The sequence below is a fragment of the Pipistrellus kuhlii genome, unplaced genomic scaffold, assembly GCF_014108245.1.
Source record: "Pipistrellus kuhlii isolate mPipKuh1 unplaced genomic scaffold, mPipKuh1.p scaffold_m20_p_2, whole genome shotgun sequence".
Lineage (NCBI taxonomy): Eukaryota > Metazoa > Chordata > Mammalia > Chiroptera > Vespertilionidae > Pipistrellus > Pipistrellus kuhlii.
The window spans coordinates 33112924-33257102 of NW_023425515.1; the positions used below are offsets into that span (position 1 = coordinate 33112924).

Below are 144179 nucleotides of genomic sequence, written 5' to 3' on the forward strand. Positions count from 1 at the left end.
AAGGGATCCGGCTGCAGCCTATGAATAATAAAAACTCACGATCTTCCAAGAGTTTTCCCCAGGGCCCCGGGACAGCACTGCAGCCCCGTGAGGCTCCTGGACCAACGTCACTAAAACCATGACGCGAGGGGGTGCCCTTTCCGTTGTGCCCTGCAGGCAGCTGCCACTCGCAGGGGGTTGCCAGGCCACGTGCCCAGCCAACCCGTGCAAGAGCCTTCCCGCGCGTCCCCTGGAGGAGGCGGTGGGAAAAGGCTGCTGCCAGCGCCGGACGCTTCTCCCACTTTTTCCCGGGCGGGAAGGGGCAATCCCCGCCTCTGCCCTCCCCCCCACCCCCATCGCCCAGCCAGGAGCCTTTCTGGGGATGGATCGCCGGCCGCACAGGGAAGGGGCGGTCCCACACGCCCAAGGGGCCTGCGGCGGCGCAGAGGCGCCGGCAGGGGGCGCGGTGGCCCGGCCACCCCCGGGGCTGGAGGCCGGTGGTCCCTCCCAGGCCGGTCCGCGAAGCCGCGCGGCCCGCTCCCTTGTCCCCACCGTCCCGCCGTCCCCTCCCGGCCTCCGGCGCAGGCGCGGAGCGGGCGGTGAGTGCGGCCGCGGAGCCGGCCCGGGGCCTGGCGGGCGGGCGTGGGCGCGCGGGAGGGAGCGGGGCCGGCCCGGCGGAGCGGAGCGCCGGGGCCTGAGCGGCGCGGCCCGCAGCCTCCCTGTGCCCGCGGGCGGGCTGCGCGGCCCCTCCGGCCATCCCCTCCGGCCACCCGGGAGCCACGGCGCGGCTGACCCGCGGGCCCGGGGCCGGGTGAGTGCGGGAGGGTCCGCCGGGCGGCGCGGGGCTGCTGCGGGCACCGCGTGCGGGCGCGGCTCCAGCCCGAGGAGGCGGGGAAGGCCGGGTGGCGGCCGGGAAGCCTAGCGGCTGCCTTCGTTCCCCGGCGGGATGGCGGCCCCCTCCCCCATCGCGGAGCGGTTCCACCGCCGGTGACGCCGCCACCCGGCGCCCCGGGCCCCTAGTGTCGGCGCTAGCGGGGCCGCGCGGGTCCTGGCTTCGGGCCGGCGCCGTGGGTGCCGCGCTGGCAGCGGGCCCCGCCGGGCGGCGGGCGCCCCGAGCTCCCTCCCTTCCTTCCTCCCTCCCTCCCTCGGGCCGCGCAGCCCCGAGCTCCCGCCTGGAGCTATCTGCAGCCGGTGGAATAAGCCACTCCTGAAACGAAATCGGGACTTTTTAAAAACGCCTTGGGACACGGGGAAAAATTGTTGGAAATCGGAACTGTCCCGCCAAAAGCGGGACGATCTGGTACACCTCTCTTGATTTTGGGGTGTGTGTGTGTGTGTGTGTGTGTGTGTGTGTGTGTGTTTCAGTGCAAGGATGCGAGTCATTTGAAGCAGTTTTTTCTTTGCAGAGGCAAAGACGGACACACAAGTTGGACATAGACGGGGGTTCTGATTCAAGCTCTCCTGCAACATTTTTTTGTGTGTGTTTAAATTCATTTAAAAACCTGGAAAACATCTACTTGTTTTTAAAATGTTCTCATTGATATTTTTTTTTAAAGAAAGAATGAGAGGAAAGGAGAGGGATCTAGAGAGAATCATCGTGGAGGGAAAACATCCTGACCAGCTGCCTCCTGCACGCCTCCTGCTGGGGACCAAACCCTCAATCCGAACACGCGCCCCGACCCAGAATCCTAGGACCTCCTGGTTCCTAGGTAGGCGCTCAAACACTGAGCCATTCGGGTTGGGCCATTTAATTATTTTTAAATGAATGCGGAAAAGAACGGTGGTTTTAAAACTTTGGTATAAAAATGTAGCATTTTTTGTGCATGCTTGTTTTATTTTTATACTAGTTAGGAACAGGATATTTACATTGCCTGAAAGGCCTTTTAAAAAGGTGGTGCCTATTTAGATGTGTAGTCTGTTTTGTGGGTAAATATTCTTATTGTTGAAAAAGTGAGAGTGGAGGGAAGAGGAGAGCAAAACATTGATTGGTTGCATCCCGCAGGTACCAGAGCTGGGCCAGTAATCGAACCTGCAACCTAGGTACATGCCACTGACTGGGAATTGAACCCAAGACCCTTCGTCTGCTAGCGGAGAGTCTAAACACTGAGCAAAGCTGGCCACGGCCTGACATGTATTTTGTAAGTTGCTTTTTAAAATCGTTTGTTGTGACATCTCATTTTTGTACATGTAAATTAATGTATGCCTTAGAAAAGGAAAATGTCTAGAAGTCTATACGCCAAAATGTTAATATTGTTTTTTCTGGGTGTATAGATTCTAGGTGACTTGATTAACTTAAAAATGTTTTTCTAATTTTCCTGCAGTGACATGTATCTATAGTTTGATTCAGAATCTTCCCCACGAGGTGAGGACTAGTGAGCAAACATTTATATAACGTACCTAAGTAAAAGCTAAACTTCATCTGGGCAGTTGTGCATACAAAAAGCACATGAAAACTTTTGTTGAAATAAAAGATGGTTAAAAATGTTTGGTCTTGCCGAAACCGGTTTGGCTCAGTGGATAGAACGTCTGAAAGGTCCCAGGTTCGATTCCGGCAAGGGCATGTACATTGATTGTGGGCACATCCCTGGTGCAGGGTGTGCAGGAGGCAGCTGATCAATGTCTCTCTCATCGGTGTTTCTAGCTTTCTATCTTTCTCCTCTCCCTACCTCTCTGTGAAAAAGCAATAAAATATATTTTTTTTAAAAATGTTTGGTCTTGAGTGGGCATTTTACCACCTCGCTGAAAGGAGGTCTGATAAGCATTTAGATACTCTTCAGCATTAAGTAGGAATCAAATCTTTTTCTGATCAAGGTGATCCTATTTTACCTAATAGTCAGAATCCAGACCAGCTTGCAACATTAATTTTAATGCCGTCCTCGGTTTCCTTTTCTTTTTTATTCTTCATTCAAAAGAATTTGAAGAGGATTGTGAAGTAAAGAGAGGCTACTTGAACATGTTTGGCTACCAATTTTCAGTGTTTTCCCAGCTACCTGTAGAGCATTTAGAACATGAAGTGTAAGGCTTTTAGCTGTTTAAATTTTGGAAGTGTAAAAAAGACATAGTAAGTCTTGAAATGTTGGTTTATTACATAAAAATGAAAACAGTGTTTCTTTTACTTTTGAATGCACTTGATTGGGATGGGCTCAAGAAATGCTATTTGTGCCGAAACTGGTTTGGCTCAGTGGATAGAGCATTGGCCTGTGGACTGAAGGGTCCCAGGTTCGATTCCAGTTGAGGGGCATGTACCTTGGTTGCGGGCACACCCCCATTGGGGCATGTGCAGGAGGCAGCTGACCAGTGTTTCTAACTCTCTATCCCTCTCTCTTTCTCTCTGTAAAAAATCAATAAAATATATATTTTTTTAAAAATGCTATTTGTTAGGTGAGGCATTATATATATTGATATCATTTCTATATATCTCATGATTGTCAGTTTTTTTGGGTGGTTCCCTTCCCCCTTCTCTGAATTGGTGGCTAAGAACTGGAAGCAAGATGTAACTTGCTGGTAGCAGAGATTGACAGTGAAGATTTACTCACACAGTGAGCTGTTCAAAACCCATGTTTGTGGTGTGTTTTTTTAAATCCCTGGTTCTGCCACTTAGTTGACTTTTACTGAGTCTGTTTGATCATTAGTAATATTGAGTTGGTTTAGTAGTAGCTTCTCTATGTACCTCACAGCATTGTTGTGAAGATTAAATAAAATAAGTGTTAGGAAAATTCTCAATAAACTAAAAGGCACTACTTATTACCATATGATAACATCCATTGTGGTGCTAATATACCCAGGACTTGGTGAAAGCAGCAAAAATAATGTGTGCCTCTATTACCACTAATGATTTTAAGGTAGTGTAGTAGATTTTGCATATCACAGGATTAAGTAAGATAAGGCATAGCCTGGTACATAACTGGTGCTCAATAAGTGATCATTATTCTTCTATTGGTAAGTAATCTATAAGGACTTAAATAGTAAAAATCTGTGATTTGGTATTTGCTTTTTTATTATGGCTGAATAAATTTGTGCAAAATTGCATTCCTATTTTGGTGTTAAGATTTAGCTTTAGAAGGTAAATTCATTCAAAGAAATAGGGCACATTTACACATACATATTTAGTAGTATATACAGTTTTGAGTACTTACTACAGCATATTCAAAAGAATATTATTCTTGAATTAATTCTGTATAACTTTCCAGTTGATTAAAGATCTTGGTATCATTGTATTCTTGAGTCTCAGAAATGAACTACATTGTGACTTATATCATATTTTTCCTACAGGTACTTTTTACCATCTGTGAAAACTTGGCTGTAATTCAGTTTTCTTCACTTCCATATTAAGAACTATATCAGTAAGTGGAATGTGGCAAAATGAATGAGTCAATTTTATAACAGTCCATGAGAATTTAATTATACATTAGATTATTGCTATATATGTTTTGTTCTCAGTAGATTGTTAAAAGTGCCTCATTAAGTAAGAAAATGGTTTTTTTTTGTTAAAAATTATATTTTGAGCTTCAATGTGATGGATATTTTTCCTGGGAGCCAGGGAATCAATACGGATTTGTGAAAACATTTTTTTTTAAGCGACCATATTCACCTTTTGCTTTAAAACTATCAAAATTTTCCCAGCTTTAAAAAATGCACCTGTTTTGTTCATAATATGGTATCATAGGCACAGTTTATTTTTTATTAAAAAAAGTAATTTAAGCATAAGGCTTATTGTAATTATCCAATTCTCACAATTACATCAAGACTTGAAAAAGAGTTCTCAAACTCAAGAAGAAGAGGAAAAAACACAGAAATTTGAGTCTTTCCTTTAAACTTGATTAGAAAAATAAATTTAAAATATAAACAAGCATTTTTTAACCTTTCTCTTATGAAGTACCGTATTTTTCGGACCATAAGACGCACTTTTTTCCCCCCAGAAGTGGGGGGAAAAAGTTCCTGCATCTTATGGTCCAAATATAGCCTACACATATACTTTTAAAAAAAAAGTTTTTTTACTTGCCCGGCTCTGTGTGGTCTCTGTGTGCTTGCCCGGCTCTAAAATGGTTCTAAATGCTGCTGTTTACTTTACAGGGTTGATTACATGTGTTTATGACTGTGATGTTGGGTTTTAATGCACATAAAATATTTTAGGACACTATTTGTTTCAGAATCTTTTTTTCTTCATTTCTCTTCTCTAAAAACTGGTGCGTCTTATGGTCCAGTGCGTCTTATGGTCTGAAAAATATGGTAGATTTTCAGGTGGCACACATTTCTTATTGCTGATCATTTCTTTTGTTAGAAGGAATTTTTATAATAGTAACAAATAGTTACTTCTGACATATTTGTTAAATTTTTTCATTTTTAGATTGAAAAGATATGAATGACTACCCTAAAAAAAGAAAAAGGAAAACTTTACACCCTTCTCGTTATTCAGGTTAGTGAATTATTTTATAGTTGAGGCATGGATTAATTTCTATGCAATTGTACTCCAATCTATTTTCTCATAAATAATCAGATAAAATTTACATATCTGAATCAATTTTTAAATAAGAGAAAATTTTAAATAATTCTGAGTATAAATTCTTCTTTGTCTAGCACGTGTTAGGTACACATCAGAACTCTAGACATTTAATCCTCACAACTTCAGGGTTTATAGATATTTAAAGTTAAATATCAAAGTTTGGATACTTATACAGCATAATTGAAATTTGTCTGTGTGCTTCCCAACCTTGTGCTTAAGCATAACAATAACCTTGTTAGAATATATTTTGTGCTTTGCAAAAAAAATTTTTATTCTATATATTACTTTCAGAAATGTGAACTTTTATTTTGATTTTGTAATGTTAGGTCCTTTGTTGATGTTAATTCTGCTATCTTGGCAGTATTTAAAAGAGGTCTTGCCCGGCCAGCATGGCTCAGTGGTTGAGCATCGACCTATGAACCAGGAGGTCATGGTTCGATTCTCTATCAAGGCCCATGCCTGTGTAGTGGGCTTGATCCCCAGTAAAAGGCAGTCAATTAATGTTTCTCTCTCATCATTGATGTTTCTATCTCTTTCCCTTTCTCTTCCTCTCTGAAATCAATAAAAGTATTTTTATTTTTTTAAAAAGGAAAAGAGATCTTTGTGATCATCTGTAATATACCTCACATGTATAGTACTTGGAACAATCTCAGGCATACATGTTAGCCCACCCAATCTACACATTCTTCATATCTAAGAAAATTAAATCTGGTAATTTACTACTTACTGACCACTCCCAGACAAAACTTGAAATGGCTATAGTCAGAAGCCCTAACTGGTCCTCCCACTATTTTTCCTTTCCATGAATGCTTTTTTTGTACTTCAGAGAATGTCTTCTTGGAGTTATTTTAGGTTTGGGCGTATTGCTTTATTTTTTGCAATTAACACATTAATTACATATTTTTATTTTTTGGATTTAGACAGTAAAGTATCTTTATACCTATGCTACAAAGTATTATATTTTTATATTATATAATTTGTGGTTCTTTCAAAACTCAATGTTAATATCAGGTCTGAAATATAAAAGCTATCAGAATTAAGGGAACTGTTACTGTATTACAGATACTATAAAAATTTATGTATGTTGGATAAAGGGGTGGCTGTCATAAATGTATATGTTTACTGTGCTTGAAATTTTTAAAATTTTGTTTTATGTTCAGATTCCTCTGGAATAAGCAGAATTGCAGATGGATTCAGTGGAATCTTTTCTGATCATTGTTACAGTGTCTGTTCTATGAGGCAACCAGACTTAAAATATTTTGACAACAAAGGTATATCTAATATTTTCCAAAATACGTTTCTTTAAATTACTTTTATAATTATTTCTTACTTATTTGAAAATAAATGTGGGTGAGTTATGATTTCAAAATGGGCAAGTGTTTAAATTTGTTTAAATGCAAGAAAACTATCTTTTTGTAATAAAGCAAGTAAGTGAATTTTAATTTTTAACATTATTTCAGATATATTTAAAAAAAAAAGTACATTTTTCCTAAATTTATTTTAGCTGGCTCGGAATTGATGGCAAAGCAGGAGTGATGCAGAGTTGATAGTATTAATGTTAGTTAAGAATATTAATAAAAGTTAAGAGACTATTAATAAAAGTTAAGAATAGTGTTATAGATGGTTCTTTCACTCAACTATACCTTCCAGTCTGGAGGGCTAATGGAAGGAAAGAACAGAGTAAAGGTTTGGTCTTCTTCAATCTTTCATCTTCTGTTGGCTACTCTTTTCTAGAGCATTTGTTTTCTCTCTCCTCTCTAACCATCAAACTTGGGTTTGTTTTCTCTCTCCTCTGTAAACATCAAAATTCTCAGTTTTCTTGAGTTCCTGTTACAGACACAGAAACATAAATTATTAAAGGTAATATGGAATCAGAGACATCAGTGTGAACTCATGTTTGGCTTGATATAGACACAGATGTAACATACAGAAATATTTGTAAGTATACAAATGTGGTGGTATACACAAACATATGTTTTTGTTTCATTGTCTGAGAGGGCATAAAAGAAATGACACCCAGTAGCAGTGAGCACATCTAGTGTTGGGATCTTGGTGTCTAGTATCATTCTCCATTGAAAGGAACTAGGGCTTCTTGGAGAAATGCCTACCGCTTACTGACCCCTTCCAGACAAGACTTGGGAAGAAACAAATTTCTTGCACAGAAAAATTCCAAATTATTTATGTAGATTCTGCTCTCACAAGGAGGTGGAATATAAATCCTTATTTCTGAAATGTGGACTCTACAATGTCCCCCTTCCAAAGCACAGAGTAAATGAAAGTAAAAGAATGACTTTACAGCGGAGAAATCTGATAAACACTACCTCAACCAGGTGATCAAAGTCAACATCGGCAATAATAAATCATGTTAATCAAATGTACCTTTGATAAGTTGTGATAAAATGGCAGTTTGCCTCTGTGGTCTGCTCTCAATAACCCATAATCACAGTTGAGTCATGCAAACACAACAGATGCATTTTAATAGTGGGGCATCCTACAAAATACCTGATCTGTTCTTGATATTGTCATGGTCATCAAAACCAAGGAAAGTCTGAGAAGCTGCCAGAGCTAACAGTAGCCTAGAGAGACTTGACAGCTAACTGCCATAGGGGATCCTGGAACAGAAAAAGGACATTAGCTAAACACTAAGGAAATCTGGAGGAAGTATGGATTTATTGGCAATGGCCATGAATTGTAACAAATGTACATTACAATATGTTAATAGTGGAGAAACTGCAGGATATATGGGAATTCTCTGTACTCAAAATTTTTCAATAAATCTTAAACATCAAAAAATAAAGTATATTAAAAACAACACTGCGGATGTGGCTCAGTGTAGTTGAGCACTGACCCATAAACCAAGAGGTCATCTATTCCTAATCAGGGCACATGCCCGTGTTGTAGGCTCCATCACTAGTATGGGATGTGCAGGAGACATTTGATCAAATGTTTCTCTCTCATTGATGTTTCTATCTCATTCTCCCTCTCCCTTCCTCTCTCTCTCTAAAAACTCAGTAACATTAAAAAATAACAATGATGTCAGGTTGAAGCCCAGTGTTCTCTACTGACCTGTATTTCAGTTTATCCATGCTAACTTTAAAACATTGGGGCTGGGCTGAGGGGATAAAGGCTTATTCAAATTTAGTAACATTAAAAAGTGTGTTCTAGCCAGGACCGGTTTGGCTCAATGGATAGAGCGTCGGCTTGGGGACTGAAGGGTCCCAGGTTCGATTCCGGTCAAGAGCATGTACCTTGGTTGCAGGCATATCCCCAGTAGGGGGTGTGCAAGAGGCAGCTGATCGATGACTCTCTCATCGATGTTTCTAACTCTCTACCTCTCTCCCTTCCTCTCTGTATAAAATCAATAAAATATATTTAAATAAATAAATAAATAAAATAAAAAGTGTGTTCTAGTTCAAATGGGGCATGGAAGCAAAAGCATTTACTTGTTTGGACAAATTTTTTTGTGTGTCTGTGATATACATAACATCTTCAAATCAAAGTCGTTATTCCTGTTGGAATTCAAAATTATATTTAAAATATTTGGTGCTTTTAACATTTAATTTTTAACATTTAATTTAATACTTTGATATAAACAATAAGTGTTTCCAAATTTCTCTTTACAGATGATGATTCTGATACAGAGACATCGAATGATTTGCCAAAATTTACAGACGGAATCAAGGCCAGAAACAGAAATCAGAACTATCTGGTTCCCAGTCCCGTACTTAGAATTATAGACCACTCTGCCTTTTCTACAGGTTAGGGAAACTAACTAATAGCATTTGCATATTCTTATACATCATTGAAGAGATAATGCATAAAATAAATTTTTGCCAGTTATTTATTTAGTAGGTTTTATTTAGTAATAGTAATAATAGTCTTGTTTTATTTTTTCAGAAAAATCGGTTGATGTTGAAATTTGTGATGAGGAGTGTGACTCACCAGAATCACTCACCCAACAAACTCAAGAGGAGAGTCCTATAGAAGTTCACACTGCTGAAGACGTTCCAATTGCTGCAGAAGTGCATGCAATTTCTGAAGATTACGATTTAGAGACAGAAAACAATTCCTCTGAGAGTCTTCAAGACCAAACTGATGAAGAGCCACCAGCTAAAATTTGCAAAGTTCTTGATAAGAGCCAAGCTCTCAATGTGACCGCCCAGCAGAAATGGCCTTTGCTGAGAGCTAATAGCAGCGGCCTCTATAAATGTGAACTTTGCGAGTTCAACAGCAAGTATTTTTCTGATTTAAAGCAGCATATGATCCTAAAGCATAAGCGTACTGATTCAAATGTGTGTCGAGTGTGCAAGGAAAGTTTCTCTACCAACATGCTTCTGATCGAACATGCCAAACTGCATGAAGAGGATCCCTACATTTGTAAATACTGTGATTATAAGACAGTGATTTTTGAGAACCTCAGCCAGCACATTGCCGACACCCATTTTAGTGATCACCTTTATTGGTGTGAGCAGTGCGATGTACAGTTCTCCTCAAGCAGTGAGCTCTACCTGCATTTCCAGGAGCACAGCTGTGATGAGCAGTACTTGTGTCAGTTCTGTGAACATGAAACAAATGATCCAGAAGACTTGCATAGCCACGTGGTAAATGAACATGCATGTAAATTAATAGAGTTAAGTGACAAATATAACACTGGAGAGCATGGACAGTACAGCCTCCTGAGCAAAATTACTTTTGACAAATGTAAAAACTTCTTTGTATGTCAAGTTTGTGGTTTTCGGAGTAGACTTCATACAAACGTTAACAGGCATGTTGCTATTGAACATACTAAAATTTTTCCTCATGTTTGTGATGACTGTGGCAAAGGCTTTTCAAGTATGCTAGAATATTGCAAACATTTAAATTCACATTTATCCGAAGGGATTTATTTATGTCAATACTGTGAATATTCAACAGGACAAATTGAAGATCTTAAAATTCACCTAGACTTCAAGCATTCGGCTGACTTACCTCATAAATGTAGTGACTGCTTGATGAGGTTTGGAAATGAAAGGGAATTATTAAGTCACATTCCAGTCCATGAGACAACTTGATTATTCTCTTTAACTTCCATAATGCTAATGTAAAATAATAAATATAACATTTTTGGAGATGCTAAGGATGATTTTAAACAATTAAGCAAGATTTTTAATAGTTCAATTCTTTTGGCATGGCTACATTTTTCAGTATATGAATGTATCCAAAATGTATTTTCAGTGCATGGTAGCTCATAGTTTTAACCACTCCTGGGGTTTATTATCCTGTACATGTGCTCTGATTTCATGAATGGATAAGAACCAGATGTACTAAAAATACTAGACTTGTTTTCCTTCCATAACCATTGGTGCTGTTAACTTTAAAACTCAAGACAAGCTTAGTTTTTCATGAATGAAGACAGTAAAATACTGCAGTACCAAAACTAAAATGTAACATAATATACAATTAAGTCTACCAGTACTCCCATTAATAAGATTCCAGATCCTCCTTTTGCATTGCCCATAAGTAATTATCCTCAGGGCTCTCCATCTGAGTGATTCTTTTAATAACACTAGAAGGCCAGTGTTTTTGGCAGTCTCCCCCCCCCCCCCACTTTATTTTAGTCCTTATATACATTAAATGGTGTATATATGTTCAAGAATTTAAGGTGGGGATGGGGAGGAACTGGCAAGGGATTAGACAATGAAAAAGTAAAATTTCATAATGCTTAACCTGTTCACATTTCACTTTCAGTTATACAACTGCAAAGTCCAAATTTTTGATTTCCACTTATTTGTTAACTATGAAATTCCACAGAAGTATTAACAGGAAGATCTAGGCAATAATAATGTACACATTACTTTCGATAAAGGTAAAAGAATGTTAGCTCTATATTAATTTCCTGTGGCTGCCATAACAAAATCACAAACTGTGTGGCTTAAACAGTAATGCATTGTCTATTTTAGAGCTTAGAATTTGAAAATTGAAATGCTGGCATAGTTTGTTCCTTCTGAGACCTGTGAGGGAAGGATCTGTTTTGAGCCCCTCTCCTTGGCTTGTAGATGGACATTCTCGTTCACATGGTGTACTCCCTATATGCAAGTCTGTCTCCAAATGTCCCCTTTTTACAAAGACATCAGTTCTGTTGGATATGGTAAAGACCAATATCCCCAAATTTTGAGGTACTGGGTCCTACAACTTCAACATATGAATTCTGAGGAAGGAGGGAGACACAATCACAATTCAAAAGCAGCTTCTTAAATAGTATAAAGAAGGTAAAATTTTGCATATCATTGGCTTCAAATTTAATAAAAACTGCAGCTAACAATGTTGTTCAGGAATATAGATACAGTTGAAGAAACCAGTTTATGACCTATGATTTTTCCACTTCAAAAACAATGGGCATTTAATCTATTTTGAAAATGTTGGCAGCAAAAAGTACTTTTAGAACCAATCATTTGTTTCTCTACTGTTTTGTCATATATGTGTATCTGTATTCTTACAAACTGCCATCCCATCTGATTTTAACTTTCCAGGCAGGGCTGTCTCATACAAATGTTTAAATAGTTTGAATTAGAAACCATCTCATCTAAACCCTCTGGTTTTCTAAGTTTCTTGTATAAGTAGAAACTTAGGTTGTTGTTGGGTCAAGGACACAAAACCATTAGAGCCGACAGGATGGAATCCAAGTTATTTGGCTCTGGTCTAATGTTTCCATTACACTATGTTACATAAAAATGTAAACTTTGTCCTTGGGGTATTTTTTCATGGCTACTTAATCTATCCATTCAGCTGCCTTCTTGGTAATTCTGTTTTTATACTTTTTTTGGTATACATCAAGCTCCAGGAGTTTAATTTTCAGGAAACAAATCTTAAGTAATGCCTTATTGGTTTTGTAAAATTCTGTAATCTATTGCTTTATTTTGATCAGGTGTTAGTAATCAAATTTAAAAAGACTTATGAAACTAAACATATTAAATTCAAGTTTTAAAAACATAAACATTTTGTATTTTTGATGAATCTGCAGCTTGAAGTGACATCCACCTGACCGCTTGTCCCAATAAAAACTTTTTGCTTTGATTCAGCTTTCAAATAAGTCTGTGACTGACTATAAATTGCTGAGGTAGCTGGTTTATATTTTTACTAAAAGGACTGCTTTAGGAAATCATATCTAAAAAGAAAATTTTCTAACTACTTTTTGGTTTTTTCCTCCCAAAATGGTATTTCCACGGTACTCTGACTTGAACCACAATTCAAGTATGAATGTTTTTTATTAGTACTACAATAGAATTCAGTGATCAGTAGTGATAGGTCTTTTTTTTTTCTTGCTCTTTTTATCTCCACCTTGCAATGAGTTACTATTGAAATCCTAAAGCATTTCTCTTGTACTCCCAAAATTTCGAGGTCATTGTGCACCACTCAAAAGACTCTCCCTATTGTAAATTTACCAGTTTTACTATTTTAAATCACCTTTCTTAGGTTTCTTTAAATCTATGTCATCACATAATAGTTCCTCAGTTCCACTGGGCCTGTAGCAGGTTATTAGGTATTTGCTGAATTGTTGGCAGGAGTAGTACATATAGGCTTTTCTTTTTCAACAGATTAACACTATCCTAATTTTTAAATCTGATTTACAAAGAATTGAATTATTCCTTACATTTAAAATTAATGAAGGGATGTAAGAAAGATTGGAGAATGCAAAGGGGGGATAAGTGTGTTAACTGAGATACACAAGAAAGGCACCAGCAGAGCTGGTTTAAAACCTTTCACTAAAGACTATAGGTCTGGGGCATGACTACCCACATGACCTGCCCAGTTAGGACTCTGTGATCAGACCTGGGATGCTACTTTCCACAGAACCCCCCCCCCCCCTATTTTTTTTTATTTATTTATTTATTTTTTTTGTCCACAAGAAGGAAAATATGTATTTATCCAGCTATACTCCCAACACTGTTTTAAGCACTTTACATGATTTGACCCATTTTCACAACAAACAAGGTAGGTGTTATTAGTACTCCAATTTTATTGATAAAGAACCTCAGGCTCAGGAAAATGAAGCGGCTTCACTTCAAAACGCATATCAGCATAACCAATGGACACAGACAATAGGGAGGTGGAAGGCCTGTGCTGGTGGGTGAGGGTGGGCTGGGAGAAGTCAATGGGGGACGGGAGGGAAGAAGACATATGTAATACTTTCAACCATAAAGAAGTAAAAAACAAAACTGCACCTTACTTGCCAGCTCTAAAGAAAGACCCTCAAGAATTGTGTTGAGCCCTACAGACCACCATCAGCCGCTCCCTAAGGATGTTAACCCAATGACTCAGAATCTGCAATTTAACAAGATCCCCAGCCCTGATCGGTTTGGCTCAATGAATAGAGCATGGGCCTGGCCTGCGGACTGGAAGGTCATGGGTTCGATTCCAGTCAAGGGCATGTACCTTGGTTGTGGGCACATCCCCAGTTGGGGGTGTGCAAGAAGCAGCTGATCGATGTTTCTCTCTCATTGATGTCTCTAACTCTGTCCCTCTCCCTTCCTCTCTATAAAAAAATCAATATATATTTTTAAAAACAAAATCCCAAGGTGATTCCTAATTACAAAGTCTGAGAAGAAGCAATAGACAAGGATGCATCCATTTCCTATGTCTCACTTTAAAGTAATTCAACACACACACACACACAGCTGTGCTCCAAGCCCAGAAACCCCGTTCAGGGCAGAGGGCAGTGAAGTGGCCAAAAGGCTTTCCTTCCTTTATTTCAGCAGGCGGGAATCCCTCGTGTCTGGTTGCTCCAACCCCACCTCACCCAACCTCCTCTTAGCTCTCCCTCCCTCAACTGGCCGCTGGCAGTTAGCAAAGAAGGGGCTGCGCGTGGCAACTCGAAAGGGAGAATCCGGAGGAGGCTGGAGCAGGAGGAGAGGGAAGGGAGGGTCATCGTCAAGTCATTCCTCTGGGAGCATGCTTCACCCACAACAAACCTTGCCTTCTGCCCGTAACAAAGATGGCGCCCTACGTGGGTGCACTTCCGGCCAGGCGACAGCCAATCACATTCCTTCAGAGCGAGAGGCCGGAAGTTACCGCCCCCTTGGCACTCCTCCTGCCTCCCGGCCTGCCAGACCGGGATGAGGTGGAGTGGGGGCTGCTGCCTGGAGTGCCGGGGCCGGTGACGAGTGGGAGCCAGGACGGTGTGAGTGTCATCTGCCTTGGCCGCCGGCCGGTTCCTTCGCCCGGGGTGACCTTCGTGCGGCCGGGGACGGGGCGGGGAGTCGTGCGCGGGTTGCTCTGTGACGAGTCGCCGCCGCCGCGGTCCTGCGGGACGGGAGCGAGCGAGTGGGGCGGCGGGCGGGTCTGGCCCGAGGAGCCCGCGAGGCCGAAGCCCGGGGAGCGGGAGCGGGAGCCGGTCCGGACGGCGCGCGGGGCCGGGTGGGCCTGGCCGCCAGCCCTGCCGGCGGGGCCCGCGGCCGCGGTGCCCGGCCTGGAAGGACTTCCCCAAGGTAGGCGCTGCCCCGGGAGGAAGCGGGCGCTGCCGTCGCCCTGCCGGCCCCATGCGGCTCCTTCGCCCTGTCCACTCCCGATCCTCAGCTTCCCTTAGGCCCACTCTGCCCCATCACACACACACACACACACACACGATGGATGTTTATTCTTGGGCTGTGTGTGTGTGTGTGTGTGTGTGTTTAGTGTCTTTTTCATGAGAGGCTGTCAGGGGAAATTTTGTTCCCTTTAAACTTCTGTTCCTTGAAGTTCGTGGACCCTGGGCAGGAAACGTCACTGCTCGCTTCAAGCCTTGCCCTTCTTAGTACTCGTTGTGAGAACTCCTCCTTTCTAAACCTCAGGACGGAAGAATGGCCTTGGCATTTTATGTCTTCATTCTGCATAGCCGCCTCCGCCCACCTAGAGCTCCGGGATGAGGCATCACTTACTGTAGGTGAACTTGGCTTCTCGCTAACCCTGTTCCTGATGCACTTTTTTAAGAGTCCCATGTAGTCGCAGGTTAGCCACAGTTAAGTAAAGTAGAAATTGCAGCCAAAATGTTGGCACTTATTTTGGGGGCAGACTCCTCCTCCAAAGCATCTCCGGTTGTCTGACCAAAACTCTTCTCTCCAGCGATTATGAAAACAGTTTCGGCGATTGGTTTTATTTCCCTGGGTAAGTTCACCGGTGTCGCCGGGGATGTGCCGTTGACTTGCAGGTGTTTGTGATCCAGTTTAATTTGTGCTATTTTATTCTTCTAACTCTTTTATTTTTCTCCCAGTAGCATAATGGCGGAGGATACTGCTTCTCCCCTGAAACGCTTTGTGCTGGCTAAGAAGGCAATTACTGCAATTTTTGACCAGTTACTGGAATTTGTTACTCAAGGTTCACATTTTATTGAAGGTTAGTTTCTCAGATAAGTTTTTCAGATAAAGGCTGTTGAGAATATACAGAGGGTGCATTCTTCTTTCAGCCTTAGTTCCTGAACACAAATATAGGGGCATTGTGGTATAGGCCATGAGAGATACCATAACAAATAAAACCCATCTTTGCCCTCCAGAGGAGGAAGATAAAATGGAATTAATAACAACTAAGAAATAAGTGCTTGTAGGGGAGGTAATATCCTAGCACTTTATTATATTAACAACACATTAAAAACTTAATAACTCGTTTTATATTTATTATATAAAATAAATTTTAACTATAATTATTAAATCAGTAACACTAATAGCTTATTTAGTCCTCATATCAACATTGAGGTACAATTTTAATCACACTCATTTTACAGATTAAAAAAAGCCCAAGACCCCCTCCCCTGGCCACGAGGGTCAGTTGGTTAGAGTGTCCTCCTACACACCAGCAGGTTGTGGGGTTGATTCCCAGTCAGGGCACATGCCTAGATTTTGGGTTCAATCCCTAGTCGGGGCACGTACAGGAGGCAGCCTGTCAATGGTTTTCTCTCACATCAATGTTTGTCTCTTTCTTCCTCTTTCCACAAAGCTAGTAAATGCCCAGACTAAAAATTAGGCAACCCACAGTTAGCCATTATACTTATCTTTCTCTTCTTCCCCCAACTAAGTAGTTAAGCCAAGATCTCGGGCCTATTTTATTCTCTCAAATGAGGCTGGGAGTCTGTGGGAAAGGACCAAAAAAGTCTTCCTAAAATGAATATAACTGATCCAACAAAGGTGGATAGGAGTGGCTTGCTAGGGATTACTTGCCTTGAAGATAACTGGTGAAAGCTTTTCTGGTTCCAAGAGTACAGGACCTTCAAGGGTACATTGATAAGGGAGGAATTCCAGAAATCTCTCGGTGACAATTGGGACACATTCAATAGATTAGTAGAATCAAACTTTACTTTTTCCTCCTTACCCTCCCTCACCAGATTTTGAACTCCTTGAGGGTAGAGATTCTGCCTTGTGTCTCTATCACCAAACCATAACACAATTCCAGGTTTTTTTGGAGTGAGAAAAAAAGTACTGGTGTAGAACATTTGGGAAAAAATTTATTTACAGTTTGGGAAAAATTTGAACTGGGACAGTGACTTTGAATTGTATTTTATTCTAAAACCGTTGATAGGAAGTGAAGATAAAATTAAATATATTTTGTGTTATGAGCTAGTTATAGATTGAGCGTCCTGCTAGGAGCTAGTGAATAGCAGCTTTAAAATCTGAATTCGATTTTACTGGTTTTAGAACCTCAGGGGAGGAAAGTTATGAAAAGAGACAAAGCAAATAAATTAGGAAGAATATACAAGAACAAGAATAAAATGAAAACAAAGGTGAATGTAATTGTATTTATTCATTTACTTAACTTTATTCACCAGACCTCATGTATTTTATTACTGAGCTTGAAAAGTATGAAGATATATGTAAGGCTTATGCTGAATAGATGAGTACTGGGTAAACTATATCATTGTTTTGTAACCAGAGAACCAATGGGGCCAGGCTGCCTGTTACTACTTGAGCCAATTAAGCAGAGACAAGATTGAATTACATATGAGTGTTTATGCCGGCGGTTTGGGAGAGCCACAGGTCATCCACAAAAATCTGCTCTGCAGCCCCCATAAGACAGCTGCTTATATTGGGTAGGACAAAGATTACATGGGGAAGCAGGAATCATAGACATGAGGAAGTAGGCAAGGTAGGCTGGGGGGTGCTGAGAGAGGGCGGGGAGTAGAACTCCATTTGTTTGGACAACAAGGTTGTAATCTTTCCTCGATATTAATCAGTTCTTGAATAAGGATGGACCACATTCCAAGGTTGACTCCTAGGTGCCAGAGGCGTACAACTCCCAGTCAGGTTAAAATGTGCTTTCTTTAATCAGATAAAATAATCCGGATTAAGAGAGCAGGATTAATATTTTTTTTATTTCTCAGCTAGTCCCCAGCATTCTGTTTCTACCCCTTTACAGTTTGTCTCCAGTTTGCCAAATGAATCTCCATGTTTTTGCCTGCAAAATAACTGTAAACATTTATAATCTTAAATAAAAACAAAACTGAAAGGCTTTTCTACTTTTCAAACCCAGGCTTATCCTTGGGGAAGAGGAGGTTGGGCTGGGGTGAGATTCAATCTATAGTTCTCTTTCTTGTGAAATGAGTTGTTTTGGTCATCCCTGTGGGTAGCAGATAAGTGATAAGGTGGCAAAGTCTTACCTAGCTTGGAGATCTTAAACCATGTCTTTATTTCTTGGGGGGTGTCCATTCAGATTTTACTCTTAACATGGGTATCCCTCTTCTCAGCTCAAGATTTGAAGATTCGGTCAGGATGGGACAATGATATGTGCATATTCTAGTTTCTTTGCTCAGAAATACATTTGTGTCTTAGTTGGCTGTTTCGTATTTTTGAGACCCAGATGAATAACAGATTTACCCTTTTGACTGGGCCCCTGTATGTCTTAATAATTTTGACATTCTTTTGGGGAGGATTCTTTTTTTCTTTTCTTTTTTTTAATATATTTTATTGATTTTGTACAGAGAGAAAGGGAAAGAGATAGAAACATCGATGAGAGAGAGTCATCGATCAGCTGCCTCTTGCACACCCCCTACTGGGGATCTGCCCACAACCAAGGTACATTCCCTTGACGGGAATCGAACCCGGGACCCTTCAGTCCCCAAGCCGATGCTCTATCCATTGAGCCAAACCGGTCCCAGCTGGGGAGGATTCTTATGACCCATTGCAAGAAGGCATTCATCTTTTACCAAATATTCAGATATGGGCATTTTTACTTTTCAAACGGCATGTTAATATAGAACAGAGCCAAAATACATTCATATCTTAGATTTTACATTATATAATTCTTAATATTCCTTTATCAATCTTTCTAATACCTTTGCAATTTTGCAGCAACGTACAGGAATTCAGAACTTGATCGAATAGCTACTGAGGATGATTTAGTAGAAATACGGAGGTATAAAAACAAACTTTCCATCATTGGTGAGGTGCTGTCTCGGAGACAAATGAAAGTGGCCTTTTTTGGCAGGTAATCCTTCATTATTTCTTCTCAAAGGTAGTTTCCAGAAAACAGCTTTTTCTCATAGCCTCAGCTTTATTTCTGATATTCCAGCAAGTGATATTTCTCCCCCTTCTCTCACTATAGTTTCTGGCTGTGTTATGGTAAATCTGTTAGCATATAAGATAATTTATTTTAGTTCCTGATATAAAATGAAGCTATGGAAGTCAATCATATTTTTATTTATTTTAAAGGATGCTCATATCTAAGAATTGGCCAGTTATAGGGATAGAAATACAGCACATCTGCTATGGCTCAGTAGTTGAACATCAAACCATACACCAAGAGGTCTCTGGTTGGATTTCTGGTCAGGGCACATGCCTTGGTTTCAGGTTCAATCCCCAGCAGGGGGTATACAGGAGGCAGCCAATCTTGTTGGTGTTTCTCTAGCATTGAAGTTTATACCTCTTCCTCTCCCCTCCTCTAAATTCAATAAAAACATTTTTTAAAAAGAATAGAAATGCAGATAATAATATACATAATTGTTACTTACTCTTTTAAGCTTCTGTTGATTATCAGGTATGTCTTCTGAAAGGATCCTCAGCTCCATGATTCTCAGAGAGTAGGAAGTGCCAGGTTTTCTCCTTTTGTTGTTGTTTTTTTGTTTAAGAATAATTTTAATACAAGGTATTATGCAGAGAATTAATGAAGCTTTTTTGTTGTTGTTAATCCTCACTTGAGTATATTTTTCCATTGATTTTTAGGGAGAGTAGAAGAGAGAGGGAAAGACAGAGAGAAACATAGACTGGTTGCCTCCTGCACCAGCCCCAACCAAGGCATGGGCTGGGGATGAGCCTGCAACCACTGTACATGCTTTTCACCGGAATCGAACCCAGGACCCTTTGGTCCACAGGCAACACTATCCACTGAGCCCAACAGGCTAGGGTGAAAGTGTCAGTACTTAATGTAACCCGTTGGAGTGATAAAGGGATCTCTGCTGCAGTTTCTGCATTCATTCAAGGATCATTTGTTAACTACCTAAGTACCATGCATTCTGTTGGGCACCAGGGATGCAAAGATAAATGACTAGCTCATACCTGGTGATCAAATATGTGCAATGTACCAATAGAGCCATTTATGTACTCACTATACCTCCTATGCCTTCTAAGCTGTTTTCCATCTTAGGGTGTTAGCACTTGCAATTTCCTATTCATAGAATTCTCTTTGTGTTGTTCTTTTTCTTCAGATCTCATCCTTAGTGTTACTACCTTAGAAACCTTTCCTCTTCACTGTTAAATATTTCTTCTTGGTTATTCTCTACTAAATCACCCTATTTATGTCCTTTAAAACAGTGTTGATAGCACTTTGTTACTTTTGTTTTATGTTTTTATTGTCTGCTTCTCCCACTTAATCATATATTCTCAAGGCCTTTGAGAGTCTAGGATGAGGTAGGTCTATATGAGAGGCCCTACCTCAGGCTAAGGTAGAGTAAGAGTGGGAAGGAAAAGGCCTCCTAGAGTCGCCAACCTTTCGGACCTCGCGGACCATCGGTTGGTGACCACTATCCTAGAGGGTGATGCCTCAGTTGTCCTACTTGAGAAGGAGAAATAGGTGTTAGCTGTGGATTTAAGGACATGGGACATTAGACCACATTTTGGGCTGGGTAGTGTCATAGAATTTGGGTCTATGATTTCAAATTGCCCCAAAAAGCAAGAAATAGAAGGCAAGGATAGCTTTATGGGAAAGGTAGGATTTGTTTTCCTCTACTTTATCTTTCTGAAATGTACATTGCTAATATTTGTATAAATTATCAACTTTTCATGAAAAATGCCATCTGATGAAATTTAACAAAATTTCAATTCTAAAAAAGTTAGTCTTAGACCCAGTAAAAGAACAAAGTTTCTACTGTTATGTTTTGTTTTTCATAATTTTGCATATTCATTCTTCAGGACAAGCAGTGGGAAGAGCTCTGTTATCAATGCAATGTTGTGGGATAAGGTCCTCCCCAGTGGGATTGGCCATACAACCAATTGCTTACTGAGTGTTGAAGGAACCGATGGAGATAGAGCCTATCTTATGACAGAAGGATCAGATGAAAAAAAGAGTGTGAAGGTATTACATTTGACCTTAGCAACATAATGTATCTTAAACCATGCCCTAGTTCTTTAAAAAGAATTATCAGATGCCTGCATTGCTGGAGATGGAAGAAGCCGTACTTAATGTCTGTGTCATCAGTGATATTTTAAATTCTTTTGCTTCAGAGTTAAATTACTGGGATAAGAAACCCTATCCTTAACTTAAAATATAAGTTAATAAAAGATAAAAGCTTATTAAGTTTTTGCCTGACTCAAGTGGCTTAGTTGGTTGAGTGGCCTCCTGTGCACTCAAAGGTTGCTGGTTTGATCCCTCTGGGCATATACAGACCTACAGTAGGCAATCAATTGATTTTTCTGTCTTTCTCCCATTCCCCCTGTCTCCCTTCCTTTCTCTAAGCATGTCCTTAGGTGAGGATTTGTTTGTTTGTTTGTTTGTTTGTTTGTTTAAAAGCTAACTAAGTTTTAAAAATAATGTCCCAATGAAAAGTTGAAGTCTTTTTTAAAGAAAAATTTCTTTCATAAATTTCTTAATGGATTCAGTGCCACTAGATTCCTTCAGCTAAAAACAATAATATAAAAAATTGGATATAAGAGTTGACTGAAATGAGAACTATTGGTTTAAAGGCATTGTTTCTTACTTCGATCACTTTTTCTTAAGTTTTTTTTTTATTACTATATTTTTATTGATTTCACAGAGGAAGGGAGAGGGGCAGAGTGATAGAAACAGAAAGAGAGAATCATTGATCAGCTGCCTCCTGCATGCCCCACACTGGCTATCAAGCCTGCAACCCGCCTGGGAATCAAACCATGACCTCTTGGTTTATAGGTTGATACTCAACCACTTTGCCACTCCTGTTGGGCTAAGTCTCAATTTCTATCCCACAAATGCAGAAGTTCAATGTTTGAACATCCATACCATTTTAGTTTTTGGTAAATTGTAGGTGAATTCATGGGTCTGGTGTTTGCTATTTATCAGATAACTTTTTTTTTTTTTTTCTTATTTGGTAATTCTAAAACTTGGGTTTTTCAAGATTCTCAAATGGTTTTATTTCAAATTATTTAAAGTTCTGATTTTTCTGCATATTTACAAAAGTAAATGTTATACCAAATTATACTATTTTTATTACAATTTATTACAAGTGAATGTTTTGTTTTTTCTTTTCCTCCCACTTTAGACAGTTAATCAGCTGGCCCATGCCCTGCATATGGACAAAGACTTAAAAGCTGGCTCTCTTGTGCATGTGTTTTGGCCAAAGGCAAAATGTGCCCTCTTGAGAGATGACCTGGTTTTAGTAGACAGGTAAAATTACATGTGAATTGCATTTTCTTTTTGTAAAGGTGTATTTATAAAATAATGCTGCTTGCTTTAGCATGTAGTACATAAAAATTTAAAATGTTCAATTGCTGCTTTGTTATTTTCTAGACTATTAAAGAACAAATAAGGTGTTTGTTTTTGTATCTTAATTATATCATAAAAGTGCCAATTTATCAGTGTATTTCTATTATAAGAAATTTCAAGAATAGTTACTTTTGTCTTATTTCTTTGTTCCTGTAGATTGACTTCATAGTTTGTGTAAATGGCTGGGCCTTAGAGATTGTTTAATTCTAGGTACCTAGGTAGAGAATTATAAATGGTTAATTTTTAAAACTGGTAATGAATTTATTCTTGAGACCAAATTTCCCAAAATAACTTTGCTGGACAATTCTTGTAGCTTTTTATTGGTTAAGAATTAATCAAGTATTTTTGGAATTTTTTTCCAACTCTTCTCATTAATTTGCATTTATATGTGTTTTTAAATTACCTTACTACACCAGTGCTTAATAAATGATAATTCATGTCTGTTAAGCAATGTCATTTACCAAAAAAGGTGCTTAAATTATTTTTTATGTGTTCTTTTTGTTTTCTTCAGTTAAAATTTCAGTGTTCTGTGGAACCCATTTTGTTTTTTGAGGATAGGCATTCCTTTTAATTGAAAAAGTTTTTCAATTAATAGAAATAGCTCAGATAAGAGCAAGGATGCTTGTGAAATAAAAATATTGGTTTAAATAGAGTAATATTAGCTAATTAATTTTGCTTTTATTTCATGATCAGAATGTATCCATGACACTTTCCTGTCAACTCACCAACTTGTTTCAGGACACATCAAGCCAACTTGATAGATAGCTGCACTATAAATTTTACAGTATAGATTGTATACTATATTTACATCTAGTAGAGGTTGTTTTATTTTTCATTATTTATGCTTATAAGCACCTAGTCTTTTCTGAGCTGTACTGAATGTAGCTGCTATAACCTTATTTTTAAATTCCTTCTTTTCTTTTTTTAAATATTTTTATTGCTTTCACAGAGGAAGTGAGAGGGAAAAATAGAAACATCAATGATGAGAGAGAATCATTGATCAGCTGCGTCATGCATGCTCCTTTCTGAGGATCGAGCCTGCAACTTGGGCATATGCCCTTTACTGGATTCAAACCCTGGACCCGTTGGTCCGAAGGTTAATGCTCTATCCACTGAGCCAAACTGGCTAGAGCAGCACCTTTATTTTTTATTATACATTAGCCTTGTTTGTTTTTAGTACTTATTTTTTAGTCTTTCAAAGCATAAATATTTAAGAGATTAAACTATTGCCCTGGCTGGGGGCTCTTTTTTTTCCTATTTATTTATATATTTTTTAAGCATTTGTTCTCAATTGGATAGGCTCTTGAAGTTCCTTGTCAGCAGAATAAATATGGAGAATTATTTAAAGCACAGGCTCTCACCTTGCCACAAGTACTTTCTTTTTTTTTTCTTTTTTTCTTTTTTTTTTCACAAGTACTTTCTTATAGGTGAGAAAATAATGTAAATCTCCTGGGTTTCATACTGATGACTGAAAAATTCTGTCCTTTAGACTTTAAACTAAAATTTTTAAAAATTGTTTTTAAGAAATGTATAATTTTTTATTTTATTTCCATTAGTCCAGGTACAGATGTCACTACAGAGTTGGATAGCTGGATTGATAAGTTTTGCTTAGATGCTGATGTCTTCGTTTTGGTTGCCAACTCTGAATCAACATTAATGAACACGGTAGGATTTAATCATATAAAATTAGTGGAAGGAAATGAAATGGTGTCTGTTTTAATTCTGAAAAGTGAGGGAAATCCAAATCTTGGATTAGAAGGAACTTCTAAATCAAGGATAAACGAAGGGATTTGTGTCTCCATGGGACTGAAAGGGTTCATTCTGATCTTGAGTGTTCCCAGGGTTTGATGGCACTAGCTTCTACTGAATCTTTGTGTGTTGTTGACCTTCACTGTGGTTATTTGCCAGTTTTAGAAGGAATGGGCACCAGCATTGTTAGGATACTGACTCAAGTCTCTTGAATCAAGTATAATACCACCACCACACATACACACATACACACACACACACACACACACCCCTATCTGGTGGGCAAGGCTTTTCTATTTTGAGGTTTTGTCAACCCTTTCCTAGCTTAACTTGTGTATATATACTAACTGTCAAACTTAGAAGATTATTTATGCCTAGTTTCTAGAGCCAAATTAATCCCAAATAAACTTTCCAGATTTTTAGATAGTATAATACTGTATCTAAAAGTATACTACAATTTTTAAAAGTTGTTATTCATCAAAAGCATTTAAATGCCCAAACACTATTATAGCCTAGGTATAGCCAGCAAGATCTTTGTTTTGTCACAGTATTATTAGTGTTTGAGTGGCCAATAGCCAAATCTATGTCACATAAACCAGGCTGTTGTGACAACACTGACAGTTGTTCATAACCTGATGGTATAAAAAATAGATAAATCTTTAAAATCTGTTAGAATAATTCTATTATTGGGTAGTTGGATAAACAAACTTTGATAAGCATCCTGACTTTGATGTCTTTGTTTATACTGTTCTTTGCCCATATTCTTCCCCCTTCCAACTTCATTTCAGAAAGCCCTGTCACCAGTACTTTCAAGCCCATCTTATCACCTCTTCCTTCTTTATAGAGTTTTTCATAATTTCATCTAGACAGGGTGTCTCCTTCCTTTGAAAAGTACCAGCATTTATTTATAATATTTTTGGCATATACCTCTGTTGCTTATTATGATGTGTTGTAAACGGGTCTTAATCTTAAAAAAGATTTACTGTAGCTTTTTGAAAATTTGGACTGTCATATCAAGCAATACCTTTTATGTATTTATTTAATTGTATTTCAAAAGATTAATAGCCGGATCAGGAAAATCTTCACTTTTCCTTTTCTAATATTTTAGTTTTTCCTCATCTTTTAAAAGTTTAATGCTTATAGTGCTTTGGAATCCTTTACCGATGGCTGTTGATCACTGTTGTCTTAAGTTTTAGATTAAAAGAAAGTAAATTATAAATAAAAAGTTTTTAAAAGTGAATATATTGTTGGCCATTTGATGTTTTTTAGGAAAAACAGTTTTTTCACAAGGTAAATGAGCGACTTTCCAAGCCTAACGTTTTCATTCTGAATAATCGTTGGGACGCCTCTGCATCAGAGCCAGAATATATGGAAGATGTAAGTTTTTTCCCCCCTTAATACTTGAAATATACTTATGTACATTTTTATGGGAGGGAACTGTATACATATAGTAGAGCACATCATAAGCAGCTATTTCCTCACTTAAAAGAATACAATTACAGGAAATCTGAAGTCAGTGTTTAAAACAGATGTTATTAAGCTACTTGGAAGGAAAATTGTGTTATAAAAATACTATGTAATCATTTCAGATCTTGAAACTTTTTTCCTTTTAATTTTTTACTGAGTTATAACATAATAGAGAAATGTACAAATATTCCAGCTCAGTTAAATTTTACAAATTTAGCACAACTTTGTCAGGATCCAGATCAAGAAACAGAACATTCCTAGCATCCCAGTATTCCCTCCCTTTCACCCTCTGTTCTTCCTCCAAAGGATAATTACCTTGGACTTTTAACACCCTAGACCCGTGGTCAGCAAACTGCGGCTCGAGAGCCACATGCAGCTCTTTGGCCCCTTGAGTGTGGCTCTTCCACTAAATACCACGGCCTGGGCGAGTCTCTTTTGAAGAAGTGGTGTTCGAAGAAGTTTAAGTTTAAAAAATTTGGCTCTCAAAAGAAGTTTCAATTGTTGTACTATTGATAGTTGGATCTGTTGACTAATGAGTTCGCCGACCACTGTGCCTACGTAGACTAATTTTTCCAGGTGTTCAAATTTATGTAATAGTCATGTCATTTCTACTTTTGTGCGTCAGGTATTTTTTATTCAACATTGTGATGTGCAGTCACAAAGTTGTGCATAGTTGTGGAACACTTCATTGCTGTATAATATTTCATCCTGTGATTAACTACACTTGATTTATTCATTCTGTTAGTGATAGGTATATGGGTAAATTACCTGTATTTAGTTACTATGGATAATGGTACTGTGCGTATTCTTTTATGTTTATATTTCTTTTGGATATATATCAGTGATTATCAATGTGAGAGGTTGGGCAGTTTTGACCCCTGGGAATATTTGGCTATGTCTGAAGATATTTTTGTCACAATTGGGTAAATGTGCTACTGGGAAACATAGTCCAAGAGTTTTTCTAAAGTGCTTATACCAGTTTATGCTCCCACCAGGTAACTGAGGGTTTTAAGTGATTTATATCCCCATCAACACTTGATATTTTAGTCATGTTGGTGATTTTAGAAACTTCTTTCTAAAAAGAAGTGGCCAGTATGGCTCGGTTGGAGAATTGTCTTGTACACTGAAAGGTTGTGGGTTCAGTTCCCAGTCAAGGCACATACTTAGATGTGGATTCAGTCCCCAGTCAGGGCATATATAAGAATCAAACAATGAATGCATAAATAAGTAAAACAACAAATTGATGTTTCTCTCTTTCTTATTCCCCTCCCCTCTCTCCCCCTCTCTTATTCCCTCCCTCCCTTCCTTCTTCCCTTTTTCTCTCTCTCAAAATCAATAAACATGTCCTTGGTGAGGATTAAAAAAATAAAAAGAATAGACTATCTGGCATTTTGTCTGAAAATAATGTTTATTTAATTTGCTTGACACAATTTCTGAAAATATATAAAATGCAGAAAAAATTAAAATTTTCACTATTCCATTACAGTTCACATGTTAAAATTATTTGTTTTTATTGTTCTTCCCACACAACAAATTAGAATTTTACTCAATATGAAGTTTTATATCCTGGTATTAAATTTTTTGTTGTTGTTAATCTTCACCCGAGGATATTTTTTCCATTGGTTATCGGAGAGAGTGGAAGGGTGTGGAAGAGACAGAGAAACATCAGTGTTAGAGAGACATATCAATTGGTTCCCTCCTGCACGTGGTGATCAAGCCCACAACCAAGATACATGCCCTTCACTGGAATCGAATCTTCAACCCTTCATCCCAAGGGCTGATGCTCAACCACTGAGCCAAACTGGCCAGGGCATTAATTCTTGTTTTATAATCACACTCTTTCAAATTGAGGTCTCATTTAATCATCAGAGAATTAGGAAGTATCATCCACAGGTGGTTTTTCTCTATTCTTATATAGCTTAAATTTTTTGCCTTTTTTTTTTTAATTGAAAGGTTTATTTATTTATTTTTTACTTAAATTTATTGGGTTGACATTGGTCAACATGAACATATAGATTTCAAGTATGGGTTTCTATGAGCTTAGTTTTATTAAGTATTAAAATAGATTTTTTTTTTTAAATCATAGTCATAATGCTAAAGACTGGTACCAAGCCCTAATTATAACCCTTAGTCCTAACTTTAATACCCAGTTGCTAATCTTAAACCTAATTTGCACTCTAATTCTAAAGCTAATACATTCTCCCCAACTTTGTTTGCCAGTGTTTTTAAAAAGAGGAATATATTGTATATGTTCTGACTTCAAAATAAAAATAGATTCATTGTAGCAAATTTATTGTACCTCTTATTTCCTGGTTTCAAAGATATTACTATTGATAGCATCATTGTGGAAAATAAAAGTATAAGGAAGAAGTAAAAATGGCCGAAACCAGTTTAGCTCAGCCTGTGGACTGAAAGGTCCAGGGTTCAATTCCAGTCAAGGGCACATACCTTGGTTGCGAGCACATCCCCAGTAAGGGGTGTGCAAGAGGCAGCTGATCCATGATTCTCTCTCATTGATGTTTCTAACTCTTTATCCCTCTCTCTTCCTCTCTGTAAAAAATCAATAAAATATATATTTTTTTTAAAGAAAAAGAAAAATGCCACTCATTTTTGTAGGTGTTGGCCTGCATGTCACTTATTAATTTATATAAATATATATGTGTACACTTCATTTTGTTGTTGTATAATCATGTATATATTTAATACAGAATTAGGAATGTCTTTCTATTCCATTAAGTACTAATATTGGTCTACAGTATATTTTATAATGACTATGTAGTATTGGATGATCCATCAGAATTTTAAATGAAATACTCCATAGAAGAATCATTACTTTAAGTTAAGAGACAGAAATTTCCTGTCGGCAAGTATCCAACTTTAATTATTATAAGTATAATTAGGATTTGTTAAGTATATGGGAACTGTAACTATGATATCACTATAGATGAAGTTTAAGTCTAGAGCTACCCATTGTAATTATATTTGTTTAGTTATTAGAATTCTTTTATTATAATACCATGTTTTGCTCTAGGTACGCAGACAGCACACAGAAAGATGCCTGCATTTTTTGGTGGAAGAACTCAAAGTTGTGGATCCTTCAGAAGCAAGAAATCATATTTTCTTTGTTTCTGCAAAGGAAGTTCTTAGTGCTAGAATGCACAGAGCGCAGGGCATGCCAGAAGGAGGTAGGTACTCATACTGAGTGGGGTAGCAGGCAGCCTGGGGGGACGGGGGGTATAGACTTACTTTTGGAATACAAGTATTCATTATACAAATGGTATGCCAGAAATCCTGCCTTACTATATGGTTTAAAATCTTCACCTAACTGTTATAGGTGGGGCACTTGCTGAAGGATTTCAGGCAAGATTACAAGAGTTTCAGAATTTTGAACGAATCTTTGAGGTAGGAATTTTGTGAATGTACTGGCTAATATAAAACCCTATCGTTGAATGGAGAGTGATTATATTTTCACTGTTTATCTTTGTTGCTAATTTTACTGTTATTTAGTAGAGTTACACAGCAAGTGAAACAAGGAAAATTTGAAGAATGCAAGTCCCTGCAAAATGGATAATTTGTAAGAATTGAGAATGAAAGATTCTTATTTCTTTTACATTCTTAAGTATTTACATTTAAATGAGAAAATGTTTTCTAATATTTCTTTTGTGAATTGGGGGAAGTTCTTTATATTGAATTTAGTTTCTAATTTAGGTTAAGACTAAACAAATGCAGTTGCTGTTGCTATGGATAATAGAGCAAGGTGAAGATCACCTTTTTTTCTTTTGTACCTCTGTATTTATAGAGATAGAACATAGTTGATGCCATGTGATGAAAATGTATTATATTTCTAAACTGTCTTGTCACCTGTTAATTCTCCACATTTTATGCCAAATGCCTTAAACACATGAATGAATACCAAAATAATTAAGATCTGTACTTTAGAAATCTGTTAGGAATCGCTGAAGCTCTAAGATAGCTGGCTGGTGTGTATGTAACATTGAGGAGGGAGAATACTTCTTTATGTCTTGGTGTAGATGTTTTATTCAGAGACATTAAAACTTATCCTGCATTTGGCTGAATAGTCCTTTAGATATTAAAAGACATAGAAATTAAAAGAAATCTAATTTCTGCCAAAACCGGTTTGGCTCAATGGATAGAGCGTCGGCCTGCCGACTGAAAGGTCCCGGGTTCAATTCCTGTCTAGGGCTTGTACCTTGGTTGCAGGCACATCCCCAGTAGGGAGTGTGCAAGAAGCAGCTGATCGATGATTCTCTCTCATCGATGTTTCTAACTCTCTGTCTCTCTTCCTCTCTGTAAAAAATCAATAAAATATATATATATTTTAAATTTCTTATTTAAAGACATAGATGTTAAAAGACATCTATATTCCTATTTAGCCCTATTTAATCTGTCTTTGCCTAAATTGCATATTGTCACCCATGAATGATCTGCTGTAATTATTCTTCCTTATAAGCAGTAGCTGCCTTAATGGTAAGGACATGAATGTTGAAAGTACTAGGCAGAATTAAATATTTGCTTACTCTCCCCTGTTTTTAATTTGGTGAGAGGGAGAAAGATGATTAGGTAGATGAAGAAAAAGTTTTAAAGAAAGAACATCCAGTACCAGCTTTCTTGGTAAGATCTCTAATTGTTCAGAGACCCCTGGGATATCAGCACATGTTTTCTCAAACAGGCCATAGGATGTATGAAATCTCAGTTACTGAAAGACCATTGCTATCTATTTTCTTTCCCTTTGCTTTCATAAGAGATTTAATGCTCTTCTCACTCTTTTATCCATAGGGAAAATATTGGGGAGAGGATCTATTGTTGTTTCCCTTGTCTTTCCTTATTTATTAACTTTTTCCTTCTTTTATCCCTTTCCGTTCCCTGTTTGACATTGATTTCTTCTACCAAATAATTTACATTTATACCTCTTTTATACTGGTTTCTGGTACAGAAGAGGTGGAGATGAAAAGAGTAACAGATGTACTATAGAGCATTGGTTCCCAAACATGGCTGATCTTGAGAATAACATGAGGTGCTTTAGAGATCTGCAGATTCCTGACCTATTTCAGGGACTGACCCAGTGGAGCTAGGATGGACCTAGGAATCTGTATGTATACAAAGCTTTCCAGCTGATTGCAATAATCAGGCAGACTTGGGAACTGTTCTTTTTAATATTTGTAGGAGGAAATTGGCACTTTATTTTTTTGTTTGAAAATCTAAAAATTTTATGCAGAAAATGCATATGAACAAGAGCTTTTAAATAAACTTGTGGAAATGCCAGGATTTAGAATTTGAAACTTTTGTTTAGTTAAAACTATTATAGATCTAAAATGAGAATCCAATAGAAATTGTTTGAATTTATCTACAGAAATAACCCGATGGGCCAAAAATTTTGTTTGGGTGTCCAAAGCATTTTAAGTGGCATTGTTTTTTGCTTTTTGTTCTTCTTTTGAAAAAGGAAACCATATTTACTGCAAACAGCTCAATGTAAATACAGCATGGTTGTGAAGTCAGCACTGCTGTGGAACCGAGGGCTGTGAGGCTGCCCAGGGCAGGTCCCTGAGGCCAGGACCGTCTTCTGCTAGGCAGCTCCACCAGAGTCTGAACCAGCCTGCGCTGGTCTCCCCCACTGTTCTGCTCCCAGAGATGTCTTTTGGTGTTTCAGCTCCAGTTGGGGAAAGTGTGTTCTGTTTTTTTGCTCGTTAAGAAAGAATTCAGGACTATGAATTTCTCTGAGAGTGTAACTTTGGACGTATTCCATGGGTTTTAGCATCTAGTTTATTCTTCATTATTTATTTGTAATTAATAGTTTTTGGAATATTCTATTTAATACAAGAGTTAAAATCCAGATTTTTAAATTCTTTTTATCCAACTTTTGTTTATTAATTTATTGGTTTCTTTGCATTTTTAAAAATTCCCTTTCTTTTGTAGTTTTATGATTTTTGTGAAAAGGAAAACAGTGCAAAATTCATCATTTTTATCAAAGTCCAATCTTATCAAAGTCCAATCTTTGTCATGGACTTTTTTTAGATTAATTTGATTCAAATGAGCTAAATATTAATTAACATAGAGTACCAAGTTAAAGCTTAGAAATTAAATCAAGAAAATAAATATTAATTCTAATATAATGTGTTTTGTTTTTAAAAAATTATATTATTGACTTCAGAGAGGAAAAGAGAGGGAGAGATAGAAATATCAATGATGAGAGAGAATCATTGATGGATGCCTCCTGCATGCCCCCTACTTGAGATCGAGCCCACAACCCAGGAATGTGCCTTTGACCAGAATTTAACCTAGGACCCTTCAGTCTGCAGGCCAACATTTTATCCACTGAGCCAGATCGGCTAGGGCTTTCTTGCTGTTTTCAACCTGTATTTGGACAGTTGTATATTCTAAGCCTTTGATAAATCTAAATATCTTTGCTCAGTTATTTGGCCATTAACTTTTTAATAATTTTGGTTGTATGGTAGAAAAATATACAATATATAAAATAACTTCAGCAAAATGTCAGTGAATTTGGTGTAAAGAACATTCCTAGGATAACTGGTAAAATTTGAAAATGAACTCTGTGTTAGGTTAGTAGTATTGTCCCAGTGATAAATGTTCTGAATACAATAATTGTTTTCATGGATCTGTAGGAGATACATGTTCATATATTTAATAGTAAGGTGATGCTGCAGTGAACTGTCAAATTATTCAGGAATATGTGTGTCTGTGTGTGTGTGTGTGTGTGTGTGTGTGTGTGCGCGCGCGCGCACGCGCGTAAGTATATGTATATCTCTATATAGAGGCATAACTGTATATCTGTATGAAGAGTCAGAGAAGGAAGCCTAAAAAAATGAGGTTGAATGTTAATAGTTTGTACATTTACTTAAAAGGTATATTATATTGATGTTCATTCTTACACTTTCTTGTCATTTAAAAATATTTCAAAATAATCATTTGAGAGTGGTAAATAGGACTATATGTTATTGAGTGTTTGGGATCTGTTATCAAGGAGGTATTGACAAGTTTATTTTATGGTTTTAATTACACATAAATATTAATATTTACTTGTGTAGTTGAGTATGATTACTTACAGCAGGCTTCTTTAGATGTTTTTCAAAAATCAGAAAACTATCTTGAGATGCTTATTTTAGTTCTAAATATTTAATAAGTTGTAAAACAGCTTAATGATACCTTGACTAGATGGAACTTAAGTTGGTTTGATATAGTACAATACTTTAAACTTTTTGGAAAATTAGAGTTCCTGATAAATATATTTCTCATAAAATTAAAAAACATTAGTCTATTAAGAGTTCTGCGAAATAATTGAGTAAAATAGAGTATTTCTTTTGCAGATTGACTCTTGATATTTTTCTGATCAGTGGGAATACCATTGTGTGATATTTTTTATTACAAGATTTCCTATGTTTTTCTTTATACTTATTCATCATTACATATTTTTTAAATCAAGAAGTAATTTTTATATTGTCTAATAACTTTTGGAGATCTTTTCTTTCCTGTCTAGACTAGCTCTAATACTGTGCTGTTAACTACAAATTGAAATCTTCATTGCTGATATCTAGATCTGCTTCATCGAGGAACATAGAGTTTCTTTTAACCATTTTTTTTTTTAAATATTTTAATGTTTTTATAATCATTTTTGTGGAGTTTAATTTGGCAATTTATGAGACAGTAATTTAAAGTAAAACATGAGTTTTGGTTGTTAAAAATAAACAGTTTACACTTTAAATGTTTAATATTGTATAGTTCTTGGTGATTTTTGCTTTGGCATTTACGGAATAGGAATGCTGAAACTTTCTACCACCAATATCCTCTGGATTAGTGATCTGGAGTGAGCTTAACCACCAGCAAAAGTGAGGTTTGCAATGGAAGAGAGTAACATCTCTGAGTTAAAGCTGTATGAACTGTTACCTAAATTAATTACCCTTGTGGGCTTACAGCTAAAGAAATGGGTTTTTTCACACACACTGTAGACCAATGACAATAGGAAGATTAAAATATTACTTATTGTTAAAGAGTATTTTTCAGATTGTGCAAGTTTTCATCTGTTCCTTACCTCAAAAAAATACTGAAGAGGGCAACTAAAGTGGCAAAAGAGATTTTACGTCTTTTCTACATTAAGTGAACAGAAACCATTTTAGAGATCTGAAGGCTAAGCATAGGTTATAAATAGTACATTAAATAAATATGTTAACAAACTGATTTCAAGTTAATAATCTACAGGGTGGGGCAAAATAGATATACAGTTGTTTGTATGAAAAATAATATAATAATTAATAAATAATAATAATACAAGAATAAATTCTGTGTTTTGTGTGCTCACAGCTATATACCTACTTTTGCCCCAGACAGTATATAGAACTCTTTTAAGTGGATACCCTTTAAATCCTGAAAGCTTTCTTTTGTTTTTAATTGATTTTTAGAGATTGGCTGCCTTCTGCACACCCCATACTGGGGATCAAGCCTACAACTCAGGCGTGTGCCCTAACCAGGAAATAAACTAGCAACCTTTTGGTGCATGGGACAATACCAGCCAACTGAGCCACACCGGCCAGGGCTAAATCCTGAAAGCTAATTATTTTAACAAAGGATAGTAATAACTTTATGAAGTAATGACCACAATTTTGTACTAGTTATACATATACAAAAAGGTTCAAAAGATGAATTCAAAGAAATATTGGAGTTGGGTTATATGCCTAATTTTTAAAAATTCATCATATAAAATAAATATGGCCTCCTCCAAAACATCTATTGTGGTTATTAATGTTGTGACCCAGATTTTTTTTTTTTTTTAATACTTACCGAAGGATGTGTTAATTGACCTTAGAGAGGAAGGGAAAGAGAGAAACATCAATTGGCTGTCTCCTATACATGCCCTGACGAGATCAAACTCACAACCTAATTGTATGCTCTGACCTGGAGTCGAACCTGCCTTCTTTTGGTGTATGGGATGATGCTCCAACCAAACCAGGGCAGATGGACATCTCTTGATTGTTCAAAGCCCATATACTATTCTGTAAATACTTGAAGTTGTTTTCAAGTGCTATGTTCTGTGAAATAAACTTGAAAGGCTGATTTTAATTTAATGATTTTGCAAACATTTGATGATGAATCACTATAAATATTTTAAATAATAAGTAGTATGCACATATATTAAAATTGAAACGAAAACTTCACAGACATCCATTACTATATGTGATACATTCTGATATATATTCTCCTATTTAAATAAACACTGGTAATGAAACTCTGATTTGTACAACTATTAACAGGTTGTGAGCTGTATTTAGCTTGAAAGTAAAACAAATGAGAGGGCAGTGGTCTCACAAGCCGCAGTTTGCCGCTCTGATGACTAATGAGTTTGCCATCCACTGAGACAGGGCATCATTGGGACCTGTATGCACACACTGTAGACCAATGACAATAGGAAGATTAAAATATTACTTATTGTTAAAGAATATTTTTCAGATTGTGCAAGTTTTCATCTGCAAAAGTCCTTTATGAGGACTTTATGTGAATCAGCATTCAACTAAATTTTTTTAATACAGTAGAATTCTTATTTATAACTCAATAACTTTATTAGGACATCTATTGCAAGTATGAGAAAAATCTAGAAGTAGATTAAAGGCAATACAAATAAAATCAGTAATTATAAAAGAAAATATTTTTTAACACTGAAAATTTTTATTTTGACCATGTTATTTATTTTGAAAAATAATATAGTAACAACCATTGCACATTACTGTGTAAAGTTAACACAAAGATTTGAACTTGCTGTTTCAAAACACTTTTTACTTTTGCATCTTTGTAATTTTTTTTAATCTTTGTAATTTTAAGTTGTGTTTATCATGTATTTATTTTCTATCCTAATTTCTGTTTTGGTTAAAGATATAAACAGCAAGTTTTTGTGTTTCAATTCCTAAAAATGTTGGGATGGAATTACAGTAATGTGTTATGGCTTGGGCCCCTCGCAGGAGTGTATCTCGCAGTCAGCAGTGAAAACAAAGTTTGAACAGCACACTATCAGAGCTAAACAGATATTAGATACTGTGCAAGACATAATGGATTCAATAAACGTGGCAGCAGCAGAGAAAAGGTATGAATGCATTTATTGCAAAATGTGTGTTTTTGTATCAAGATGAATTCCTTAAACTAGGATTTGAAATTGTTACATTATAAATTTCCTACTAAAATCAACCTTGTGAGTTTAACTAGTGCCCACTTGCATGTTTTTAAATGAATATTAAATGTAAATATTATGTTTATTTGTTGTACACATCATTTGCATTCCCTGGATCTCAGCATTGTATAGGGCTTGTATTTTTAAAATGTTTAGTGGCTTTAAAATATCTGTAAAGCAGTGGAAGAAGCATTTCTTCAAGCTAAATTTTTTTAAAACAAGTGCAAAGCAGGTAACCTTTTTTATGTTCAACCCGTGATCCATCTTTTGTATATTCATACATTGATTCCTTGAAATCATTTCTTTTGTGCCAGTGGTTGTCTTTTTATCAGCTGGCAAACAAACAAGGTAATATTATCTGCCAGGCAGAAAGTCAGTTTGGAAAACACTACTCTCTCTGTCACACTGTACTGCACGATTTTATTCCATTTATTACTTTATAAAAATGAAAATGAATGCATGAAAATGGCAGAAATATAAAAGAAAAAGGTAGTTGTCACAACCTTGGTACACTTGAAACAATGATCAGGATGTTATTAGATGTGACAAATATAACGATGGTAAGTCTCAATTGAACCTTTAGTGAGTTTAAGCCAATCAAAAGAAAGATATAAAGCATTAAAGGTTAAGTCCAAGATGACATATAATTGGGAATTTTAAGTGTATTTGATGTTGCTAGGAACAACTCCTCTGATGTCTAAATCTATTGCATAATTTTGACAGGTTTGCAGGAATGTATTATCTAAAAAATTAGGGAATTTCCAGCATATAAAACAAAGGGGTGAGACTCCAGAATCTGATCTCAGGCTCTGGGCACTTTTCTGTATAATGATATTATATTCCCATTTATGTTCCTTTCAGCTCAGTAGCTTTTATTTAATTGCCAAAGTAGTCAATCCACTCAATTGACCTTACTAATTTTTTAACAATATAGGAAATTGAACTAAACATGACACAAAGAATGTGTGATTTGAGGATGGTTTGTATAAACATAATGTCTTAGATACTTATTAAAGATTATCTTAAAAGGATCTCGGGTCTTTTTTCCCCTACATCATCTACAGGTTAACAAATTTTGTATAAAGGCCAGAGAGAAAATATTCTAGGCTTTGTGGGCCATTCCATCTCTTACAACTACTCAGTTCTGCAGTTTTAGAGCAAAAGCAGGCATTTAGGTAATAGGTACAGACAGTCCTTGGGTTACTTCGGACTCGAGGTACATCGTTTCATGGTTACGTCTCCATTATTTAAAAAAAAAAAAAAGTTCTGTCATTTCAACGTATGTACATATTGTGCTTTATGTTTTTTATTATTTACCACAAGTAAAGATCAGGAATTACCTTTTAAAAAAATTTTTTTTTTACTGTTTCGCTTCATTACTGTTGTGTATGTACTCCATGTGATGCTTATGTGGGTTCTGACTTACAGCGAAAATTGGGTTACCTCATGCTGTAGGAACAGATCTCTGATGTAACCCGAGGACCTACTATACATGAATGAGCATAACTATATTCCAGGAAAACTTTAAAGAACTAAGCAGCTGCTGGATTTGGCTTATAGGATGCCGTTAGATAGCCCTTATTTGTTATATAAAGACAGTATTGAGTTCTGTTCATATAAGTGTTTGCAGGCTTAGAATTCTTACTAATCCTTTGGTGGGACTTAGGTGACACATGGGCAGAGAGACAAAGTAAAATTATATCCAGTCATTTATAAAATATTTTATAAGTGAAATATAGTTTGAATCCTTTTCAGTGTTAGAATATGAGATTTTTTTTCTTTTATCATGCTAACAGATGATTCATTACATAACTGAGTGCCCTTGCTGAATTGCTTTGAGACTTTAATATTCCCTGATTATTAATTACTCTTCATACCATAATAGAGTTTATTCGATGGAAGAGAGGGAAGACCACATTGATAGACTGGACTTTATCCGAAATCAGATGAACCTCTTGACACTGGACGTTAAGAAGAAAATCAGGGAGGTTACAGAGGAGGTGGCAAACAAGGTGGGTAACAGTAATTTTATGACTGAAATATTTTTGATGATGCTAAAAATGTTATCCCTGTTGCCTTAAAGGAATATTTTGTGTTGCGTTTTTTTGTTTGTTTGTTTGTTCAGTTTGGTTTTTTGAATGGTTGATGATCTTGTTCAATTTTTTTACTCTGATTTTTTTTCTCTCCATATTTTCAGGTTTCATGTGCAATGACAGATGAAATATGTCGACTTTCTGTTTTGGTTGATGAATTTTGTTCTGAGTTTCATCCTACTCCAAGTGTGTTGAAAGTATATAAAAATGTAAGTTAAATTGTAGTTAATACATATATTATAGTTCTCTCACTGTATTCTACACTCTTATGTAGTGGTTTGTCTATATTGGTGTCTTTATGACAGTCAGTACTCAACTAACCTGTTAACATCTACTGTTAACTCTTGTAATAAATGTAAACTACCTTGTATAGAAAGTATACAGAAAAGTTATTCTCTTAGAATAAGATTATTTTAGTGCTAACTAAATTTCTTATGTTTTTATAAAACTGCTTATATTCTAGAGGAAAGATAATGTGGACATTTACTGTTTTTAACAGGAGTTAAATAAGCACATAGAAGATGGGATGGGAAGAAATTTGGCTGATAGGTGCACCAGTGAAGTCAACGCTTCAATGCTTCAATCCCAGCAAGAAATTATTGGTAATATTTGTCAACAAGTTCTTTATTTTGTTGGTAAAGGATTTATTTTCCTTTAGATATTTTACAAAATGTAAAACATTATTTACTGTTGTTTTTTAAAGTAAATGTCCTACTTTTGTTCTTTCTAGAAAATTTGAAACCGTTACTTCCTTCTGATGTACAGAATAAACTACATACACTGGTTCCTTGCAAGAAATTTGATCTCAGCTATGACCTAAATTGCCACATGTTGTGTTCAGACTTTCAAGAAGATATTGTATTTCGTTTTTCCTTGGGCTGGTCTTCCCTTGTCCATCGTTTCTTGGGTCCTACGAATGCACAGAGGGTGCTTCTAGGATTATCCGAGCCTGTCTTTCAGGTACAGAATTTTGCTTTGTTTTTATTGTTTGAAGTAGTCTTTTTATCAGGTGTTTATTGCTGTACTGCTACACAGATATGTGGCTTTGATTCTACTAGTTGAGATTCACCTTTTTTGTGTGTTTCGTTTTTGTGGAGGTTTTTATTTTAGTTAATCCCTGAGGATATTTCTTCCATTGATTTTTAGAGACAGTGGAAAGGAGTTAGGGAAGGATGGGGGGAGAGAGAGAGATCTATTGGTTGCCTCCCATACTTGCCCAACCCAGACCAGGGATCAAACCTGAAACCAGATACTTGTCCTGGACTAGGAATCCAACCCTTGACCTTTGAGTGAGCAGGCTGATGCTCTAATCCCACTGGCCAGTGCACTCTTTTTCTTTCTATACGTAGACATCTGTTTTCACTTCTCGAGTATATATCTGGTGGTGAAATTGCTATACCAAAGGCAAATATGTTTAACTTTCTGAAGAACTGCCAAAATGGCTTCATTTTACATTCCCATCAACAACATGTTAAGGTTCTGTTTCTCAACATTCTCACCCAGATTTGTTATTATCTGTCTTTTTTATTCCTAGAGTATGTGAAGTGGTATCTCATTGTAGTTTTGATTATATTGATTTTGAACATCTTTTCATGTGCTTTTTTCCCCATGTGTTTTTAGCCATTCACGTATCTTGCTTTATAAAATGTCTATTCAAATCACAGCCTAATTTTTAATTAGGTTGTTGGCTTCTAATTGACTTGTAGGAGATCTTTATTTATTCTAGATACAGGTCCTTTATCAGATATACAGTTTCTAAATATACTCTTCCAATTTGTGGCTTATCTTTGAACTTTCTTATAATGTATTTTTGTTTATTTTCTTAATCCTCACCTGACATATATTTATTTTAGAGAGAGAAAGGGAGTGAGGGTGAGGAGAGAGAGAACATCAATGTGATTGGTTGTCTCCTGTAAGCACCCAGACCAGGAATCAAACCCTCAATTTTTTGGTGTATAGGACAATACTCCAACCAACTGAGCCACTTGTGATTATTTTATTTATTTTTTATTTTTGTTAACCCTCACCGAGGATATTCCATTGATTTTTAGAGACAGTGGGGGCGGGAGACAGAGAGATAGAAGTATTGATGTGAGAGAGAGAGACATCAATTGGCTGCCTCCTATATGTACCCCAATTGGAATCAAACCCTGCATCAGAGGTTTGTGCTTTGACCGGAATTAAACCTGGGACCCTTCAGTCTGCAGGCCAACACTCTAACCACTTTGGCAAACTAGGCAGGATTTAATTTGAAGGACTATTGTTACAGATAAACTCATTGTATATTATGAAAATTTATTATTCTTTACAATATTTAAGTCATAGAAAATTATGTCATCAAAATAAGTTTCAGATCACTTATTTTCTTCGTGTATTTATGGTAAACTCATTAACTAAAGTTCTTTTCATTGATTTACTACTATAATTTTAAAAGAAATACAGTATAATATAGTAAACTTTATTCCATTTAGAGTTGTTTAATTATAATCCTTTTACCCAATGTTATTAGCTCCCTAGGTCTTTAGCTTCTACTCCCAGCAATCCAGCAACACCAGATAATGCATCACAGGAAGAAATCATGGTTACCTTAATAACAACATTAGCTTCCCTTACTTCCAGAACATCTATGGGTATTATTGTTGTCGGCGGAGTGGTAAGAAACAGTACTTTTTATTATAATGAAAATTGAAAATTTACAAAGCTTTCTGCTATATCACAAAGAGAGAGGTATATTCTGTTTTCAGGACCTATAAAATGACATCAAAAGGTGTAGTTAAAGTTAGTGAATTAAGAAGAGTTTCATAAGCCTCTTCTTACATTTTTAAATTGAAATATATTGACACTAGCATTGTGTTAGTGTTGAGTGTATAGCATAATGATTTGACATACATGTATAGTGAAATTATTAACACTATATACATTTTTTTAAATTCATCTTTAGGAAAGAAATACCACCAACTAGTTCATCCTTCAACAATGCTTTCCAACTATTTTTCCACCACAGCACACAAAGAAATGGTTTATATATGAAGTAACAAGAATGATCCAGTTCCCATATCTAATCTTATCTAAATACCAAAAGGATCTGCCTTAAAGTAGTAACGTTTACTTCTTAGTAGTAGTTCTTACATGTTAAAAAATAAAATTCATATCATTAACAGTATCAATTTACAAGTTTTGGTTTTTGAAACCTAACCTAAAAGAAATAACCTCCTTTTTCAAGATGTATTAAATCATTTCACCAAATATCTAGCAGGTTATCAAACTTCTTGCCTGATATTTACATGCTACTACTCTTTCAGCTTGTTTGGTTTTTGATAACTTTAGGTTCTCTTAGAGAATGAATATAAATTTCTTAAACATGGATCTGACTCATAAAATCTATAGCTCAATCTCCTTTGAGTACAATCTCCCCAGCGGTGTTTTTCTTTGTCAAAGTAAGCTGTAAATTTATCTTTCAGATTTGGAAAACTGTAGGCTGGAAACTCATATCTCTTTCATTAAGTATGTATGGAGCTTTATATCTTTATGAAAGGCTGGCCTGGACCACCCGAGCCAAAGAGAGAGCTTTTAAGCAGCAGTTTGTGAACTATGCAACTGAGAAACTGCAGATGATTGTTAGCTTCACAAGTGCAAACTGCAGCCATCAAGTACAACAGTAAGTTGAGAAATTCATCTCCATGAGAAAAAAGAAAAATTCATCTTCAGCTTTAAAAAAGAGCGGGTATATTAAAATATGCCATGCATGCAGAAATAAGAGTATAGTGCAAAGATTACAATGTGAACCCATTTGTTGTTAACATAAATAATGTGGATCCATTGAATATCTTCTTTTATGTATCATAAATATTTCATTGATTTAGTAAAAATATGTAGAATTCCAGTTAAGTCAGTGCATAATAATCTGTATTTAGATACTACTGAGAGATGAATTAAAAAGTTCATGATTACAACTTAATGGAAGACATAATTTACATCATTATGATAACAGTAAAAAGTGATCACTTAAGAGCTTTTTAATATGAGGCACTAGAATCTGAAATCATGAAAGTTAGTGGATCAATATAGATTTCCTAGAGGATGGGTAGAATGTACAAAATGGGAAGATACAGACAGAGAAAACAGCCCAAACCAAAGGCAGGAGGGTAGAGGAAAAGGAATGTTTTCAGAAACAGAATTTCAGTGAGAAATGTATATATGGGGGTGGGGAGTACATTCAAGAATGAACCTAACAGTAGGATAGGAGCCTGAGTACTTAGGAATCCTGGAAGTGATATCATTAATATTTAGCCCTAGGACAGGACAGATAGCTTTGCAGTGGTGTGGTGTATATAGAATGGTTTAGATTAAGGAGATAAGAATTTGCAGGGAGATTGTATTGTTTCAGACACAAGATGAAAACCTAATAGAGCTATAGAGAATGAAGACTATGAGGACATAGATTTGAGACCACTGAATTAGTTCATTCATTTACCAAATAGTTATTGAACTCCTGTTTTATATAATAGATTTTTTTAAATTTGTTCTTTGTTTTTGTTTTTTTATTCCTCACCTGAGGATATTTTTTTCCTTTGATTTTTAGACAGAGTGGAAGGGAGGAGGAGAGAGAAACATTGATGTAAGAGAGACACATCCATTGGTTGCCTCCCGAATAGGAGGGGATCTAGACTGCAACCACTGAGCAAAACCAACAAGGGCATATATAATAGTTTTAATTTTATATTAAGGAAGATCTTTCTCCTATTGAATATAGGTGGACCTCCGAACAGAAATCAGCTGGGATTCACATAAAAACAAAGTTAATAAAGCTTTCCATACAACTGATGGTCAAACATTTATTTTCTACCATGTGACAGTAACTGCTAGATGTTATAGGAAATAAAAAGTTAAAGATAACTTGATCCTTATCCTAGAGGATATCACACTCTAATGGAGATAACTTTAACTAATTACTCAGTGAAAGTAATACTAGCTGTATATTAATTTAATAAAACATTAAAATAATGAAAGATGCTTCATTTGTTCAGTATTTGTAATTAAAGATCATGGAATGGGAAAGATGTACAGGAGAATAATTGGCAGAGAAAAATGAGTACCGTAAGCCAGTTAATGATATTATAGAAATATATACCTGCTAGGCATGTTCCCAGTTACAAAATATAACATGAACTAGCACGCAAAAGAAGTAATGCCCTTTGATTCAGAAACATGATTAAATGTTATGATTTAAAGTATTTTTTTGTATAAGTTAATAGGATTAATGAAATTTTCTTTTCTGTTCTCAGTAATTATTTTTATGGCAGGAGGTGAGTAAGGTTTACTGTGCTTCTGAAGAAATATACCCATCTTTTGCCTTTTTATAGCTTGTTCATGTTTACAACCATATGGCAGTGGAAATAGTGCCTATTGAACATTGTTCTTGAAGCCAGATGGAATTAGGCCCACAGTCATATTAAACTTACAAGTTCCATGCCTCCCTCATCCCATTCTTAGCACTTTGTTCTTTAAAACCTTATGTTTTTAAGAGTATTTTAAACTTGTGATCTTTTATATAATCTTTTGAAAGCCCATGCATTTTAAGACATTTGTGATAGCTGATAAAATTGTTTTTTATTTTAAGGGAAATGGCAACCACTTTTGCTCGCCTTTGCCAACAAGTTGATATTACACAAAAACACCTGGAAGAAGAAATTGCTAGATTTTCCAAAGAGATAGATCAATTGGAGGACATACAAAACAATTCAAAGCTTTTAAGGTACTTAAAGCATTTTTTTCTCCATAATATGAACATTTATTGGTCTCATTACCAAAATATAATTATGTAAATCACAAATGATTATATTAAAACTATCTTTCTGATGGCTTAAATTATAATATTGAATATTTCATATTTAATTCCATAGTTTTGAAATTTCAATGAATGCTAATTTCAACTGATGTAAATGAATGCTTTTAGATGTCAACTTAGAACTCTTTGTTAAACTATATTAGTCCCTTTTGAGAGCATAAGTTCTGTAATTAAAAGTATCACTTTTTAGTCCTGTATTTCCAAGACTCATAACTTCCATTTTCACTGGGGAATATTCAGGCTATAAAAAACAAGTAGTATAATGTGGAATTCTGGTTTAATATGGTTTATCATGGATTCTTCGGGGGTCTAAATTCTGTTTTAGGGGACAAGTTTCACCATGTGGTCTCTACTTCTTGGCAATTAACAACTTTCCACTTCATTACCCATTTGCTGGTTTACTTATGACTGAGGAAATCATTAAGGATCAGTTAGTCCCTGCTGCTACTTACCAGGATAACTACTACATAAAGTTGCCCACATAAGAGCAGTTTGAAATGTCTGCAAATTGGAGAGGCTGTCCTTGTGTCCTGAATTTTGAGACGTCTATTTAAAGCACGTGTGGTCATGTCTGTCCATGGTGTCCCACTCTGACAGCAGGCACACTCTCAGTGCACCTCAGCCTCAGGCTCTATCAAGTGAGATCTTCTCAGAGACAACCTTTCAAAGTTGGTAAAAATATATGCAATAGAAGTTTTTTTGTTTTTTTACTTAGGGAGGTTTTTAAATAGTGTTCTATCTTGTCATAGCAAAACATAAATGATAAAACAGATAATTGGCACTTATGTACTTTAATGATTTGGGCTGGACTGACTTGAATAAGTATGAATATTTTTGATCTCCTAATTCATCCTTTTTCTAAGAGGAAAATAAAATATATATATCACTAGAGGCCTGATGCACAAAATTCATGCAAGAGTAGGCCTTCCCTCTGCTACCAGTACTGGCTTCCCTCTGGCACCCAGGACCTGGGCTTCTTCAGAAGGACATCCAGTCTAATTAGCATATTACGCTTTTATTATAGATAATTGGAATCTCCATTGTTACTGGATCTGGCTCAGCCATTGAGATAGAACTTATCTAGTATTTCAGAAGAGTGGTCCGAAGAAATATACAGTAGAATTCATATGTACATTTAACTTATATGACCTCAAGTATGTGCACTCAACAAAACAAGTCCAAGATAAAAAGAAAGGGAGAAGCTCGTTCAAGTATATGTGTGTGTGCCCTAGCACAGTATAAGAATGAGAGACCAAGTCTGTGTTCCTTAATCAGTTTTAGGTCCAGTTTTTCTCCTCGTATGATCAGTTGGCAATCAAATACAATTCTAGTATTTAAAAAAAATTTTTTTTTTGTATACCATAGTCCATATATAAAACCACTTATTCTGTACTTGATGCTTAAAGAGAATTCAAAGACAGTTATAACGTGACTTAGGCTTTGACTCCCATGAAAGGCAATAGGACTCCCATTTCCTGTGCTTTTTAGTAATTCTTTTAAGTCCTGAGCATTGAACTCTGTTTATTGCAGAGCTGTAGTAGCACATAAAGTACTCTTAAAAGGGTATTTATAGTGTAGTCTGAGTTCAGATGAATGTAGCAGCAGTTGGCTAGTGTATTTTTTTCTTTACTTTTTGAGATTCGATGGAATGCGTTTTTAAATTGACCTTAATGATTTTGGTGTTTTCATTTTTTTAAATTAGAAATAAAGCTGTTCGACTTAAAAATGAGCTGGAGAATTTTACTAAGCAGTTTCTACATTCAAGCAATGAAGAAGAATCTTAACAATAGAAATCGCTTTGGTGATCATCATAGAAGAAAAATGCAACTTGGATGATTTGGGACAGTTATTTTTATGAAATGATTTTAAATATGAATTGTACTCACTATACCTAAGTAGCAAATTCTTGTGTAGATTCTGGTAATGATCTATCTCAGGGTGTTTGCATTTCTGAAGAGTGTTATTGTATCTCTTAATTTAATTCTGGGTAAAGAACAGGCTAAGTTGTTTGATGTGTTGAAGTGATGAATTAAGAACAGCAGAACCAATTATGTGACCCCTGAGGGGTGGGGCCTTACTCTTAATTAGGGCTCTCTTTGTTTTTGCTTCTGAAACACTCTTCTTCCTGGCATCCAGGAGTTAGAGAATGCTCTTTCTCAAAACTAATTTTTGATGTCACTTTAATGGGAATAGTCACTTTTGTTTTATACCTACGTTGTTTTAACCACCAAAAAGGAGTATGTAATGTTCTTGAGTGTATTATCTTGCAAGTTACAGTCATTTTTGCCTTTCTGGCAGGTATGTAAACCACTAATAAATAAGCTGTTGTTTACTCCTTATATTCCCATTAAAGCTAATGTAAAGCAGTATAAAGTTTGTTATTCTAAAAGTATCTGGGTCGAAATAGCTTCCTGATGTTTCTAGAGAAACATTTTCAGCTTCAGCTATGAGTACAGTAAGGGAAGCTAAGTTTTAGAAGTTTGAAGTGATAAAAACAGCCAGAGATGGGAGGTCTGAATTTTGAGTGGTTATAGTCATGTACAAATTCTGTTCTTCAGAAGGTATTTGTTGAGGATACTGATGAATTGTCCCCCTGTGGTGGTTTTCCTTTTATTGTATGAATTTGCCAGGGCATGGTTAAAAATTATCACTGTATTTTTTAGTTTAATGAAATGTTTATGGTTTCAAGTACTGTGTGTGTTTGTTAAAAACTAATTGAAACTTACATGGAAACATTTTAAAAATGACATTCTAGGGCTTTGTTATGCAGAAGGGAGCCCGGAGGACCACCAGATCAGCATCAATCCCCTGGCCTAGGTGCTTGTGAGAAAGCAAGGAGGACACTGTTTCTTCTCCATGGGAGGAATGACGTTCAGGCTCCTTTCTTCTCGTAATACTCAGTGCTTCCTTTTCTGTGCCTTTGAGGCTCCTGGATGCCATTCTCTCTTTTCACAGCTGGTGCAACAACACTGTTTTGCAGAATATTTTAAGGAGAATATTATTTAGGTCATAAGCCTTTCAAAAATATATTTTTATGCAGGTCAGATACTAGAATGCCAAATGTGCAATAAATATTAATTTGTAGCTTTTGTTTTTGCTTTTTAACCAAAATTGGTACAGGCCACCAACAAGTGTGGATCAGGTAACACCTGCAGCATGAAAACTTGATGTCTAAAGTTACAGGCTCTAGTTCTTAAATTTATACAAAGTACTTGAAATTTTGAAGCAGCATATTGGTTTGGTATAAACTCATTAGTATACTACTGTGGTTCTCAAAGTTTGGTCCTTGGATCAACAGTATCACTTGTCAACTTGTAAGAGTTATACATTCTTGAGCCATAGACCCAAGAATCGAACACTAGCTCTGGGGGTCAGCATTCTGTTAAAAGATGACATACAGGTCATCCTGATGCATGCTAACATTTGGGAAGTGCAGGAATTATGATTCTGGTATATAAGTTTGTAGTAAGTTTTCCATCACCAGTTTGAACGCATTCCAACTGATCAAGTTTGAAAATATGTGAATGTTGGAAATGGACACTAAAATAATAAGACCCAACCTTTATGCCTAGAGGTAAGTGCACCTATGACTCAGCCCATGAATTCTATGAAATCATGTAAGTTACACCTGATGTAATTCAGAGTTCTTGTTCACTATGTGTTTGCATATTAATTTATAAACTTTGTATAACCTCAAACTTTTTACAAAATTACATGCAAACTTGCAAGGTGAGAATAAAACTTTTGTCTGACAGTTGATAAATGTAGCATTTATACTGGCATTTAATGAGTCTTGCTCTTAATTTTATGGTAGATATATAAACTACCTTGGGCAGACTGTCGCATCTAATTCTAGCCCTGACAGGTTTGGCTCAGTGGATGGCACTTCACTATGGGTACAGTTCCAGTCAAGGACACTTCCGGTTTGCCTGCTTGATCCCCAGTAGGGGTCATGCTGAAGGCAGCCGATCAGTGATTCTCTTCTATCATTGATATTTCTGTCTTTCCCATTCCCTTTCTCTCTGAAATCAATAAAAATATATTTTTTAAAAACAAAAACCCTATAAGCAATGGAATTATTTATCCTAAGGGAGTTTCAGGGAAAGAAGGACTTAATTTTGCTTTTTAATGAAAATTTGCAGTCCTTTTAAGGGTAAGCTAATATAGTACTAATGTAGCACCACGATCTCTTGCTCTGGAAGCTCATTACAAATCCACTAGAGGCCTGGGGCATGAAATTCATGCCCGGGAGGAGGGGGAGGAGGAGTCCCTCAGCCTGACCTGCACCCTCTCCAACCCGGGACCCCTCAGGGAAAGACTGACTGCATCTTGCAATCCAGGACCACTGGCTCCTAACCACTCACCTGCCTGATTGCCCCTAACTGCTCCCCTTCTTGCCTTTATAACATTGGCTTGGAGTTTAGTTCTGGAACTTAATATTAAAATCTAAATTTGACTTAAAATATACCACATGAAATCTGGTTAAAGTACTTTATTGATTACAATATCAATTCACAGCCGACATTTCACAGAGCTACTGTACAAATAAAGGAATGAATCACTGTAAGAAAGACCCAAGAATACTGTTAAATCATGGAACAAATCCATCTTTTGTTTGGTTTAAAGCTCTTACAAGAACTTTAATCTAGTATGTTCACCTCTTCCATAGTTGTACTATTGACATTCCAAGTCAGTTGGCTACAAGTGTGTAAAAACCATTCTAAGTGAAAAAATTTTAATCAAACTTTAAAAACCCACTTAGAGGTGAATGCTTTTGGTAAGAATGTGCAAATGCAGTGTTCAGATGCTTCTTTGTCAAGGAAAAGAAGAAAAAAAAAGGATAGAGCACCATTGTGTGACAAGTCAAAGGCTGGCAATACGAAGTATATATCTCCAAGGTTCTTTAAGAAATATTGTATGATTTTTTTTTTCTTCTCTTTTTGGTCAGCCACATTGAACACAACCAGTTTTTTTCATAGTGCTGCATTATCTTATAGGGTAATTGGATTAAGAAAAAAATGACGAAATTTTATCAACATGCCAACAAATTTGCTAAATATAAGTTGTACCTCTAAAACGGTGCTAATACATTCAAATACAAACCATTTTCATGAGTACCTATGGTAACGAATATTTTTTAAAACCCTAAAATTAGGACAACTCAAAATGAACGAGGGTAAAACGGGTATAAAGTACTTTACATTCAACTTAATCAAATTTAGAATGCCATTTTTATTATTGTGCTACCTTTCCTCACAAGACAGACAGTTGAGCTTGTGGGTCTTAAAAATTCTAACAGGATAAGAGAAAGTTTAAAATTTTGCTTTCCACATGGCAAAAGGGGAACTAGAAGCTGAATATAGTAATTTTTTTAAAAAATTGTTTAGGCCTACACCCTAAAGACTAGAAAAATTGTAGAAAGGAAATTATTAAAATAAGCTTTTGGGAGGTTAATCAGTTTTCATATGTTTATATATAACAAATAAACCACGATTATTTTGTTAGGTTTTTTTGTTTTGTTTTTTGTTTTAAATATATTTTATTGATTTTTTTACAGAGAGGAAGAGAGAGGGATAGAAAGTTAGAAACATCGATGAAAGAGAATCATTGATTAGCTGCCTCTTGCACACCCCCCACTAGGGATGTGCCCACAACCAAGGTACATGCCCTTGACCAGAATGCAGGCCCATGCTCTATCCACTGAGCCAAACTGGTTTCGGCTATTTTGTTAGTTTTTTTTTTTTTTTTTAATATATTTTATTGATTTCAGAGAGGGAGAAACATCAATGATGAGAGAAAAATAGATCCTGCCTCTTGCATGTCCCCTACTGAGTGTTGAGCCCACAACCCAGGCATATGCCTCTGACCAGGAATTGAACTGTGACCTCCTGGTTCATAGGTCAATGTTCAATCACTGAACCTCGCTGGCGGGGCTTATGTGAGACATTCACTGTTCAAAGCATAAGCTTCCCTGAAGGTTTTCACTTTTAAAATTGTCAGTTGGTATTATTAAATCTAAGACCTCAAAAATGCTGGGTAAGGTCAATTGTATAATATTTCACAGCATTTTTTTTAAACAGTAATTGCATTTTCTCACCTGGAGAAGTCAACATCTATTAGGTTAACTTTTAAATTGTTTACCCCATACTCCAGAAGCACTTACATCCATTATGTTTAACAGACTACACTTTTGTCATATTCATCAGTTCACCTGAATCTAAAAGAACTATTATACTTGTTAAGTCTCTTATTATTGAAATATTAATCCCAAATCTTTGCCTCTATGAACATTGATCTCAATATGGTGTCTGTAACCTTGGAGTCACAAGTATAGAGGGACTAGCTCATGGTTGCAAGAAGTCCTTTTTTGAGCAGGTTTTTGGGTGATTTAGTTAACCACATGGCAGGCCACTATTTGTTTTAGAAAAGAATATATGTTTTTAAAATATTTTAAGAAAATTCTTGTCAGATCTTTAAAAACTTTGAGGTGATTAGAGAGTCTACAAATAAAACTTGTTTCTCATAAGGTTAAAAAAAAAAAAAAGGTTCAGTTAACTCCAATGTATTTTTTTTAATTCTCACCTGATTATATTTTTCCCATTGATATTTTAAAGAGGGCGGTATGGGAGAGAGACAAATAACGTGAGAGAGAGAGACATTGATTGGTTGCCTCTTGCACATTCCCCAACAGGGGCCAAGTCCCAACTGCAGGCAACTTATGTGCCTTAGTCCAGGAATCCAAACCTGTGACCCTTTGGTTGGCGGCTGATGCTCCAACCCCTAAGCCAAAACAGCCATATTTTTTTCTTTTTTAATATATTTTACTGATTTTTTAAGAGGGAGAGGGATAGAAACATCGATGAGAAACATCAACCAGCTGCCTCCTGCACACTACCTACTGGGTGTGTGCCCGCAACTATGGTACATGCTCTTTTTTTTTTTAATTTCTTTATTAAGGTATCACATATTCGTTCTCAACCCCCCATTCCAATCCCCCACTTCTCCCCACTTATGCCCTCACCCCCGTTGTCCTTGACCATTGGTTAGGCTCATATGTATGCACACAAGTCCTTTGGTTGATTTCTCCCCTTTATTCCCACCCTCCTTTTGAGGTCCAACAATCTGACCCATAACTCCTTATCTCCGGGTATGTTCTTGTCATCAGTCTAGGTACATGCTCTTGACCAGAATCGAACCTGGGATCCTTGAATCCGCAGGCCGATCCTCGATCCACTGAGCCAAACCAGCCAGGGCCATATTCTTGATGATACAAGTTCTCTAAAACCATTTGGCCATATTTTTTAAGTCTTCAAAAACTAAAATTCAAGCTACAGTGTTTCTACGAATTATACATTGTTCTTTGAACATCAGGAAGTCTCATGAACAACAGAATTAATCAGCTGAACTTAAATTGCAAGTAAATATATTTACCAACTGGAACCCTTATTACTGGAAAGCAAAAATTTAATAAATGTGATAAGGAGGTTAACATCTGGTCATGTGTAATAAGCCATAATCTTAGTAGGTTTCAGTTACCTGGTACATATTTAATTATGGGAATTGCTTTACAGCTATCCACATAAACACAGTAAAAGAAATCATTTTGATCAACATGTTTAAGACCATAGAACTATAGTTTGTGTGCCTCTCACTAAAGTTCCTAGAATAACTGTACAGAGGGGATTGCTCTCTACACAAGGCTATTTTCACATGGCAGAAGTGCTTAAGATTTTGGAATGAATAGCTGAATTACATGGCATACCCTCACCCCCTTTTGTATTTTGCTTTACAATACTCTTGTCTATTCTCAAAGAGCTGCTCTTTACGAAGTGATATAGCCCACAAATATTAATAGCAAAAAGTTCATAGAAATCTGTATATAAATGAATATATGTTCATGCCTGCCATCTACAAGTATGTTTTTTGGACCCATATCTTAATCTTCCTTTATTCATTTTATTCTCTTTTCAATATCAACTGATGTTAAAACTGACTTCATTATAGTTGGTGCACTTACTAGCACATTCACGATATAAAAATGAGAACTGACATAAAAAATGGGAGTATTTAGGGTTCCAGGTGATCAAAAGTTAACAGAGACCTAACTCAACAGTGACGGTTTATTGATTTAACAGTACACTTCTATAATGTATCAGGATAACCCATGACTTCACCATCAAGCAGACTAACAGTCTTCCCATGGCAATCATTCAGATTTATTTGTAGGAGAAAATCCAAGGGGGAGAGTATCTTTGTTTTAAATCCATGATGGCTCAGTCTAGTAATAGACAACATTTTATTCCATTGACAAGCAGCAGGATGACTTGCTTCGTATTTTCTTCTGGCCCCTTTAGTACTTACTCTTGGAATGTTCCTCTTGGCCTTAAAATGGAGCCACTTGGATCTGGCCATTCTTCGAAGCAGAGCCACACCACTTAGAAACCAATATTTTGTGTGAAGGAAAGAAATTCAAAGAGCAGAGCTTAAATGTTTCCCTTTTAAAATGTGACAGTTTACATCAATTCAGATTTCATATGTGTGAACATAATTCATAAAGCCACCCCATCACAACTATAACTACTCAGATCTAGTGATTGGTTACATTTTACACTTTGCAAAACAACGCTATCCTATTTCCTTCGGTTTAGATGCGCACTGACAGAACACTGGGGGAAGTGCATCCATGTCCTGGAATAATGAGTCTACTCTACAAACTCAGTTCTGGAATATGAAACCAATAGGGAAGTTCAGCTATGTAGAGGATTACCCAGAGTGTTATTTGATCATAATCTGCTTTTTAAAATGCCAAGAATCATTTATATGAGATTATTGCTGTCTGCCTATTAATAAAGTTCTTTACATAGGTCTGAAGATTCAGAGTGAAATCTCCATCCCCGACCCTTCAGATTATCTTCCCCTCAAAGGACTGAAATGAGCACTTAGGTAAACTGATAAGATGGCAAAGGATGCACCAAGAAACTAATGAAACTCAAAAGGGCTCTCCTCAGGCACCTACCTGTCAGCATTCTTAACACAGTGAGCAACCAGGATCTTTTAAATTAAAAAGGGATCTCAGAATTCAAGGAGACTCTTCAAACCTAAGGACAGACACATGGTATTACCTCCACCTATTACTGTACCTGGTGTTCCCAGTACAGGAAGAAAAAAAGTGACATTTCTGATGTATACAAAGTTTAAAATGAAGTTCATCAATGAAAGTAAACATGACGGGTTGCTATAATGTGTACATTTTGTTCTACACAAACAAAACAATAGACAGTGAAAGCAAAACTTCAAGGTTAAATGAGCTCAATGCACTGGTCCTTTTGATCTTAGCAAGCACCTTTGCCTTTTTTCTTTCTTTCTTTTTTTTTCATTCTTTTCTGTTTTGTAGTTTACTGGAAGATTCCTTTTGTATGTAGTAATCTCAATAGAAAAATTTTCAACCGCAAATATAAGACAATTTTTTTTTTTATCACAGCTATAGGCTGTAGCACTGATTTCTCCAGATAACAATAGAGAACAGCAAAATTGTATGCACGGTTAATTCCAGATTCTAAGAAAACTGTCCCATGAGCCTGTTGCCACAGCCATGCCATCGTCAGTTACACCCAGACAGCTAACTCGGTTGTCATGACCAGCAAGAACACCTGAAAAACAAAGCCAGTAAATAGCGATGGCACGTTTTAAACTAAAGCATATGTTTAAAAATATAGGAAGCAAACACATTTTTGTTTTGTTATGGGTGCTAATTGATTCAACCCGGGCAAAACACCTAATACTTCCAAAAAGTAATTGGCTTTGGGCAACAGAAAGCACCAAAATGCAAACTGTGAACTTCCCTATAATGTCTTAAGAAAATTACTCCTGGGAATGTTCATGTACTTTTACTCCCTCAAAAACCTCAAGAACTGCTTAGGAATTTTAAAGGGTAAGGACAAAATCCCACAAAGACGATGAGGGTATGAAAGCAGGCAATGGCTACAAAGCTAGATGGTGGGGACTGTGTTAGTGCACCCTAAAATGCTCAGTTCATAGCAAATGGCCTGGTAAGCCCAGAAACAAAATTACGCTGCAGAACCTCCCAAAGGGTCAGGTCCTAGTGAGCCCGGGCATCTATCTGTGGAACCAGGTGGCAGCAGAGCTGGGGCAAACGCAGATGCTAGAAAGTGTTCAGGAATCAGCCTTCCCCGATGTCCTGCACTGCAGAGCCAGGTGACTCCAGCGTGCACCAAGACATGGGGCTGTAGAGACTTATTTGCTGGAGAATAAAGAAGAATCTCTTAACCGGAAAAAAACAAACAAAAAAAAACAAACAGGCCCAGTTGAGATTGGTAGAACTGTGCTGAAAATGGGGCATAAGAAAAGCTGACTTGCTAATTGTTTTACCACCCAGCTTTCCTCCTGAAACCAGCCCTAAACTTGGCAACCAGTTTATCCATTCCAGGAAGGAAAGTGGAAAATCCGTCTCAGAGAACATGGGAACAATGACCATGTGTAAGAGCAGCTGGGCTGCCATTCCCTAGACCCAGGGTACCCAGAGCCTCCGACGACGGTCGGGAGCCTTTCACGTTCCCTGACAAAACCCATACGCAATGTGGACGTAGGCACTCACCTGCACGATCTCCTTTTAGTGTGTCCCACACGTTACAATTAAAGTCGTCATAACCAGCTAACAGGAGGCGCCCACTTTTTGAGAAGGCTACAGAGGTGATCCCACAGATAATGTTGTCATGAGAATACAATAGTAACTCTTGGTCTGCACGAAGGTCAAAGAGACGGCAAGTGGCATCATCGGAGCCGGTGGCAAAGGCATAGCCATTTGGAAAAAACTAGAAAGAAAAGCAATAAACATGTATTCCATGGACATGTACAAAAACCACATGAGACAGTGTAATAGCAGGCTCTGGGGTAAAACAAACTAGATTCAAATTCCAACCTGGCTTCTTACCAGTGAGTGCTGCTGGGCACTAAAGAGTCTTCAACACTTTAGGCCTTAGTTTCAGTTTTAGAGTGTGGGTTAAGATTGAATGAAATAATATATGCTGAGTACACAGCCTGTTGTTTAAGGCATAGCAACTAATTCAGTAAATATTAGTTCTGGTCCTCCATATGTCTTATTAAAATATTTAAGTGTAAATATTACTATTTAAAGAACCTACATAAGTGTACTCTTTTTTATTTTTTAATATATTATATTGTTTTTTTACTGAGAGGAAGGGAGAGGGAGAGATAGTTAGAAATATCAACCAACTGCCTCCTGCACACCCTACACTGGGGACGTGTCTGCAACCAAGATAGATGCCCTTGACCGGAACCGAACCTGGGACCCCTGAGTCCGCAGGCGGATGCTCTCCACTGACCCAAACCAGTTAGGCGCTTTTTTATTTTTTTTAATAAAATCACTCGAGGATGTGTTTTTACTGATTTTGAGAGAAAGGAAAAGGACAGGGAGCAAAATATCAATCAGCTGCCTCCTGCATGCTTCCTACCTAGCATCCAGCCCACAACCTGGGTTTATGCCCTGACTAGGAATCGAACCCACAACCTCTTGGTACACAAGATGCACCCAACCATTTGAGCCATACTGGCCAGAGCTGGGTTTTTTCTTTTTTAAATCAAACCCTTCCTATCTGGGAATTCAATGTCATAAGAGCAGATTATAAGAATTTATAAATTGTAAGAATCCTTGAAGGCAATGAGTTATGAAAATCATGCTAGAGTTCGTACTTTAAACGCACAATAAATGTCCCTTAGAAATGCTTTTCACTTACACTGACAGCATTAATATCTGACACATGTCCAGAGAAAGACTGTCTACACATTCCATCTCGAATATCCCATAACTTGGCAGAGGCATCACAAGCACCAGACACGAAAGTCCTCATGTCGGGGCTCAGAGACAGACTCATCACATCTCCAGAATGCCCGGTGAACGTGGTGGTCTGCTGGGCAGTTTCAATGTCCCATAGGGCACTGCAATGAAAAGTGAATAAAAATAATGTCCGTTATGTCTTTTTACAGTAGTTCCTACTATCGACCTCAACACCCATATCAGTGTTCTGAAATACACTTACCAATTTGTATCTCCTGAACTTGTAACGATTTGGCTGTCATCTAAAAAACGGCAGCAGGACAAGTAGCCTATAGCATAGAGAGTAACATTGTTTTCGGTTATAATTGATTAAACCCAATTAGCATATGAAATACTAATATACATATATAGTGAGAGGGGAACATCAATTTGTTGTTCCACTTATTTATGCATTCTTTGGTTGCTCCCTGCAAGTGCCTTGGTTTATCAGGACAATACTCTAACCAACTGAGCAGTTGGCCATTCAACCAATCAAAGCATAATATGCTAATAATATGCTAAGGTCGCTCAATAGCTTGCTATGCTGTGCACTGACCACTAGGGGGCAGATAGTTGACCAGTTGCTATGACATGCACTGACCACAAGGGGGTAGATGCTCTGACCAGGTTAGGTTACTGCTGAGGTCCAGCTGATCAGGACTGAACCAGATGGGCTGAACACACCCTGGAGCCCTCCTGCAGTCCCTCCCCAGCTGGCCAACCTCCCACATTTCTTCCAACTCTGTTCATGCATCAGTGGGGTTCCTTGGCCTGGCCTGAGCCCTCTTGTAATCCAGGACCCCCTGGGGGATGTTGGAGAGCCGGTTTCAGCCCAATCCTGCAGGCCAGGCCAAGGGACCCTAGTGGTACACAAATCCATGCACTGGGTCTCTAATCTTTATACTTCGTTACATAATCAAGTATAGATGCCAAAATTCTATGGATTTATATGGTTGCAGAGAATACAGAAAATAACATTTGCTTTCTTTTTATATTTTCATTACTATGTAATTTTTTTTTTGCAATAAATTTATCATCTTCACAAAAATAATACCTTTTTAAGAAAAACAGAACAATATTCAGTGAAGCTCACCTATGTGGCCCGGTAACTCTCGGCTCACTCTCACATTCCCTTCTCTGGTCTTTAAGTTATAGATAGAGCAGATGTTGTCCAATCCTCCACAAGCCACGTAATTACCAGAGGGGGCGTAAGCACAGGTCATCACCCAGGAAGACCTCAGAGGAATGGCATGCATCTGCAGAACAAATGGAATGCACAAAATCCATCACTAAGGAACGACAGTCATTCATCTTCCTGCCTATTTACAAAGAAGCGCAAATATTACGAAAAATTAAATGCATCTAAAAATTAAGGTAAAATAAAGAATGCAATGGATTGAGAAAGAGAACACTGAAAAATAAAATAGTAATGCACACTGAAATACCTATCACTTTTTTCTGTATTACAAATAATTCAATTTAACTGCTCTTTTCAGAAATTATTCTTTTAAGAGAACCAAGAACAAAGATATTTAATATATATATATATATATATATATATATATATTATTGATTTTTTACAGAGAGAAAGAGAGAGGTATAGAGAGAGAAACATTGATGAGAAAGAATCATCAATCAGCTACCTCTTGCACATCCCCCACTGGGGATGTGCCTGCAACCAAGGTACATGCCCTTGACCGGAATCAAACCTGGGACCCTTCAGTCTGCAGGCCGACGCTCTATCCACTGAGCCAAACAGGTTTTGGCAAGAACAAAGATATTTCAATGCAATATAACAACTTAAAATATTAAATGAAAACGTTAAAGATAAAAAATGTAATAAAATTCTTAAAATTTTTGCAATCCTGTGCAAAAGAGGAATTTCTTCCAACATAACATTGAGTAATATAAGTATTACTTATTAAAATGGTTCTAATTAAAATGGTTCTTCCATGAAGAGATGGTTCCTTGTCTAATCATAGGGCTCAAATTTAAACAATAGGAAGAGTTTCCACGATCTACTCATACCACTGTCTGGTGCCTTCTCACCCAACACCAATCATCAGCATGCCAGGCAGTAAAATTTACGTGTATGGGACTTGAAAGGCTAAGTGGTCCGTACAGAGAATCAACACATTGTGTGTGATTGCTACTGCGCTCTCACTTAACTTAAAATATTTTCAATACACTTTTTTTTTGTTTGTTTTAGGAAAATGTAATCGAAAGACTCATGTTTAATGTGACTTAATATAGAGGAACTGTTATAATGCAAATCTGTCTTGGCTACTTTTACATTCTCAACAGGCTGAAGATATCGTTTACTTCACAAAGTAATACTTTTTAAACTTTAATAAAAGAGTACACAGAACCTAAAGGAATTTGACCTGTGAACGTTTCCTGAAGCTTTTCCACTCCCACTGAGCACCTGTGTGTCAGGCATTCCTTCCAGGGGACACACCAGGGGGACCTGCTGGCTTGTCCGAGCCCCCAAACACACACCAATGCCTAGAGTGGACCAACGAAAAGCTTCCCCACCCACAGCTAGAAATAAGAATCTCAGGGTCACGTCACATGGGGGATGGGAGTTTGTTTAGGAAATTATTTCTATGTAAAACTGACACACACTCTATTTTAATATTCAAATATGGAATATGGAAGTCTAGTAAAACACATTGAAAAATATCCCTGCAGTTGTTCTTGGGCATGAAAATAGGGCCAAATATTAAAATAAAGCCTAAGCTTCAAGAGAGGATCTAGATTAAATAGAATACATTTATCTTAGAGAAAATTACAGTTGGAAGCAACAGAATAAAGGAAAGAACTGATGAACATCAAATCAAGTAATAGGTTATTTAAGAGAATGATTAAGAAATTCTACCTTATTTGTTGTATAGCTATCCCAAATAATTAGTTTTCCATCTTGGGAAGCACTGACTAGTAGCCTAGAGGAACAAACAAAAATAATTGGACACTTAGAGGAAAAAAGTAGGTTAGATTAATCATAAATGGCATTAATGCAGAACAGTTCAGAAAAATATAATTTCTTGAATTAAAAACTTGATACCAGAAAACATCCTTCCAACTTTAACAGAAATGTATTTGGCATGCCAAAATTTTCATTATAACATAAAAATTTAGCAAAATTTACACATTTTACTGAAAATGTCTGGTTATGATTCAAGTTTTTCATGGTGATAGCATTCTGGATTCTTATTCAAGATTCTGGTAGGTATCAGCTGACTGGTTTGTGTTTAGCGATATAAATTTAATGACAATAGAGTACATGTAAGCCTAAAAACCATATTTCATTCAACCGAAAAGTATCAATTGAAATGTGAAGGCAGTGTTATGGGTACACACGGAAAATACTTCTACCTTTGAGGGCTCCACTACCTGGTAGGTAAGATATTTACACATACAAGAAATCAAGTCAGTGAAAACTGTCAGAAGAGTAGCATAAAATAAAAGCCAAACCAAAGTAAAAGATGGAAACATAACTGCTATTTGAATTAACCAAGTAGTCTCACAAAGAGAATGCATCTTGAAAAATGCAATTTGTAGAGCTAACGATACATATGTATGTCCATCCTTTGTGAATTTAGGCAATAATTACAGCAATATCCAGGAACTTGTACATAGCAATATTCAACAATACTTGCTTATGAACTGAAATTGCAAGGTCAATATACAATAGAACTGCTTTTGGCATAGTAAACAACAGTATGAACACCCCACTGCAAAGAAAAGAAACCCTACACATTTTACCTGGATAATTTAATAATGGATATTTTTTGAGATATAAATTTATTTCCATAGTAAAGGTTTCTAAACTTTTGAAGTGTCACCGGTTATTTTTCATGAAAGCAAAGTCTCATATTGGATGCATTTTCATAAATATAGTTTGTTTGCTAACTGTAAAATTATTTATTTTAAAGGAAATGCAAATGGAGATTCTTAATGAATATAATTCTGTGGATAGTCTGGAGATAGCATGTACAAACCTTGAGTCATAGCCCCAATGCATGGCATAGATTTTAGCGAGGTGCCCCCTCAGCGTACGTCTTGTTCGCATTTGTATCCGACCCACGGAATCCATGTTTGATGTGATCTTTAGAAAGTGATATGAATGTTATTCTTTACCTTAGACATAGCTCAGAAAATAAAGTAAAAACAATTATTAGGCAAGAAATCAGGCATAAGAAGGGATAAACAATGGCGGCAGAGTAGGAGGATACTGCATGGACGTGCTCCCAGGAACAAGCTAAAATTACAACTGAAATACAGAAAGGCTTCCTGAATAATCAACGGAAAATCACAGAAGAGAACCCTGATACCCAAGGACTGAAGGTGGAGACGACACAGAGACTGGTACAAGGGGCAGAGGCATGAAAGGGCTGGCCGGCCACTCACAGACAGCAACTGAAGCCCAGAGAAATATCTCAGCTGTGAGGGGGGTGAAGGGGGGTGCCACTGAGAACTCTTGGATCTAATCTCCAGGCTGGGCTTCTCAGCACAGAGCACCAAACTGAAGAGGGTACCCACATAACCTCTAGCTATGAAAAGCAGTGGAGTGCTGTCTGCCAGGGAGGGGCAGCTAAAAGTTCAGTACCCCCTTAAAGGGACAATACACTAAGTTCCCTCTAGAGCAACCCATCTTGTGTTCCAGCAGAGGGAGAGTGAAGCAGACTGGAGCTGTGAGAGCAGAACCCAGGACTGGGGACTTGGGGGATAGAGCTCAGAAGGCAGACACCCCAAGTTTCCTGGGCTAAGTCATTCCCTCACACAGTGGAAGACATCTTTCCCACATAGACATCTGCCTCGCCTGGAGGGAAGACAGTCAATTGGAAAACATCTTGCCTTGAGGCCACGTAAGAGATTAAAAGTAATAATTAACCTCCAGGCAGAAGCAACTGCCCCATCTTGTTGAAAAAACTCTCACCACACCCGAGGATGAATGCCTGGGGGCAATTCAAGTTGGAATCCTATTAGTCTGTAAACAGAGATGGTCTCTGGAGGCTTTGAGTCTTTGCCTGATGCAATTAGCAAGAAACAGCCTTTAACACTGTCCTGCACTAGAGATTGAGAGGTGTAGAGGATCTATCTAAAACATAGTCACAAACCAAATCAGACAACCAACATGAGAAAACAAAGAAACAACCCCCAAATGAAAGAACTGGTGAATTCTTCAGAAGAGATAAATGAAGCAGAGATAAGAAATTTATCTGAAACAAAGTTCAGAGTAATGATGTTAAAAATGCTCAACAGTATGAAAAAAGATATAGTAACCAGATATGAAAAAAGAAAAGTTTGAGATCAAGAATGATATAACACAAATAAAGAACACATTTGAAGGAATACACAGCAGATTAGGAGAAGATGAGGATCAAATCAGTGAATTTGAAGAAAAAGCAAAAATATCACTCAATTAGAGAATCAAAAAGAAAAAAAAGAAAAAAAAGAAAAAAAACAGGAGGACAGCCAAAACTGGTTTGGCTCAGTGGACAGAGCATCGGTCTGTGGACTGAAAGGTCCCAGGTTCGATTCTGTTCAAGGGCATGTACCTTGGCTGCGGGCACATCCCCAGTGTGTGTAGGGGGGGGGGGGGTGTGCAAGAGGCAGCTGATTGATGATTCTTTCTCAGCGATGTTTCTAACTCTCTATCCCTCTCTCTTCCTCTCTGTCAAAATAATCAATAAAATATATTTAAAAAACACACACACACACAAAAAAAAAAAACCAAAAAAACAGGAGGACAGCTTAAGGGAGCTGTGGGACAATGAGAAACATAATATTAGAATAGAAGGTGAGCCAGAAGAGGCAGGAAAGGAGAAAGGAATAGAGAAGGTATTTGAAGATATCATGGTAGAAAACTTCCCTAACCTGATAAAGGAAAAGGTCACACAAGTTCAGGAAGCACAGAGAACCCCAAACATGAAGAACCCAAACAGACCCATGCTCAGATACATCATAATTAAAATGCCAAAAATTAAAGAAAGAGAGAGAAACTTAAGGACACCAAGAAAAAATGAAAATTATTACCTACAAAGGAGTTCCCATAAGGCTGACATCTGATTTCTCATCAGAAATTATACAGGCCAGAAGGGAATGGCATGAAGTACTCAAGGGAATGGCATGAAGTACTCAAGGAAAGCAAGTATCTAAGATCAAAATTACTATATCCAGCAGGGCTGTCATTCAAAATAGATGGTCAAATAAAGAGCTTCCCAGACACACACACAAAAAAAGGTTAAAGGAGTTTATCACCACCAAAGCTAGCATTACAAGAAAAGCTAAAGGGATTGCTGAGAAGAAAAAACAGAGAGAGAAACCTAGCCATACAGAATTAAAATGGCTATAAATAAGTACCTCTCAATAATAACCCTAAATGTAAATGAATTAATTGCTCCAATCAAAAGGTGTAGAGAGCTGAATGGACACAAAAACATGACACAACTATATGCTGACTACAAGAGACCCACCTCAAAACAAAAGACACACTCAGAATAAAAGTGAAGGGGTGGGGAAAAATTTTTTTTCATGCAAATGGAAAAGGAAAAAAAAAAGCTGGAAATAGCAATACTCATATCCAACAAAATAGACTTTAGAAACATCATGCTAAGCAAAATAACCCAGTTAGAGAAAGATAAATATCATATGATCTCACTCTCATTTGTGGAATATAATGAATAACACATAAACTGATGAACAAAAATAGAGCCAGAGGGAGAAACATATACTAGGATAGAAGTAACCTTGTTAACCTTGTTATTTGCAGATTTTTAATATTTCCTACAACTTTTGTGATATCATACTATGTTAATAGAGTTTTGGTAATATTATTATATTTAAAATCCTTTTATTCTTGAAATATTAATGTTTATTGTATGTAATATTATATATAAGATAATTTTCTTGAATAATTTGTGTTTATTGCATGTAACATTATTATATTTAAAATAGTTTTCTTGAAATTAAAAAAAAAACTAAAGAAAAGGAAATCAGGCATAAAATAAATTTAGAGGGATTGAAGGTAATTCAATATAAATAATTTCACTGAGTAATTACAGGATCAATATGTAGTTCAAGAAAAAGTATAACTGATTTAAAATTATGCTACATGCATGCCTTCTATTCTGTTTCCCCGAAAATAAGACAGTGTCTTATATTAATTTTTTCTCCCAAAGTTGCGCTAGGTCTTATTTTCAGGGGATGTCTTATCTTTCCATGCTCTAGGTCCTATTTTCGGAGGATGTCTTATCTTCGAGGAAACACGGTAGTAAGAACATCTTCTGTAGACTATTAACTGAAAAGAACAGACATACCTCCCAACTTTACAGAAAAAACAGCCCAAATAAAAATCTGATGGTAGATGATCAAAGAGTAAAACATTTATAATTTTAATTGCCTATAAGAAAGCCAGTTTTATGTTTGTAAAGCACATAAAACATTTCTTAATGAAAATTTCTAATGTTAATTAACCTAATAAAAAGCTTAATCAGAGTATATCTAAAAGAATCAAGAAGCTCCTTAAAAAGCAACAAAAGAATCTACATATTTTGTAATATTTATTTTCCACAGCCTTCTATTTTAACAAATGTGCTTTTAAAAGCATTTGTACAGCATCTGACAAATAATGAAGTGGTTTTAGAGATCTCATTTTTTCAATTAAATACTAATAGGAAAGAATCTGAATGTCATTTGCATTGGTGCAAAGCTGGCTCATGGAAATTACTAAAGTAAATAGGTGGGGACTGGGAGCTGGGGTGGGGACGAAGACTTTACCTGAACAAGTGTTGCATCATTGCATGCTTTCCTGGCATCCTGAAGAAAAGAAAGAGGATGATAAAACGTTTAGACATGGAAATCACTAGGCACAACTTAACATTTTCATTGCAAATGTGTTCTTACTGTACCACATAATCTTTATTCAAAACAACTTTCATTGGGATAAAATTCACATAACACAAAGTTAACCATTTAAGTCATCTTGAAGGTGTATAATCAAGTGATCAGTATATTCACCATGAATACTACCTAATTCCAGAACATTTCCACCACTTCAAACAGAGAAACCCTCTTCCCTCATTCCTTGGTAATCACTAATTTACTTTTCTACTTCTATGGATTTGCCTATTCTGGATATTTTATAAAAATGGAATTGTACAGCCCAAACTGGTTTGGCTCAGTGGATAGAGTATCGGCCTGCGGACTGAAAGGTGCCTGGTACGATGCCGGTCAAAGGCATGTACCTTGGTTGTGGGCACATCCCCAGTAGGGGGTGTGCAGGAGGTATCTGATCAATGTTTCTCTCTCATTGATGTTTCTAACGCTCTATCCTTCTCCCTTTCTCTCTGTAAAAAATCAATATAAGAGAAAAAGAAATGGAATCATAAAGTAGATGACCTTTTGTGTCTGGCTTCTTTCACTTAATATAATGTTTTCAAGGTTCCATAGGGTGGCACATATCAGTACTTCATTTCTTTTTATGCCCAAGGAATGGTCCATTATATGGAAACTAGAGGCCTGTTGCAAGAAGATTCCTGCAAGGATAGGTCTTCCTGTGGCCTCGCTCCCTCCCGTCTCCACTGCCTTACTCCCTCCCATCTCCGCTGCCTCACTACTCCCTTCTGCAGCGCTTGGCTTCCTTCTACGCTGTCTTCAGTCTTCAGTCCATGCCTGCTTATGCAAATTAACTGCCACATTTGTTTGGGTTAATTTGCACATTCACTCCTGATTGGCTGGTGGGCATAGCAGAGGAGCAGTCGATTTGCATGTTTTTCTTTTATTAGTGAAGATATGACATTTGTTCATCCATTAATTAATTGGTGGACATTTAAGTTATTTCAATTTTCTGGCTTTTATGCATAATAATGCATTGAACATTCACGTACAAGTTTTTGTTACCTTGAGAAACTGTCAAATTGTTCATCATAGCAGCTGCACCATTATATAGTCCCAACAGGGAGGCTCCAATGTCCTCACATCCTTACCAACACTGTTGCTGTTTTCTTTTTTTAATTTGTATTGTTACAGCCATCTTAGTGGAGGTGAAGTTGTATCTAGAGGTTTTGATTTCACCCATGATTAGAGATATTGGGCATCTTTTCATGTGGAGAATTTTTACATGTGAATACCTGCCATTTGTGTATCTTATTTGGATAACTGTTTATTCAAATCCTTTGTCCATTTTTAATACAGGGAGGGTTGTTTATTGTTGAGTTGTAGGAGTTGTAGTATTCTGAATACTAGGCCCTTATCAGGTGTATGATTTACAAACTTTCTCACGTTCTGTAGGCTGACTTTCCATTTGCTTGATACTGTCCTCTGACATACAAGTTTTTAACTTTTCATGAAGTCTATTTTTTTTTTCTTTAGTTGCTTGTGCTTTTAGTGGCATATTAAACTGTTACCTAAGCTAAGGTCACAAAGATTAACAGCTATATAACTTCTAAGAATTTTACACTTTTAGCTGTGATATTTGGGTACCATTTGGGTTTTTTTTTTGGTTTTTTTTTAATATATTTTATTGGTTTTGTACAGAGAGGAAGGGGGAGAGAGAGAGAGCTAGAAACATTGATGAGAGTCATCGATCAGCTGCCTCCTGCACACCTCCCACTGGGGATGTGCCTGCAACCAAGGTACATGCCCTTGACCGGAATCGAACCCGGGACCTTTCAGTCCCCAAGCCGACGCTCTATCCATTGAGCCAAACCGGTTTCGGCTTGAGTTTATTTTTTTTTACACGATGTGATGTAGGAGTCCAAATTCACTCTTGGGTGTGTGGATAACCTGTTGTACTAGCATCATTTTTAAAAGGGATTATTCTTTCCCTATTGAATGGTCTTGTTACCCTTCTTGAAAAACCATATATCTTTGGCTAATTGACTTACTTATGGACTCCCTATTGTATTTCATTGTGCAAATGTATACTGAGTTTATGACTAAGAGATTTTTAATTGTATTCCCTGAGTAACAATGAACTAGGTTGATTTAATAAGGTCACAGTATACACAGTTATATTTGTTACTAAGCTGCAGCAAAAGCATGAGATCTGAGTTGCCCTTCTGTTTATTCTGGCATCTAGAAGTTGAGGTGATAGGAATGATATTTATAGTATAACCCAGGTCATTTCAGAAATGTTTTTAAACTACATAGCACTTCTATGGAAATGCTTTCCAATACTCTGGATACAGATGCTATTAGAAATAAAATATTTTAGATTCAATATGAGAAAAAAGACATGGCATTTCAGGAAAAACAATGTTTATATAATCACCAAAGTTTATATTAAGTTGCACAACTATATATTTATATTAATAGCATTAATTAATAGCATTAATTAATGCTTATGCCTAAGCATTATAGGGAAGACTTTTGGAGATCTTAAACTTTTACACAAACTGAAGGGAATTATCAAAAGAAAGATAACGAAACAGAAATCAATATAACAAAATAAGGAAAGAACATATATAATAAGCAAAAAAAAACATTTTAAATCAAGTGTAATAATAAATTTAGAGATTTCATATACATGGGAAAATCAGAAGTGCAATTAATTCTTCCTACTAGACTTGAAACTTTTCCCCCCTCAAGTGTTAGGGTAGTGTCCTTTTCAACTCTGTTTTTCCCTACAGCGCTTAGCGTGCTCGAGTGAAGAGGAAGAACACAGTATTTGTTGAATAAATGTGCCAGGTGGACGTGTTCCACAGCCGAGGAGAAAAAGGCCTGCCTCCACTTGCAGCAAAGACTAGATGGAATGCATAATCTTTCTGGCTGCCCTTCCAACCTATTTATAAACCATTAGAATATTTCCATGTCAGGGTGTTATAAGTAGTTATACAAACATACGATTTGATTCTCTCATTCTTAGTCAAATTGTGGGTTAAGAAAACCTCATTTGGCAAGGAATGACTTAGCCCACTTTCCTGCAATGAAAAGAATTTCCAGAAATGACAGTGATGGCCTGAACCATGTTCCAAAAATGGTGGACTTGCAGACTAAATTCTAAAAAAAGGACTCCCTGATTTTAAGCTTTATGAAATGAACTATGTCATTTAGGTCATCTTCTTAATCCAGTCAGTCAATTAAGAAATCAGTTGCCACCCTGGCAGGTTTGCTCTGTGGTTAGAGTGTCGGTCCACAAACCAAAAGGTTATGGGTTCATTCCCAGTCAAGGGCACAAAACTGGGTTGCAGGTTTGATCCCTAGCCCTAGTATGGGCTCATGTAGGAAGCAACCAATTGATGTGTCTCTCTCACACTGATGTTTGTTTGTTTTCCTCTCTCTCTTTCTCCCCTCTCCCTCCCTCCCTTTCACTCTCTCTTAAAACCAGTGAGGATTAAATAAGATAAAATAAATCTGTTGCCCTGGCCAGTGTTTCTCAGTGGTTAGAGTGTTGGCCTAAGCACCCAAGGGTCGCGAGTTCAATTCCCAGTCAAGGGCATGTAACTGAGTTGCAGGTTTGATCCTCAGTCCTGGTTGGATGCTTGGCCATGTGCTTGGCCAGTCATTCCAGACAAGAATGGCATAAGAAAATTACAAGTCAATATCCATGGATGAACATAGATGCAAAAAATCTCAACAAAATATCAGCAAATGGAATTCAATAATACATTAAAAGGATCATACAGCATGATCAAGTGGGATTTATTCCAAAGATGCAAGTATGGTTCAATATCTACAAATCAATGTGATACACCACATTAACAAAATGAAAAATAAAAATCATATAATCATCTCAATAGACTCAGAAAAAGCATTTGACAAAACCCAACATCCATATATAGTAAAAAAAAAAAAAATCTCTCAACAAAGTAGGCACAGAGGGAACATACCTCATAATATATATGACAAGCCCACAGTTAACATCATACTCACTGGTGAAAAGCTGAAAGCTTTTCCTCTACGATCAGAAACTAAACAAGAATGCTCATTCTCTCACCACTTTTATTCAACACAGTACTAGAAGTCCTTGCAAAAGCAATGAGGCAAAAAAAAAAAAGAGGGGGTGTGGAGGAGGAGGAGGAGGAGGAGGAGGAGGAGGAGTAAAAGGCCTGGCCAGCATGGCTCATTGGTTGAGAGTCAACCTATGAACCAGGAGGTCACAATTTGATTCCCCATCAGGCCACATGTCTGGGTTGCAGGTTTGATCCACAGTTGGGAGCCTGCAGGAGGCAACTGATTAATTATTCTCTTTCCTCATTGATGTCTCTATCTCTCTCTCCCTCTCCCTTTCTATCTAAAATAAATGTGGGGTGGGGGAAGGGAGGAAGCAAAAAAGTCACTATTTGTAGATGACACAGTATGATATATAGAAAGTCCTAAAGACTCACACATAACACACACACAAAAAACAAAAAACAAAAAAAAACTTAGAATAAATGGATTCAATAAAGCTGTAGAATTCAAAATCAATATACAGAAATTTGTTGTATATCTATATACTAATAAAGAACTATCAAAAATAGAAATTAAGAAAACAATCCCATTTACAATTGCATCAAAAAATTAAAAAGCTAGGAATAAATTTAAACAAGGAGGTAAAAGATAAAACACTAAAAAATATAAAATATTGATAAGTGAAGATGCAATTAAATGAAAAGATATTTTATGCTCATGGGTTAGAAGACCTAATATTATTTAAATGTCCATATTACCCAAAGCAATCTACAGATTCACTGCAATCACCATAAAAGCCTATGACATTTTTCAACAAAATGTATCCTTCAATTGTGTTCAAGATGGAGCTTGTATTTGTTTCTTATGCTCTTTGGGTTTTGAGTTGATTTCCAAGAGTAAAAGATGACACGTCTTTATTATGCCACTAATAATTTTAAAAAATATATTTTATTGATTTTTCACAGAGGGGAAGGGAGAGGGAGAGTTAGAAACATCAATGAGAGAGAAACATTGATCAGCTGCCTCCTGCACACCCCCAACTGGGGATATGCCCACAAACAAGGTACACGCCCTTGTCCGGAATCGAACCCAGACCCTTGAGTCCACAGGCCAACGCTCTACCCACTGAGCCAAACCAGCTAGGGCCCATTAATAATTTTTAATGTTTTCTGCAATGTAATGTTTTACAGATGAATCATTTTTAGTATATTACAATGTGATAATCTGCCTCATCATATTGCACCAAAAAAAAAAAAAGATCAAACTATGACTCCAGGTTTATGACTAAGAAGAGAATTGTGCTTGTCTTTCAGGAGGGATTACATATATGATATTCACTTCTTTGGGACACAGAGGCCATTAGTCCAACATATGTATTTGTTAGGAATGATTTTTGGAGAGTTCTCTAGAGATATGATAAAAATAAACTGGCCGAAACTGGTTTTGCTCAGTGGATAGAGCATCGGCCTGCGGACTGAAAGGTCCCAGGTTCGATTCTGGTCAAAGGCATGTACCTTGGTTGCGGGCACATCCCCAGTAGGGGGTGTGCAAGAGGCAGCTGGTTGATGTTTCTTTCACATCGATGTTTCTGGCTTTCTATCCCTGTCTCTTCCTCTCTGTAAAAACTCAATAAAATATATATTTTTTAAAAATTGACCATTTCTAGTCTCATAAATTATTTAACATCTCTAGACTGATCACCTAATGAACAAATCTGGTTCATTTCTGGTATGAGATAAAAATGTTAAAAATGTTTTTGAGAAAATGAAAACGATTGCTCTTACCTGGATCTGATTCCGTAGTTGTTCGGCTTCCTGCCTCAACTGTTCCAGTTCACTCATTTTTTAAAATTTTTTACTTCAAAATTAACAACACAAAGCAACTAGAAAAAAAATAGAGAGAGACGAATTCAGTTCTCCATTTACATGTTAATGTACTTCAAAAACATTGACATTTGGCTTCTTTTTATTCCTTCTGAAACACCAACAAGATAGTCAATTATTACCAGAGTGTAAAACTGCTTTAGTAAATATAGATCGAGATTATTTATAAAGGGTATTATGGTGGAACGTGATTAGAGGATGGAAGCGAAATCTTGAGTTGTAGTTTTCCACACTAAATTATAGAGAATTAGTACTATTAATAGAACGGAGTCTCGTGAGAAACACTTCACAATGGGGCACAAACTGACATACCCACTTAGATGTCTCATAGACACCTCCAATTTACTACTTCAAAACTAACCCACCCTACCCTCAAGTCTCCCCTATCTCAGTAGGTGGTAATCCCATTCTTGCAATTGTTCAAGCCAAAGACCTGGGAGTCATCCTTAACATCTGTTCCCTCACACCCTACACGTAAACCATCAGCAAAGCATGCCAGTCAGTCCTTCAAAAAAGTATCCAGGATTTGACAAACCCTGGTTATGTCCACTTGGAGCACCTGTCCACGCCATCATCCTCTCTCACCTGGTCTCCTTTCTACTGCTTTCAACCACTCTCCAACCTATTCTACATTTAGCAACTAGTGATCCTTTCAAAGCACAAGTCATTCTTCTGCTTCAAATCCTGCCACAGTTTTCCACTACACTCAGAAGAGAGACTTACTCATTATTTTGAATTAGAGTCCTACTCAACTCTTACACACCCCCCTCTGACCTTATCCATCACTTTCTCTCGCTCTGATTCGGCCACTCAAAAGCTTTCTTGATGCTCCTGGAACACGCTAAGCACCTCTGGCCTCGGTGTCCTGACACTGGCTCTTCCCTCTGCCGGAAATGCTCTGACGCTCCCCCTCCCCCAGTCCCAGGTCCTTTACTTCTGCTTCCATGTTTCCTCTCGGGGGGCCTTCCCTGTTAGCACTTATGCACCCACCTAGCCCCCTCACTCTCTCTCAATCAGGTTACCAAAGACTCAACACCATTATCATGTATCTGCTTATTTGTTGTCTGCTTCCTTCTAACAGAATACTATAAGCTCCTTAATGCAGAGACTTCGTTTGCTTTGTTCTCTGCTGTATCACTACCACCTATGACACTTTCTTCTTCAGGAAATAAGCTAACCTGAAATCGCTTAAGAAATAAAGGGAACTTTGTTCTAAAGATTTAGGATGAATCACAGAACCAAAATGCATGACTCTTGCCACCTCAGGAAGAGAGGCTAAAAAACTAGTAGTATTCACTTTCTAACTGTCCTGCCTTTCTCTTCAGATCTTTGTTTTTTCCTCTTTGTACAGAATAACTTTCTCTGCTTCTCTGAGCACAAGACTCAGACTCTATCTGCTCAGGGCATGATTAGCACCCAAATTCCAGTAAGAATTTTTCCCCCAGTATCCATCCTTCATTCACTTCAACTCTGAAGTGGTATTGAAATTGCTGAGTTAAACAATTTAAAACTAATAATGTAACAGAAACTAGTAACTGCTAGTTTAAAATGCTCTTTGAATTACCGTAACTTCTTGACTAAGTTCTTTTTTTTACTTAAATGTTTGATTCCTTTAACACAGTTTAGGTAACTATCATATAGTGAGAGCATGTAAGTGGAGTAGAAAGCAGCATATCGGTTATATTTTAAAAGGCAGCTGTGCCAGTTACAAATATCAAAAACACCAATGAGCCACTGTGTCCAAGCCAATTTATTAAACAAAATGGGAAATACAGTTGCATAATTCAAACTGCCTTCTCCCTCCACTTCTTCAAATGTCCACAGAATTTTTAATAAAGCAAGGCATTATGTAGCTTGTACAATTATACTGCTGTGTTAGTGAACAGCTATTTTAATCATACGAGACAGAGAAATACAAGTAGCTTAGCTACTAATAATTTTCATTCTGATCATGAAAGCATATAAAATGAAAATATAATTTCTACACTTCCTAAAATTCAAAAGACCCTAACCCCATAATGAATTAGGTAAGATATTTGAAAAGGAATTTAAATCCACTCTTGCCTACTCATCCCAAGTATTCTGTATACCGATATTCCCATGTGGCTTTCTGTCTCAAGAAGTCAGCAAAAACTTACAGCGGCATGGGTGAATGGATGAAAGTGAAAAATATAAGTTAAAGATGCTTAACCTGTTAACCGAGCGGGACCTATAAATACATCAAACGTAAACAATATCGGGAACGGGTAGGACGTATGAATACGTCCTTAAAATATATGTTGCGCCCCGAGAGGGACGGTATATAATTTTTGTAATCTTTTTTTAAAATATTTTATTAATTTTTTACAGAGAGGAAGGAAAGGGGAGGGATAGAGAGTTAGAAATATCGATGAGATGAGAGAGAAACATCTATCAGCTGCCTCTTGCACACCCCCCACTGGGGATGTGCCTGCAACCAAGGTACATGCCCTTGACCAGAATCAAACCTGGGACCTTTCAGTCTGCAGACCGACATTCTACCACTGAGCCAAACCGGTTTCAGCTATTTTTTGTAATCTTTATCATTGTTTGTAAAATTTATAATTTTTTATTCGACGTGTCCATTTTTTCTATTTTTTTGTAATTTTTCTTTTTTGTGCTTTATATATATAAATAAACGAAAAAATATATATATATTTCATTTATTTTCATTAAATATAAATTTAAAAAAATAATATGAAATTACGCCCTCCGGGCGTGACGTACTGACACGTCCTAGTAAAAGAGTACGCGCCCGTTACAGGTTGCGTCATTAAAAAGGGAACTCCCCGGTTAACATAGCATAGGCATTAAGTTTTGGTTGTTTATTTTGCTACCGAATTTCTCATTACATTGAATTTTTTTTTTTCTTGTGTAGGGTGTTAGATCTTTTTTTTTTTTTAATCCCCATGCAAGAGTATTTTTCCATTGATTTTTAGAGAGAGAAACAGAGACAGAAAAATATTGATGTGAAAGAAATGCCCCAACCAGGGTCTGGGCTGGGGAGGCGCCTGCAACCGAGGTATGTGCTCTTGACCAGAATCAAATCCGAGACCCTTTGGCCTGCAAGTCCAATGCTCTATCCACTGAGACAAACCGGCTTCGGCTACTCCGAGTATTTTTAAGTGCCCCAGAAATAAACCAATTCAACGTCTTGTAAACCGAAGGCAACTTGTGCTGTCCGTGTTTCAGGAAACAAGGGCTGCTCTCAGGGTCAGGCTTGTTTCCCTTTACCTGACTGGTATTTTCTGGCAGAGTTCGTTCTTTCACCAAATGATGTCTGAATTTCTTTTCTTTCTTCCTTTCTTTCTTTCTTTCTTTCTTTCTTTCTTTCTTTCTTTCTTTCTTTCTTTTTAATATATTTTATTGATTTTTCAAAGAGAGGAAGAGAGAGGGATAGAGAGTTAGAAACATCGATGAGAGAGAATCACCGATCAGCTGCCTCTTGCACACTCCCTACTGGAGATGTGCCCGCAACCAAGGTGCATGCCCCTGACCGGAATCGAAACTGGGACCCTTCAGTCCGCAGGCCAACGCTCTATCCACTGAGTCAAATCGGTCCCGGCTGATGACTGAATTTCTATCACGCGCCAAGAATCGGGACTAAGCTTGAATAAGACACAGTCCCCGCTCTCCAGCACTTGGCAGTCTAAGAGGAAAGGCAGATGTGTGAGCACACACTCTCACAGGTTCACAACACATTCCCCTATGCCCTGGGGCCAGATGCGTTTCAGAATTTGGAAGTTTCTAGATTTTTTTTTAAAAGTGCATTCATTATATATCACATTATACCCCGAAGAGACCTGGGGAAGGGTGTCACATAATCAGGAAGGAGTGCTCCTGCAGCAAAATGTGAACACATTCATAATGGGGTTGAGGGGGGGGGAGGTGGGGAGATCAACTAGCAATTGTCCTATGAGATCAGGTTAGGCTGTGGCACCAAATGAATTCAAATCACATAAGCTTTTTAAAAAAATAGGTTTTTATTTATTATATTTTTAGAGAGAGAAGCAGGGAAAGAGACAGAGCAACAGGAACATCAATGATATTAGAGAGTCATTGACTGGCTGCCTCCTACATGCCCCCTACTGGAGATGTGCCCACAAACCGGGCATGTGCCCTGACTGGGAATTGAAACTGTGACCTCCTGGTTCATAGGTCAACACTCAACCACTGAGCCACAGCAGCTGGGCTACATGGAAGCTTTAAATTAGGGGTATCGAACTCAATCAGAGAAGGGGCCAAAATCTAAAATCCAGCCTAAATCGCGGGCCGAATGGTTTACTGAACAGTCATAAACTGTCATTGTGATGGAAACGCAGCGGAGTGCAGTGATGACAGCGCGGTGCGGGCCACATTGCAAGGCCTGGCGGGACGGATTTGGCCCGCGGGCCTCGTGTTTGACACATGTGCTTTAAATGAAAAGATCTAGCTTTTATCTAGGGTTTTTTCCTGCATTATTCCTGTTATTTTTATCTATAGGCCTAAAGTACAAAAAAAAAAAAAATGAGCACTATCCTGACCTACCGTCAGTCCAGGTCATCATGTGACCCACTCTTCCATTCAACAAACATGTATTTAACACCTACCCACAACAGGCACAGGAATAGACCCACTCCACTCAGAAAAGCAGCTGAGTAATAATCATTACACCAAGATGCAAGTGCAACAATGAGCACATGCTAAAGGTTTATGTCGTCAAAAACCAAATGTTTCATGAGAACGTAGCTGAACTCAATATACTGAAGGTTTCCCTAAAACTTTATGCAATACATTTTGAAACCACTGTTGGTGTATCTGCTGAAACCATTTTAGTATGCTTATATTTTTAGCTGTACTACCTCAAAGTAACAAGTTCTATCAATTCACTCTCAGCTATGTCAAACAGCATAGTTGACAGTGAATTTATTTACCTTTTATTTTGCCATAAAACTACCTTCTCTAAGTCAAGACACCTCTAGTTTTAGGATTTCTAAGACTTTGTGAACTAAACATTAGGAAAATAAATCATGATTATGTAAGTTACAAGCCATAACCTTGACAGTCTATCTTTTCTCATATGACTACTCAAGTATTATCACCTATTGGATTTTTTTTTTATAGGACCACATAAGGTTCATCTTGTATCACTAAGTCACACAGTTTTGTATTGCTTTAAAGTCACATAATTTGTTTTTGTTTAACCAGAAAAAAATCCTTAAATTTATCAGACTTGGTTACATATTACTCTGTTATATAATTTTTTTAAATGAATCTCACTGCTAAAGAATGAAAATATGACAACCATGGGTGAGAATTCCATCTAGCAAATGTCTATGAGAGCCTAACAGGCATCATGGTCTAGTTTACTTGGTGACTTGGCCTCACTGGACAAAATGTGACTTGTGCAATTAATATATTCATGGAAAGGTAGCTACAGTCCCAGGTGTTCACAGCTTTAACAAAAGTGAAATATTTAAAGTCACCGATAACAGCCCGGGCCTATGTGGCTCAGTCGGTTGGAGCATCATCCATACACTGAAAGGTTTCAGGTTCCATCCCTGGTCAGGGCACATTCCCCTAAGTTGCAGGGGATCCATGGTGGGGGCACCTGCAGAAGGCAACTGGTTAATGGTCAATCACACACTGATGTTTCTTCTGTTTTTCTCCCTCCTCTCTCTTTTCTTCTTCTTCTTCCTCTTTCTCTTCCTCTTCCTCTTCTCCTCCTCCTCTTTCCTCCTCCTCCTCTTCTTCCTTCTTCCTCCTCCCCCTCCTCCTCCTCCTCCCCCTCCTCCTCCTCCTCCTCCTCCACCTCCTCCTCCTCCTCTTCCTTTCTCAATACCTCTCTCTCTGTCTCTCTCCCTTCCTCACTCCCTCTCTCCTTTCCTCCCTCCTTCCTTCCCTTCCTCCCTTCCTCCTTCATTTACTCCCTCTCCCCCCCCCCTTATTACCAATAACAAGTTGCTGGTAATTAGCACTCTAGTATTAATTAGTGTCTTTCTCCCAGTACAGATTTCATTCTCTCTAACAGAAAGCCATAACACCTAGGGACAAGATAATACCTTGGAGGTTTTATTAATTAAAAAGAGTACGACACTGGTCTGAGATGAACAGACATCCGCCAATGCTCCTTCAGCATCACACTTTATTTGCCCAAATACCATACAGTTGCTGTCAGGGGTTTAGACCAACGGCTAATGAGTAGTACCTCAGGCGAGCTATCTGGGATGCCACTCCATCCCCAACTCCCTACCCCTCACCACCAAGGCTCTCAAAACCCATCAGTCAAGGGGACCTGGTACAGTGAATTCATCTAGTCACATTTAGTTTTAGTCTACTGCTCTGATTCTCCTGATGTTTGCATCATGCCACACTTTAGCATCACATATGCCAGCAGCCTCAAAAAGGGAACACAGGTTACTCCTTATGCCTCATACTCTCATTATCACCTCTAACTACTTCACAAAGACATTCCCTCACGGGAAGAGTAGTTAGCACATACCCACGGGTGAGATTTACACGCCACGTTTCTCCTCACCTTTATATCTTAAGACATGGAGGAGGCTCTGTGTGTGTTTTAAAGTTTGTTTTTTCTCCCTCAAAAGTCTCTGTGATGGCACATTAACAATTAATAAACAAAATAAAATCCCTTGCTAATAAATTTTAATCCCCATTGATAAAGGTTAATACATAACCATGAAGACTAACATCTGAGTTTAAAAGTCATTAAGTGCCAACTGCTTTTGTTTTTTACACTGCAGGACAGGAGACAACATTTCCCGGAGCTGACACTTCCCCTCCCCACGGCCAACACCTTCCCTAGAGGCCGTTTGTTTCATAAGGGCTGCACCTCCTGACGAGCTCTTGACAAATTTCAGTTTCCCTAAGTAATCAGCTGTCTACCATTTCCCATTTAGATAGATCATTTCATTTACAGAAGTCTAGAAAGTAAAAAGAAATATTTTTAACTATTCCCTCTTAACAGCTGGTCACTACAAACCTTATTAACTATCACGGATAAAATGTACCAGGATATGTCACACGCTAACCAGACGACGACGCCTCATTCAGCCTAAGCTGCATTCCTGGGCCTTAATTTCACATGGCCACACAGTTAAAACCCAGTTTTTGTACTTAAAACAATTCCTGGGTAAAGGTGCTTAGGTGGAGAACTCATACACATTGAAGGGGGGGGGGGGGCGGAAATGGAGTCAAGCCATTGCTAAATGTTACCACAACATCCCTCTGGAAGAGGCCAGAGACCATGAGCTCTCTGAGCACCGGGACCACTGCTCTCACCTCTGTCTCTCCCAAGCTAGTGTTCTCACTTGATGGTTCAGAGCCCATCTAGTTCTCTAAGGCTAAAATTTATTACAAGTAAGATGAAGAAGAAATAGCGAGGCTTTTAAAACAAGGTACTTTTGAATATATAAGAATGAATGCTTAAGGATAGATATTGCCAAATGCTTATATCACAAAAAAAAGTCCTACATAATAAAAGGCTAACAAACAAATTGGCCAAATGGAGTAACGATAGGTTGCTATGATGCCCACTGACCACCTGGGGGCAGACGCTCAATGCAGGAGCTGCCCCCTGGTGGTCAGTGCGCTCCCACAGGGGGAGCACCGCTCACCAGAAGCCCTGAGCCAGGCTCCCAGCTGGCGAGCGCAGCACCGGTGGCCGGTGGCCGGAGCCTCTCCTGCCTCCAGGGCAGTGCTAGGGATGTCCAACTGCCACCTTAAACCATCAGGCGGACATTCCCTGAGGGCGCGCAGGCCGGGCTGAGGGACCCCCACGATCTTGTGTACCAGGCCTCTGGTTACAAATATAAATCAACAGAAGAGTGGATAGGAAATATTATGTGGCTATTAAAAAGAGAATGTTGCCCTAACTGTTTTTGGCTCATGGATAGAGCATCGGCCTGCAGACTGGGGGGGCCCGGGTTCGATTCCTGTCAAGGGCATGTACCTTGGTTGGGGGAGGGGGGGGTTGTGTGCAGGAGGCAGCTGATCAATGTTTCTCTCTCATTGATGTTTTTAACTCACTATCCCTCTCTGTAAAAAAATCAATAAAAATATATATTTAAAAAAGAGAGAGAGAGAGAGAGAGAGAGAGAGAGAGAGAGAGAGAGAGAGAATGTTAGAGCTTTAAGTACTTGCAAAGATGCCAACATTAATAATGCCCTCTGAACAAATGCTCCCTTTTGGGGCTCCAACTGTAAGCAGATAAGCATCCTGGTGGGAGGGGTTTGCCCTTACCCAGCAAAATATATTCTGAGTTTCCTTGGTAATAACTGCTACACCAACATTGGGGAGGGGGGAATTTAAGCTGTATACTCCTGTTGGGGTTCTAATATACGGTGACAAAAGATATGACTTTGGGTAGTGGGCACATGGTGCAATAGAGACCCACACCTTTTCTTGTAACATGGAAACCCACACCTGAAACATATATGATCATGTTGACCAATGTCACCCCAATAAATTTAATAAGTAAATAAATAATAAATAAATAATGGGACATTAAGAGAAATTTTTTAATTATTTTAGGTCACTAGCACATTAGTATTGAAATCATGTCATACTTTTTTTAAAAAAAACAAACGAACATATTTTTGTTGATTTCAGAGAGGAAGGGAGAGGGAGAGAGAAATAGAAACATCAATGATGAGAGAGAATCATTGATTGGCTGCTTTCTGCATATCCCCCACTGGGGATCAAGCCCCCAACGCCGGCATGTGCCCTGACCAGGAATCAAACCATGACCTCCCGGTTCATAGGTCAACGCTCAACCACTGAGCCACATCAGCCAGTAGGGCCATTACAGCACCAGCCCAGGTTGTGTGCTGGATCCCCAATAGGGGGGCGTGGAGGAGGCAGCCAATCTATTTTTCTCTCATCATTGCTACTTCTATCTCCTTCTCCCTTCCTCTCTGCCAGCAATAAAAATACGTAAAACGTAAATAAAATGAAGAGTGTTTCCCCTAGTACCCCACTGTTAGGGTTTGAACGCTGGCTTCTCCACTGGTGTATGTTAACTGACATGTAGAAAGGTCAACAAAGGTTAACCGAAATTCTTATTACAGTTGAGAAAAAGGTGCCTTTGAATTAAATATGGAAAAATATTTAAAGTATTTTAATGGAAAGAATTCTTTTTAAGCAGACATCATAATAATAACAATTACTACTACTATTATTCTTTAGAGAGAGAGAGAGAGAGAGAGAGAGAGAGAGAGAGAGAGAGAGAGAGAGAAATATCGATGTGATGTGAGACCAGAGATCGAACGTGCAGCCCAGGTATGTGCCCTTGACTGGGAATTGAACTTGAGACCCTTTGGTGCTCGGGCCTACACTCTAACTGCTGAGCCACACCCAACAGGGCAAGGTTCTCCCATTTTTGTTTCTTCCTACCAACCTAGTCTATTCATCCAGAGGGCAGACAAAAGAAAGTTGTAGCCATAGAAAACAAAGTTGGTAACTTGCTAGCTTCCAGAGAAGCTGTAGCAGTGTCACCAGAAAACTTGAAACAGCACTAACCTTATAAGATTCTCTGAGACAGTGTCACTTAAAAATAGGATTAGGTAAAACACAGCAAAAATAAAATAAATTTTTTTAAAAATCAGCGAGCATTAATTTATATACTTATTCATTTATTTAAATATCTGAGTTCCAAACACAGGCCGGGCCCATTCCAGGCTCTAGGGATTCAAAAGTCATCAAAACAAGCAAAAATTCCCATTGTCATGGAGCCTTATCCTACGAGTATATCCGTCTAGGAGACAGATAATAAAGCACAGAAATAAGTAACAATTTCAAGTATAGATAAATACTACACAGGGGGAAATACTGCAAGGAATTAGAGGGTGACGAGAAAGGCTATTTTTAAATAAATTAATCCAAATAAAGACTTGAATGAAATGACTGAATGAGTTATGCCCTGAATGGGGTGGACAGCCGGCCGGAAGAAACAGTAAATGCAAAGGCCGAGCGGCAGAAACCAGGCTGGCGTGCTGCTCAGTCAACAGCAGAGAGGACAGAGAGGCTGGAGGGAAGTGAGCAGAGCAGAAGAGATTAGGGAGACCAGCGGGAGGAACCCAACCATGTGATCGAGGAGGCCTCCTAACCATAGGGAAAACTTCAGATTTTATCTAACCAGAATGGGTTCAGATGACTGAGAAACATCTGACTCGTCTGACATTTTTTAAAAGTTCATGCTGGCTGCTGGGGGACGGGGATTGGAAGTGGAAAGACCAGTTAGCTGCCGCAACAGTTCAGGCCCAGAAGGAGGGTGTTTTGACACAAAAGTAGTGGCATTAGAGATGACGGAATAATTTTTAAGTTAGAGCCCATAATACTTGCAATGGAAGAATAGATATCCGGTGGGTGAAACGGGAATTGAGAGGAATTCTAACCACTGAGCAAAAACAGCCAAACCAGCCAGGGCTACTGCGTATCTTCTAAGAACAAGGATATTCTCTTACATAATCCCAGTACAATCAAATTCAGGATGCTTAACATTGATATACCACCATAATTTAATATGCAGTACATATTCAAATTTTATAATGATCTTGAGCAACTGGATCCTCCCTCCCTCCAACTTCCTCCCTCTTCTTCCTCTCCCCTTCCCTTCCCTTTCCTTCCAACCTACCTACCTACAATTGAATTTTCAATCCAAGATTCAGCCCAGGATTATGCACTGCATTTCACTGCCAGGTATCATGAACTTCCTTTAATCTGCAATAATTCCTTTTGCCTTTCTTTGTCTCTCAGGACATTAACATACTGGAAGACTACAACCAGTTACTTTGTAGAACAATCTTCAATTAAGATTCCTCAGTTGTTTCCTCGTGATTAGATTTTGGTTATGCATTTTAGAAACACTACAGAAGAGTAATGGTGTCCCTAGTTTAAACACATCAAGAAGAATATGTTTATCCCACTACCAGTGATATTAACTTTGATCACTTGGTTGAAGTAGAGTCTGCCAGATTTCTTCACTGTGAAGTTCTTTTTCCCTTGGTTGTTAACTTCTAGAGAGATCACTGAAAATTGTATTAATATCATTTTCCTTACCAAACTTTCTCCATTACTAGCACTTGCCTGAATTACTATTACCATGATAACTGCAAACTGTTGACTTCTATCATTTCTTCTACCCTTTTAAAAAATATGTTTTTATTGATTTGAGAGGAAGAGAGAGAGAGAGAAACATCAATGATGAGAGAGAATCACTGATTGGCTGCCTCCTGCATACTCCCTACTGAAAATCAAGCCTGCGACTTGGGCATGTGCCCTGACTGGGGAGTCAAACCGTGACCTCCTAGTTTATAGAGTGATGATAAACCACTGAGCTACACTGGCCAGGCTTTTATACATGTCTTATTGGCAATCTATCTAGAACACATGTGTCAAACACAAGGCCCGCGGGCCAAATCCTTGATAGCATGTGAGTTGGTTAACAGCACTGTTAAGGAAAAGATTGTTCCACTCATTTTAAATTCACATTTCTGGTTAACATTGTCAGTTTATGACTGTTCAGTAAACCATTCGGCCCGCGATTTAGGCTGGATTTTAGATTTTGGCCCCTTCTCTGATTGAGTTCGACACCCCTAATCTAGAAGATCTTTCCCCTTTTCCTTATTTTGCTTATTTACTAGAAGCCTGGTGCATGAATTTGTGCACCTGTGGGGGACCCTCAGCCTGGCCTGTGGGGTCGGGCTAAAACCGGCTCTCTGACCTGAAGGGTTCCGGACTGCAAGAGCGTGCAGGCTAGGCCAAGGGACCCCACCAGTGCACGATCAGGGCTAGAGAAGGACTCACGAGGTTGGTCAGCCTGGGAGAGACCTCAGGAGGGCTCCAGGGCGTGTCTGGCCTGAATGGATGACTGGATGACTGGACACTTAGCATCTTAGGCTTTTATTATGTAAGATTATAGATTTGTGAACTCTTATTTTAGTCAATAGTTTATAATCCATTATTATTGTTGATTCATTTTTAAAAAATATATTTTATTGATTTTTTTACAAAGAGGAAGAGGATTAGAAACATTGATGAAAGACAAACATTGATCAGCTGCCTCCTGCACACTCTCTACTGGGAATGTGCCCACAACCAAGCTTTATGCATTGATCAGAATTGAACCTGGGATTCTATTTGCTGAGCCAAATCAGTCAAGGCTCCTTAATTCGTTTTGATGCTCAAATTTTCCCAGAGTCGATCATTCAAGCTAGTTCCTACATTCTTTTCCCACGCCCCATCAGGTTTTTTGAACACTTCTTTACTATGTGTTCTGGGCTCATCCTATCCTTCCCCTGCCCCAGCTTTGGAAGCAGCTATCTAGATCTGGGCACTGGTTGTGCTCACTGCTGTTAGGAGGTCATTGATTCTAGGCCCTTTTGTTAGACAGGAGGAGGAAATATATTTGTATAAACGTATGGATCTATTGTATGTATATTTTAATCACAAGTTCATATTGATAAGTCTAATTCCAATCCAACACCAAGGAGTTCTTCATTGCCTTCTTCCGTTTCACTTTTTATTTCCTTTCTCCCATAGTTAAAACCCCAGATCCCCAAATATCGATAAATTTACTCAGGTGCCCAATCCTACTATATACACAAATCTATTTCAGGACGGCTAATGTCTCATCTCTATCACTATAAATAATAGCCTACTATACAGGATTCAAGATGTTTCTGGCAGTTCTTTTTATCTTTATATTAAAGGTATACAGTCAAAGTCCTATGTTCAAAACATACTTGGGAGCCAAATATATGCTGATGGAAGAGTTGATGTTATTCATTGAAATACAATTGTTTCAGTTATTGCTGTTTGTATTCAATTTTGGAGGTTTTCCACCCAACCTCGTTAATTTTATTTTTGGACATATAAAACATTAACAAGCCGAAACCGGTTTGGCTCAGTGGTAGAGCGTCGGTCTGCGGACTGAAAGGTCCTGGGTTCGATTCCAGTCAAGGGCATGTACCTTGGTTGCGGGCACATCCCCTGTAGGGGGTGTGCAGGAGGCAGCTGGTCGATGTTTCTCTCTCATCTACGTTTCTAGCTCTCTATCTCTCTCCCTTCCTCTCTGTAAAAAATCAATAAAATATATTTTAAAAAAAACAAACATTAACAAGTTTCCTAAACTCAAAAATATACAAAAAGGTATAATCAGAGCAATCCCTCCATTATCCCCTTTACTCAGTTCTTACTCACCATCCACCTCCTGTAGGTAACTAATTAACTTCTGGTTATCTCTCCAAATATTTGTTTTTGTTCTACAAAAAAATTATGCTTTCTACATTAGTAGAGATGGGGCAGAATACTGGATTGAGAATTTTATTTAATACTACAGGCCCAGTGCATGACATTCGTGCACTCCCGGGGCGAGGGGGGTGGGGAAGCAGAGTCCCTCAGCCCAACCTGTGCCCTCTCTCAGACCAGGACCCCTCAGAGGATGCCTGCCTGCCAGCTTAGACCTGCTCCCTGCAGGCAGTCGGACATCCTTCAAGGTGTCCTTGGTGCTGCCTAGGAGGTAAAAGAAGCTCCCACCACCGCTGCTGAGCTCGCCAGCATTGAGCATCTGCCCCCTGGTGGTCAGTGCTTGCCATAGGAACCAGTCATTCCACCGTTCAGTCAATTTGCATATTAGGGTTTTATTATATAGGATGGCACACATAACAGAATGTTTGTATAATAATTAAATGTTCCACAGAAACTGAAATTGAAGCTGTAGGAGGGACAGGATAATTACAGGGGGGAATAGCTATCAAAATGTCCTCTGGTTTAGCCCTGGCTGAGTGATTCAGTTGGTTGGAGCGTTGTCTGGTATACCAAAAAGGTGGCAGGTTCGATTCCCCATCAAGGCACATGTCTAGGTTATGGGTTCAATTCCCTGTCAAGGCACATACAGGAGGCAACCAATCTCTCTTCCTCTCTTTCTCTCTCTCTCCTACATTCCTGTCTCTCTACAAATCAAGAAAAACTTATTCTCGGATGAGAATTGAAAATTATATATATATTATTTTTGGGGAAACGGAAAATATATATATATATATATCTTCTAGTTTAATTTGAGGGATGTCAAAAGGTTACCATATTTCAAAATAGGTTACCATCCTGTTTGTAACCTTCCAAATTAGTTAATATCTATGGCTTTAGAGAACCCACATTAAAAATGGGGTTATTATTTTGGAAGGACAACTAAGCTGTCACTACCTATTATTGTCAATAGGAGATATTCTGCCAAAGCAAGTGGTAGGTTTTGAACTCTGAGCTAGACATTTGATCAGGAATAGACAGGTGAGAAGAGAATGGCTGATGTGAGGATCTGTGTAATAACACAAACGAACAATAACAATCATACTGGAAAAACAGACCACATCTCTAACATATTTTGGGAAAGTTACAAATGTGCTAATAATGTATGCTAGTAATTGAGGATCATTCCTCATGCCCTGGCTCTAAGCCAACGTGGCACAGAGAATATGGACTTTAGAGACAAAGAGGTCTGACCTTGAATCCCAACTGAGTTACTCAACTACATGATCACTCACACATCTCAGAGGCGGTTTCCTTAACTGTAGAGCTGGATAATGCCTCCTTTGCCAAGCTAATGTGAGATATAAATAGAATAATGTATAACACTGCCCCTGACCCAGAGCAGATGTTCAATAAACAGATGTCCCCATAATAAATGCAGATTAAACTAGCCAGCAAGGTAAAGAAACTAACCACACAGTGTACCTCAACAACATGCCTGAGAGAAATCAGAGAAATCACACCATCTCTGGCAGTATCTGGTAAGGGCAGAAAAATGTACAACACTTACTTGCAATTCTCAATCTTCAAAATGTCCCAGACTCTATTTTTAAAGTGTAAAAATATGTGCTGACATACTAAAGTGTCAATGATTTAAAAGAAACCATTCTGGAGAGATGTCAATCAAATGGTACAAACTTCTAGTTATAAGATGAGTAAGTCCTGGGACGCTTATGAACAGCATGGCGACTATGGATAACAATATTCCATTGCACACTTCAAAGTTGCTAAGAGAAATCCTAAATGCCCTCATAAACCCCTCCCCCGCCACACACACACACAAAAGTAATTATGTGAGGTAATCGGTGTGTTTCATTAACCTTATTGCACAATCATGTTGCAATATATGTGTATCAAATCATCACATTGTACATCTGAACAATGTTATATGTCAATTTTATCTCAACAAAGCTGGAGAGACACTGAAAGAAGCAATTCTGTAAGTTATTCTGAGAAATGACTCAGAATAACCTAAATAATGCTCATGGCTCATAAACAGATAAACCTAAATATATCACAAGCCATACTAAACAACTTTATAATTTTATACATGTGTACACACAAGACAACTAGCCATGCTCAGAAAACAACATTTTTGGCCCTAGCTGGTTTGGCTCAGTGGATAGAGCACCGGCCTGTGGACTGACGGGTCCCGGGTTCGATTCCCATCAAGGGCACATGCCCAGGTTGCGGGCTCAATCCCCATTAGGGGCATAGAGGAGGCAGCTGATCAGTGATTCTCTCCCTTCATTGATGTTTCTATCTCTCACTCTCTCACTTCCTCTCTCTGGAATCAATAAAAATACTTTTAAAAGGCACAATTAAAAAAGAAAACATTTTATAAAAGTTTATATTTCAGTTTCAAATTTGTCTACAAACCAAAATGCAACAAGGAAAAATCTTAAAGTGGACTTTAAGCAAATACTGAAATGTGATAAACTTTCAGAGCAGTGGACCACAAAAGGGGAGGGCGGGGGGCACTGTAATAAATCTATCCAAAAGTAACCTCATGGAGTGATCTGGTCAGAAATCCCTAACTGAGCAGGTTATATTGGATAGTTACACCTCAGGCCTACAACTGCCCTAGTAAAAGGTTATCTTTATCTTACGTAAACCCGTCCATTGTTTTCTGTGCATCTAGGTTAACACACACCTTTGAAATGTCCCTTTTTGAGACCCCCTGGAGAGAGCATATAACCTTGTTAATTACCCTGCAATCCAGGCATTTTCAACCGGTGTGCTGAGGCAGGCCCAAGGGCGTGTGCCACACGCATTTTTTAAAATGTGCAATAGCTGACCTCTTCCTCTTAGATTGTCAAATTAAAAAGGACAACAGCCAACAACATAACAATAGCTGTCCATTGTGAATGAATGAATGGATCAAAATTATATTTTTAGGTCAGATTGGCCAAAATTATATATACATGGTGTGCTACAGAATTTTAGTAATTATGTGTGCCATGAGATGAAAAGGCTTTTTTTTTTAAGTTTTTAATCGACCAGTGATTCCCTGCCTTGCCTTTTCCTATGAGTTCATACAATGTTCCTTATGTTCCTTCCTTAATTGCAGATGTGTTTAAAAAAAATCCAAAAAAAACCCTGCAAAACTGTACTTCTCCAGGAGCATTTGACGTCTTGCATCCCCAAATGTAGTCAGTTTGGGCTCCAATAAACTCTTCTAACAATTCTCTACAGCTTTGGGAGGTTCTTATAACCCGAAAGCCCCACGCTTCAAGAGTCTTAAACTATGCCATGGCAGACCCTCCGCGCATGCCATCTTGTGTACACAGACCTTTGTTTTCCTCCTGAGCAGGAACGACTTCTCTTTCATCTTAAATAAGCAGTGTGCGCTCTATCTCTACTCCGCCAGAGGCACTTAGAGCTCCCCATCCCAGTGCACAAGGCTAAAATGGGCTGATGGCACAGCGATCTAATCAACAATTAGATGCCTGAAGAAAACTTCCCAGCAGGGCGCCCATCCACCAGCGGAGCTGTTTTGCCCACGGCAGGCAGATGCATCCGAAGCCTTCTTCACTAAGAGAGACATCGAAGGAGTGGAGGAAAAAAGGGGAAGAGAGAGGATGCAAACTAACAACGCGCTGCTTCTAGACACAAATAAAAGTCTGTTTTCGAAGCTCTTGGAAAGTCCATCATCTTCCCTGAGCGAAGAGCAGTAAGTATCAAAACACACACGGCTAATCAGTTGCGTTTCGCACAGAAAAAAAAAAAAAAGGATGTGGAGAGAGTAAAAAGAAACATGTCACCGTGTTTTCGAACACTGAACTCACAAAGTGAGCGACATCCATTCATTTCCCCCCACCCGCCTCCAAAATGCGGGGCATCGTATCATCTCCGAAGTGAGTTTAACACGAATCTGTTGGGCTCGGTTTTTTTTGTTTGTTTGTTTGTTTGTTTTTTAGCTTCTCGGGAGAAAACTTTCCTGAGCTTCCCCAGCGCCCTCCACCCAGTCACCCTTCTGGGCATTTCCCAAAAACCGCTATTTTCAAGGTAAAGACGAGCTCCCGCTCTGCCCCGGGCGGACTCGGGGCGCGGAGAGGAACCGAGGGTCCCCGAGGCCGGGGACACGGACAAGTCCTCCCGCTTCGCTCCCCAGGAAGCGCCCACGGCGGCGGCCGGGCGGCCGGTCTCCCCGCGAGGGAGCAGAGCGCGACCGAGACGCGCCCGCCCCGTCCCCGTCCCCGTCCCCGTCCCCGTCCCGCGGGGTCCGCCGCCCGGAGTCCCCGGTCCCCGCGTCGGGAGGCACCACCCAGCCCGCCCGGCGGCGCCGCCGACGGGGCCGGGTTCCGTCGGAGCGGCCCCGCGGCGCCTCGCGCCCCCTGCGGGAAGCCCGCGATCCCCCCGCGGGGCGCCCCGACGAGCCTATACCTGGAGGAGCTCGGGCCCGCGTCCGCCGGGCGCCGCCTGGGTTGTCCGCGGGGTTCTCGGCAGCCCCACGCGCGGCGAGCCGGCCAGCAGAGCGCAGAGCACCGCCGAGCACCGCCGCGATCCGTCGGCCACACCCAGGCCCGCGCCTCCCGTCGCCGCCGCCAACTCCCGCGACGCCGCGCCGGGCCGGGGCGTGGACGTGGCCGCAGGCGCGAGGCGCGAGGCGCGAGGCACGAGGCGCGCGGAGCCGGCGGGGGCGCGCCGCGGGCGGGCGCGCGCAGACCCTGGCTGGAGGGAGGGAGCGCGCCCGAGCGCGGCCCGGGGTGGGGGTGGGGGTGGGGGTGGGGGTGGGGGGGCCGCAGGGAGCGGGCAGCTTCTGCTTCCTATTTTCTGTCTCGTTTCCTGCCCGAAGAAGAAAAACATTCATTCCCGGGCAGTTTCGTTTTCTGGTCGGCGTGGCGCCTGGACGCCCGCCGGCCAGCGCGTCCTCCTGAGGAGCGCCCGGGAGCTGGGGCCCGTTTCCTTCCTGGCACCGCAGGAAGCCTCTCCGTGCGCTCGGTCGTGGGCAGGAGAGCGGGGGCCGGCTCGGGAGACCCCCAAGGCCCCGTTGAGGTGGACCATGATAATATGCTAAAGTTAGAAGTCAGCTGGAGCCCCGAGTGTGATACAAAATTGCATCGCAATCCCAGCGCTACCATCGACTGTGCCGTCTCAGAGCCTTGTTTTTCTGTCTTCGGAAAATGGGGAGGAGGATACCTGCCCCAGAAAGGTGCTAACATGGGAAGTGAGATAATGTTCGCACAGAGCCTGCCTCTAAATAAATGATCAATACTTGGGAAGGTATCTTTACGACTGTCGCTAATGAAGGCCTTTCCAGATAACCCTGTAGGTCAAGTCGCTCTTCTCTGCAGGAGTTAAAGATCATTAGGCATCGCAAGCGACTTTTTTTCCCTTTCATTCCTCTGGGCGTTTGATGTGGAAAATGTCATAAAGCGAATGCAACTACCCAATTTAGTTGCTCTGAAGTCAGTTATCCGCCCGGGAGCAGTTTTCCTTCCCCCCCCCCTACCCCCACCCCCCACCCCCCGCCCCCATCTTTCTTCTGAGTTAATTTCAGTTTGACAGACTGTTGCTATAGCATTCCTCCTCTGACGTCAAACAATTTAAAGAAATAGCCCTGGGCAAGGAAAACTGCAGAGGAGTGCTCTGTGGAGTGTCTGTGCCGGAGAAAGATTTCAACAGTATCATCGTGATCCTCACCTCCGCAGCCTGCCATTCCTTCCTTCTTCTTCAGCAGCTTCCCATGATCATCTGTGAGGGGAAAAATCTCTCGGTACCTTAAAAGCGGCGATGCCATGATAAGCACACCCTGATAATGACTGTGAGGAAAATGTGACCGTTTTGTGTAAAAGCCAGACCATGACAAAAGTGGAAAGATTCGTGGGGCGAAGGATGATGACATTAGAGGTGGTTTTAGCTCCAATTTTCATTTCCCCTAAGGTGGGGGTGCCCTTTCCCACTACGAAGAAAGGGGAGAAATGCCAAACCCTCCACATATCAAAGTGTCAGGAAAGTTGATTCCGACCTGTGTGGTTTGCAACTGTAACTTTTTAAGTGTTTTCATGATTAAATTCTGAGTCTTGTTATCCTTTTCAGAAGGAAGTAAAGGAAAATTGTTATTTAAGGAGAGCTTATGAAGTACCAGGCTCTCTGCTTTTTCAAATCATACTTAATTCTCATAATGATCTTAACAATGTGTGTCATATCCCCACTTCACAGATATGGAAACTGAGGCTCAGTGAGATTAAGTAATTTATCTGGAGTCTCACAGGGAATGACAGAGCTTTATGTGGACCCTAAGTTGGACTGACTCCAAAGTCCAACACCATTCTTTCTGTCTTATTCCTGGGTACTGACATTTAACAGGTTTTATAGGGTTTGGAGAGGTGATTGGGTTAAGATTATCAGTTGAAAAACATGTTGCTGGAATTAGGAAAGTACTGAGATATTTTATTCCAGAAAAGATTAGGGGAAATACAAAAACAATAGCTTCTAAGCACAGAAACCTGAAGAGATTTTACTGATCTTTGAAGATTTGAGAACAAATTACACAAAATGATGAATTTAACCTTCTTGAAAATTTTACATGGGCAGAAAAATTACTAGAAGAATAAAGTCCAAGTACAAAAAAGGAAAGTTTAATTATTATCCAAACGAGACCACTTCCAAGAATATTCCATTTTTGTTTTGCCACATCTGCTGAATATTTTTTTCTGAAAAGAACACTTACTTGCTAAAGGACAAGCCATTACTACAAATCTGAAAGTGGAGCTAATGAAAAGAATTTCATTACCACGAATAATTTCCTAAGAGCGCAGTGATGCATCTAAGTGATCCAGCAATTAGTTATTTTTCAGATGATAATGTAATCAATTTAAGAAAAAAGGGGAGAGAGAGAAAGAAGGACATGCTATTAATATTTTCAAAGACTGCAAATTTGTGTAGACAATTGTGATGATACATCCTGCTTCTAACGCTGAAACCCAAGGGTCTCGTGTTTGGGTGCCATTGGATGATATCTAGATTTCTTTCTCTTTTTTTTTAATATTTTGTTGATTTTTTACAGAGAGGAACGGAGAGGGATAGAGAATTAGAAACATTGATGAGAGAGAAACATCGATCAGCTGCCTCCTGCACACCCCCAACTGAGATGTGCCCTCTCGACCAAGGTACATGCCCTTAACAGAAATCGAACCTGGGACCCCTCAGTCTGCAGACCGACACTCTATCCACTGAGCCAAACCAGTCAGGGCGATATTTAGATTTCTAAGTCCTTAGGCCCATGTTCTCAAATCCTACTTTATTTTTTTAATTCATTTTTTTAGAGAAAGGAAGAAGGGTGAGAGAAAGGGAGAGAGAAAATTGCTGTGAGGGAAACATTAATGTGAGAGAGAAACATGGATTAGTTGCCTCCTACTGGGAATGGAACCCATAACCTGGGTATGTGCCCTGACAGGGAATCAAGCCTGTTATCTTTTGGCTTATGGGATGATGCTCCAACCAACTGAGCCATACTGGCTAGGACTCAAATCTTATTCTATTAAGAGAGGATGGTGGCATTCCTACTAGAGAACCCATGAAGACAAATCCCCTGCCTGTTACATCTTTGTATTCCCAGTAGTTTTTTTTTGTTTGTTTGTTTTTTGTTTTTGTTTGTTTGTTTGTTTGTTTAACAGACAGGGATGTTCCAGAGCCTATAAGACAAACTTCACATTTTGATTTTATTTTTTTATATTTTATTGATTTTTTACAGAGAGGAGGGAGAGGGAGAGAGAGTTAGAAACGTCGATGAGAGAGAAACATCGACCAGCCGCCTCTTGCACACCCCGCACCGGGGATGTGCCCGCAGCCAATGTACATGCCCTTGACCGGAATGGAACCTGGGACCTTTCAGTCCGCAGACGAACGCTCTACCACTGAGCCAAACCGGCTTCTGCTCCCAGTAGTTTTTAACAGAATACTTTGCACATACTAGCTACTCAGTGAATGAACAGATGAATGAATGAATGAATGAATGAATGAATGAATGAATGAATGAATGAATGTGGCTACTTATTTTACTCAAAGAACCTTCAATACCTAACCCCCATACCCTACTCAGAATCCTAGAAAGAGGAGAATAATCATTATTTAGTTACAGTTGCTACTGCAGAGTGTTTTGCTCTCCTATGAGTTCAGAGAAGTTCTGCTCTTGGTCCTGTATTAGATGAGTCACCCTAAAGTCCACGAGGCCAAAGGTCTGTAAACTGTGCTTTTAAATCGTATACCAGAAATGGTCTAATTTTTTAGCCTACTTTGCTCTCAGACAACATCAAGTGCATTATAAAGACAGAATTATCAAAATGTACAATTTTCCAGTGCTGTCCTATTGTTTATATTGTATGCATTCCAACCCTATTGTATTTGGGATGAGGCCAGATTATATACATGCAACATTAGAACTAAAGTAAAGGCTTTCTTCCACTACAAACACACACCCCACACACACACACACACTTTAAAATATTAAATGGAACTTGTCTAATAGGATCTACGGCAGAGTTCCCAAGGATATGGGAATGGATTCCTAGGTAGATTCTGGTAAGAAATAAGTTAATGAGTTTTTTTTCCAGACAACTTGATCCTGAGCAGCCATGTCTAAAGCCTCCCATCTTGCTCAGGCACAATGCATTTTTATATTAAATCATTTTATAGCTTATATTTTGAGCTGTCCACCTTTGCTGTGTGCCTCTGACACTCCTGATGGCAAATCAGTGATAGCATCTTTCTTGCATTTCCCTATCAGGGTCTCTAATTGTAATTGGGACCTATGGCCTGTCTACATATCAGTGACCTTAGGAGAGTGCTGTATTTAACTAATGATGTATGTCACAGGCATCGGGGGTGGGGTGAGGAGTAGAAACACCCAGGTATATACTTGCTCTTCTAGGTCCTGTGATTCAGGTCTCTGGAATCTGTTATTGGGAAGGACAAGCAAAGTGAAAAGAATACTAAACTGCATGTCAGAAGGTCTGATTTAGAGCATTAGCTTTGGTTCCAAATATTTGCACGATCTTGAGCAGGTCACAACTTTCCTGAATTCTGTCTTAACAGTTAAAAGGAAAGTTCTGGGTTTTAACAGGATTGGCAAATATCACTCATCCCACCAGTCAGTCCTATGCCCAATGTGTAACTTCATGTATCTTTCCCTCTAAGACTCATCCCGTCCCAGGAATTCTTCCGACCAGCACGCACCAGGAAGGCACTCTGATTTGAATGTTGATAAGTGAATAAAAGCACTACGTGAGCTGTCCATCGCTGAGTGACACACCACCCCAAGTCTAATAGTAGATTAGAACAACAGCTCCATTTCCTTATTCATTTCCTTCGCTCCTAATAGCCGACTTCGGCAGGGCTTGGCAGACACACTCTTTTCTGCTCCAGACAGTGTCGGCTAGTTGGACTCTAATTTCAAGATGGCTCGCTGAGATGGCTGGCGAGGGGAACTGGATGTCGGTGGGAAGACCAGCCAGGGCTGTGGACAGAGACCTCCATGCCTCTTCACACAGGCCTCTCCATGGCTGTCTTGGAATGGCTCATACTTCAGTGGCTGGGTTCCAAAGCAAGCGTTCTAAGAGAACAAGGAGGAAGTGCATTGTGTTTTCATGATTTAGCCTCAGGAAGCCCATATTGTAGCTTGCACCATACTCTCTCGGTCTAGGGCAGTCACACATTCAAATGATAGGGACAATGACCTTTTGATGGAGGAATAATAGCAAGGTTCTAGAAGAGCATGGCCTGGCTGATGTGGCTATGATCTAGGAGGTCACAGTTCCATTCCCAGTCAGAGCATATACCTGGGTTTTGGGCTTGATCCCCAGTATGAGGTGTGCCAGAGGTAGCCGATCAATGATTCTCTCACATCATTGATGCTTCTATCTCTCTCTCCCTCTCCCTTCCTCTCTGAAATCAATAAAACTATATTTTGGGGGGGAAAGAGAGAATAGTATGTAAATGGAATCATTCTGCATGAAGTCTTTTGAGACTGGACACCTTCTCATGAAGAAAGAATATGCCTGTTCTTTCTTATTGCTGAGTAATGCTCTATGGGTAATGCTTTATCCACTCACTCAAAAATTTTTGGGATGTTTTCCATTTGGGGACAATTATGAATAGAGTTCTATAAACATTCATGCATCGGTTTTTATGTTAACATATATTTTCCTTTCTCTGGGGTAGATAACTATGACTGGGATTTTTGGCATTATATGGTCTGTGTATGTTTAACCTTATGAGAAACTGCCAAATAGTTTTCCAGAATAGCTGGTGCATTTTTATTTTATTTTTTACAGAGAGAGTGGAATGGAGGGAGGGATGAGGGAAGAGAGACAGAGAGAGAGAAGGGAGAGAGACACATCTATAGTTGACTCTAACCACTTGACCAAACCGGCCAACAACATATGGGAGTTTCAATTGCTCTGAGTTCTCACCAGCACTTTATATTATCAGTATATATTTTCTAATTTTAGCCATTCAAATAGGTATGTAGTGGTGCTTAATTTTAAGTCTTTAGCATCACACATGCATGCTATCTCTTACCCTTCCCTTCCCTGAACCAGTCCATGCATTCCTGTTAAATGGATTTTCCTAAACTTATGAGATCCCTTTTGGCTTAAAAACCTGCAATGGTTTCCAATTTTTCACTGAATTGAGTACACCTGCCTCGCCCTGACATGCAAGGCCTTACATAATCTGGCTCCAAACTACCTTTCCAGGTTCATCTTTTACTATTTTACTGTATTTTTCGCTCCACCTAGTTCTTGTGCTTCTCTGAGAGTAGGTTCTTTGCCTTCTCTGTCGGTGCTGTTCCAAAAACTGGCTCCTCTGTCCTTCCTTCTGTATCAAAAGCCAACAACTTGAGGGGACTGTCCTTGACCTTCTGTGCCTGGAATACCACCATGAAGTACTTACTGTGCAGCCTTTCCCAGACACTTCCCAGGCTTTGAGAGCACCTTGGACAAATCAGCAAATCCAGGACCCGGCTGGCATCCATCTGGGGAGTGAGTCTCTTTTGCTTATAGAGACCAAGAACTTTCCAAGTGATTCTACGTCTGCGGCCCCCCCCACACACACACACACACATACTTGGAAAAGAGATAGGAACTAAGATAAGGGATTAGCTTCTCTTCAGGGACACTGCACTCCCCCAGGGAACGTTTCCTTCCCTAAGCCCCTTTCTCCTTTAACCAGTGTCTGGATGTTAAAAGGCAGAGTGCATATATAGCAGTAATATTATCTTATGTCTGTCTTAGAAGTTCTTTCAGAGGTTTTTGAAACTTTTTTTTTTTGACGTTTGAGTTTAATGATATGGTAATTTTTCAAATGAGTTTCCAATAAAGCATGGAGAGGAGCTCTGATAGCTGTCAACAGTAAGTCACTTCCCTCAGCAGTGAAGGCTGAGAGAGAATGTTTGAATAACATTAGTAACTTCCTGATGGAAACTTTTGCTTTGATCTGATACCAAGCCAGTAGCCTGGTCTTCAGACTCTACTTAGAAGGTTAAAGGGGGGAGGGTAGGGAGATATGGTAAACAACTATTATCCTAAGCATTTTTACTTGGTGGTAGAAACACCATTCTCAGTATCATTAACAACAAACTTGTTCTTTTGTACAAACCTCTAAGAATAAGGGAATAGTTGTTGTTGTTGTTAATCTTCACCCGAGGATATTTTTTCCATTGATTTTGAGAGAGAGTGGAAGGGAAGAGGAAAGACAAAGAGAAATATCAATGTTAAAGAGACACATTGATTGGTTGCCTCCCACATGTGCCCAAACCAGGACTGGAGATTGAGCCTGCAACTGAGGTATGTGCCCTTGACCAGAAATCAAACCTGGGACCCTTCAGTCTAGGGGGCCACTGAGCCAATCTGGGTAGGGCTAAGGGAATGATTTTAAATACCCATGTTTGCTCAAAGAAGTATTTAAGGGGGAAAAATGAGCTGAGCTCAGCCTTCCTTAGCCCCCTTCTCTAAGTGGGCCAGGATATTTTAGTCATGTTTCCAAAAGCCCATATAAATTCTAAGAAAGTCAAGTGACATTGTTAATAATAGCAAATTCAATTCTGGTCAAGTGTGTGATGTATTCAAGTTACATTCCAGATAGCTTTCTTCTTGTATAATTATGACCATAATAACAGTGTTTAAAACATATTATTTTGTGTAATCTAGAGGTTTACCATTGCATGACTATTTTATGCCAAAATCTCACTCCTCGTGGACTTATATCTTATCACTTAATACCCACAGTCTCAGTGCAGAACCTATACATAATTGGGATCTATTAGTGTTTGTTTAATAAATGAATGAATGAATACAACTCTCAGGAAAGGTCACTAGTCACTCCATTTATTCAGTCATTCATTTGTATTTAATGAGTTCTCAGACAGAAAGATATCTTTTCTAATTAATTTTTTTGTTTGTTTGTTTTCAAATTACAGCTGGCGGAGCTTTTGTCAGATGACTCAGTTGGTTGAAGCATTGCCCCATACACCAGGAGGTGGTGGGTTTGATTCCCAGGCTGGGCACACATGGGAGGCAACTGATCAAGGTTTCTCTCTCTCTCTCTCTCTCTCTCTCTCTCTCTCTCTCTCTCTCTCTCTCATCATTGTTGGGGAAAAAACACCTGGTATACAATTGTATATTAGTTTTAGTTGTACAACCCAGTGATTACACTTTTAAATAATTTATGAAGTGATCACCTCAATATAGTGCCCACCTGACACCATATTAAAATATTATTGACTATATTTCCTATTCTGTACTTTACTTCCCCGTGACTATTCTGTAACTACCCATTTGTACTTCTAAATCCCTTCACCTTTTCTTTTTCTTTTTTCTTTTTAATATATTTTTATTGATTTATTCACAGAGAGGAAGAGAGAGGGATAGAGAGTTAGAAACATCAATGAGAGAGAATCATTGATCAGCTGCCTCTTGCACACCCCCTACTGGGGATGTGCCCACAACCAGGTACATGCCCTTGCCCGGAATCGAACCCAGGACCTTTCAGTCCGCAGGCCGATGCTCTATCCACTGAGCCAAACCGGTTCCGGCCCCTTCACCTTTTCTATCTACACCCCAACCCCACTGCCATCTTGAAACTGTCAAAATGTACTCTGTAACTATGAGTCTGCTTTGTTTTTGTTGAGATCCCACATGTAAGTGAAATCATCTGACATTTGTCTTTCTCTGTGACTTATTTCACTTAGCACAAAACCCTCCAGGTCTGTCTATGTTGTTGCAGATGGAAAGATTTCATTCCTTTTTATGGCTGAGTCATATTCCATTGTGTATGACTCCTCTTCCATTGTGTATATATGCACCACTTCTTTATCTAAATTCATCTGTTGATGAACAACCAGACTGTTCCCATATCTTAGCCATTGTAAATATTGCCACAATAAACCTCTAGATATACGTCTTTTCGATTTAGTGTTTTGGGCTTTTTTTTGGATAAATACCCAATAATAGAATTGCTAGGTCCTTCTTTGTCTCTTGCTATAGCTTTGTTTTAAAGTATGTTTTATGTGGTATAAGTATTGCTTCCCCAGCCTTTTGTTTGTTTGTTTTGGTTCCATTTCATGAAATACTTTTTCCATCCCTTTACTTTTAGTCTACTTTACTGTTGATTCCCTGTAATGTATTCTTTATTTCAATTAGTATATACTTTATCTGACTGATTCTTTTTAAGGTTTTCATTTTTGTTTTTTTGCTGTTGAAGTTCTCACTATGTTCCTTGAGAATCCTTATAACCAGTGTTTTGAACCATGTATCTGGTAGTTTGCCTCCATTTCATTCAGTTCTTTTTCTGGAGATTTCTCTTGTTCTTTCATGTGTGACCTGTTCCTTTGTCTCCTCATTTTGGCTGCCAGCCTATGTTTGTTTCTATGTACTAGGTAGAGCTGCTATGTTCCCCTGTCTTGGGAAAGGGTCCTTAGGTCGTAGGTATCCTATGGGTTCCAATGGCACAGCCTCCCCACTCATCTGAGGTGGGCATTCCAGGTATGCCTACTGTATGGGTTGTGTGCACCCTCTTGTTGCAGCTAAGCCTTGATTGCTGTGAGTACATCACTGGGAGGGATTGACCCCCAGGCTGACTGGCTTTGAGAATGAGCTGTAAGTATAGTAGAGGAGCTGCTGTGCAGGAGCACACCCCTTGGAGCAGGACTTCAGAGGGGATTTGGTGCCTGCTAAAACTGCCTCTTGAGGATGTTGCTCATGGAGGTGATGGGTTGTAATCCAGCATGGTCTGAAGCTGTCCATCAGGTGCATTGTCTCTGGGGCCTCCCATAAAGTGCAGTCCAAGGTCAGCCCCTGTCTGTGCCCTGCCTGGGGCTACCACTTGACATGAGCTACAAAGTGTTTGCAGACGGCTACTACTTGTACTGGACTTGGAGGTGCCTAGGAAAGGACAAGCTGCAAACCAAGGCTGGATGCCACTTGTGCCAGGCCTGGGGCCACTTGGCAAAAGGTAGGGGATATACAGAGGCCTGGTGTTGCTTGATGTTTTTTTGTTTGTTTGTTTTTGTTTTTGTTTTTTTAAATCAATATTTATTGTTCATATTATTACAAAGGTTCCTCATTTCTTCCCCCCTCCACCAGGTTCCCACCCCACCCTCCGCCCCCTTCCCATCCCCCATTGTCCTCATCCATAGGTGCACAGTCCATGTTCAGTCTCTTCCTCCCTCCCTTTCCCCGATAGTAAATCCCTTTTAAGATATTGATAGTAAATCAATTACTTAGCATTTTCTCATATCAATAATACCTCCACATGCCCAAAGATACGCTTCACACAAAAGACATTTCCAAATAGGTCAACCAACCTCATCCAGGCCCCGCACAAGGCACTCACAGATCAGCACCCCAGCGCTATACTAACTCAACATATCCAGATCTAAGCCTTTATCACTTGATTCAGCAGACCCTCAAGTTCCCGCAAAAGTTTCCAGCCATGTCTGAGAGGCAGCTGTGGGACAGGGGCAGGTGAGGAGCGAGCTGTTCACGGCCTGGCTGATCCGGGCCTGGCCTCTATTTCTCTGGTCCATTCGACAACCAGCTGCTCCGGGTCTGGCCACTGCCACTCCCGACCTGGTTGCTCCGGGCTTGGCTGCTGCTGCTCCGGGCCTGGCCACACCCAACCCGGCTGCTCTGGGCCCGGCTGCTCCAGGCCCAGCAGCTCTGGGCCTGGCCACTCCAAGCCTGGCAGCTGCTGCTCCGGGCCTGGCCACACCAGACCCGGCTGCTCTGGGCCTGGCTTTCCCGGGCCTGGCCTCTTCTGCCCTGGATGCTCCGGGCTTGGCTACTGCTGTTCTGGGCCTGGCTGCTCCCGACCCGGCTGCTCTGGGTCCAGCTTCTCCGGGCCCGGCCACTCCGGGTCTGGGTGTTCCTGGACTGGCCATCCTGGGCTTGGCCACCTCCACCTCAGGCCTGGCTGCCACTGCCCCAGGTCTGGCTGCTCCAGGCCTGGTTGTTGCTGCTCTGGTTCTGGCTGCTGCTGCTCTGGAGCTTGGCTGTTGCTGCTCCAGGCCCGGCTGCCACTGCCTTGTGCCTGGCCACTCTAGGCCTGGCCGCGTCGTTCCAACATTCTGTCCTTTTTTTATTTTTATTTTATTTTTATTATAAAAACACATTTATGTTGCAATGATGGCTGCTGAGTTGAGTTCTGACTTAGTCTTTGATTTTTCAAGATCTTCTTTGTGTTCTTTCTTAAGTAATTTTACTATCTTTTGCTCTCCCTTGATTTCTTCACATTGAGAACTTCTTTGGTTTCTTCCTCCTTGTCCTGGGAGCTCAGCAGGTTGGCCTGTGGCACCCCTTTGTTCTCTGCGGGCCCCTGCACTGCTTCAGCCTGTTGCTGGGGTCGGTGCCGCCCAGGAAGCAACCCCTGGCCTCGGCTCCATTACCCGCACTCAGCGGTCGAAGGCTCGGGGGCACTCCCAACCCTGGGGGCCCCGTTGCCCGGTTCCTTGCTGGCGCCTGGCTGGCAGGTGTCTGGCAGGGGCTCCTGCTCCTAGTCGCGTTCCTCCAGTCTGGAGCTTTTTTTCTCCTTCCCGCTAGGGGAGTCTAGCATCAGAACCAACAGACTGTCCTCTGCGCGCAATGTGTGCGACTCCGGGGGCTCTGCTTTTCACCGCTCCCCCAGGACTCCACCTCACAGCCCCGTCTCCCTCTGCTTGAGCCTGGGTCCCCAGGGATTGGCCTAGAGCTGGAGTTCGGGGCAGTTGGGAGTGGGGCTCAGCACCGCCAGAGGCTTTGTTTCTTCCTGCTAGGGCAATCCAGCATCAGAGTCAACATTCCGTCCTCTGCGAGCAATGTGCGCGACTCCAGGGCCCTGCTTTTTGTCGCTCCCCTGAGATTCCACTTCACAGCTCCGTCTCCCCCTGCCCAAGCCTGGGTCCCCAGGGTCTGGCCCATAACTGGGGCTCAGCGCTGCCAGTTCAGGGGTTCAGCCCAGGCTGGGGGTTTTATTTCCTTCCTGCTAGGGAACGCCAGGCAGGCACCCAGCCCTCTCCTCTTCTCTGGCTGCAACATCTCCTCGCGCGTGCATGCGGGCATGCAGCATGTCTCCGTACCATAGGCTTTTTTCAGCTCCTCTGATTTTCCTTCTGGTTTTCTCTTTCCTTCTTGTAGAATTTTCAGTCAGTCGACTACCTGTAGCTCTAGGCAATGTCCACTCTACATTTTAGTTGTATTCCATTGAAATTGTTGTGTGCTGCTGCGGTTAGGTGTCTACCTGAGCAGCCATCTTGGATCCTCCTTGGTGTTGCTTGTTTGAGAGATTTTAGGAAGGTCTAGATCTTTAGCTAAGAGAGGCCACTTGTATAAAAGCCATTGGAAATGGCTCAGATGGGCACAAAAGTTGGGTGGGCTGGAAGCTCAGGGCAGGGCAAACAGTGTAAGCCAGATTGATGGGGACACAGACATGGTACCTGCCTGCCTGCTCTGTAGGGGAGGGCTCAGCGAAGGAACAATGCCCTTTGCCAGCACCTCTGTCTGAGAGAAAGTTCCCTCTCCAGTTCTGGTCCAGAAGCCAGAAACATCAGTTCCTCCCCAAATATCCCTGGTACTTTCAAGCTGCTGCCCTTCAAGCTGCTGCCCAGCCCTGGAACTCAGAAGGAGTGAGTCTGAGTAAGTCCTTGTGTGAGACTCCAGCGGCCCCTGTCTCAGCCACAATCTCCACTGGTATTTACAGCCGGAAGTTAGGGGGCCTTCTCTTCCCAGCACTGGAACCTAGGCTGGGTATTTTGGTGTGGAGCTGGGACCCCTGGATATTCTGGGGGGTCCTCCAGAGCCCAGATATCACTCCCCATTTTTAATTGTCCCCCATGTGGGACCAGCCTGTTTTGTGTTCCTGCCCCTCCTACCAGCTTCATGTGGCTTTTTCTTTGTATCTCTAGTTATAGGACTTCTGTTCAGTTTGATTTCAGGCGGTTCTGAATGATGGTTGTTCTGTGGTTTAGTTGTAATTCTGATGAAGTGGTGGGAGATGCTAAGTTTCATGTTTATCTATCTGCCACTTTGACCAGAAGCATACTAAGATATCTTCATAGTTATTTAGAATGAATAGAATCAGACTGGCAAAATGCTTGATTTAACATTAATACCTGGGTCTAGGACCTGAGTCTTCTGGCAGGGGAGATGGTGAAGCTGGAGTGGAAGGAAGGCACCAGTTCTAAAGCATTTTACACCTTTCCTTTATTCTGAGGTAACATATGAGCATTGAGCTACCTCAGCAGCTTACATTCCCTTTGGTTGTCACTGTAGTTCTGAATGTGGTGTGAGCAGTACAGGAGGACTGCTCTAATATTTTGCCATCCGTAGGACAGCAGCTAATAAGGACTTCTAGAGCAATTCACCTCCTCAGGGATCAAGAATGGAAGAAAACTACTGAGCAGAACCAAGCCTCTGTTCTCCGCATGTGTGCTGGGTACACTAATGGGTGTGATATCATCACCTGATTTTAAGTGCTCTGTGGGAAAGCCCAGCCTTTTGAATTTGAGCTAGAATATAAGCAGGGTAATAATTATTTAAATATGAACTGCTTTGCTCTTCTTTAAAGTACCTGGAGGAGGAAAAAAAATCAGCAATTAGGACTAAGTATACCTAAAATGCTGTAGGAACAAGGCAGAGTTAAGACTTGCCCTAATAGAAAGGAAAAGAAAAGAAAAGACAGACAAAGACTTTCCCTAATACAAATAATCTCCCTTGGAATGGATATCCTAATTTAGTATTTCCCCTTCAATATCATCTAGGTTTATACATATTTATTAAGTATTTAGGAGCCAGCACTTTATGTCATTTACCTCATTTTTTTTTTATATCTTCAATAGACTTATTAGGGTATCTTATTATTCCTATTGTTCAAAAGGAGATTTAGGCTCAGAGAGAGTAGAATTTTGCTCAGGCTCTTGAGGCAGTGCCAGTGGCTGGGCATGGTGGGTTCTGGCCCTCATTCTTCTTACCCCTCAACCCTCATCTCCAACAGCCCTCCAAGCTACCCCAGTAACACACAACCTACAGCAAAAGCCTAGCTCCTGAGACTCTCCTATATCAAACCAAACACCTAATATGACATATGAAGCCAGAACTTTCTGACCTAGTGCTTAGGTGTGTTCCTGTCCCTGATCTTAGGAGGGTACCCTCCCAGCAGTAACACAACTGCTTTCTCTTAGGTTTCATTTTGACTGTTGTATTTCCTTCTAAATAAATCAGGGCGAAACCTCCAGTTAATGAATGCCTCAAAAGTTTTCTATCTCTTTAGTTGTACCACATAGCAGAAATCAGACAGGTGGGGAATTGAACCACTCCACCATCACCCAATTTGCCCTTACCCTTACCAAATCCCAGAGGCTTCACAAATTCTTTCAATCTGGGAAAATTAACTTCTTTGCTGCTCCTTTTTTGGCTGTCTCTTATCAGGATTAAATACTTACTGCTCTTTCTGTTTTCATTTGACTGATGTGAACTTGAACTCCTTTCCCTTCTGACAGATGGATTTCCTAGCTTAGCTCTGAATCAGAATGATACTCTATCTTACTTTTTGAGAATTTGTGGACTTCGTCATTGCAAATGAGTCAGTGTTTTGGAATTTGCATCTTCTTAAGTAACATGTTGCCTCATTTAAAAAATTACATATTGTAAGGAATGTGCTTTTTAAATATGTTTTTTATTCATTTGAGAGGGGAAGGGAGAGGGATAAAGAGATAGAAACATCCATGGGCTGCCTCTGGCATCCCTCCCACTTGGGATCAAGCCCAAAATCCAGGCTTGTGCCCCAATGGGGAACTGAACTGATGACCCCGTAGTTCATAGGCTAACATTTAACCACTGACCCACACCAGCCGGGCATTTTTAAAATCAGAATTTTTCAAAGAGAATTCTAGTCCAATTTTTCATTTATTTAAAAAATCTTATTTATGCTGAAACCGGTTTGGCTCAGTGGTAGAGCGTCGGTCTGCGGACTGAAAGGTCCCAGGTTCGATTCTGGTCAGGGGCATGTACATTGGATGCGGGCACATCCCTGATAGGGGGTGTGTAAGAGGCAGCTGGTCGATGTTTCTCTCTCATCGATGTTTCTAGCTCTCTATCTCTCTCCCTTCCTCTCTGTGGAAAATCAATAAAATATATTTTTAAAAATCTGATTTATTTACAATCAAACCCAAAATTCAATTGATTAGCATTTACATTACCAGCATTTTCAAAAGATTAGTATGTGTTCTGTAGAGATTGACCTCAGGGCAGCTGCACAGTTCTCTGTAAGAGGTTCCTCTTTTTTTGGAGGCAATGAGTCAGATTTGTATTAACTCAGAAATGAATTTAAGGAGAAATAAAAACAACTTTGTCATCTAATGAGTAATTGTTTCATCTTGATTTAATTGATAAAGCAGCAACTCTAAAAATAAAACTTACTGTAGATTTTTATGTTTTATTTTAAAAACCATACTCTTGCCCAGCCAGTATGGCTCAGTGGTTGAGCACTGACCGTGCACCAGGAAGTCACCAGTTGAATTCCCAGCCAGGGAACATACCCAGGTTGTGGGCTTGATACCCAATAGAGAGCATGCAGGAGCCAGCAGATTGATGTGTCTATCTTTCTTTTCCTTCCTCTCTCTGAAATCAATAAAATATATATTAAAGAAAAACACCACATACTCTTAACTTTGCCTTTTTGCATATCTAAATAATATATAATTTTAAAAAATGACTTCAAGTGTTAGTATTTGAAGGGATTGCTTGGTTTGTGGGTGGTATGCTAATTTTTTGGGTCCACATATAAGCTGAAATATAAATTTCAAGAAAGTTTAAATATCTCTAATTCAATTTTTTCCATAAAATCAGGCCAGTTCTTTATTTCCCCACCACACACATTGACGATGATTGCCTAATAAACCTATCAGACACCAACTAAAAATGAACAACTTTACAGATCTTTTCTTCCTCAACCTACAATTACCATGGCATTTTGTACATTTTAATGGCATTTATTAAATGTTGCCTTTTGTTGAAGTTATTCTCCTAAAGTTTAGCTATTCTTAAGTGACTTCTTGGGTAAGAATCTACAACAGTTTCTAGTTGTTCAGTGAATTATAGGCTCCTGCCTCGGCTGGCATGCAAAACCATCTATGATCTGGCCCTAGCCTGCCCTTTCCAGCTTTATCTTTATGGTTTTTTTCCACTGAAACTTGGCTCTTCCTCCTTCTGAGAAGAGGTCCTGGGGTTTCCCATTTTTTGTGTGTGTGTTAGTCTCACAAACTAAGTGCCTCATTCCAAAGCTGTGTGTGATCTTCCCAGCTGAGCACGTCTCTACTTGTTTCTTATCTTTGCAGCATGTGGTTTATACTACACTGTGTACTTATGTCACTACTGCCCACTTTGACCTAAATAGATGATTTTCAACATTTTTCATCTCGTGGCACATGTAAACTAATTATTAAAATTCTACGGCACACCAAAAATATATATATTTGCCGATCGAACAACAACAAAAAAAGGTATGATTTTGATTCATTCACACCTCACAGTGAATGGCTATTGTTATTTTTTAATTTGACAATCTAAGGGAAAAGAAGTTATTGTACATAAAAATAATATTCTTTCTACCTAACTTGACACTATTTGTAAATAAAAGAGAGAGAGAGAGAGAGAGAGAGAGAGAGAGAGAGAGAGAGAGAGAGAGAGAGAGAGAGAGAGAGAGAGAGGGGAGAGAGAAAGGAAACAGAGGACAATGAAGGAAAAACAGATAGAAAACTTGTATTGAAAGTCTAAAGAAAAATAGTGAACTAAAGGTATTTAGCTAAGAAAAGAAAGAGCAGAAGAGTAGATTTTTTTTATTTCCAACTTCTTGAAGGAGTTTCATTAGCGGTCTGATTTATTTACTGAATCAGGGAGCAATATCTGCAGTCACTCAAAGTAATAAAGACCCTGGAGAGCAAAAATAAAGTCAAATTCACTTCTCTCTGAATTCATCCCTCTTCTACTATGCCTTTCGGAAATAAGATATTGAAATGCCATCCAGCCTATGTTGGGAGAATGGCTATTTTGTCTTCCAAACGAAAGAAACATCAATGAGAAGAGAGAATCGTTGATCAGCTGCCTCATGCACACCTCCTACTGGGGATCAAGCCTGCAACCTGGGCATGTGCCCTTACAGGGAATTGAACCATGACCTCCTGGTTCATAGGTCAATACTTAACCATTGAGCCACGCCAGCTGGGCTCAAATATTCTTTTTTTTAATAAATATATTTTTATTGATTTCAGAGAGGAAGGGAGGGGGAGAGATAGAAACATCAATGAGAGAGAATCATTGATTGGCTGCCTTCTGCACACCCCCTACTGGGGATCGAGCCCACAACCCAGGCATGTGTCCTGACTGGAATCGAATAGTGACTACCTGGTTCATATATAAAGGAATAACAAGTGCCCCAATGAAAGTGACTTGCTTAAAGGTATTGGATACATTTAGTAGCTAAACTCAGGTATCCTGACCCTCTGTAATAACAGCAATAAAAATTCTCAGGTGCTTAACTCTAAACAACTATCTCTCTTTAATGCTCACTGTTAGTGTTTTTCCTTCTCTCCACCATAAACCAGCTGCTGTCATTCCCAAGGTCCTTGTTCTAGGAGGAGCCTGGGAAAGCATTTGTCTTCTGCACAGCCTTATCTCATAGCACACACATTCCCACCCACTACTCGGTTCTGTCATCATGTGCAGAGGGATTTGTGTTTACTACCCAAGCTCACTCAGATAAGATATTGTGTAAGAATCAAAATATGTTATTACATCTATAGATGAAAAGGGGCTTCTAGGCATGTAACTTCACAGGGTGATCTGATCATAAACTGACTGGGTAGGTCATGGTGAGTAGTCACACCCCAGTAATAGAACTTTAGTAAAAGGTTATCTTTGCCTAGAGCAAGCCCTGTCCATTGTCTCTGTACATCTAGATGAACAGGCCTTTGTAATAAGCCAAACCATGCTCAAAAGAGCACGTAATCTTGTTGACTATCCTGTAATTTAATCCCCTCTTTGCTTTCATGTAATCTTCCTTATGGTCTCCCAAATCCAAGTACATAAAAGAAGCTGCACACAGCCGTTACAGTCAATATTTACCTCAGTCTGCTTCCAGGTATATCCTCTGTTTGCCTCAAATAGATTTTTATAAAAGATTCTCTGCAGCTTTGGACATTCTCAGGTCGACACCTGAAAATATTCACTAATGAAATGACTGCTCAAACCCCCACATATTTGTTTAAAATATATTTTATTGACTTTTTACAGAAAGGAAGGGAGAGGAATAGAAAGCTAGAAACATCGATGAGAGAGTAACATCGACCAGCTGACTCCTGCACACTCCCTGCCGGGGTTGTGTCCACAACCAATGTACATGCCCTTGACCTGAATCGAACCTGGGACCTTTCAGTCTGCAGACCAATGCTCTATCCACTGAGCCAAACCGGTGTCTGCAACCCCCACATATTTAACACTGGTCTTCTCCACCCCCCACACACACCCCAATAGCATCTACAACCTGTTCAGTCATCTCTACCTGATTTTTAGATATAGTAAACACTTGCTAAAATAATGTGAGTACGATTGTGAACAAAAAGGGGTTCTGTGGTAAATCTGACAACGCTCAGTGGCCGACAGTAACCTCACAGGGTGATCTGACCACAAATTCCTAACTGGGCTGGTCAGGGAGGGTAGTCATGCCTCAGGCCTATAATTTAGAAAGTTTTTCTTTGCCTTAAGCAAGCTCTGTCTATTGTTCTTGTGCATCTAAATGAACACCCCTTTAAAAAGCCAGAGTAATCTTCTTTTTCAGATGTTTGGGAGGTAACCACTGTCAAAAAGCTCATAATTTGTTAACTATCCTGTAATTCAATCATCCAGATTCCCCCACCTGGCTTTCTCCCACTTTCATGTAAACTTTTTATTACATTCCCTCCAAATGTATAAAAGAAACTGCAAAATTCATTCCTTAGAGCATTTTACATCCTGTTTCCTGGCAATTATCTTCAGTTTTTGCTCAAATAAACCATGATGCCCACAAATATAAGCTGTAGACATAGTTCTGCCTGCAGGAAGGCAATGGTGTATGGAACAATGCTCTCTCTTTCTACACACACACACACACACACACACACACACACATAATATGTACATATTAAAGGCCTGACACATGAAATTTGTGCAAGGGGCTCAGCCCTCGCAACCCTGGCTGCCTTGTGGCCCTGCCCACTGCTTGTTCCGGAAAGTGGTTCCGGAAAGTCATTCTATTGATAGAAGGTCATTCCACCGTCTGGTCTAATTAGCATATTAGCTCTTTATTATATAGGATATATATTTCAGAGAGAAAGGGAGAGGGAGAGAGAGGTGGAAACATCAGTGATGAGAGAAAATCATTGATCGGCTGCCTCCTGCTTCTTACTGGAGATCAAGCCTGAAACCCAGGTATATGCCCTGACCTGGAATCAAACTGTGACCTCCTGGTTCATAGACTGATGCTCAACCGCTGAGCCACACCAGCTGGGCAGAAACAATGCTGTTAACCAAATGAGCTACCTTCCTTATCTCCTGAACTAGTAACTACCTGGCTTAATTACCTCCCATGACTCCTTTAGAGGCCAACTAGCAGTGGATAAGGCAAACCAGGTCTAACCTATTCCCAGGGGTCAGGAAATAATATTTAAGATGAAGTTGGAAGAAAATAAAGGGAAAGAAGGAATAGTTTGTAAGAAGGTCCATCTGGAAGACAATGTTATGTCAGCTTGTAAACCTCCAATCCCTGTGAGACTGGAGGGTCAAGAGGGCCGATGGTGAGGTTGGATTGGGATGTGGATTCTGTCACTACCTTCTTTCCACTGATTGTGAACATTCTTCAAGCCATTCTTCTGTTAAAAAGTTAAGATAATCAAGTGTTTATTTACTTAATAAGTCCCTTATTAACCGTGAGCACTTCCCTGTATAATCTGCTGGGCTCTTCCTCTTAAAATCATGACGTTAACTTAAGGAGCTCTTCGTCAAGCTTTCCCAAATCACAGCTGCAGACATTCATATTTGCCTGAACTCGAAGGGTATGTGTATATCTTTCAGCCTCACAAGAGTAGGAAAATACAGAGGAAACAGGAATGTCCCTCATACTCCTGCAGGGAGTCCATGAGCCACCGCAGGATTCCAAAGGAATTTCGAGAGGAATTCCTGGTGACGTAGAACAGGTTTTTTTTTTATCCTATTTCATTTGATGTGGCAAATTATAAGCACATTTAAGCCCCAAGGAGATCTGAGCAGACTGAAACTGGCCCGACCAGTTTTCAAAGGCTAAATTTTACCTCCACTTCAGTAAGCTGGGGCATAAGCATATGGAGGCACTGCCATCAATGGAAGTATTGGGGAAAATCGAAGTCTTCGGAAACAACTCGCAGTCAATAATGAGGAAATTGGGTTGCCCTGTGGAAAGTGAGCTTGTGCCTGCAGCTTCAAAGCAAAACAAAACTGTTCAAACATCTGGCCTCAGACATAATCATACAAGTCTTTTAGAGCCATATTGGCCTACATCCAGCTGGAGAAATTGGGCCTGTAATTAGAAAATGCTTCCATTTAATAATGGCCCCTTCTAAGGAAATGCTGAAGGAAAAAAGAGAAAGCTTTCATCAGAAGCATGAGACGCTTCATTATTTCAAAATCTAACCAAACCTATTTTCAGTCAGAGTTGTTTACTGCAACATGTGCTTACTATGAATGTCTTTGGACTGCAAACTAATCCCTACCGTGTTTAACAAAGAAAGGCTACTGTTAACTCTGATGACTATGCTAACAGCATTTGAAGGAAGGAAGATGGTATAACTACATTTTATCCGATCTTCTTATTTTATTAGGAAAATATTCTCCACGTGTTATCAGCACCTTATATAAAAATGTTTTTACATGGTCATATACAGGAGCAAGAAGAGTTTTGAGATCTAACATGCTAAATATACAATAAATTTTAAGAATAAGATGTAACTATTCTATGACCAAATTTTCATGACTCTGAAATAACTATCTCTTAATTCTAAGTGATTTATTTTATGAGGAAATAACTGCAAACTTTCCATTAAGGAACATAAAACATTTAGCAATACCATATGAATTAAAAGGCACAGGATACACTAGCTTTTTTATGGCTATGTTCTATCTATATCCCAAAAGCTTGAAATATTTTACCATAAAAGTCACATTATACAATTTGGCTATTGTAATAAAAAATGGAAAATAAAATGCCATTTTATCCCACAGAGACAAATATACCATACACAAATGAATATACTGATTCTTATTACACTTAGCTCTGAGCCTCCTGTCTATAAGCATAAAGAAATATACACACTGCTCTGGCCAAGTAGCTCTGTTGGTTAGACCATCATCCCAGTATACCAAGGTTGCAGGTTCAATCCTCAGTCAGAACATGTACAAGAATCAAGCAATGAATGCATAAATAAGTGGAACAACAAATCAATGTCTCTCTCTCTCTCTCAATAAATTAAAATTAAAAGAAAGAAATGTACACATTATGTAATTCTTACCACATGATCAAAAGAAGCATACTATTTCTTTAAGTGATTTTCCCTAAAACTAAATTATAAAAGGAAGTGGAATAAACATTAATCTTCTATTTTATGTATGCTGGGAAATTTACATGCATGATACGACTTAATCTTTTTGGTGAGTTTTATATTAGTTCACTCTCCAATGTAGATTAAAATCCAGGACTACTTAGTTCCTAGGTTTATGCTTTTCCCATATTCCCAGCAGCTTAGCAATACCATATGAGAACTTTAAATCCTATACTGCATAAAGCTAGATCTGTTAAAGAACAAAATTCAACAGAGTGAATGTGAAGATCTAATTGTTCTTATTCAATGATTCAGGACCTGGAAGCATCCCATCTAGTAACTAGAAGGTACCCTGATGAATACTACAAAATGGAAGGTATCCCTGGGCAGAAAGAGAGTGAGAATAAGAAGCTAAAAGAGTGGATTCTTTTAGGGAATGACATCTTCTCTTAGGGAGAAAGAGGGGGGTCTCTCAGGCTGATTACCTCACCAGGAATGATTGGTTTAAAATTTCACTCCGGAACTGCAGTTTGGTTAGTTACCAAGTTTTGGTTTGGTGACAGTGGCTTACCAAAAGTGACTCCATTGTTGACATAAGAACATCAAACCTGTAGAATTTTTCTTAAAATACATTATTTATTTATTTCAGAGAGGAAGGGAGAAGGGGAGAGAGATAGAAACATTAATAATGCGAAAGAATCATTGATTGGTTGCCTCCTGCATGCCCCACACTGAGGATTGAGCCCACAACTTGGGCATGTGCCCTGACAGGGAATCTAACTGTGACCTCCTGATTCATAGGTTGATGCTCAATTACTAAGACATACCGGTGGGCTGTAGACATTTTTTTGTGAGTTTATTCGAGTTTGAGCAAAACAGGAGACATGCCTAGAAGCAAGAAGATCTCAACAGACTGAGAAAAATGCTTCCCAGAATGACAGTTTGTAGTTTTTTTAATGCATTTGGAATTAAGGAGGGAGCATGGAAAGATTACATGAGAGAAAGCAAGGCAGAGAAATTTCTAGGATTTGATTATAAGATAGTTAACAAGATTTTGTGCTCTCTTGAGGGTGGTTATGCTTCTGAGAAATTTGAAAAAGGAGTATTTCAAAGGCATATTCATCTAGGTGCACAGCAACAGTGGACAGGGCTTGCTTAAGGCAGAGATAATATTTTACTAGGGAAGTTATAGGCCTGAGATGTGACCACCCACCATGATTTGCCCAGTTATGAATTTCTGATCAGATCACCCTGTGAGGTTACTTTATTCATTGATTTATTACACAGCCCGTTTGACCATTTATTTCTTTCTTAGACCCTTTCTTCCTTCCTTTCTCCTTCCTTTCTCCTTCTCCTCCTCCTCCTCCTCCTCCTCCTCCTCCTCCTCCTCCTCCTCCTCCTCCTCCTCCTCCTCCTCCTCCTCCTCCTTCTTCTTCTTCTCCCACATCATAAGAACTTTACCAGAACCTCAGAGCCATTCTTTGTATAGTCATTTCCTCTATCTAACCTCTATAGACATTGAGGACATACATATAAAAATGGTTTAGTTAATTTCTGTCCTGGGTAAGATACAGTAATCACGATTCATCTGTTTCACCCACTAAACACAACTATAAAATCTAGACGGGATGCATGAAATAGCTATATTAGGACTCTGAAAAGTAAATAGTAGCAGATGGATTGGAGAAGATCAGAACTTTAAGTATCACTAAGTTGGTGGTGACTTTCCAATTTTGAATCTTCCAATATCTTCAAGCCTAAACTGAAGGTAGCCCCAAACCCAAAAGAATGGTCAAAATTTATAGCCTGAACTCAACCGGTTCAATGACCTGCTGAAATAAAAATATCAACATCTTCAATGATACCCAGAGCCCTATAATATTTAGTTCTCAGGAACACAATAAAAAATTACTTAGCATTGAAAGAACCAGGAAGAAGACAAGAGCAGATATTAAGATCTCTGATACAGTAGGCTTCATGGAGAACCCCTTTGAATTTCTCTTGGCTTCTAAGCCACAACCTTTCCTCGTTATTCTCCTGCTCCAAAAGCCCCTCTTTACCTCCTGGGTGGTCTCTTCTTATTTTTATGTTATAAGTTTAATTGTGTGGAGGCAGATGCTGAGACAGAGTTTAGAGTTCAAGATGTTCTTTATGGTTGGTACCCATAAAGAGAAGGAGAAGAAAGCAGGAATGGGCAGAGAAGTTGAACTGCAGTGCAGGGCCCACAGCGCTATGATCTACCCAATGGAGTGCCTGGAACAAATGGTACCGTTCCGAGTTGTCCTGCAACTGGACAACTTTTGTACCCCAGACTTGTTCAGGCACTGGGTTTGGGCTGCCTGGGAAAGGCGGGGCCCTAGGTGAGGGGACTCTTTCAGCTGAGGAAGCTCCCGACAAGCCAATAACTGGAGCCTGCAAGCTGACTGGCCTCCCTGCAGCGAGGCCTCCAGCCTTTCCTCAAAGGGGAATCTGAGAAACATCTTCGTTTGTCTACCAAGCTCTGGATCTCAGACCTCTTCACCTCTTCCTTACTTCCTCCTATGCCCTAGGTGACCTTATCTTGTGCTAATAACTCTAGCCTGGGCCTGCATTTCTTCACTCTCCTGAACTCTACATCCTAATATCCAATAGCCTACTTCACATTTGGTCCTGAATGGGTAATATGCATCTAAAAACTAACACTGAAAACTTAAAATGAAACTCTCTCTCTCTCTCTCTCTCTCTCTCTCTCTCTCTCTCTCTCTCTCTCTATATATATATATATATATATATATATATATATATGTTTTTAATTTCAGAGAGGAAGTGTGTGTGTGTGTGTGTGTGTGTGTGTGTGTGTGTGAGAGAGAGAGAGAGAGAGAGAGAGAGAGAGAGAGAGAGAGAGAGAGAGAAAACATCAATGATGAGAAAGAATCATTGCCTCCTGCATGGCCCCCTCTGGGGATTGAGCCTGCAACCTGGGCATGTGCCCTGACCAATAATCCAACTGTGACCTCCTAGTTCATAGTTCAACACTGAGCCACACCAACCAGTGGGGCTAATGTTGAACTCTTAATTCCCTTCTTTTTCCTTGTATTCTATTCTACATTCAGTAAATAACTTGGGTAAAACACTTGAGTTCTTTCTCTCATCCTGTATATCTGGTTCATCATCAAACTCTGTTTCCTCTTCCTTTAAAATGTTCAGAATCTGAACACTCACCACTTCCATTATTGCTTCTTTATTCCCAGCACCATCATCTTCTGCCAGAATTATTGCACATGTATTTATGTCATAGGGTTAGGCCACCCTTTATTCCTCTACTTTAGACTTTTCTATCACAAATTTTTTTTAAATATATATTTTATTGATTTTTTACAGAGAGGAAGGGAGAGGGATAAAGAGATAGAAACATCAATAAGAGAGAAACATCAATCAGCTACCTCCTGTACATCCCCCACTGGGGACATGCCTGCAATCAAGGTACATGCCTTTGATCGGAATCAAACCCGGGACCCTTCAGTCCACAGGCCTATACACTAAGGTTCTATACAATAAGCCAAACCTGTCAGGGCTATCATAAATTTTTTAATCATTTCATTATATTATAGAGATACAGTCTCATTGGCATTTCTGTTTCAATGTTCTTGAGCCTATAAATGAAGTTGGGAGAACTGACAGGTGTTAGAATGTTTAATCTTTCTGCTAAAAAATATGCTATTTTTTTTCCATATTCTTAAAACCTTTTATCTTTCAGTAGATTTACTGTTTCTTTTATTTATGGTACATATTTCTTTTGTAAACTCATCCTGAGGTATTTTTGTATTTTGGATGCCATTGTAAAACAGCATCATTCTTATCGTATTTTCCAGTCTGCTGTTGCTGGTATATTTGTTAAACGAGTGGAAGCAATAATGAGTGGGTGTAAACTACAGGGATAGCCTGTAGTTTATCCCTCTGGTGATCTTGGAAACTCAAGCTTACGAAAACACTGATGAACTTCAGTAAAATCTTCTAAATATGCAACCCTGGAAGTAAAATACAGTTATTTTAATTGCAGATTCAAAGTCAAGGTTCCAGGTTTGTTAAAACTTGACAAAGGGCACATTTAAGATTTGTGCATTTTTCACCGCATGTAATTTTACCACACCATCCCCCCAAAAAACAACAACATAAACAGATACTGAACTCTAGTTTAATAATAGGCATGTTGAAGTGTTTAGAGGTGAAGTGTACTGATGTCTACAACTTATACTGAAATGCATTAAAAATAAGATGTATTAATGGATAGATGTATGAGTAGATAGGTAAAGTTCTATCTAATAAAACAAATATAGCAAAATGTTAATTATAGACTATAGGTGATAAATACAGGAGAAGCTACTAAATTTTATCAATTTTAGTATATTTGAAAAATTTGATAAAATGTTGGAGTTGGGGGGGAGGGTTCTGTTAACTATTTTCAATACATAGTCCGTTAAAGTATCCTGGGCTTCAATAGCTCATCAATATCTCAGTGGATTTTTTAAATATATATGTTATTGATTTTTTACAGGGAGGAAGGGAGAGAGATAGAGAGTTAGAAACATCGATGAGAGAGAATCATCTATCAGATGCCTCCTGCACGCCCACAACCAAGGAACATGCCCTTGACTGGAATCAAACCTGGGACCTTTCAGTCCTCAGGCTTACGCTCTACCCACTGAGCCAAACCAGTTTCAGCTCTCTCAGTGGATTTTTACCCCCAACAAAGAGAGGCTCTGCTATTGGTGACCTGCTGTTGGCTCACTCGTGGTGAACTAAGAACCTCTTTGATTTTCTGCTCTGTATTTCTATTCTAAAACCCTTATAATTAACATTGTTGGGAGCATAATGTCATAGTACCCAGTGTAATCTAGTGCCACCAAACAGCCCCAGACACGGCCTTCAGCCTTCAGGGTGGGTTGGCTCATTATCCAAGTACAAGGATGAAAGCTTACCCTCGTTTCATTCACAGGATTAAATTAAAGGACAGTGGCTTTAAATTGTAGAATGATTCACAAGCCGAATTTGTTCAATCTGTTTTTCATTTGCTTGCCACCCAGATTTGAAATATTACTCCTGGTCTCTTCATTGCTTTTTATATTAACGACATATAAAGATACATTGAACTAAACTGGGGGATGGCTCCGGGTTCTGAACTCTCTGATCTTTCTAAGTGTAGCTTTTTCCTGATGGATCACAGTTCCCAGGAATCAAGAGTACAGGTAAGTTCTCACAACTGCTTTCCTTGGGTATTATAATCCTTTTCATTCATGGTAACCATAGTTCTGAACATCCTATTCTTGTTTGCTGTTTCACAAGTCTGTGCTTCTTAAAAATAATGGTGAAATTAGTTTATGCATCTTCATTCCAGAGATATGTGTGTCTAACAAGATAGCCCTGAGAGAAAGTGTAACGCCGGGAGCAAGAGCTATGGGAACAGCTGTGGGGTCAGCTGGAAGATGCTTGACACACATCAGAAAGCAGCCCAGAGATAAGGAGCCATGTGTCAGACTGTTGGACCTCAAAGGGAGGGTGGGGATAAAAGGGAAAGATCAACCAAAGGACTTATGTGCACACATGTGAGCCTAACCAGTGGTCAAGGACAATAGGGGAGTGGGGACATGAGTGGAGGTGGGAGTGGGAGATTAGAATGGGGGGTTGAAGACAAATATGAGATACCTTAATCAATGAAGAAATTAATAAAATAAATAAATAAATAAATAGAAAAATGAAAGAAAGCAGTGCAGTGGATACCTTTAGCTAAAAGTCTTTGAACAACTCACCAGTCATCCCCTGAGAGAAAGAACCAGCAACTCGGCATCGGTGAGACCGAGGACCTACACCACTGTGGCACCAGCCAAGCCCAGTGATTAGGGCTAGGACAACAGAGAAAGGCAGACACTCTCACACTAGTGTCCAAGCCTCGGTCTGATGAATAGTTGTGGAAGAGAAGGTGCTTTAAACTAAATGAGGGATTAAAGTTTTTATTTTGAACAAATTAAACCCTTTAAGTCATGAAGAGAAGACTGTGATACTGCCTCACAATTTTAAGAAAATCTTTCAGATCTGCCCCCAGAAAAAATCTCATACTTGTGGAAGGGGGTGCCATTCATTTGAAAGACAATAAGAAAAATAAAGCTTCTTAATTATTATTATTTTTTAAATATATTTTATTGATTTTTTACAGAGAGGAAGAGAGAGGGATAGAGTTAGAAACATCAATGAGAGAGAGACATCGATCAGCTATCTCTTGCACACCCCCTACTGGAGATGTGCCTGCAACCAAGGTACACGCCCTTGGACTGGAATCGAACCTGGGACCTTTCAGTCCGCAGGTTGATGCTCTATCCACTGAGCCAAACCTGTTTCGGCTACTTAATTATTTCACCTAACAAAACCCAGCTAGTTCATAAAGATGATATATAAAGAACAAACAAAATACTGTACATGTATCCCTAGGAATTTAGAGCTGAAGTGGATTTTACTGCTGTTTCCAATGATTCTCTGTCTCTCTAAGGTGAGAGGATTAGACTTCAGACTTCCCCATTCACTAACATCAGGCTTAACCATGTTTCTTGTTTCAGCCAGTAAAATGTGAATGGGAGTGATGCACAATTTTAAGCAGAGGCTTTAAGAGTCTCCACCATCATTCTTTGCCCGCTGCCTCAAGAACAGCTGACCCCAGATGGAGGCTGCTCTGTCCCCAGACCCCAAAGTGAAGAGCACAGCAAGCTGATCCACAGCTAACCTGTAGCCAACATGAAATATGATGAGTGAGAAATAAACATTTTTCTTGTTGTAAGCCACTGAGATTTGGGGGTTGTTTGTTACTGCAGCATAATTAATCTAAGCTGGCTAATACAATATTTGCTAAAACCAAAATACAAGCTTATAAAAAGTTTAAAAAAAAACAATGTAAAAATATCATTAAATTGCTTGTGGTAGGTAAAATAAGTGACACTGACAATAAATGGTATGAATTTAGAGAAGGAAAAGATAGCATAATGATGAAATGATCAGAGTTGTTCTTAATACCAAAAATTGAAAACAATTTAATAGAATACAATATAATGCTATAAGGGCATTAAAAATTATATTATAGAGGAATCTTTAAGAACAGAGAAAGAGGCCCATATTGTACTGTTTAATGTTTTAAAGTATCTTAAAAATCAAAGTATACAATATGATCTTTTTTAAAAATTTAAAAAGTGTATGTTTTCTCCCCCCTCCTCCCCTTTCATTAGGCAAAAAAGAAAAATCACCCTAAAATATTGTCTTATTTGTTCCATAGTTGGCTTATGGTTGATGCTCAAAATCATGTCTTATTTGTTCCATAGTTGGCTTATGGTTGATGCTCAAAAAGTATTAACATTAAATCTCATGGTGAGCTGAAACTGGATTGGCCCAGTGGATAGAGTATTTATCTTCAAGCATTAGGAGTGTGATATGTTTAAAATTTCTTTTTTTTTTTATATGATGTAAAGAAGGAAATATACTCTTAAAAATTCAAACAAAGCAGGAGGGATATACAAATGAAAGGAATAGGAAATGTCTAATCTCTGGTAATAGCAATGGAAATGAAAAGGGATATACAAGAAGCTATGTAGAAGAAGAATTAATAGAACTTACATCCCCAGCTTTGAAACTCTCAGCGGCTGCAGCATTCATTCATCTTGGAGCAATTTTAGGTCCACATACTGTTTGGATATTTAGATCAGTTACTTTCTCATGCTTCCCAAAGGCAACCTCCATTCTCTTATTCCCATTAATGCTCACCTTACTGTTCTTTCCCCTCTCATTTTTCCTAAGTCACCCTTTCTAATTCTCCCTCTATTGTAAATAAACTCCTGCACACCCTTGACCTTATCTTAACATCTGTTGCTCACTTTCTAGAAAGCATTGTGTCTTTTACATAGTAGATGCTCAATAGATATGTGTTGAATGAATAATGTTCTCACAGTGGTATTCACCTGGGATACCCTCTTCATTGCTCCTCATCCTCCAACCTGTTGCTTCTCCTCTTGAGCTCCTATTTTAAGTGCCACCACCCACTCGGTTGGCCAAACCAGAAGTCTGAGTGTCCTAGAGTCACCAACCACTCGCCAAGTCTCATCAATTCTGTTTCATTCATGTCTCTCACGTCAGTTTTCTTACCATCGCCTTTTCTGCCACTGTCCTTAGTTCAGGCACTCATCATTTCTTCCTGTATTGTTGCATTAGGCCTGCCTACAATTCCTCTTTCATTCCATTCTCATTCTCTGGCCAACCTCCAGGCTTATCTTTTTAAAATACAATTCTGATTACATCACTACACAATTTTAAATCCTTTGAGGGCTTCCCAGAGAATTCAGGTTGAAAACAAAACAAAACAAAACAAAATTTTTCTTGGTGAGTAGACAAAAATTTTCACCATTAGGTCTGCACCTTCCTCCTTCTGCCAAACTATGACACACCACACATATTGAAACTATCTGTAGTTCTTGGAACACATCCTGCTCTTTCTTACTTCTGAGCTCCCTCTGCCTGGAATGCTCTTTCTCCCAATTTTATTCTCTTTTTCTCCTGATTAAATTCTACTCCCACTTTCTAAATTAAAAAGTGTATGTTTTCTCTCCCCCTTCATTAGGCAAAAAACAAACAAACAGAAAACCCCCAAAATGTTAACAATGTTTATCTTTAGCATCAGGAGTGCTTCCCCCAAAATTAAGCTTGGGCATTACCTCCTCTGTGAGATCCTTCTTATTAGAATTTTCTGTACTTCCTTTGTTCTCCCCAAACACCTCCAGCCTGTTTTGATTACAGTTCTTTACAATACTAGGGTCATTTAATTATTCCATGTCTTCCTTCCTGCAATATAAGCTCCTTGAAGTCACCAATCATGTCTTATTTGTTCCATAGTTGGCTTATGGTTGATGCTCAAAAAGTATTAACATTAAATCTCATGGTGAGCTGAAACTGGATTGGCCCAGTGGATAGAGTGTTAGCCTGCGGACTGAAAGGTCCTGGGTTCGATTCCGGTCAAGGGCATGTACCTTGGTTGCGGGCACATCCCCAGTAGGGGGTGTGCAAGAGGCAGCTGATTGATGATTCTTTCTCATCGATATTTCTAACTCTCTATTCCTCTCTTCCTCTATGTAAAAAATCAATAAAATATTTTTAAAAGAAAATGTATTTAAAAAAAATAAATGTCATGGTGATTAATAAAGTGTGAAGACTACACACAACAGAGGGGTCTAAGTTGACCAAAGTGTGTGTATGTATATATATATATATATATATATATATATATATATATATATATATTATTGATTTCAGAGAGGAAGGGAAAGGGAGAGAAAGAGATAGAAACATCAATGATGAGAGAGAATCATTGATCAGCTACCTCCTGCATGGCCCCTTCTGGGAATTGAGTCTGTAACCCGGGCATATGCCCTTGACCGCAGTAGAACCTACAGTCTGCAGGCTGACACTCTACCGTGTTTCCCCAAAAATAAGACATCCTCCAAAAATAAGACCTAGCGCATGGAAAGATAAGACATCCCCTGAAAATAAGACCTATCGCAACTTTGGGAGAAAAAATTAATATAAGACACTGTCTTATTTTCGGGAAAACAGAGTATCCACTAAGCCAAACCAGCTAGGGCCAAGTTGACCAAAGTTTTGATCCTGGGTGGTTAGGAGAACTGAAGCTCTGAGAACAGATATAGGAAAGTTCGGAGGCAGAGTTAGTTCAAGGAGAAGGCTGATGCTTTTGCTTCATCCATGATGAATGTGAACTGACTATATCCAAAGGGGAAAGATATAACCACACAGACCCATGGCAAACACACCTCTTGGGAGACATGGGGCATAGCTGTCTCCTCACTGGCGTGGCAGCATCCTGGACAGTGTGAGGCTCCCAAGTCTTCTCTTAGTGTTGTATAAAAAAGGAATAGGGTTAAAATACGTACCTATCTATTTATATTTTCAAAAAGAAACACTGCAAAGCTAAGCCAGAACTAATAAAAATGCAGTTGGAAATAATTCCTCCCAGAGTATACTTTTTTAATACAGTTTTAGATTTGGTATCTTATTATCAATTTGCATATCCAAAATATAAATCAAAAATAAAAAAGTAACCCCTAAAATTAATTTTGAAAATTGAGCTTTGGCCAGGTAGCTCAGTTGGTTAGAGCATAGTCCCAATATACCAAAGTTGCAGGTTCGATCTCTGGTCAGGACACACAAGAATCAAGCAATGAATGCATAATTAAGTGGAACAATAAATCAATGTTTCTCTCTCTCTCTCTCTCTCTCTCTCTCTCAAATCAATAAAATGAATATTTTATAGTTTTTAACTCTACTTCAAGTTGGAGTTATAACTATCCAGAGAAAATAATTGCTGCAAGTTTAATCATAAACCATGCATTAAATAGTTTCGTTGTTAACAGTAATATTAGTATTATTTTGAAACTATTTTTATATGTTTTTTATTGATTTCAAAGAGAAAGAGAGAAGGAGAGAGAGATTGAGCCCACAGACCGGGCATGTGCCCTGACTGGGAATCAAACCATGACCTCCTGGTTCATAGGTCGGCACTCAACCACTGAGCCATGCTGGCTGGGCTGAAACTATTTTTATATTGTAGAATAAAGCAAATAACTTTTTTGTGAGGAATCAAGATTTTCCACAGTAGTACATATACCCTATAATGTTGAAACTGGAGATATGAGTATGAGCCGGTGATTTATTTTTTTAATTTCCAGAAATACATACTTTCTCGCTCTGACCACTGAAAAAGGCCTCGTTGTAATAACAGCACAGACTGTGGCCTTTAAATGCCATTTCCCATTCCAGAAGCCAAGGCTCCTGGGAGGAATGAGTGATTCCAGACATAAGACCTGATTATCACATAGAAGTTTAATTTTCAGGCATGTCTTAGGCCAGGAGGTCCTGGGAGACACACTTAGTTTAACCAGAATTGTACCATTAGAATGCACACTTACTATTTTGGGAAGTGAAGTAAAACTACCAGATAAAGTGGATGTTCATATTTGCATGTTCTATCTGTGGACAGATCTTGGGAAACCAAACTATAAGCATAGGTAGCATGGTGAGTACCAAATCCATGTGGACAGCATTAGCTGGTTAATCCCTGTGGTTGATGTTATCAAACCATGGTTAGCCGAGGCCAACTCCACACATGAGACTCAACATGCACCTCCTACATGGAGTGGTTTCTTTTGCCCTTCTCACTCGGGATTGCAGAATCAGAGGCCCTTCGCCTCTGTTCACTCTTGTTTGCCTTCCCTTCGCTATGCTTTTCTTCAGGCCACTCCCCTCCCTATAGGCAGCTTCTTTCTTTAGATATGACAAGACAATCAAATCTAAGCGGCAAAAGACACCTGTCCCTTCAGACATCTTGTGCCACTTAACTATCAACATCAATTGCCCACATTTCACACAAAGATTCAGATTTCTGACTTCCCTTTAGAAAAAAAGAAAAAAGAAAAGAAAATAGGAAAAAGGACTAATTAGCTGGACTGATGGAAGCAGTTTACAGTCCTCAGTTGATCATGGTCTCTGCCCAGCCTGGGTCCCTCGGTTCTATTGCTAAAGGTACTGTGTTTGCAAGACCAGTTTTAAGGTACCTCTAAAGGACCAATCCCTGTTCCGAGCCAGTGGTTAACCCTCAGAAGGCAATCCTTCTTCCTAGTATCCAGGTTCAAGACCAGAGTAGGATATGTCCCTGTTGGCCTTCTGTCTGCATTTGTACCATCTACAAATGAGCTGGTAAAAGCCAGGAGCTGGAATGCATTTGCTGAAGCAAAAGACACTGAAGCCCGAGCCTTGGGGAAAACCTACAGCCGGAAAATGAGAGGAGGAGTAGAAGCCCCTTCAAAATGAGTTCCTATTTGCTCTTTTCGTTCTTTTAATTTTTTCCCCCTCTTAACAAAATTTCCCGCCCACAGAGTTGAGAATCAGTGCTCTTTCTGGAGCGAAGTCTCTGCATTCTGAAGCCCTGAAGCAAATCATCTTCTAACCTGAAGTTTCCTGTCTCGATTCTCCAGCTGAAATTTTGCACACACTTGACTAGTCACACCCTGACATTACATAGGCATGTGCTCAATGATCCCCCCGTGTGTACGCTGTGCACGGGCTAAGACCCAAATTATTTTTGGTCCCCATTACAGATGTTAGCCTATGTTCCATTTTTAACTCTGACGTAGGCACAGGCACTGGTTGCCCAGGAGACATGAATCCTGGCAAACCAAGGAGAAGAGTGCCCTGAGGGAGGGCAAATTTTTGTTTCTCTGTGGCCCTGCTCACCCACAGCCTCCAGCCTGAGACCCACGGAACACACCCCACCACAGAGACCCACGGAACACACCCCACCACAGAGACCCACAGTACACACACCACCACAGAGACCCACGGAACACACCCCACCACAGAGACCCACGGTACACACACCACCACAGGGGCATGTGGGCACAGCTGACCCGCACTGGGTGGCAGCAGCCAGGACCGTGGAGGTTCCCTGATCTCCCCTCCTCTTGCTGCCCTGCTCCAGCTCTCTGTTCTACGTGCTCAAAAGAGCCATGTCTGGCTTCTCTGACTGCTCAAATCTCACTAAACACTCTCAGCACCAAAAGCCAACCTTTTTCACATGGCTTCCCTTTGCACTTGTCCGTGTAGTTTACTTACAATATATGTTTGATTCATGTCTGTTTCTCTCACTGTGAGGACAAGGGTCCATGTCTGCTTCTTTTGTTTGCAGCATCTAATATACTGTATTTTTTGGACCATAAGACACACTTTTTTCCCCCCAGAAGTGGGGGGAAAAAGTCCCTGCATCTTATGGTCCAAATATAGCCTACACATATACTTTAAAAAAAAAGTTATTTTACTTGCCCGGCTCTGTGTGGTCTCTGTGTGCTTGCCCGGCTCTAAAATGGTTCTAAATGCTGCTGTTTACTTTACAGGGTTGATTACATGTGTTTATGACTGTGATGTTGGGTTTTAATGCACATAAAATATTTTAGGACACTATTTGTTTCAGAATCTTTTTTTCTTCATTTCCCTTCTCTAAAAACTGGTGCGTCTTATGGTCCGGAGCGTCTTATGGTCCGAAAAATACAGTACTTCCTACCCAGAGCGGGCACTCAACAACAACTGTGTAAGTGAATATATCCTAGACTAGGGGTGTCGAACTCAATCAGAGAAGGGGCCAAAATCTAAAATCCAGCCTAAATCGCGGGCCGAATGGTATACTGAACAGTCATAAACTGTCATTGTGATGGAAACGCAGCGGAGTGCAGTGATGACAGCGCGGTGCGGGCCACATTGCAAGGCCTGGCGGGACGGATTTGACCCGCGGGCCTTGTGTTTGACACATGCGTCCTAGACCATGGGCAGTGGGAAGGACCTTAAGTAGCATTTGGTCAACTTTCCTGATTTGATGAGTGATGTGAAGTTATTCTTCAAAATCACACAAATCTTCATAAGGGCCAAATTAAGTGTGGGTGAAGACCATAGGCTCTGAAGTCAGGATGCCTGGGTTCATATCCGGGCTCTGTCACTTACTTAATGGCTCTGCACCTCAGTTTCCTCATCTGGAAAATGGGAGTATTTATATCAGCCCAGCCGAAACCAGTTTGGCTTAGTGGATAGAGCACTGGCCTGCAGACTGAAAGGTCCCAGGTTCGATTCCAGTCAAGGGCATGTACCTTGGTTGCAGGCACATCCCAGTAGGGGATGTGCAAGAGGCAGCTGATCGATGACTCTCTCTCATTGATGTTTCTAACTCTCTATCCCTCTCTCTTCCTCTCTGTAAAAAAATCAATAAAATATATTTTAAAAACAATTATATCAGCCCATAGAGTTATTATAGCACTTGGTAAATAGTGAGCTATATATTTGTAAAATAAAAAAAAAATAGAATTTTCTGTTATGATGGAAAGATTCTACACTATCCAATATAGCAGCCCACTAGACACATGTGGCTGCCGAGCATTTGAAATGTGGCTACTGTGACTGAGGACATTAATTTTTATTTTATTAGAATTTGAATTTAGTAAAAGGCGAAAGATTTATACGATCTGAAGAGAAACCAGAGTATTATTTAGACCACTCTGATGGGCAGTCAAGAGCAGGGGTCCTACCGAGCTAGTGTGGCTAAGTGGTTGAGCATTAACCTATGAACTAAGAGGTTCCTGGTTCAATTCTTGGTCAGGGAACATGCCCAGATCTCCAGAAGGGGATGTGCAGGAGGCAGCCAATCGATATATCTCTCTCATTGATGTTTCTATCTCTCTATCCCTCTTCCTTCCTCTCTCTCTAAAAAGAAATCAATTTAAAAAAATACCACACGTATATATAAAAAAGAGCAGGGGTCCTTACAGCAGATACGTCATCACGGCTGATAGAATCAGCTACGCTTTAAGCCCAGGGAGATCCTTTGGAGCTTGAGTAGCACAGTCTCCAGGAAGCCAAGAAACTCCCCACATTCTTTTTTTTTTTTTTTTTTTTAGACTTAAATCATCACTTTATTTTTCTTGTATAAAATCATGTGGTGGCCACGGCTGGAGCCTGGGTCCTCTGCACAGAAACTCTGGTGTGGGTCTTTACAAGATGGTCAGTGAATTCCTGGCAGGGAGACTTGGTGAACGCAGTCTCTTTCCAGAGATCCGGGGTGAGTTAGCTGTAGGTCTCAGAGATGGCATCAAAGGTGGTCTCGGCAAAGTTGCCCAGGGTGGCAATGCAGCTCCTGGCTGAGGTGTAGCAGTCACCAATACCGGTCATCATCAGCAACTTCTTAGGCACAGGGGCCGAGACAATGCCCGTACCACTGGGGGCAGGGATGAGGCGCACCAGCACAGAGCCACAGTGGCCAGTCACAGTGCAAGGAACCGTGTGGGGCTTGCCCATCATGGGCACAATAGAGAGCTTGGCCAGGATGATGGCTCACGGGTGGCAGTGGCTACTTCCTTTGAGCCCTTAGCACCCAGACCAACATGCCCATTGTGGTTCCCAATGGCGACAAATGCCTTGAACCGGGTCCTCTGGCCAGCACGGGTCTGCTTTTGCACAGGTGTGACCTTTAACACCTCATCCTTGAGGGATGCCCCCAAGAAAAAGTCAATGATCTCAGATTCCTTGATGGGCAGGAAGAACAGGTAGATTTCCTCTAGGGATTTGATCTTCATGTCCTTGACCAGGCGGCCCAGCTTGGTGATGGTGACAGGGCTCCACTCCTTGTCCTCGGCCTTGCCTCCACGAGCTCCAAGGCCTCAGCCCCTGCCCTGACCCCGGCCCCGGATGCCCCTGCCAAATCCTCCATGGAAACCGCCACGACATTCTATTCCGGGGCCCCCGGGGCCTCTGGGCCTTCCCGCAGCACCAGCGTCATCCGTGTTTCATTGGAAAAGAACCCCACATCCTTATTTGGCTCTGGCCTCTCAGGCCTGGCACCTGACATCAAGGTAGCAAGCATTGCTATTCCATCAGGTAGCTGGGCAGGTTGGCATATCCCATTAGAACTGTGGTTGAATAAACCAATTAAGAGCATCTTTTTTTCTTTCTTTCTTTTTCTTTTAAGGCCATACTCAGAGACTCTAAAAACAACCATCTACAGATTGGGGGGGGGGGGGGGGGGGGGGAACATTCAAAGCTCTAACATGAATATTTTTTCTATGAGTTTTAAAACACATATTCTTCAAGAACATTTAAAAATGTTACTTTTGAAGAACTCTTTCTCCATATGTGGAGCTATCTAACTGCCATTAAAAAAAAAAAAATTCAATCCAAGAAAAAGGCAAGACCTTAACTGGTTGGATTCCAAATTAAGCTACAGCTTGAGCTAAAAATAGCTTGCCAGCGTTAAGAATCTGTTCTCTGAATTTCAATGGCTTGTCTCTCTCCCAGAGGACAACATTTGCTGTGGCAGGAGAGGACTCTGGGAAAGCACACTTCATGTTTTGTCTGGACTCATTTCTACTTTGTGCTCAGAGTAAAAGTAACCAACCATAGCTTTAGGTTCTACACATATGCGTTGTTAAGCGGAATGAGCATAAATATCTATAGTTTTTCTTAGCACAAGGTGTGTGTGTGTGTGTGTGTGTGTGTGTGTGATTCAGCTTTGTGTAGATAATCCTAAAGGTATGCATAAGGGCCAGAAGGTATGTTCTGAAATAGATTTTACCTTATTTTGTTTTTCAACCTTGTTAACATTTACTCTATTTTCTCCTAATTGTCACTAAATGATTCTTCTATGCCTTTTTTTTTTTTTTTTAATTTCAAAAGCAATTTCTATTTTTTTAAAACTCTGGAATAGCTTTCCATGTGGTAGTAAAGACCAGAAGAGCCCAGCTGATGTGGCTCAGTGGCTGAGCGTCTACCCGAGAACCAGGAGATCACTGGCTCAATTCTGATCAGGGCACATGCCCAGATTGCGGGCTCCATCCCCAGTGTCGGGTGTGCAGGGGGCAGCCTATCAGTGATTCTCTCTCATCATTAATGTTTATTTTTTTATTTTTTTTATTAAGGTATTATATGTGTACATATCTTACTATTGTCATCATTGATGTTTCTAACTCTCTCTCTCTCCCTCTTCCATCCTCTCTGGAAATCAATAAAATATATGTTTTAAAAAAAGATCAGAAGCAGAAAATAAGTTGCAGGCTCATTATGTGGTAAAAATGGTATTTCGAGATGGATTGCATTTCATATACTGAAAACTTGTTTAATACCACAGAAAGTAGGAGTATATGCACAGCAGGTGAGGACGTAGCAAGAAGGTGGCTATCTGCAAGCCAGAGAGAGTGGCCGCACCAGAAACTAACCCTGCCAGCACCTTGATCTTGGACTCCCACCCTCCAGAACTGTGAAAAATGCCTTTTCTGTTGTTCATGGCATCCAGTCCGTGGCATTCTGTTGAGGCAGGCCTAGCAAAATGATACACAGAGCTTGGCATTTGATTTAGATCATGTCTTGGTTCTTAGTAAAGAAGAGACTTTCAAATGGTCACATTTTTAAATGATGAAACTGTTCCTACCCCTTCAGGTTTTGCTTTTCTATTTAAAGAAGTGAGGTTGATTCCATTGCTGGGTTTTTATTTAGTACAACCGCCTGGTATTAAATATTCATTCATATTTACAATGTGCTAACTTCTATACAAATATTCAAAAGTCATTCTTATAGCACACAGTGAGTTCAGGTAAAATGGCTTACTAATAGCAATAAAATTAACATAGCGGTTAACGCTGAGTGCTTACACGATAGCAGACACTATTCTAAATGCTCTTATATTTAATTCACACGACAATCTCGTCAGGTAGTTGCTATCATTGTCCCCATTTCACAGATGAGGAAACCAAGGACAAGCAGGTTGAGCAGGTTGCCCCAGGTTTTAAAGCTAGAAAATTTAGAACTAAGAGTGATACAAATGGAATTGGCCTAGTTTTCCTAGACATCTGCCCTTATTATTAACATCATAGGAAGTGTTGCTATTTGACAATGTGTTAAGGACAATTGCTCACTTTAGATGCAACTCAAAGTTTAAATAGAATATAAGTTCTGTAATGAAACGTAGTGCTCCATGTGGTGTTGAGAGGCAACAGCAAAATATGAGTATTTGGCTTCAAACTGAATTCAAGATTCCTTTGCCTCTCTCCACCCCAGTATCACTGAAGAGAAAACATTTTACATTCTTTCTTTTTTTAAAATATATTTTATTGATTTTTTTACAGAAAGGAAGGGAGAGAGATAGACAATTAGAAACAGCGATGAGAGAGAAACATCGATCAGCTGCTTCTTGCACACCCTCCACCAGGGATGTGCCCACAACCAAGGTACATGCCCTTGACCAGAATCGAACCTGGGACCTTTCAGTCAGCAGGCCGACGTTCTATCCACTGAGCCAAACTGGTTAGGGCAACATGTTACATTCTAATTTGCAAATATCAGACCAAAACATCCCTCACAAAATTCTAATGTTTAAACCAAAAATGGAAGTTTCTGGGCCCATAAAGCTAAGGACTACTCTTCTGATCCCTGAGAGCCACACTATAAAGCTATTTTATAGTGTGCCGCGAGATGTTGCCTGGTGTGCCGTAGGTGCAGACAAGACAAGAATTTTATAATTTTTCACTATTTTGTTTACTTAATATTTCATAATAAAGTAATTATAAAATACTTTCTTTGTGTTTATTTGATTCCTATTCAAGAGAATTACTTTATATATAGTCAATATAGGCACAGAGTTAAATTTTTTAACATTTTCTAATGGTGGTGTGCCTCGTGATTTTTTTCATGAAACAAGTGTGCCTTTGCCCAAAAAAGGTTGAAAAACACTAGTCTATTGATCTCTCTCTAACTCAACACTGTCTTTATTATCTTTATTGCAAAGGTGTGAATGGTACTTCTGTGCCAAGACCTTGTCAAGTTACATTCTAGATTGAATTTTCTAAGTCTAGTGAACAAACTTGGAAAATCAAAGAACAAAATCCTCCTCCCTCTTCCTTGTTGATTAGTGTCTTAGGTGGTAAATAAATTATAATGTGACACACATAGAAGATTCTCAATAAACAGTCCTGAGCTGTAGAAAAAATATTCTTGGCGCCATTCCCAGAATTAACAACATCAAAAAAATTAATTTTGTATTAGAATGGTACAGATGGATGTCGTAGAATAGGGAACATAAGGAAGCTTAAGGGAAATGGAGGAAAATTCTGTGAACAATTATTTTTTAAAAGTTTTTATTGATTTCTGAGAAAAGGAGAGGGAGAGAGAGATAGAAACACCAATGATGACAGAGATTCATCACTCAGGATCTTGCACTGACGGGGAAATGAACTGTGACTTCTTGGTTCATGGGTCCATGCTCATTACCCCTAAGCCACACCGGCCAGGCCTGTGAACAATTCTTTAAACTCAGAGGATAACAATGTCGTATGTGCATTAATAATAGCAATAAAATTAATAACAATGTTGCACGTGCCTGAGTGCGTGCCCGCTGTTCTGGGAAAAGGGTCTTCAGCATTTAAATAGTTAAACTGTGGAATGAATGCAGGCAGTGGCTGGAGGGAATGTTTACAGTGCAAGGCAGGAAGTATGGAGTCAATGACTTTTGCTAGCTGGAAAGAATGGAGAAGGGGGAGGGAGAGGAGAGAGGGTGCCTGCAGGGGAAGGTTTCTAGTTGTTCTGGGCCTGGAAGACTTTCTCTTACAAACTGAAGCCAGATATTGGCCAGAGATCCTCTCCCATTGTTGCAGAAAGGATGAAAACGTGCTGAGTAGTGAAGCCAAAGCGGGAGATACAGGCATCGTGCACAGAATACATTTGGAACGTCCAGCATTTGTATGGAGGAACATAAAAATAGGAACTAAGAGGCTTAGACATCTAGAAATGCAATTGATAAAGCCTTCTTAAATAATAATCACAATACCTAACATTTATTTAGCAATTTTTACAAGCCAAGAGCTGTGTTAAATATTTTATAATTGTTATCTCACTCAATTCTCAAGAACCCTATGAGGAAAGTCTTTGTTTTAGAAATTGTTCATTTTATAAATGAGCCTACTGAAGCTTTGCAGATTAAATTGTTTGCCCAAAATATAAATTTAAATAGTTTATCCCTGTCAAAGTACAAATTTTTAAAAGTTAGAAACATGATCTTTATACAAATATATTTGTCCAAGATTTACTTGCCTCGTTTATGAAGAAACAAGCTGGTTCAAAGGGGGAAGATAGGAGATTGGGTGTGTTTGCGTGCGTGCTTGAGTGTATGCCTGCGTGCATGCCAGTGTGCATGTGTGTATGGCTTAGCAAAGGAAGAAAAGAATGCTGAGTAGTTTGCAAAGTAAGATAAAGAATAGGAAACTTGCTGAAACCGGTTTGGCTCAGTGTATACAGCGTCAGCCTGTGGACTGAAGGATCCCAGGTTCGATTCCAGTCAAGGGTATGTACCTTGGTTGCAGGCACATCCCCAGTAGGGGGTGTGCAGGAGGCAGCTGATTGATGTTTCTAACTCTCTATCCCTCTCCCTTCCTCTCTGTAAAAAATCAACAAAATATATATATTTTTAAAAGACTAGGAAACTGACTAATGTTCCATAGCACAATAAAACCAAAAGATTTATATTGGACATGAATAATTTGTATCTCTATTAGATAAAAATAATTTGCATCTTAATCATCTAGAAATATATATATTATATATATTAATTATTTATTTCAGAAAGGAAGGGAGGAGAGAGAGATAGAAACATCAATGATGAGAGAGAATCATTGATTGGCTGCCTCTTGCACATCCCACACTGGGAACTGGGCCTGCAACCCAGGCATATTCCCTGACTAGGAATCAAACAGTGGTTCATAGGTCAATGCTCAACCACTGAGCCAAATCAACTAGGGTGAAGTTAACACCTACCTTTAAAGACATGGAATCCTAAACAATAAAACATAGAACAAATAAAATTGCATCCTCCAGATGATCAGTGATCTCAGGTGGATTTATTAGACAATGTTGTCTACAACGCTATCTAAAAGAACTTCCCATAATAATGGAGATGTTTTATAGCTGCACTGTCCACTAAGGCAGCCACTGTCCACTAAGGCAGCCACAGGCCACACTGCACACTTAATTAAGCCCTTAAAATGTGACTAGTGTGACTGAGGGCCTGAATTTTAATTAATTTAAATGTAAGTAGTCACACATGGCTAATGTGACTACAGTATTGGGATTGTATTAGATGACACAATGCTATGACTTTGAAAGAGCATCTTCTACAGGTTGCTCATATGAGTAGTAAGTTTTGAGAAGCACTGTCATATGTGATACTAATAAAAGTTGTTTGTTGGCCAAATTTTAAAAAGCAGTGCTCCAATCCATGTTCTTCTAGCATCAACTCTTAAAAAAAAAAAAAAAATATATATATATATATATATATATATATATATATATATATATATTTACTGATTTTGGAGAGGGAGAGAGAGATAAAAACAGCAATGAAGCAATGATGAGAGCTAGTCATTTATTGGCTGTTTCCTGCACAGCCCCACATTGGGGATTGATTGAACCACAGCCTGGGCATGTACCTCAACTGGAAATCAAACCATGACCCGCTGGTTCATAAGTCTATGCTCAACCACTGAGCCACATGGGTTAGGCTAGAATCTAGTAACTGAGGGTCAAGTGTTGAAGGCAGCACATTTAGTCAGTGGTAAAAGTTGGGTTTGGACCCAAGTGTGTCTGCGTGAAAGATTGAAATCTCAAATGCCCACCGAGGCCTGGTAGGTCAAACGGGTCAAGTGGTTTGATCATAAAACAAACTAAAAAAGAAAAGCAGCACGTCTAGATTCGGTTGCTTATAGTCTTGTATTGCCAGATCTCATAATTCTTTCAGAAAAATCTATATTTCTGAACTCTTATGTAAGTTATTCTTGGTTTTTGAAACCCTCTACTATCGACCAAACAAAACAAGCATGCAGTTCTAATACGGCTCATAGGCCACCAATTCTCAATCATGGCTAGCTCAGCAGTGTAAAAGCTTTCCTCTTTGCCCTGCTGCTTCTATAGGGCACTGGGAGCAGGGGTTTGGCCATCCCAGGCAGAGCAAGAGCTTCTCAAGTTTCAATATTTGTCACATAACACTAAATAATTATTTATGTTTGTCTTCTCAACTAGATTGCACGTGTCTGGAGGAAAGGACCATCTACTCAGCTATCTATCGCCAGCATAACACCTGGCAAACAGAAAGCATTTCATGCATGCTAGTTGAACGAGCATGCATAAAAGTAAGAAGCGTAAATAAATAGAGTGGCTATGGGTCAAACTTAATTTATTTCCTGTTGTTGTTTTGTTGTTTTCAAACCAAGGCTCAGACTTCCACAACAAATATTACAAAGAATAATTCAGAAGTAATCTCAAAATAATAATGGCTGCCATCTTTTTCAAAGCCTGCTATGTGTAAGGATCTTCCTTATTTCATCCCTCTAATAATCTAGGGACGTGAACATTATCTTCCCTCCTTTGCTGAGTAGGGAACACATTCAGAGTTGTAAAGTAATGAGCCCATGGCTACACAGCTCTCAACTCTGTTGCCTGCTGTATTCATTCTCTGTGAGCTCCTCGCAGTAGCTCCCTCTGTACTTTTGAAGTTTAGCTGGAGAAAGTCTACTCCTTTTCCTTGGTGAGAAGACTGAGAGAGCGGAGGAGGAAGATGTGCCAGGGCAGGTCCTCAGTGGGAAGAGGCTTTCTGAGATGGGGCAGACTGACAGAAGTAAGCAAACCAGGCAGGTGAGAGGCCAGCTGTGGAGGTGCAGAACTGGTGCTGGTGAAGCCAGACAGGAGATCTGAGCTGGTCACACTGCAGGAAGGAAAGCCAGAAAAAAGAACCCGAAGCCAGAGAATCTGTGAGCAATGGGAGCTTGGGGGAGGGGGGGGGGGTTGTGCCTGCGTCAGAGGGGCGTACTGGTTTTCTTCACTTGTCTCTGAAGCTTGATACGTGGGAAAGTCACAGGAAGGCGCAGACACTGGTTCAGTGCGGAGCCAGGCACTAGGGCAGGCGCTCGGTCAGTACTCAGCGACAGATTCACTTTCACAAAGTTGCCCATCGGGATTGATGAAGAGATGCCTCTTACCCTTAAAATTCAAACAAAACAGAAAATCGGAGAAAGCTAACACAACCCAGCGGGTGTTTCAAATAGCAATTTCCCCCTCCTTTGCCCTTTTCCCACACCAGCAATTTCTCCATCCTGTGAAGATGTTACCATTGGACATGTACTAGTCCATTCATTTGAGAATCAAACTATAATCTGTTTGAATGCACAGGAAATGTTGATTACTCTAAAGGAGGACATTGTGAAGCTGGAGAAGTTCCAAAGTAGAAATTAAAAAAATAATAATAATCGCAGAAACCGGTTTGGCTCAGTGGATATAGCGCTGGCCTGCGGACTGAAGGGTCTCAGGTTCGATTCTGGTCAGAGGCATGTACATTGGTTGAGGGCACATCCCCTTGTGGGGGGTGTGCAAGAGGCAGCTGGTCGATGTTTCTCTCTCATCGATGTTTCTAACTCTCTATCCCTCTCCCTTCCTCTCTGTAAAAACTCAATAAAATATATTAAAATAATAATAATAATAATAATAATAATAATAACAACTAGGAAAGAGAAAGGCCTCCAGGGCTTGAACTCTGAGTGGGAGGTCTGTGGTGAAGAATCAGGAGAGGGCCTGATCTACTCCTGGAAGTCAGGAGAAGGGTGAACTGTGGGATCAGATACATAATTTTTTATTAGATTCCATACCAAACGTGCACATGATTTGAAGTTTGAGTCTTCATTTAAGATGTATAAAAAAACCTTATACTACAATCTTATACCCTTGGTACTAAATTTATCGAATCTTTTTACCCAAGAAGTGGTTAAGGCTGAATATAGAAATTGTCACACACACACACAAAAAAAGGTTTATATTCAGTCATGAAATCTACAATGGGTTATTAAGAAAATCTAAGGGATATAAAAGTTGGAATCATTGTAATATGACAGATCTGCTCTGTTGGAAACATATCAATTAACCATGTTGATTGATAACTCCCAAATTATTCCTTAACTAATTTACTAAGATCACTTACTTTTCAAGGAATATAAAATATTCCTTTTTGAACAAGATCCCGTTTCCCCCCCTGCCTACAATTGAGGTAAACTAAGTCTTTCTACTGACTTTACCAAAATGATTTTATGAAATGATTTTATGTCCTCATGATTATGCACCAGATAAAAACTAGCATATTTAAAAGTCTACATACAGGTTTGTTTTTTTTTTGTTTTTTTGTTTTAAAAAACACAGTAATTAGAAGCAGAGCTGCAAAAAAAGGGAGAGTGGGGTGGGAAGAGTTCTTGACTGTGAACTTTTGTTTTTCTGTGAAGTAGAATTTTATCAAACTGAATGTGTTATGAATTTTAAACATATTTGATGCTGAAAGGGGAAAAAAAAAGTATGCTGTCCTTTCTTGCAGGCTTGTCTTTAGATGTGTCTGGTCATTACCTTGGCAACCCCTACAAATGCCAAGTGACGTCAAGAAAAGAGGAAAAACACTGCTGAGAGCATACACTCCATGCATTATAGATCATCCTGGGGACTAGCCTTCTTAGGCACATTGAAGCACTGGATGGATTTAAGATGAGCACAAGAAATCTTCCACTTTACAAACATTCTTCATACACTTTTTAAGGTCTTACAAATCTGAAAAGAGCATCTTCGAGTTTTTAGTTTAAGCAAAACACAATTCAGCTATTGGCTTCGTTGTTCTGTTTCAGTAACTGCCAAGTCCACTAAAATGTTGGCACTGTAAATCCCATAAACAAATGGAAACTGCCTTTTTCTTTTGAAAGTATATTTTTCCGACAGTTTTTTTTATTTTAAAAAGTTGAAAGAATTTTATAATGATCACCTATATATTCATCACCCAAAGTTTTCCATTAGTATTTTAGTCTATTGGCCTTATCACATTATCTATCTATCTATCTATCTATCTATCTATCTATCTATCCATCCATCCATCCTTTGTCCATACCTTCATCCATCTCAGTTTTGATGGATTTCAAGCAACAAAATTGCAGGCATGAATATACTTTACCCTAAATATCATTAACTAGAGTTCAATAGGTTTCCTCTTGATATAACATTTACAAACAATGAAATGCACAATTTCAAATGTATTTTTTTTAAAGCATAAAACTCCAATCAAGATATAAAACATTACTGTCACCCCAGAGAGTTCCCATATGCTCCTTCCCACTTAATCCCCACCCCACTCACTCTGCATAGGCAACCACTCTTGTGATTTATGAAATTATTTTGAAGAGCCTTGGATAAGACTGATTACTCCTAAGAGTCTCCTCCCTTGAACTGTCCCAAAGACTTCATCATCCTTTAGATTACCAGTGCATGTAGTATCAGAGTACCCAGCATTTACTTTACCTGTTACAGCTTTTCCCTAACTTCAACCATGTGTTCACCACACACCACTTTCAGGGATTAAAGGCAAAATCAGAGCAGGCTACATACTTTTTGAGGCTCCGTGATAAATGAAGATGCAAGACCCTTGTTCAAAATTTATTAAGAATTTCAAGATGGCCGAAACCGGTTTGGCTCAGTGGTAGAGCGTCAGCCTGTGAACTGAAAGGTCCCAGGTTCAATTCCGGTCAAGAGCATGTACATTGGTTGTGGGCACATCCCCGGTAGGGGGTGTGCAAGAGGCCGCTGGTTGATGTTTCTCTCTCATCGACGTTTCTAGCTCTCTAGCTCTCTCCTTTCCTCTCTAAAAAAATCAATAAAATATAAATAAATAAAAAGAATGAAAATTAAAAAAAAAAAAAAAGATGAGTGGAAAACCATCCCAATAAACACATTAATAAAAACAAAGAATTTCAAGATGGTGACAGCCCTGCATTAAACTAAGTGCAGGACCCTCTGAGCACAGAGCCTCTCCCATTGGAGGATTTACACAATCATGAAGCTGGCCCCCGTCAAAACAGTTTTTCTTCTGGAAACTGAAGTATTTAGCACAGCCTTATAAAGAAAAGAAACAAAGGCAAATGACTTAGAACTAGAAATTCTCAAGTATCTCAGGATCCACCAATTCAATGCCTGAATAAGACAGGCTGAAGTGGGTAGCAAAGTTGTCTCTTAAGTTTCCTTTCCTTCTTTAGTAGTTGAATCAGTGGGTATCTTTTAAAAATATATATTTTATTAATTTTTTTTACAGAGAGGAAGGGAGAGGGAGAGAGATAGAGAGCTAGAAACATCGATCAGCTGCCTCCTGTACACCCTCTACTGGGATGTGCCCACAACCAAAGTACAATTCCTGTTGCTCCACATCCCTGTCGGCACTTAATGTTGTCAATGTTTTGGATGTTGGCCATTCTAATGGATATGTAGTAGCATCTCATTTTAATTTGCAATTCCCTATTGCATATGTTTATTTGTCGTATGCTTTTTGTCATCTGTATATCTTCCCTGTTTAGTCATCCTTTTCATATGTGTATTTGTCATCTACAATATATATCTTCTTTGGTTAGTCATCCTTTCAGATCTTTTGCCAATTTTTCATATGCTTATTTATCATCTGTATACCTTCTCTGGTTAGTTATCCTTTCAAGTCTTTTGTCTATTTTTTTATTCAAGTTTTTTTGTTCTTTTATGGTTGAATTTTAAAAGTACTTTGTATATTTTAGAAAACAGTTTTTTATCAGATATATCTTTCACACATATTTTCTTCCAGTCTGAGGTTTGTCTTCTCGTTCTCTTAACGGTGACTTTGCAAAGGTATTATTCGTGTTTTTTTTTAAATCAATAAATAGTCTATTCAACTGAGGAGATAACTCATTAGATAAGAAGATCCCCACCTTCATGGGGTTTAAATTTTAATGCAGAAAATGACAATAAGCAAATAAATGAATAAACATATAGACATTTAAGTGGAGATAGTTGCTGGGGAGAAAATTTAAACAAGGTAAAGGGTTAGAGAGTGACTGGGTAAAGCTCAATCAGACTAGTGTGTAGATGTATTGGGGCCAAAGTAGAATAGACCATAGTGGCAATCAGAGGAGAAGTGGGGAGACCTGTTAGGAGTCTACTGCAGTCATATGAGCAAGAAATGATGTGGGTATGGACTAGAGTGGAGGCGGTGGAGGTGTTCAGATGTATCCAGATTCTAAACGCTTGTTTAAAAGTGGAGCTGACATGGCTTGCCCATAGACAGGGTATAAGGGGAATAAAGAATTCAGAGATGACAGCTAGTAAGGAACCAAGTGAATGGTGGTTCCATCCTGGGAGGGGAGTAGGGAAGCAAGGGGATAGGCAAGAACCAATCCAGGGCATGGGACAATCAAGTGAACGTTCAGGAGGAGATGCCAGTAGGCCACTGTGATTCAACTCAAAAGGTTGGGGTTGGAAATATTTTTAAAATTGGGAATCTTCAATATATGAGAGTGTGCTGGATATCTTTGTAGGCCTCCAGATTTTCTCTCCATGCTTCACCACCTTGATCTCTGCCTCTACAGAGGCTAACCTATATGGATGAAGTCAATGGATTCCAACCCACTGGTTTCCAGTTGGATTCAGCCAGTCAGGCAAGAGATCAAGATAATATTATTTATTCCCTCATCTCCCTCTCTGCAGTTCCCCCTCAGTTGCCTGAATCTCTTCATGAAATTCACAGATATGTCAAGAATTTAGCTGTGACCTATCGGGCAGGTCTCCACATAGCTGTCTCTCTCCAGATGCAGTAACTGCTTGTTCCCTTCACCTCTTCAGGTCCATGGGGGTAACATCCCCTCCCTTCACTACCCTCAGAGTACTGCTATCCTTATACCTTTATAACTACAGTAGTTCCCACTACCCATTCACAATTTCACTTTCCCTAGTTTCAGTACCCACAGTCAATTACAGTCTGAAAATATTAAGTGGGAAATTCCAGAAATAAACAATACATAAATTAAAAATTGCTGAGTAGTGTGATAAAATCTTGTGCTATCCCACCCCAGCCATATCCTTGTAAACACTCCGTACCTGATAATCACTTAGGTGGATTATCAGATCTACTGTTGTGGTATAGTGCTTGTGTTCAAGTAACCTTCATTTCACTTAATAATGGTCCCAAGTACAAGAGTAGTGATGCTGGCAATTTAGCTATGACATAGAGAAGCACAAGGTACTTCCTTTAAGTGAAAAGGTATGTATGTATAAGAAAAAGCAGTATATAGAAGGTTTTACTATCCTCAGTGTCAGGCATCCATTGGGGGCCTTAGAATGTATGCCCTGCAGGTAAGAAGGGGTAATATAGTACCTTTAGTAAACCTTGCTTGATTTATCTTATTTTGAATGTGCAATGTTTCCTGTTAGGGTCCTAAGATTGGATAAAATCACTTAGGGAGTAAGAAGAGATAGAAAAGGAAAGAGATTGTCTACGGCCATACCACCCTGAATGCGCCCGATCTCGTCTGATCTCGGAAGCTAAGCAGGGTCGGGCCTGGTTAGTACTTGGATGGGAGAAAAGGAAAGAGATTTAAGGACTGATTGCTAGAACACTATTTGCTGGGAAGAGAAGTTCTGCAAAGGGAAGATCAGTGAGACAGGAAGAAAATCAAGAATATGTGACACCTGGGTGGTAGCTGAGAAGGTAGGCTCAAGAAAGATCTCTATTTCCCTGGGACTCCCACAACCTCTGCTGTCCTTGCTTACCATTTCTGACTCCTTCTTGCCTCAAGGGAACTCTCTTCCAGGGGTCTTGAACTTGCTTTGCAATTTAGCTTCTGACATCCCCACGTCAGCTGATATGTTGTATGTATCTGACCCCTAAGGGAGATGATGGTTTGAGTTGTCAGAGGCTCTAAGGAGCTGTGCAAATCTGCAAATTTGGGGAGAGGGAAACAGAGAGGAACCTCCAAGGGACATGTGCTTACACACAATTATTTTTAAACCTGTCTCAAGTACTATACTGTGAATATTGCCACGATAGAAAGTATTTCATATTCACATTGTTGTTGAGTACCTAACATGACATTTAGTACGGTGGCAGCTCAAAAGGGTATTGTTGTTTTATTATTGAGTAAATGTTGTTGTTCTTTTAAGTGGCTTATTGTAATATAGTTATACTGTGTTTCTGGGGCATGAAGACCCCTTTACAGAATTGACAACTCATTCTTTGAATTGCCCTATTATAATATGTCTCTAATTATGCTTTACTATACTACGTAATGCCTGAGTGTGAATGAACTTTTTTTTTTTTTTTAACAGAATTGCATTGAGAAGATGACAGCATATACTCTGCAGAAACAAAGACTGCGGATTTTGGTCACTTGGGCTCTGGGTGTCAGATACATGTATTAGTACTGTACTTCTATCAATGATCCTCTTTGTTTAAAGTGTGAAATTGCTATTCACTAATATTCTGGTGCCATTCCCAGAAAGCATGCTTCATATAATTGGCCAGTCTTTGCAGAAGCTCTTCTCTATCTGCAACTTCCATATTCGTGTGCTTGGCTGATTTCCTCAACTCTCGGTATCCTATCTTAACTCAGTATAGGGGAAAAATTCCTTCCTTTACTGAGTGGAGTTTGAATCCTGGCTGTTCCACTTTCACAAGCTATAATTTTATGTTTAGTTTTGTTTTTTAAATATTTATTGTTGAAAGCATTACATATCTTTCCCTTCTTCCCCCATGACCCTCTTGAGACTGCCCCTCCCCGACCCCAGACCTTCACCACCTTATTGTCTGTGTTAAGATTTCTCAGTAGCATGATGGTTGCACCCACTTTCAATTTTAATTTGTGACACGGCATTCCTGAAGGAGTAATACTATTAAGAAATTCGATGGGAAAATTTTCTTTTTCAGCGTCATCTATTGAATCAATGGAATCATCACTCAAATATGTGTGAAAATCTCCATTGAGTATATCCAAAATTTCTTCATTTAATTTATGAATGTGCTCATTTTTAGGACAAAGAATCACACATCTATATAATTTTTAATATTATCTATAAATATAGTATTTCCAAAGGTAGCTTCAATAATAGATCCATTACAAATCATTTTATAGGGGATTTCAATAATATCCATTTCTAAATGAAAACTGCTATCCAGTTTTCATCTCCAAGTTTTACTAACCATTCACTATAAGCAGAATCCTCTGATCTCATATTTGTTTTAATAGACAACTTTCTGAAACATCCCCAAACAGTACAGTACTTTAAACTCTTTTGTATTATGGCTGATCGCATAGCATGCAGCACAACACTGAGACATTGTAAAAAATCCCCTCCAAGAAGGAGACCTGTCCCACAAAATGCAACATTCAAATTCATAATTTCTCTTAGTAATCTGTCTTTGGCATTTATAGCATGACTGGATGCCATGGTGCATTTATCAATAATGAGAAGATGGGCCCTTTTTAATGGCAACTTCACTCTTTATATCAAGTCTAGAATTTGAAGTTTAATTTAATGGAAATGGTAATTTATATTGGAAATGAAAGGTTCTTCAACCAAGAAGTAAATTTGCAGCAATTTCTGTAGACACTGTGGGTAAAACAGTACCACCGTGACCTCTAATATAATGTATTAAAACTTAATAAAGATATGTTTTTCCACTACTATCTGGACCATCCAAGAAAAAGCATTAGGGGTGTACAGTTTGATCTTCGATGGCTGAAGTTATAGTCTGAAAGGCTGCCAACTGTTCCATCATTCAGAGAATTTATCAAAGCCTCTGCCCATATGATTCATTATACAATATATATTTGTATCTGTTAATAAAGGATAGTCTGGAAGTTTGAAATGTGAACATTTCATTCCATGCAACACGAATACCTCTTGAATTTCATTAAGAGCATGCATTGTTTCCATCTCTCCATCCCAGTCTCTCCCAGTCTCTCTTTGTTTTTCTCAGCAGTCCTCCAGGCTTCCCTGCCTCCCTCTCTCCCTCTTCCTCTTTCCCCAGCTGGGAGAGGGTGGGGCCAGTGGGGGAAGCTCCACCCTCTGCCTGTCCTGGGGCCTCATTCTGAGAGAGACTCTGAGAGTGAGCTGGGAGAAAGGAAAAGAAAGGAAGAAAGGCTGTGAACTGGTGGGCACAGTGTGTGTGCAGTTGTGAGTGAGTGTGAGTGCCAGCCCCGCTTCCTCTGTCCCTGTCCCCGCTGCCACAAGTTCCCACCCACCAGAGCCTGCTGCAGGCATAGCCTTCAGTGGATGTTACAGACCCTGGCTCTTTATATATAAATAGTAGAGGTTTATATAGCATTGTGTATTGTTAAGCCCTGATACAAAAGGCTGTTGAGAATATTAGTGGAACAAGAGGGTCATAGTGTCTTATTCTCCCGGGACAAGGACAGGAGAACACTCTCTAACAAAAGGGTAACGCGTGTTCTAGAACCCTTTTGCAATAGCACATATGACATTTTCATTGGGGCCCCGAGGATTGCATATGAATTTCGCAGCAATGGCCACTGAACATAAGATGTTCTATTTCCATGTGTGCTGAGGGCATCAGTTGGGGTGTGAGAAGTACTGAGACTTAACTTGTAAATATCATCTCTAGCAAGCATCCAACTGAGAGTCCTGAGCCGATGTACATGCCTGGACAAGAGGTAGCAGCCTAAAACTTACTTCAATTTGTGCCTTTTCACTTCATTTTGTTTTTTGACTTCCTGGAGTGTGATCACCCAAGGGAAACTGAGGCAATCATTGCACAAGTCTACAAAACAGGTTAATAAAAGCTAGAACTAGTTGCTGTCTATGTATAAGGAGAATATCGTTTGGAGAGGCTTTTTGGTGTGCTATTCATAGGACATAGGAACTGAATATACAGAAGAGACTGAGATTCCCTAGAACAACTCAGTTTGAATTTTGGAAGAGAAAAATAATTTCAATTTTAGATGTGTTGAGATTGAGGTACATTTTCCAACTTGGACACGTGAATGCAAAAGTCTAGCTGGCCAAGACCGGAATATATAGATTTGAGAGCTATTTGTCTTTGGATAACAGATAAAGCCAAAGGAATGGATGAGATATTCAAGGATATGCACTGGAAGGAGAAAAAGATAGAGGCTGTGAGTAGCTGTCCCAGGTTGCAGAAGAAGGAAGTGGAGACAGAGCAGTGGTCAGAGATATAAAAGGAACATCAGGACTCAGAAGCCACCTTTGGAGGAACAAGTGATATGGTTAAATTTGGAAAGAGATGAGTAGATAAAAATAAGTAGGAATGGGGTTAAAGAAAAGGAAACTCAAGACAGATGTGTTTTATTTCAGAGACATGAAAGGCTAGCTCATCTTAGAGAATGGGAAAGGAATTAAGGAGAATAGAAAATGTTTGGAATAGTGACCATGAGGAATGTAATTGGAAGTAAATACAGCTGAACAAAGGACCACTGGTCCCAGTGAGAATTTCATTGTTATTCTATAGCATGCAAATATAAGGAAAAATTGTATAGATTCCGGATGTTTCCGTTAATGCTTCACAGCTGTTTTATTCAGCACTTTTTCAATTGCAAGTGACAAATCCCAGTTCAGACTAGATCAGTGGTCGGCAAACTCATTAGTCAACAGAGCCAAATACCATATCAACAGTACAACTATTGAAATTTCTCTTGAGAGCCAAATTTTTTAAACTTAAACTTCTTCTAACACCACTTCTTCAAAATAGACTCGCCCAGGCTGTGGTATTTTGTGGAAGAGCCACACTCAAGGGGCCTAAGAGCCGCATGTAGCTCGCAAGCTGCAGTTTGCCAACCATGGGCTTAGGGTGAACTTTGTAGAGGTAAAATCGAGAAAAATAAAAAGTGACAACCCTTAATATAAACATCTACAATAAACAGACTTTTCTCTTAACTCATTTTAATAGGGGAGAATGGCTTACTTCAAAGAGACATCTATAAATATATGTGAGGCCAATATCACAGTGTAATCCCTTTTTAACAAGAACGTTTATGGATGTGGCAACTGAAGATCTGAGAAATTAAGTTATTTGGGGGTAAAGAGAGGGACTTTGAACAGATAATATCTTCTAGTGCTGATAACAGTCATAACAGAATGATCACCACATAAAGTATTTAAGATGAAAATAATTCAAGTAATTTATCCGCCCTGGAGCTGGATACCATCTTCCAGTCAGTATTAAATACTGCTTGCTGAGAACAAATATTAGACATTCTTACTGAAAATTTTCTAAATCCCACCTTTATCAAAACAGAATCAAATGTTCATAAGGTGTTTTTTGGAATTTCTGACTGAAAACTTTTAGATAATGAGACAAAAAAAGAAGGTAATTTTGTTTTCCTCTGTGGTAAGTCTTTGCAAACCAGCTCTTTGATGTCTTTGCACAGATACTGTCTTTGTCATGATTTCTTTTTTCCTATCTCCTAATCCAGTAGTCAGCAAACTCATTAGTCAACAGAGATAATTATCAACAGTACAATGATTGAAATTTCTTTTGACAGCCAAAATTTTTAAACTTAAACTTCTAACGCCACTTCTTCAAAATAGACTCGCCCAGGCCGTGGTATTTTGTGGAAGAGCCACAGTGAAGGAGCCAAAGAACTGCATGTGGCTCTCGAGCTGAGGTTTGCCAACCACTGGACTAGATTAAGGAAAAAAAAGAAATTTATTGGCTTACATAATAGCAAAACCTAAAGAGTATGATCCAAAGTATGATTAGATTCAGGGCCTCAAACAATGTCATAAAAAATATGTTTTTCTCTGTTTTTTGGCTCTAGTTTCTTAGATAGCCCCTGGCAGTTCCAAGAATATAGACTGCCTGCTTTAGCAAACCTTTACAAAGAGTACTGCTTTCCCAATTTTTTCAGCCAACCCCAGGGTAGACTGTAATTGGTCCAGTTTGGGTAATATGCCCAGTACTGGACTAATCACTGGGGTTAAGGGGATGGGATAGTTTGATAGCTTGGGTCTGGGCCATACATTCATGCCATGAGTCACACAGGCCCAAAGTGGGGAAGGGATGGTTTTTCAAAGGAGTGATGGTCAGGCAAAACCATCAGGTCCACTACAGCTTGAGAACATGAGTGGAGAAAATAGATGGTAGGATCAGTACCTGTCATGATAGGTTATATTATGCTACAAACAACCCATAATCTCAAGGACTCACAACAACAAAGATTTGTTTCTTCTTTTGCTGCATGTCCATTATAGAGTATTTGGAGCCACTTTCTTTTTTCTTTTCTTTCTTTTCTTTTCTTTTCTTTTCTTTTCTTTTTTCTTTTCTTTTCTTCTTTCTTTCTTTCTTTCTTTCTCTTTCTTTCTTTCTTTCTTTCTTTCTTTCTTTCTTTCTTTCTTTCTTATTTTTTAAATTGATTTCAGAAAGGAAGAGGGAGAGAGAAATAGAAACATCAATGATGAGAGAGAATCATTGATTGGCTGCCTCCTACATGGCCCACACTGGGGATGGAGCCTACAACCCAGGCATGTGCCCTGAAGAGAAATCAAACCTTGACCTCCTGGGTCATAGGTCGATGCTCAACCATTGAGCCACACCGCTTGGGCTCATCTTTAAAATTTAATAGAAGTTGGGGGGGTGGGGCAGGTGCAGGCTAGAAGGGGTCAATGGCAGGGGGGACGGGGGACGGGTACGTCTGTAATATTTTCAACAGTAAAGATTTAAAAAATAAACAAATAAATTAATATAATACTAAATTCTCTCAGAAATGTATGCTTATACACAGATTCCAAGGTGCTTTGAAGTTATGTCTGTCATTCTGTAAAGAGAATTAGAAATGCATTCTGAACAGATTTGAAGAGAGTTATAAATGACAAATGAGAGATGACAAAAGAAAAATTGCTTTAGGTTTGCCAAAACCGGTTTGGCTCAATGGATAGAGCGTCGGCTTGGGGACTGAAAGGTCCCGGGTTCGATTCCGGTCAAGGGCATGTACCTTGGTTGCAGGCATATCCCCAGTAGGGGGTGTGCAAGAGGCAGCTGATCGATGACTCTCTCTCATCGATGTTTCTAACTCTCTATCTCTCTCCCTTCCTCTCTGTACAAAATCAATAAAATATATATATATTTTTAAAGTGTCTTCTTTAAAAAAAAAAAAAAATTGCTTTAGGTTTTTTTGAACTGCCAAAACTGGTTTGGCTCACTGGATGGAGCGTCGGCCTGCGAACTGAAGGGTTCTGGGTTCGATTCCAGTCAAGGGCATGTACCTTGGTTGTGGTACATCCCTGGTGTGGGGTGTGCTGGAGGCAGCTGATTGATGTTTCTCTCTCTCTCATCGGTGTTTCTAGCTTTCTGTCCCTCTCCTTTCCTCTGTAAAAAATCAATAAAATATATATTTTTTAAAATAAATTTTTTGAACTGCTTTGAGAAAGGAAAAAAAGGAAAGGAGAAGAGATGGAGGGAGAGAAACATGACCTGTTGTTCCACTTATTTATGCATTAAATGGTTGACTCCTGTCTGTGCCCTGATTGGGGATCAAACCTACAACCTTGGTATATCAAGACGATGCTCCAACCAACTGAGCTATCTGATCAGGATGAAAAATTTTCCTTTTTTAAAAAAATATATGTTTTATTGATTTTTTACAGTGTGGAAGGGAGAGGGATGGAGAGCTAGAAACATTGATGAGAGAGAAACATCGATCAGCTGCCTTCTGCACACCCTCCACAGGGGATGTGCCCGCAACCAAGGTACACGTCCTTTACTGGAATTGAACACTCTATCCACTGAGCCAAACCGGTTTTGACAAAATATTGCTTTTTATAAATAGCTATGTTGTATATTTACTTTTGCAAGCTATTCTGTATAGCTTATGAGAAAATTAAGTCCTGCCAGGCTGGTGTGGTTCAATGGTTGAGCATTAACCCATGAACCCAGGAGGTCATGGTTCAGTTCCCAGTCAGGGCACACGCCAGAATTGCAGGCTCAATCCCCA

The 144179-nt window shown here is 39.3% G+C and overlaps 3 protein-coding genes, 1 long non-coding RNA gene and 1 pseudogene across 19 annotated transcripts; 2 read left to right on the forward strand and 3 right to left on the reverse strand.

Annotated features, from left to right (window-relative positions):
- The first annotated feature begins 474 nt into the window (after window positions 1-474).
- ZNF639 (zinc finger protein 639) lies at window positions 475-12535 on the forward strand. 10 transcript variants are annotated; one of them, XM_045583703.1, is made up of 8 exons: window positions 562-578; window positions 1536-1688; window positions 1982-2117; window positions 4252-4322; window positions 5327-5395; window positions 6643-6753; window positions 9106-9240; window positions 9380-12535. In XM_045583703.1, the coding sequence occupies exons 5-8, from the start codon at window positions 5338-5340 to the stop codon at window positions 10531-10533; spliced, it is 1458 nt and encodes a 485-aa protein (XP_045439659.1). In that variant the 5' UTR covers window positions 562-578; window positions 1536-1688; window positions 1982-2117; window positions 4252-4322; window positions 5327-5337; the 3' UTR covers window positions 10534-12535. The 10 variants fall into 10 exon arrangements, with proteins under 10 accessions (XP_045439660.1, XP_036303230.1, XP_045439659.1 ...); XM_045583708.1 differs by lacking the exon at window positions 562-578 and adding an exon at window positions 597-790 and having other exon boundaries at window positions 4252-4326; XM_045583702.1 differs by lacking the exon at window positions 562-578 and adding an exon at window positions 598-790.
- Window positions 12536-14617: 2082 nt separating this feature from the next.
- On the forward strand, window positions 14618-47477 carry MFN1 (mitofusin 1). 7 transcript variants are annotated; one of them, XM_045583710.1, is made up of 18 exons: window positions 14618-14639; window positions 15711-15829; window positions 18772-18907; window positions 20827-20989; window positions 22149-22273; window positions 23929-24037; window positions 25391-25498; window positions 28620-28773; window positions 28923-28990; window positions 35572-35693; window positions 37663-37789; window positions 37975-38079; window positions 38370-38472; window positions 38601-38830; window positions 40380-40523; window positions 41332-41528; window positions 43491-43625; window positions 45421-47477. In XM_045583710.1, exons 2-18 carry the CDS (start codon window positions 15715-15717, stop codon window positions 45500-45502), a joined length of 2223 nt encoding a protein of 740 aa, XP_045439666.1. In that variant the 5' UTR covers window positions 14618-14639; window positions 15711-15714; the 3' UTR covers window positions 45503-47477. The 7 variants fall into 7 exon arrangements, with proteins under 7 accessions (XP_045439666.1, XP_045439667.1, XP_045439669.1 ...); XM_045583711.1 differs by having other exon boundaries at window positions 14619-14637; window positions 15708-15829; XM_045583713.1 differs by having other exon boundaries at window positions 14632-14641; window positions 15708-15829.
- LOC118724273 lies at window positions 34818-35179 on the reverse strand. The gene is made up of 2 exons (XR_004989542.2): window positions 34976-35179; window positions 34818-34919 (listed from the first exon to the last, which is right to left on the reverse strand). It is a non-coding gene; the product is annotated as an uncharacterized LOC118724273 (long non-coding RNA).
- Window positions 47478-49793: 2316 nt separating the features above from the next.
- Window positions 49794-87271, reverse strand: GNB4 (G protein subunit beta 4). Its single transcript, XM_036447342.2, has 10 exons — window positions 87060-87271; window positions 69255-69352; window positions 63355-63393; window positions 59574-59680; window positions 58451-58514; window positions 56666-56828; window positions 55796-55862; window positions 55493-55694; window positions 54334-54550; window positions 49794-53368 (listed from the first exon to the last, which is right to left on the reverse strand). Exons 2-10 carry the CDS (start codon window positions 69309-69311, stop codon window positions 53262-53264), a joined length of 1023 nt encoding a protein of 340 aa, XP_036303235.1. The 5' UTR covers window positions 69312-69352; window positions 87060-87271; the 3' UTR covers window positions 49794-53261.
- Window positions 87272-108198: 20927 nt separating this feature from the next.
- On the reverse strand, window positions 108199-124151 carry LOC118722374 (annotated as a pseudogene).
- Between the last annotated feature and the right edge of the window lie 20028 nt (window positions 124152-144179).

Coding starts and splice junctions, on each gene's coding strand:
- ZNF639 (XM_045583704.1), top strand. CDS start 5,338: ATGAATGACTACCCTAAAAAAAGAAAAAGGAAAACTTTACACCCTTCT. Junction 5,396..6,642: donor ACACCCTTCTCGTTATTCAG/GTTAGTGAATTA, acceptor TTTTATGTTCAG/ATTCCTCTGGAATAAGCAGA. Junction 6,754..9,105: donor AAAATATTTTGACAACAAAG/GTATATCTAATA, acceptor TTCTCTTTACAG/ATGATGATTCTGATACAGAG.
- MFN1 (XM_045583710.1), top strand. CDS start 15,715: ATGGCGGAGGATACTGCTTCTCCCCTGAAACGCTTTGTGCTGGCTAAG. Junction 22,274..23,928: donor GACCTGGTTTTAGTAGACAG/GTAAAATTACAT, acceptor TATTTCCATTAG/TCCAGGTACAGATGTCACTA. Junction 35,694..37,662: donor GTGGCAGCAGCAGAGAAAAG/GTATGAATGCAT, acceptor ATACCATAATAG/AGTTTATTCGATGGAAGAGA.
- GNB4 (XM_036447342.2), bottom strand. CDS start 69,311: ATGAGTGAACTGGAACAGTTGAGGCAGGAAGCCGAACAACTACGGAAT. Junction 56,829..58,450: donor ATAGCTATACAACAAATAAG/GTAGAATTTCTT, acceptor TTTGTTCTGCAG/ATGCATGCCATTCCTCTGAG. Junction 54,551..55,492: donor CAGATATTAATGCTGTCAGT/GTAAGTGAAAAG, acceptor TTTTCTTTCTAG/TTTTTTCCAAATGGCTATGC.